Source organism: Podarcis muralis, chromosome 9 (genome assembly GCF_964188315.1).
Source record: "Podarcis muralis chromosome 9, rPodMur119.hap1.1, whole genome shotgun sequence".
NCBI lineage: Eukaryota > Metazoa > Chordata > Lepidosauria > Squamata > Lacertidae > Podarcis > Podarcis muralis.
In genome coordinates this window covers 56,793,096-56,914,991 of record NC_135663.1, presented here as the reverse complement: position 1 = coordinate 56,914,991, position 121,896 = coordinate 56,793,096, and the positions used below count along the sequence as shown (strand labels likewise).

At 42.7% G+C, this 121,896-nt stretch overlaps 2 protein-coding genes across 2 annotated transcripts; one reads left to right on the top strand and one right to left on the bottom strand.

Moving 5' to 3' along the window:
* Positions 1-1,157: 1,157 nt before the first annotated feature.
* On the bottom strand, positions 1,158-41,367 carry MICU3 (mitochondrial calcium uptake 3). The gene is made up of 14 exons (XM_077934298.1): positions 40,959-41,367; positions 29,591-29,744; positions 27,450-27,481; positions 26,521-26,599; positions 24,681-24,728; positions 23,510-23,592; positions 20,940-21,011; positions 18,192-18,230; positions 12,382-12,477; positions 9,723-9,823; positions 8,045-8,216; positions 3,992-4,100; positions 3,151-3,308; positions 1,158-1,232 (listed from the first exon to the last, which is right to left on the bottom strand). Exons 1-14 carry the CDS (start codon positions 41,265-41,267, stop codon positions 1,164-1,166), a joined length of 1,521 nt encoding a protein of 506 aa, XP_077790424.1. The 5' UTR covers positions 41,268-41,367; the 3' UTR covers positions 1,158-1,163.
* A 12,383-nt stretch (positions 41,368-53,750) lies between these two features.
* Positions 53,751-60,680, top strand: FGF20 (fibroblast growth factor 20). The gene is made up of 3 exons (XM_028744148.2): positions 53,751-54,450; positions 57,845-57,948; positions 59,611-60,680. Exons 1-3 carry the CDS (start codon positions 54,156-54,158, stop codon positions 59,854-59,856), a joined length of 645 nt encoding a protein of 214 aa, XP_028599981.2. The 5' UTR covers positions 53,751-54,155; the 3' UTR covers positions 59,857-60,680.
* Positions 60,681-121,896: the final 61,216 nt, after the last annotated feature.

The following is a 121,896-nucleotide window of genomic DNA, read 5'->3' as shown; positions in this document are numbered from 1 at the left end:
TAACCTTTATCTATTCTAGCATTCCAGCCACACTGGACAACCAGAGGAAGTCCTCAGGAAGCTCATAAGCAAGACATGAGAACAAAAGCACTCTCCTTTGTGCTCCTCAGCAACTGGTATTTAGAGGCATACTGCCACTAGAATATATAGTGTGAAGCCACTGGCAGCCTTATTCTCCATGAATGAGTTGATCACCTTTTAAAGCTGTCCAATTTGGTGGCAGTGAATGGCATACGTTAACTATGTAGTATGTGCAGAAGTACTTCTTTTTGGTCTGCCTGATATCTCAAACCATTCAGCATAATTGGATGAGCCAGTGTTCTTGTATTATGGGAGGAGAAAAAATTCTATTGATTTTCTCCATACCATACATTTTACCTACCTCAATAATGTCCCTGGTTCTGCACAGGGCAGATGCTCTAGGCCCCTAATCATTTTAGTTGCTCTTTCCTGGAAAATGATCAATCAAGGAGCTGGAGCAACTCCCTTTATAGAAAAATGTTTTCTAAATGGGGGAACGGGGCAGAATGATCCTGAAATATCTAATGGTTGCTTATACATTTTTTACTATCAAATGTGTTTATATGAAGTATAGGTCTCACTGTGCTGTTGTGGGAAACACTGTCTTGGAGCTTAACATGGCTCCATATATGCCAGAGGTCACCAATGTGGTGCCCGTGGGCACACGTACTCCCATAGAGGCCTTCCCTGGTACCTCCCCCCCTCTGCATGCTGAAAATTGTGCTGAAATAAGGAGTTTGTGGTAGCCAACAGCATAGGTTGCAGTGCCTGTTTGGTATGGTGCCCACAACAATTTCTCCAATTTTCAAAGGTGCCCATGGACCCAGAAAGGTTGGCAACTCCTGATATATGCTAACAAAAATAGGTAATACAGGAGTCCTGTGTCATGAGCCTCCAAATTCAAGCCAAAAGACTTGGACATAGATTTTCCTAGAACAAATAAGTTTATACACAAGTTCCCCGAGGAAAATGGAGAAGAAATTGAAATTTTGATTCTGAATGAACTGAACAAAATTATACAGAGTTCACTTTCTGATCAGTTATTTTGATTCTCAGTTGTCAAATGAAAGGTCAGCTAAGTACAGTGATAAAACTTTAACTAACAGATTTAGAAACACAGTGCATCATAGACATACCATAGTTTATCTGCTATTGAGTTCCTTCTTCACACAGGATTTGAAAGTGGTGTATTTTTGCAGGGTTTTGTAGCCCTGAGAAGAAGACAAAGAAGTGTGCATGTGCAAGCATCATGTGAAGGCAGCCAAAGGTGAGCGTTAGGAGAAGATGGCATGAAAACAATAAAAGAATTGTACTTGTTAGTCATAGTGTAGAAAACTCTGCAAAAATAATTTTAGGCTAAAATATTCATGCACCTGTGATACAATTATGTATCATAGCACAATATAGGAATAACTGTTAATTTCAAAGATGCTAGAATAGAGAGTGTTGTTGCTTAAAGTTCTTGGTAAAGAAGAGAAAAAAATGCATGTTTTAAGCAAAGATCTTGTATCTACATCTTAAATAAGGTATTATGGAAACAACCCCCATACTCTACTTTCATACAGCTTGTGTGAAATTACTGTACAAACATCACTACAAATTTTGGCAATACAGTCACTGTCCACAGGGTGGCAGTTAAACATACCAGATCTCAGAGCAGAAATTTGTAAAGTTCAGGTTAGAAAACAATTATAAAATCCCTTAATACATTTGCAAAGGAGACATAATATTCAGAATTATGAACAGTGTATATAGGGAATGCTAAAAGAAGATTGGCTAACAACACATTTTAACCCAACACTAATAACAAGGACAATCAGCAACTCCACACTACCGTGGTACTTTTAAAAAACAACATTCAGAGCACAAGCAATGAAATAAATTTTGTCACCACATTTTGAAGGCAAGGTATTACATAGTTGGCTTGCCAATTCAAATGACTAGAAAAGGTGTATAGATTCATTCTTCCTTCTTTAAAGGCCTCATAGATCAGATATGATGTAAGAAATCAAAACTGGGGTTGTATGAGTATTTCAGCCCACTTGCTTTAATCCTGATTTTGAGTCGCCCTTTGAGCTTGGCAGAGCACAAAATAGCTAGCACCCCACCTCATATGTTCCTCATGCTTCCCTGGCAGTTCCCATGTCCTAATGGGGAAAACACACACCCATCCATTGGAGAAGGGCATTCCAGTTGGCTGAGGATCATGATATTTGCCACTGAGGCGAAGCGCTGCTGTGTTCCATGCCCTCCGCCACCTGGTATTCCCTCTTCAAGACATTTTTTCATTAGAGAAGAGAGTTTTTTCAACTGTTTGAATAGTCCAGCCCAATCGTTTATGGGCTGAGCAAGTCGGTAGCGGCTCATTCCTACTTATAATCATTAACCTAAAATATTTATATTGTATGCGTATTTCAGGCTTATAAATAAATGCAATCTGATTACTGTATTTTTGGTAGAAGACTAAGCCTAATTTAAAATGTGAAATTAAATGCATAATTACACAACAGTATTTACAGAATTACTTAAAAATACTTTGTGACAAAATTCATTTCTGCTGACTACTATTTAGTTAATTTATTGTCTCTAGGGGGCAGTCAGGAGTACAGATTAAACTTCTAAAACTTCTAAAACTACAGGCTATCAAAAGCTTTTAGACATTAATTTCCCAGTCTATAAATTGCAATGATGAGACTGAACCTTCTAGATGATTAACTGGGGACCTACTTGATCAACATCAAGCTGGATCAGAATGTGTCTGTAGACTTGGCTATAGAAAAAACAAACAAATCCCAGTTCTGTAAATTAAGGGTTAGTAAACTAAACATATATGGAGGTAGTTTTAACTTTAATAATAACCATAGATTAATCATGAGTTTCATTTCAAAGTCAGACTGTTACTGTTTATTGCTACACTATGAATTCTGGCACATCCTTAAATAATAATAAAATACACATCTATGTGATGAAGTTCTTGAAACCCTTTCAAGTTGAAGAGTAGAACAGATATCTATGAAAAAAATGGCTATATTTCAAATAGTTTTGGAAACAGCAAAAATTTAATAATTTATGGACTGCTTATATCTCATTCATAAGTTTTCGTGATTAAGAGATAATCCATGTTCTTACCTTGAACCCTCGTTGCAATCGGTCTTTCATAATACCAATAAATTCTTTGTAGCTCAGCTGATCATCTTTGTCTACATCAAAGATCTTGAAGACAGTGCTCACTAAATGCATTGAAAGCTTCAAACCTGTAGCTACATATACTGCACGCTTGAATTCATCTACGGAAACAAGGAAATTTAGCAGCTAACCAAAATCATCATGCCACACAGTGATTACCATTACTTATTACTGAAAAAAACTCATTCTCCATTAAATATATATATTTGTCAAGAGCACTGTGTTCTAAGTGGCCCCTTATTATAGCTTAGTTGCACAGCTGATCTCTTGAAAAAAAGCAACTGCTAATGCAAATGATAACTGTGGAGTACAGAATACATCTAATATACATGTATATTTTCATTCGTGTGGTTTGAGGTGGTTTGCTGGAGGCTTATAGTGTCTTGTATTATTTGAATTTATTCACAAATATACAGTTTGACCATAGGTGGAAGCATGCAGCTTAACTCCTGGGGAGCTGCTGCTTTACTGCTACTATGGCTTTACAAGCATATACCTACTAAAAAAAAGTATATAAATGGTTCATAGATGAGTCTTCCCTACCACACTTGCATATATTTATTAAATGGCAAGAAAACTCTTAGATACACAAGAGGCATTTTATGTCTCATAAGATTCAAACATGGATAACTGCCATGCAGTACATACATATTTAAAGAATTTTGGAGAGGTTGAACAGGCAGAAAAAGCACAATACTTGATGTTCACACAAATATTAAACAAAACGGATTTCTTTTCTTTTAATATTAAAAAAGTATTAACTATTGACATTAAATATTTTTACCTTTTCCTATGGAACGGTTTGCAAAATTATACATCTGCATTGCAATTGCGAAGTCTTCTAGATTATTCAAAAACTGGAAAAATGATCTGAATTCATCAAATGTAATGCCCTATGAATAAAAGAATATTGACATTAGTACTACAGAATCAGAATCAGCAGCAGTAGCAGCATTCTTTAATTGTTTGGCAGCAGTTTTGCAGCTGATAATGGAGTCAGCATACAATGGAGATAGTTCTATACCTCTCATAGCTCCTTTCCCTAACAAAGTTGCAATCCTGCTGCCACAAGCCAAATTGTACTAGTAGAGAAATAATGCCTCTCTCAGGAGGAGTCAGGCCTCTCCCATGTGGCCAAACGGACAGAAGCTTTATTGGTAATACCTGTTCCCCACTTACTGGGAAACACCATTTGTGGCATGGTGTGGTGATGGGAGGAGGGAACAATTGGCTGTGGGAGCTTCCTGCACGGCTGGGAAGTGCTTTGTGTGCTTTCTAGTCAAGTGGGAAGTTGGGAGTTGAGTGTTGTTTTACTGTCAACAAGCCATGATCTGAAGCCATCTCTTATTGTTGGCTTACTCACTCTGGTTTATTTTGCCTATGGCTTGGCATTAATGTATGAACCTAGTATCCCTCCTTAACCAAACTACTTAGACGTTTTGTTACTATCATGTGGTATACACAATTCGTTTGTATAGAAATAAATAAAATAAAAACCATGGTTTGTTTGCCCCCTCCATCCCGGACACTCACTAAGCTACAAAGGGACATGGTAAGAGCAGCTGGAAACTAAACCAAATTTTGGAGAAACAAGTCATAGTTTGTTTGATCTGTGCACAACTGATGGTTAAATTTTAGTTTTATAAGCAATCCATGACTTTGATTTATGTGCATATGATACAGATATGTCCAGAATTCAAATAATAATAATAATAATAATAATAATAATAATAATAATAATAATAATAATAATTTATTATTTGTACCCCGCCCATCTGGCTGGGTTTCCCCAGCCACTCTGGGCGGCTTCCATAGAAACCAAAAACCCCACTAAAATATCATACATTAAAAACTTCCCTGAACAGGGCTGCCTTAAGATGTCTTCTGAATGTTAGGTGCAGTTAGGTTTCTTTGCTCTCTAATTCTTTCTCCCATTTCCCTAACTCTGAATATTTGGTCTTTTTTTTAGGTGGGGGTGGGGGTACATGACCCATTTTATTCTTTAACAAGTATTTATATTTTTAATGCTTGTTTATACCACTATTATTGTAGCACATTCATTGTTTCTTTTTAGTACTGTGCTTTAAGTATATTTGTTGAGTGCCTTATCTGTGTCACGATACCGAAGCACTTTGGGTGTTTCCCCCCTCCTTTTAACTACCACTAACTGCTAAATGATGCTTACTTGCTCTTTTTTAAGCCCCTCAAACTAAAATGTCAAGAGTTGAAAAGTGTGATCATTTGAAAATAAGCTGAACTGTTTACAAGTAGATCTAAAACAGTTAAACCTGATCTTTCTGTAAACAAATAAAAGCGAATTATATCCAAAGCACTCCATGCTTGAAAGAGTCCCTGCAACATCAACCCTATTGGTTTGCACTGATGCATTTAGCTGCCACTATGTCTCTTTGTTGTTTAAATTTACTCCAGACAACACCTTTGTTTCCTAACAAACAGTTTAGCTAGCAAGGTTATTTGCTTTTGCAACTGCCCAAGTTCTTTGAAATCCTCTGTTTAGTCACTTCTAAGAACCACTCACTCCACACTGGCCTTCTACAAATGACCCTGTGTTAAGGAGACTGAAGAACTAGATTAAACATGTTAAAAGAGCATATACCCTAAAGATGGCAAAACTGCACATGGGACTTTGTGGCATTCTATCACAACTAAATAATATGTCATTTAGGATAGATTATGTTGAACATCATCTTTTGCAAATTAAAAAACCCAACAACCTAAACACGCTCATTCAATAATATTTACGACAAATTCTACCCATCCCACTAAAAGGTGAGCACTACAAACACCAAAGCCCCAACTCGTGACCTTTCCAAGTAACAGTCAAAGTCCTGGTTAAACAGAAATGTTTTAGCTTTTTGCCTAAAAGCAAACAATGATGTCCCCAGGTGTATATCCTAGGGAAAGCATTCCAGAAATGGGGAGTCACTACTGAGAAGCCCCATGCTAAAACTGTTTTACCAAAGACAGCTATCTGGCTACTGAATTTTGCACTAGCAAAGGCAACTCAATGCATAACGCACTGCCGCATTCTAACCTAGTACATCTGTAACCTGCTTCAAGCACCCCTTTGTACTTTGTAGATGGGGCTGTTCTGGCTACATAACTCACACTCAATAGTTTACTTTTGGTAGAAACGAGTGGGGCACTTCAAAAAATGTTGTTTTTCTTTTCATGGTTCAGCCACTCCGTCCCATTCCCCCTGGTTTTCTGTCCTAGTCCAGTCAGCATTCTGTGCCTATTACCATGATCAGTTCTCATTGTGTGTGTGTGCTTTTTTCTCATATTGGGACACAGTGGTCTACAGTCCCAACTACATTAAAATCTTTGATTTCTCCACTAAATTCTATCAGAAGCTGTAACTTTCATCATTTGGGGACTTATCTACATACCCTCAAACATTAGTCCAATGAAAATAGAGATGTTGACCCAGTCATTTTGGATGGCTTCCAACATTTTATATATAATAATAAATAATAAAACATTAAAGATTAAAAACTTCCCTATACAGGGCTGCCTTCAGAAGTCTTCTCAAGGTTGTATAGTTTCTTATCTCATTGACTTGGGGGTTGCATAACTGCATACTCTCCAACATTTCTCCAATGAAAATAGGGATGTACCAAGGAAAAATAGGACATTCTGGGATCAAATCAGAAACCAGGATAGCTTCTGTAAATCTGGGACTGTCCCTGGGAAATAGGGAGAGTTGGAGGATCTGTATCTATATGAACCAGGAAATGACCTGTCCAGACAAGGAAATTAGTCTTCCTACCATTTTTATATCTCTGTGCATCTTGCTTTGTATTTATCTTTCAGTTACTCATTTCATTTCTCCTTTCCATCTGGTTTTCAGTTTCTTTCCCTCTCAGTCAGTCAGCATTCCCTGGGCACTGTGCATGCTTAATCCTCATTGGGCTTCTTTTAAGGGTTTACTCCTTAGGGTTCACCTGAGACTGCCGATACCTCCCTCTTGTGTGTAGCTGTTGATGTATGGTTTACATGAGCAATGGCACTCAAAGAACTGGACTACAAATAGAATATAGAAGAATTCTGTTATAATTAGCCATTCTGTAAAAGTAAAGGTACCCCTGCCCGTACGGGCCAGTCTTGACAGACTCTGGGGTTGTGCGCCCATCTCACTCAAGAGGCCGGGGGCCAGCGCTGTCCGGAGACACTTCCGGGTCACGTGGCCAGCGTGACATCTCTGCTCTGGCGAGCCAGCACAGCACACGGAAACGCCGTTTACCTTCCCGCTGGTAAGCGGTCCCTATTTATCTACTTGCACCCGGGGGTGCTTTCGAACTGCTAGGTTGGCAGGCGCTGGAACCGAGCAGTGGGAGCGCACCCCGCCGCGGGGATTCGAACCACCGACCTTTCGATCAGCAAGCCCTAGGCGCTGAGGCTTTTACCCACAGCGCCACCCGCACCCCCCTATACAGCCATTCTGAGATAATATCAAAAGCCAGTGAAAGGTGTTGTGTAAAGTATTACTCATTCCTGCCTATGTGCCCAGGCACCATTCAGATGCAAAATGAACCCAGAATGTCCATGTCTAAAAACTCACTGAAAATGAATGAAACCTAAGTGGTTGACAGGACCTGCCCATTTTTCGTTCTCCAAAACTATTTGGCCTATTCCAACCCACCCTTCCTTCCCACAAATCCCACCTGCTCAATAGCAGGTATCACATTTCAGCACATGTAACTGGAAGTGATTGACATTTTCAGGTAACTGTGTTTTCAATCAGGCTATGATTTTGTGTGTGTGTGTGTGCGCGCACACACACACGCAGATGTTTGGGTCTTTGCTGAAAGCTTACTTGCTCTTCTGGCATGCTGCAGCGTACATTTTCCAGATAGCTTGATGTATTTTCCACATTTGTATATCTTAAAAGTATATGAGCAAAGTCTTCCTCACTGATGGTAGTCATTCCATTAGAGTATGAAAGAAATTCTATTTCAAGAACTTCAGTTTGGAGATTATCCATAAACCTGAATTATAAGAGGTATTGATTTAATAAATCTTATAACTCCATATGTAGAATCCCGCCCCCTAATATTTCAAACATTCCAACTGATGCAAAATTAATAAAATTGCAATTTCATTAACAGCTGATGGACTTCTTGGTTTGACCTAGTAAAGGAAATTTATCATTGGCAGATCATTTCTGCCCGCACAAAAATATTGTGAAATATATAGAGGTGAAATTTGTGGGGCTAAAATGTGATGCAATGACACTAGAAAGATATTTTTATGCCAAGGGCTGCAAGCTTCCAAAGTTACACGGTTTAGTATTGCACTCTATACATGTCTATTTAAAATGCAGTCCCATTATTTTAAAAAGGTCTTACTATTAGGTAAGTATATAGGATTGCAGCTTAACTCACACTGGTTTCAGTGTGTTTTAAGCTACCTAAATGTGCAAAGAGTTTAAGCCAAGGAAAATAAACATGATGCAACACTCATCAGAGCCAATCCACAGCTCTGCAAGAGCACATGGAGCTGCTATGTGAACAGGCAGGACAGCTTCACATGGAGGACAGCAAAGCAGCATTTACAGAGCTGTCCCTGTTACTAAAGCCAATAGTGAAGTCCTTTTACAAGAATAATTTTCCCTATCAGACCTTATAGCACATTGGCCTTATGGGGAAAGTAGAAGAAACACATTTCTCTACAATTGAGGTGGGGCACCTATGGCCGTCTAGACTACAACTCATGTAATTCCTGACTAATGGTCTTACTGGCTGGGGCTGATGGGAGTCGGAGCTGAACAACACCTGTGGGTGGGTGTGGGACAGGTTCTCACTACTGTACCACAGATTTCAATGTCAGAGAGGCAAAGAGGTGCTGTTCCTTTTAAGTTCAGAAAGTTACACTATTTCTAAAAGGCACAGAAGTACAGGTGGAGACTGATTATCTGTAAAGGTGGCTTCTCACCTGTCATCTATGTATAAAATTTGTGACCAATTGCAAAACTCTATAGAGATCCAGTAAAGATAATTCTCAACATGGAATTCAGTGCACAAACAAAGGCTCTAATGCAATGGAACTACTGGATCATTCAGACCAAAAAATACAAAATAAACCAAAAAATCAGGATTTACCAGTGGCTGCAGAACTGATTCATATTCACTACAGAAAATAAGATACATCATATTTTCATATTTTGATCTTCTAAATGGGGTACTAATGTATTTCTAAGTACTACAGAATGCTATGCAGAAAACTATAAAGGTAACAAAAAGTTGTTTTTAGTTGCTCTATAGGCATCTGGTTAGTCACTTTGAAAATACGATGCTGGATAAGATAGGCCTTTGGGGGCTCTTCTCAGGTTCTAGGCTATGGAAGCCATAGACTCCAAAGTTTTTTTAAAAAAACCAGAAAGTACCTTCTAAAAATATTTAAGGCTACAGACAATATTATTGGCATGTATGATTTCTAATATGACATATAAAACAGGATTTGTACATATGAAAAGTATTAAAAGTAAGGCTCACCTATAAAAATCTTCAAAGTTAAGCTCAGCCTTTCCTTTCTTACCAAAAAAGTGTATCAGCAGTGTAGTATCGGATAGTAAACCAGTGATGTCATCTGCACGCTTAAAAACATATTAAGTATATTAATTGCTTAGTGTTGCAATAGCTTTGGTAACAAAAATAAAATCCACAGAATTTTATCAGTGCACTTTGTTTTAAAAGGATTGCTTCAAGATTAAATGCATCCATGCATCAAATACATATTAAAACTATTTGCAAGATCAGTTAGTAACATTAGTCAGGTCATACTTCCCCACACAATATTTTACATTACATTTTAGCCTACCAAACTTAAAAAGTGATATGGTATGATCAAATGTGTTAAATAAAACCAGGGACCTGGGTGAAATTAATCAGAATAGTGAAATAATATAGTGAAAATAAGTTGGCACATTTTAAAAATGATTATGATGATGGAAAGGCAACCATCATTGCAAACGTATTTCTCATCCATAGCTTTGTTAATGTCAAAAAAGTGAAGGGAATATTTTGTTGGAGAAAATAATAAGGCAGGCCTACCTCAGGAGCCTGTGTTTTTTTGTTTGTTTTGATTTTTTGACAGTGATGTCATTTCTATGCAAAAATCTGTTCATGCAAAAAATGTCAAAGATTCTACTTCCTATGAGGAAAAACCTCAAGTGTGAACAGAGGAAGAGTGGAATTATAAGAAACAGTTCTATAGTTAAGAATACATATTCACACATTGAGATATTTTTAACCTACAGCTTCTGAAATTGTAATCTAATAGGAGTAGCAGGTCCTCAATATGAGACCTGACTAGCTGACTTTCAGATTCATCTAGTACACAAACCAGATATATTTAAGCAGTATGAAGGATTGTGTATTTTCTTTTCTATTTCTGGACAGCATTATTAACCGTTGCATCTATTTTTTATTGTTTATTTATCAAAATACTGCCCTTCTGAAAATGCAAGCTTGACCTACAGTACCAGCTCAAATAATCAGCTCCCAAAGACCTTGCAGCAAGGCTACACTTGATTTATACAAATGACACTGACAGGTGACCATTATATCAATCGCTTCCAAAACCTCTGAGTACAGTTGGTGCTGAAATGGTGCAAATTCAATTTACAAGCACATGACAGATGCACCCCAGGACTTGTATTCTCTAGGTCATCCCAGTTCACCAAGGCAATTGCTTACATGGTCAAACAATTACGTAACCTCTTTTCTATGAATTTTATATATTCATCATTATACTCAATACTCCACAAGTAAGCCACCTATATCTACATGAAAATAATCATATGAATCAGTGGATGAGAAAGAAAAAATGGTTATAAAAGGGCTTAACATGGAGGATAATTTGTTGTGTATGAACTATATCCTAGGGTGGATATACAAAGACCAGAAAATTCTTTATTCTAGGCAGCAGTACTCTGTCAGGGTCTATGCACATACTGTATGAAACCCTTTAATTCTGACTTCCCAAATAAAATGCTTTCCCTCTTCAATTCCCATAGCCTCAAGTCAGTGTTTATTAATGCATTCATTCCTTTCATTGAAAGAAGTCTAAATGTCTCCTCTTCCTCAAATGTCTTCCTTGTCAGTCTCACATAAATATGAAAATTGCCTTTCGTCTAGCTGGGAGGTCTGTAGATGCACCAAACGGGGCTTAACCCCATCAGCAAGTAAGACACAGAGGTAATGTCAGATGAATTTTCAACTTGCAGTGGGGATTCTGTGCCTTCAATAGTTACATTGAAAAGGGAATCTTGGCAGGCACAACCCCTCATGCAACAGTACAAACAATTGCCCATGCCTATTCCCAACTTCATATCTACTAAAATTAGCTGTGCCCAAATAATCCTAAATGGAAGCTATTCCAATGTACAATGGTTATTAGCAGGCAGAGCTGTTCCTTTAATCCACAGGTAGCCAACAAGCAGCTCCCAGTTGCATTTTATGTTGTCCCTCAATTTTTTATGATGCTGTCCCATTCCCTCCTTACAGTGTTTTCTGCTTCCAGTTGGTTTCCTCTGTATTTTTCCTGGGTTTTTATAATTTCATCCCACTTTTGCTATGTAAGGAGCAGCATTCTAAGTTAGCTAATTTATAACACTTTTGTTTCTGGCTCCATATACAACCAGCATGTGTCTATGACAGATTTATTCCAAGGGAATGTACCCTTCAATAGAGAAAGGTTGCCTACTTATGCGTTTATGAAACATAAATGTTTACCATCAGATGGTTCATTAAATGGAAAGCACTGAACCTATCTATAACTTTCAAATGTAAAAGACTAGTTCTTAAGATAGGCATACTTATAACTGTGAAGTATCTTTTCAAAATACAATATAATACAATAAAATAAAAAGATATCCAATATTCCAAGAATGAAATAAAACCAATTATTTCACTGTTAGTAAACAAGAAATATGGCAGTTTAAAGTATGTGTCAAATGCATGTTTTTCTTATGCAACAAATATAACAAATGTAAATACCAAACAAAAACCATGGGGAAAAATAAAAACAACGCAAGGAGGAGGGGTAATTAAAAAGTTTAAAATATTTACAATATACACAATAAAATGGAATATGAAAAAGAAAAAGAAAACTGAAGAACAGTTCATGGACCATACAGAGGTTTTGTTATACCTCTGCAAGGTCCGAAAAGAGTGCCTGGCTTGTGCTACGTCTCAGAGTATCCCAATAGCTTCTTGGAACCAGGTCCTCTCCTTCTGTTTTTAGCACCTGCAAAATTTTCAAGATGCATAGGTTTGGTGGGAAGGGGTAATAAAGTAATAAAAACCAAGAGCAGCTTATACACTTTTACATCTTTGCTAACTAATCTTCAAAAAGAGAAAGCTCTATGTGATCACCTTCTCCATTTTTCCTACACAAAGAAAAATACTGTATAACACATAATACATTGCCCTTTTCAAAGCAGCAGAGTCCCTGATAATCACTTTCTTATTCATGATGATGTAATCTTATTAGGTTGATATTGCCATCTTTAAAAAATATGACGATATAGCTTTGCACATGGGATCAAAACATAGTTTTGTACACATTTTAAAAAAGAATGATTCTCATGTGATAAGTTTTCTTCTTCTTCATGTGCCAATAGAAACTTAGACTTTTTTCATTCTATTTTAGGGGGGAAATGTGGGTCCATTCCAGAAAAAGTTAGTCATGGTTCTCCATTGAAGTAAATGGGATTTCAGTCATGACTAATTTGTCTCACTGAACTTTCTCCTGATTGGAGCCTATGAACTCTCTCTTAATTGGAGCAAGTTTGTGAAGTATTACTCTTACTAGATTAAAAAGAAGTATGGGGAAGATCCCACCCAATTAAGAATTTTAAGTTCTATTTATTTCAATGGGAAATACTTAAGCACACGCTTAACTATCTCCTACTGAAATCAGAAGAATTTAGTGACATTTAATTTGGCTGGATTATGCTCGGAGTTTTGATCAGTAGCCAACATATATGAAAAGATAAAAAGAACACCCTCTCTATATATCATATAAATATTCCTAGCTACTTTAGATATTTTTCTTCAGGCAAGAAAGCTATCTTTAATTATATGTGAAGAAATAATGTTCTCATGTTGGGTTTTCTGTAGTGACATGTCAGATGACACAGAGTGAAGCTTACAACGTGCACGTTTGTATACTATGTCATCCTTCTGAAAAGTACCAAAATTATTCAGCTGACATTCTGACCCATAAGTACAGTCAGAAATAAGTACCATCAATTTGAACTAAAATTCCAAACACGTGTGCTTTAGAAAAGTAGTGCTGGGACTCCAAACTTGCCAGCAATATTGCATGAAGATTTGTGCTGAAATCCTGGACACAGTTATGTTTTGAGAGGCTGAAGAGGATGGAGTGTGGTAGACAGAGAACTGAAACAAAAAACCAGGTATTTCCAAGACAAGTCCAGTACTCAGCTCATAGATCCTTCATGAGATAACAACAAGAGGTGTGTGGGGTGGGTGGGTGGGAGTCCATGTTTGCTGCTATCACAGCTGCCAGTCCTGATCATCTTTAAGTAGTTAATGAAGGGGTCTTTATACAAAACGATTATGTGCTTGTGGTTTGGTTGGTTTCTAAAAAATGTTTCTCGTTATATTCAGGTGAGGGTATTGGCCATGGTGCTGTACTACAGCTTCTCTTTCTTCCTCCTTTACTATGGTTCAAAATGCAGAGGACATGCAGTAGGAAACCACGCCATTAAAGATTTGGTATCTTTTTTCTTTTTTTTCAAGAGCCATCGTAGTTGTCATTTGAAAGCACTATAAATCGCATCTCAGTCTTCCCCTGATGTGAATGGATGTGGCTTATACCTATTAATGCAGCATCCTTAAATGTTATAGTGACAAGGTGGGGTAGCGTATCTAGAAAGGTGAGAAACACATACTATAAACAAGGAAGTGAAATAATTCACAGTAGGCAGAAGGATCAGGGCAGAAGGAAAGATTTTCCATCCTACACTTTGCCTGTACTCACATTCCTTGCATGTCTCTGTGTTTGCTGTTGGGTCCCTTTGAGAGCTGTCTCCATGGAGATAGTTCTCAGCAGCTGCTGCAATACGAATATTTCAAGGTGGGAAATCCCTCACTTTAGCTGGGTTACTTCAACAGCAGGTGTGTATCACCTCCATGGAGACAGCTGTCAGTGGGAGATACTGATGGATGACATTACTGTAAAATCCACCTTTTTCTGGGATTTCCTGTCTTGAGTAGGATTGCTCAGGTGACGGTGAAGATAGGTCTCACTGGAGACTGTCCTGCGAGTCCGTGGAGGCAGCTCTTAGAAGCACACAGCACCAGGTGTTGACATCTACTTAAGCCTGATTTCCTGGTGCCTATGGTTGCTCGATGGGCAACAGGTTCCTGTGACATCAGCGAGACTGATGGAATGGAACTACAGGACACATTACAGTGGTGCAATCTGAACTTGCCAGTAAAAGCTATCCTCTCTTGGGAAGTAGGGGCTCACCAGAACCCAAGAGCTGCTTGGTCATACAATCTATTTAGCGTAATATTCTGTTTTCTTGTAGTGGTTCTGTCAGATTCCATAGCAAAATTCAGAAGTAGAAACAGTGAAACAGTTCAAGGTGACTTGTGATTATGCTGCTGATGTTTGTACCTAAGACCATTTACATTAAATATACAGGGTGATTCATAATGAAGTATAGAGTTTCTAGATGCTGTAAGACAGTAACAGGTGACAACACGGACCACAACTGTGAACCGTGAGGTAGATGTACTCATAAAGTTTGTGTTCTGCTACTGAGGGAAGTGACATAGGCGATAACGCACGTGTCATGTGACTAGTCAGGGAAAATGGCTGTGTGTACAGTGGAGAAGGCCTTTTTGTGTTCTTGATTTGAGCAAAACAGAATCTGTAACTGTTGTGCGATGGCATTTTCTGAGATTCAGAAAAAAACCTCCAAGCAGAAAATGTATCTATGATTGCATTATTTTTTTTTGAAACTATGGTCTGTTTGTGCAAACTTAGAAGTCCTGGATGACTGTGTATATCGGAAGAAGTCGTTGATAGTGTTTGCACCGCCATTCAACGAAGCCTGGGAAAATCAAAATGTAGGGTGAGTCGTGTTTGGGCAGCAATGGATTACCAGTTCGATGTGTGTCATGTGACAAAGGGTGCACACATAGAACATCTGTGACAGTTTATAAAACAAACAAACTTGAAACATTCCCCTACAATTCTGTTACAGGTAACATAAGATATATTACATTTTTTTTTTATAGTGCATTGAAACTGTATACTTTATTATGAATCACCCTGTAGCGTAGTATATATGTAAGCAGCAGAATGCAAAAATGGTTGGGAAGCCACGTCCAAATTGTTGCGTCCATCCCACACCTAATAATGAACGTCCTTGGCAGATAGTAGCAGTTGTGCTATTCCTGACGGAGGGTGTCCTGAGGAAGAGTTATGTTGACTACAGAGGAAGGGGGTTATGTGTCCCTCAACTACAAAAGGATGATGAGCAGTTCCCTGATGGCCTTTGGTTCAAGGGATAAGCAGATGCATGTAGCAGGCTGTCAATGCATTTAATATGTGGGGGCGACTATCAGATCCTCTAAAGTCTCATTCCTTCCACGTTGACTGATATCATAGAGTTGGGTACAAGGGGAAGTGCTCTTAATGCTGACTCAATCCTCAGATGCATCATTGATATACTGAGACAGGAAAAACCATTTGTCACTGCACTCATACAACTTTTGGGTAATGCCAAAGTGGCAAATGAAGGTGTAAGCATTTTCCACAAAAATATCTTGAGCTCTCTTCTTCTTTTCCAAATCTTTCAGGTGCTGCAGCAGAGGTGGCGGAACCAAGATTCTTCTTTTAAGGGGTGAGGAGAAGATATTGAATGAATCTCAAAAGTGGAGAATCTTGTGAACCCAGGAGTGGCAGAACCCTGGACATACATCTATGCAGCCATGTGCTGGCAGCTAAACCTAGATATTAATCATTTTTAAACTTAGATTTCAGGAAATAAACAAGTGTGAAGAAAGACTAGGGGGGGAAAGGTTTCTAGAGGAGCAGCTATGTTAGTCTATTGCAGCAAAAACAACCAAGATTGTTGTGGCACTTTAGAGAGTAACAAATTTATTATGGTTAAAAACTTTGTGAACTTTTGTGAATAAATCTGTTAGCCTTTAAAGTGTCACAAGAATTTTTGTTTTTGTTTTTTAAAATAGTATTCTTTAGCTTTAGCTTTACCAAGTTACACTGCATTTAACTTCATGGCTAATTCCAGCAGTAGAGAAAAGAGTTTTGAAGTCTGCATCAATACATTAGAAACAAAATTAATATATATTTTCATGTAGCTGTGATTGCCAATCTTAATTTATATAGTACATGCAAATACCTTTCTCATTAGCTTCAATGGTATGTGGATTGCTTCATAAGCATGCACATATTTAATTTTGCATCATTTACATGTTAAATCTAAAATTCTACAGATGAGAACCTTCACAATAAGTATTATCCATGACATAAATAGTTCTATAGTTGTGACCTATAATTGTGATCAATGCACTTTTTTCAAATAAAATCTGTTTAGAAGAGTCAAGGAAGGATTCACAACAAAATGGTAGGACAGTATCTTTCCATTTCAACTTGGGGCTGAGTAAGTGACTGGACAAAAGAAAAACTTCTCAGGCCTGTGCCTAGAAGTTATGGACCAATGGAGGAAATTGTGAGACAAATACTCATTGCCATAATCCTCATCATGGGTTTCTCAGGCAAATATATTGTGTGAACAGTGAAACAAGGATAACAGTATCCAATTCTGGGGTACCATTCCTAAAATGTATTTGCTTGAAAAGCCCAATCCAGGAATAATTCTGTGAGAGGAAATGTATGTGTGTGCATGTGTGCATATACTGTAAAAATACTAGCTAACTAGCTTGATACTTGATGTTAACTCCTGTATTCAATACCAAGGATGTTAGTATTTTTACATTATACATGCTTCATCTGCATAAAAGATTATACTAAAGTCATTAGCTGTGACATTTTCAGTTCAGTCAGTCATGAGGCACATGCAGTGCATGTGAAATACATACACCAGGCCATGCACCAGAGAAGTAACTCACAATATGAAAGAAAAAAACAAAAAAAAGGGGGGGGGGGAGGACAGAAGCAAGTTCCTGTATTTTTTTCTTGTAACTTAATCAAACTTGTCAGGCAGAACGGTTCCTCCTTCTTCCCTGCATGCTGTTGCTAAAGGGCTCCCAACCCCTTCAGAACCAATTTCAGGGAATGCACAAGGGAGGAAAGGGGAAATCCCTGTTGCAGAAGCACTTGCACAGGGCTTCCATTAGTTGAATCCTGCCCCTAGTACTAAAATCCTATCAAAATAACCCCATCTACCCTAAATGGTATGGTGAGCTCAACAAAAACAGGAAAATCTATTATCTAGTGTGAGGATTAAAGCTTGCATTTGGGGAACAGTCAGAGAGTCTGATCTACCAGGGTTTTGAAAAATGAAGAACCTATTGAGGCAGTGATCCCTCGTGCTTCTACTTTGCCTATATGCTATATAAAAAAATGGCCAAGTATTTCTTCAGTATAAAACTGACTCAGCTTACAAATGAAAGATCCTGCCCACCCCTCTAAAAGTTCTGCAGCAGTGAAATAACAAATAACTGTTACACCTTCTACCAGCTTCCTCCACCAACCCCTTCATTGATCCTCCTTCCAGATCAGCTATAGAGTAAAACTGGAGTCCTCTTGGTGAGGGTGCCAGTAAAAAGTCACAGCTGCATCCTCTCCTGTTACCTAAGGTTACCCAGGCAACCTTAAAACAGTTTCTTATCAACACTGAACATTTTGGTTTTAACACTGTGCAGCATTTCTTGTAGTGAATGGTGATTTCACATAGATTTAATACTTCAGAAGTATAATACATTTGGAGTACATACAGCATTAGTAGAACTGTGGTATCCATAAAGCTGGAGATGCTGATATAGTAAAGAAGAGTGAAATGAAGAGTTGCATTTCAAAATGAAGACAGGATAAAAAGAAAAGATAACAGTAGGTTAGGGCATAACAACTTCCATTGTACTTGTTATGAAATACAGTTTTACTTAAAGATAAGTCTTTGTTTAAAATTAAACAAGTTCAACAATATTTTTAAAATTAAAATGTTCTTAAGATTTTAAAAAAGCAGATCATCAAAACAAACTATTGTCACCACTATTGTTCATCAACAATGAACGACTGAACAGAGTTCCACCCACAACAGAATTCCAACAGAAACCCGGATTTCAACAGGGTAAAAGCATTGCTGTAGTAACCCCAGTTTTCTGAAGGAACCACTTTCTGGCTGGTTCTGCAGCTGCTCTAGAAATAACAAACCAGAACAAGGGAAGACATCATTTTTGCCTCCTCTTCAAGCACATTATTCCCCACCCCCACACACACTTATGAATTGCTGCCTATGAAGTATCTTGAAGCAATTTCACAATAAAATGAAAACCATATACGAAACAATTACATATATAATAACAATTTCAAATAAATTCACAGACTGATGGGGATTTAAAAAAACTCTACTTGTTAAAAGTCTTCAACAGGTGCCGAAAAGAAAATAACAGTGGCACTTGTCTGAAATGTAATGGAACGGAGTTCCAAAGATAGGTACCGCTACACTAAAGGCCTGCTTCTGACATGATGTGGAATGGACCTCCTGATAAGATGGTATCTGCAGGTTGTCCTTTTCTGCAGGGTACAGTGATCAGTTGGGTGTGTAAGGGATGAGATGATAAGTATCCTGGTCACAAGCTGTATAGAGCTTTTCAGGGTACCAGCACCTTGAAAACAGCTCCGTAGCCAATTGCCAATCTGTACAATTCTTTCAGCAGCAGGTGATAGCCTACCCTGAGAGCAGCCACATTTTGCACCTCAAGGGCAGGCCACATAAAGTGCATTGTAGAGATCCAATCTACAGGTTACCAGCATACCTTTGTACAGCTTTCCGGGTCATGTGGCCAGCATGACTAAACCGCTATTGGTGCACAGAGGACCGTGATAAGTGCCAGAGCACACAGAAACGCTATTTACCTTCCTGCTGCAGAGGTACCTATTTATTTATTTGCACTGGCATGCTGTCGAACTGCTGGATTGGCAGAAGCTGGGACAGAGCAACAGGAGCTCACCCCGTCACATGGATTCGAACCACTGACCTTCCAATCGGCAAGCCCAAGAGGCTCAGTGGTTTAGACCACAGCACCACCCACATCCCTATAGCATATAAACAACAGCTGTGAGGCTATCCTGGTCCAGAAAGAGCTGCAGCTGTCTTAGCAGCTGAAGCTGGAAAAAGGCACTCCTAGTACTGGGGTCTCCTGGGCCTCTAGTGACAAAGATGGATCCAGGAGCACCCCCAGACTATGAACCTGCTCCTTCAGGGAAAGTTTCAAAGAAGGAAACTGACCAATTACCCAGACTCAAGAGCTGCTTGCCACAGCACCTACACTTTGCCAGGATTCAGGGTCGGTTGGTCCATCCCCAGGCCCAGGGCTTGAACAGCCTCTCCTGATACAGATGTTACAGAGAAATACAGCTGGGTATCATCAGTGTACTGTTGAAACCTTGCCCCCAATCTCCTAATGGCTCCATATAGATGTTGAATATCATTGTGGACAAGCACAACTGACAGGTGTCTAAAATATATTCTCAATGCTATTCTCTGAAACTGACCTTGGAGATTGGCCCAGAACCACTGTAAAACAGTGTTCACAATGCCCATCTCACAAAGTCAGTTCACGAGGATACTATGGTTAAATGTATCAAATCTCCTGAGATATCAAGTAATGATTACAGGGTTGCATTCCTCTTTTCCTTGTGTCAATAAAAGTCATCCATCAGGGCAATCAAGGTTGATTCATTCCCACAACTGGCTCTGCAAATGGATTGGAATGGGTTAAGGCAATCTGTCTCATTCAAAGGGTACTTGTAATTGTTGTACTACAACCTCCTCAATCGCCATCTCCAAACAGGGCAGTAGTAATCACAATCCGGTCTAGGCCTTTTCAGGGGTGGGCTTATGAGATAAGAAGGTCTACCACAGCCCCTGGGCTCTGCAAGATCCCTCCCCTCCCATGTGAATGACTCTGACCCAGTGATGTGGTGTGTGTTTTTACCTTTCCCTCACTAATCTGAAGGTTTTGGTCAAGGGATGCAGAGTGCCACCCACATCCTAGGAGATGTGTCCTCAGATGCAGAGAAAGTAGGAACAGTAAGACTTGCTAGATCAGAATCCTCTGCACTCAGCAGTCTCTGATCCAAAGACTGGTGTTTTTTCTCTCTTTCCCTTGCTGGATCTGAGTGTAGCAAGCCTGAACGATTTTCATTAAACATTCAAAAGTTGGAGTGGAATGGAATTAAAATAATTCTGATCACTGCCACAGCTAGCAGAGTGGAACCCAGTGGTTCTGCCCATTCTTATGAATGACTTTACATTTCTTTGATTGGGATACCAGTACTCCTGCCTCTCTCTAAATGTCTCACTTTTAGAATGAAGCTAAATTTTCATCATAATAGAAAATATGTACTTGTGATTATTACTGTAAACTTAACATTCTCTGTGCAGTATTTGAGATAATAAAGCTCCAATAATCATGCGAAGAAAACCAGAAAGTCCACAGGTTTCTTTCATCAATACTTACCAGCATAGCACGTTTCTCTTCATCTCCTCTTCTTTCTTTCTTTTCATTTTTCTTTCTGAATATGTCTTGCAGCTGCAAAAAAAGCCAATTGTATTCCCTATAGTCATTCCTCTGTCTTAGGATATTTACATACATAAAGCCATCACACACTAATGCCTCAAGGCACTATCTAACAAAAGTTATATGCAGTGAGGCTTATCTGCAACTAACTTTTGTTGGATTGTACCCTTAATAAACTTATTTATAACAAACACAATGGAGTTTTTAATACACATTTTCTCCTCCTGAGTCCCACCTTCATCTCTAGGTAGAAGCAAGTGCAATGCTGTGACATATGTGCCAATTGACACAAACTTATCCCACTCTCGCTGTGTGCTATCTGTGCAATTGTAAATGTAGGAAAGACACCATAAAAACCAAACCAGAAAGTTCTGTTATCAGCAGGCAACTAGACTTACATGATCTATAGCTCCTTACATACTTGGACTGATAGGCACCTATCTCCAATAATAAAGCTACTTGAATGTGCCCACCACAGGACGATTCACCAGTCCAATCCAATCGAATCCAATCCAATCCAATCCAAGCCTCCATTGCAAATTGTGACTCCATGAAGAGATAATGAGCCACAGAGCCAATTCAAATGCTCAGAAAATGAATATTGCTCCCCCTGGAATTTTACAACTTTAGAATGGAGGATGAAGTTTAATGTTTGACTGTTCCCTTCATCAAAAATTTCCCACATATAGAAAGCTATTACCTTAGCGAGAAGGATTCTAGCCTAGACTTCTTCCTGGCATATTAGTTTTCCAACACAGAGAATGTGGGAAGCCTTCAAACATGCAAAACCCCACCTGCATTCTGAAGTAGCACAGTCCCAGGAGACTATACAATATATTCTTTTTGAACATTTGAAATACCTCAGATTGGCGTAAACTAAAAAGTAAGGTCAATCCATCATGAAATGGTAAGGAGAGTGTTGGTAATTGAAAAAGCAGAAAGATCTTTTTTAAAACCTCCAATTCATGCTTTGATTTCCTCTACACCAGATACTGGGAGGAAGATCTTGTTGCACTCATCAATAAGGCTCATTTGATCTTCTGGAAATGAACCTTTTGTGAAGAAGAAGTGCTACAGGATACCAAAGAGTACGACAGTGAACATGAATTAATCTGAGAGCACTTTTCATAGGTACATTGTCTGAAACAAAATAATGGGATTGACTGTTGAAAGCAGAAAGGACAAAACAACATCTCTTGTATCAAGGGAACAAAATCTCTCTGTTCTCTGACCTCAAACCTATGACATAAGCAAACAGGATTTTTTAAATAAAAAAAAGTCTGTAAAGCGTTTGATGACTTAGTTTGGATAAATTTTGGTGTGTTGTATACAGGAAAAACTGGGTGTTATAAGCTCTTCCTTGTCACGTTTCATGTTCTTTATGCAATAGGACCTAATAAAGGGCAGCACCATTGCCTTAATTAGACTGGTTTTATTTACATGAGAACTCACTTAAGAGTCTGCTTGGCCTTTCAGTAACTCTTAGTATTACAGATGAATGTTAAAATAGCAGCTTGAGGGCATATTAAACATTCAGCTTTTCTTTAGAATAGATGTTAAGGATTTTTGCGCATTCATACTTTAATAATTTTTTTTTAAGTAAAGTCTTTTCTAACACAGATGGTAGCGTGGTTCTTGCTCTGAAAGGTTGGTCACAATTCACAAGGCTAATACCATAGAACAGGTGTAGGGAATCTGTAGTCCACCATATGTTGCTGAACTACAACCTCCCACCAGCCTCAGCAAGCATGGCCAATGGACAGGATGAGAGTTCTAACAACATCTGGAGGGTCAAAGATTACCCAAACCTGCCATGGAGATTTTTTAAAAAGTTTTCATTTGTTGTCATCATATTGCTACTGCATAACCAACTCATGAAACAACAGCACAATGTCATTTCTCCCTTACTGACTGATATTAAAATACCCATGCATGTAATGATCTACAACCCCTTCTTTCCATCTCCAAACTGCCACATCTCCAAACTGTTACCATGGATTGTAGCTAAACTAGGTGGTACCCACCATGTAGTTATCCAATCAGCGAAAAACAGGAGAAATTTCTCGTTTTCATTTCTCTCAGCCTTCTTGCTTGTTTTTCAGTCTCAAATGTTTCTCTTTTCACCCACATTTCCCAACTCTCTCCCCACTCCACCACACACTTCACCTCCTCTGCGAAGCATGTGCTGTTTGCTTTATCACCACAATCACAAGAGTGTACCATGCACATGGTTGCTAGGCAACCACCCACATGGTTCCTTTGTGCCACCTTTTCATAGTGGGGCCACATACTGTAGCTGGAGTATCCAACTGGGAAAAGTCACAGTGAGTAACTGGGAAATAAGTTGTTGTAGAGCGTACATGCTTAGAGGTTAGGATACAAAGGCCTCTTCAGACAATCTAGTTGCTGACTCTTGAATCAGAGGGATTTCCCCCCGATTTACAATTTCAGAACTTTTACTTAACACACACTTAAGAAGCTGGTAAAAGGGCAATGTATAATATACGTACCACCAAAAACTCTTTTTTGTCCACCATCTCATTTCCATCTGTATCAAACATGTTGAAAGCTATTCTAAAACCAGCATGTGGCTCTGCCAAAGGAAAAAAAGAGGGGAAAGGTGTAACAGAGTACAGCAATTTAAAAGGATACACCTGGGGTGATGGGCTGCAGAGAGGGTTCAGTTCATCTCACTTCTGCTGTTAAAATCAGACTGCCTAAAATCAGACATATACCCTACACAACTGTGACAATTTTGTGTTTAAACATACATAATGTTTGGTCTCTACTTTGACCCATAGCTGTGGGCCAGTTCCAGTCAGCATGGCAACAAGGTCATGTACAGTAATATGAAACCAACACCCCATCCCAACCACTTGGAAAGTATTGAGAGTCTTCACACACATGTAAGTTATGTCACTTTGTAGATTTGCCACTGCAGATCACCTAAATGAAGTTCATGGACTACTTGTGGTCTGTGGGTCACTTTCTGGAAACCCTTGCTCAAATCATAAAGACCACGTACCAACTTGGTGTTTTTTATCAGTTCTTGCAGCACTATTTCATGACAGGACCCTGGGCTGTTGTGCAGAGGAGGTCGAATCTTAGGTCTTCACATAATTCCTAGGAACCTCCATGGTAACAGGCAATTTTGGAAAGCAGTTCACTAATGAGTTTTTGACAGCAGCACCCCATTCATTTAGATAGGGGTGTATTGCATCAGTCTGAGGAGTGAGAATCTTTCAAACAAAAAATCCCACACATGTATTCTAGGGTGAAATGGGATAATCACATGGAAGATTGCATCACGTATGTACTGGAACCAGCCCTTCAGCTGGGATTGAAAGGAAGACGTTGAAACTTATTTTGGTATTGCCTCCTGCCAATAGAAGATCCTGTTTCACTTCCACTGTGGTAACCAATTGAAATAGTAACAGACTTATTTATCAGAAGAATGAATATGGAAAAGAACATGTTTAGTACTGCTTCCAGGACAGTGATTTAAGTTGTCTTTTCTACTTTTGTATTGAATTATTCCAGTAATGTTTCATCATGGGCAGATAAGAACAAATTGCAAATTATGAGTTTTTCCCTTCCACAAAAATATTGACTTATTTTAATGAGCATCAAATGGCATGAAATGTACAAATATAGGATATAAATTTTACTTTGAACACTTACTTGTTAAGATACATAATAGAAACAGATATTCTGTGTAAGAAATCACACCTGAAAAGAGCAAGGCAACAAATCACTTAAATTATTTCTCCAGTCATAGATTAATAGCCACAGAGTAAATAATGGGGGTTTGCCCATATCATAGTCCCTTTCTATGGCAACTCTACAAACACACAGGAACTCCTTCATCTGCAAGAAGCCTCTCTTGGCTAATGAGTTATTCTAGATATATAACCATTTATTTAAGAACATAAGAAGAGCTCTAAACCTTCCCCCTCTGATGTACCTCTCCCGCCACAGAATGTTGCTTCTTTAGAAAAACATACAAATCAAATTTTAAAGTACGCTATTCTGGCAAATAAGTACTCAAAATGGGTTACATTGATTTGACTTCTGCCCAATCACATTTTTCTTCTTTATTAATGCCTCTGTTATAACTAATTTCAACACCTTATTACAAATACCTTTTATATAAATTACTTGGAAAGAAAGCAACATGCTTGCCCAGATTCAAGTGTATTGAAACTTAACATACATTTCAGCTTAAAAGAGCATGAAACACATGAACTTATTGCTTAACACTCCAAACCCTCAAATGTGGATTGCAAAATCTAACAACTGTTAGAAAGTCTTTTTCTTTTACCTCCCATATGGCTCACTGCCACGAAAATAAAAAAGTCAAAGTTGCACAACTAATCTAGCCTGCTCATTTAAGCCATCACACTTCTGGCATTTAATTTTTTTCACTGAAAGTCTCAGTCACCTAACGATTAATGATCTTTCCACATCATGCTTATTCATCCTATTTATTCATTGCACCACAAACAATGTTGTTCACTCTCCTTCAGACCATTTGCCTCCAAAGGGCAGGGCTTACCCTGGCTAGAGAGGCCTGCCAAAGTACCCAGAGTGCATGCACACACAAAGGCCCCCTGACTTTAAAATGTTCTATTTAAGTCACTTTAATGGAGACCAATGAATGAAAAGCGGCTCTTGTGAAGTAGGTCAGGCAGACAAGAACACAGCTATCTAGGAAATCTTGAACACATTTCTGCTTTTTGTCAGTACTAGTATATTGCATCCTATAGACAGATAGTTCTGGATGACTGCTCTTGCTGTTCTGGGAGAGAGATTCTGGAAAGGCTGCAGGCAACAGAGAAAAATCCTGTGGGCAAATTACAGCTCAGTCTGCTGAAGGCAGTACTATTCATTTAGGTACAAAATTATTGCAGTGGCAATAGAATCAGCACAAAACAGTAATAGCTAGTGTGAGGGAAGATCCTAAAAAGGTAAAGGGCAATCTAAGGCTTAAGGTAAATACTGTTGTGAGTTTCTGGGTGCCAGACACGGAATTCAGCCCATGGTAAAATATAAGGCAGGCCAGTTTCCTGATGAGGAAATCACCTGGAGTGATGGGCCATTAGGAAAACAAAAAGAAGGTGATGAGCCATTAGGGAAGTGAAAGAGAAGGGGCTCTGTGTCAGACAGCAAATGAGAGGGGCCCCTCTCTCAATTCAATAATCAGTTGTAGCACAAAGTGGGAATTTGAGCGCAGAGTTTGCTATGATGTGACCTAGAGGCTGTAAAACAACAGAAAAAGCCATGCCTGATTTCTGCTTGAATCAAAGGCTTCAGCTATGGGAGAAACAAGACCCATTTTGGGGTGTTGATGCTGTGACCCCCTCCATCGTAGGCTCAGGTTGCATATATGTGTAAATAAGCCACATATCCTAAAGACTCTGCAGATTCCGCTGTGCCTCATTTTCAAAGGAAACACAAAGCCTGGATAAGCACCTGGAACTCCTGGAATCTCACATTCTAGAAAACATATATTCCTCTGTACCTTTCTCTTGGAGGTTACGAAATAGTTTTGAGGACCCTTTCCAAACTGGTGGAGTTTCTACAAGTATTTGATTCAATTCCTGTAAAACAGTAATTAAAAGAAAGTCGACTATCTATGTGATAAAAAGGCTCAATAAGGCTGCAATCCTCTACAAACCTACCTGAAAGCAAGTACCCTTGAATTCAATGGAACTTACTTCTTAGTAGATATATACCATATTACACTGCAGAGAGGAAAGGTTGTGGCAAGAACTGGATTAAATCCCATGGTACAAGATATTGGAAAGTCTAGGTTATAACAGCATGAAAATGTTTAATAAAGTAGAATGATGGAATGCAGATTACATATACAGTTGTGCCTTGGTTCTCGAACGCCCCAAAACTCGTACGTTTTGGCTTCCGAACGATCAAAAACCAGAAGTGAGTGTTCCGGTTTTGAAACATTCTTTTGGAAGCCGAATGTCCGATGGGGCTTCTGCGGCTTCTGACTGGCTGCAGGAGCAGAAGTTGAACGTTTTGGAAGTCAAACGGACTTCCGGAATGGATTCTGTTCAACTTCCGAGGTACGACTGTAATAAAAATATGCATTCACATCATCAATATGAATTGGCTAGCATTATCATCTCCATAAAATGAAAATGAGGGAGCAGCTTGCCTAAAGTCACCAATCTGAGTTACAGCTGAGCTGGGAATTGAAAGAAGGGCCCTCAGCTTTTGACTCTTCATCACTACACCACACCAGTTCACCCAATACTGAATACTTTAATGTCAATCTCTTCACACCTATGAGCTATTTATACAATTCAAGCAAAGCGAAGTGCTTCAGACATTCCTCTCAATATATAAAGTAACTGTAGATAGTAAACACAAACAACAATTACACACATTGAGGCAAATCCTAATTCTTTGTTGTGCAGAATTGAAGCTCACCTGTTTTGAAAGAGACTTCCATTTTCTTGTCCCTAAAATGAATACAGAAATAATTACTCACACAAAATATTCAATAGCACAAGAACACAGAAGCTGTCCTATCGATAGAGCAGATGGCTGTTCCATCTAGTTCTGCACTGTCTACACTGACTGGCGTTGGCTCTCCAAGGTTTCAGGCAAGAGTTTTCCTCAGTCCTACCTGAAGACATCAGGGATAGAATCCGGGACTGCATTGGCTGCACAGATTATTACTGCAAAGCAAAATAGTGGTCATTTTTTTTAAGCTGGTGCTAGGTCAGGGGTTGCTAGCTTGTGACACTCCTGATGTTGCTGAACTACAACTCCAATCATATCTGATCACTGGTCATGCTGAGTGGGGCAGATGGCAGTTAAAGTCCAACAGCAACATGGAGGCTCACAAGTTCCCCATCTCTACTAGAGAAGGTTTCAAAATCGCAGGAGATTTTATACCACCCAGTACTCATCCAGTTGCTATTATTTTTGTTTATATAAGCCATGTTTAGTTGTTTCAGCAACTCAAAACAACTAACAATTTAGAAACACCAGTTAGTTCAAAGCAACAATCAAGCAAACGAAACCAGGTTATTCAATAAGCACAAAAACATTAACTCATCCAGGCGACCTTAAGAACTGCCTTCTCCAATATGACCATCCCAAGACCTGAAAACCTATTTGGAAGCCCATGTTTGCGTCCTCATGCCTTCAATGGTGAGGTGGCAGGTGACATAATCACCCTTGCTGTTGTGATGCCTGACTGCATGACCCCAGACTGAGACCCCAAAGTCTGGCAGCAACTGCACCATTGGTAGCACTCCACTTTGAAATGCCTTGACCAGGAAAGTTAGCCTGGAACTCTTTCTTGTCTTTTATTGCACTGTGCTGCTTTTATTATGCTTACTTTATTATTATTATTATTATTATTAGTAGTAGTAGTAGTAGTAATTCATAAGTTGGAGTTTCAACAGGCTGAACAGCAGAACAGAAATCAACCAAATGTACAAAACAAAAAGCAACAAAATTCAAACCCCAGTTGCTGAAGAGACATTTTACTTCCTATCCAGAATGCAAAAAAGAAAAAGTGGGTTTCCAAATATTCAAAAGCAAATGGTTTTAGGCTTCCAGATCTTAGGAATTATAACTACAAAGGCCCATACTGCCACTTTTCTCTTTCACTATGATGGAACATCAAGCAATGCTTGCTGACCTACGCTCAATTGGAGCATGAGCTAATATAGGGAAAAGCAGCCTTTCAGGTTTGTGGATCCCAGGCCATGTAAAGGCTTTAAAGGATTAAAATCAGCACTTTAAATTGAGCCCAGAAGCAGATAAGTTACCAGTCAATTCTTTAGTGTTAATAGTTTTTCTATACAAAAACGTAAAAAAGAGTTATTACTGTTTAAATGACTTTTGCGACCTTACCCTTCCTTCAAATTGCTTCTCAAAGTCCACCTTTTCCACACAGCCTTTGACTTATCCCTTTAATCCTCATTCCCTTCTTTAATCATATTCCTCCCTCCCTACTCTTGTCTCTTCTCTCCTACTTTTGGCTGCTTTCCCTATTGCTTATTTTAGATTTCAAGAACCCTAGGGAGAGGGTTCTGACTAGTTTTTCCCATGCAAAATGCATCATAAACAATAACATCAGCTTTAAAGTATTTTGCATAGTAAATTTTAGTGTGCCTTAAAGGGACCATGAAACCAATATTATTTCTATTTTTAATTTTGACCCTTGATTTCACAAAGCTTAATGGTTTAAAGTTTGAAAATATCAGTACCAATATACAATTGTAAATACTTGGGATACCTAAAGTGAGCCCACACAAAAGGGAAGCTATACTTTAATCAAAAAACTGGAAGACTGCATATGAACATTCAGTGTAGCAAACACATTGGTGGTGGATGCAGAGGAAATTGATCAAAACATCAAACAAAGGCAGTTATAGAAGCAGCACACACAGAGAAATTTATTTATTTATTCACACATACCTAGATTGAGTGCCGAGGTGGTGAGGGTTGGCTTCTTACTAAAATGCTAGTCTAGCTCAATAAAGTTCTGGAGATTGCTCTGCAGAACACATATTTGTAATGACTCAGAAACCACAGCAACAAACTATACTTACTCTTTGGTTCGTCATTTGAAACAGACTGAATGAAGTCATATGGTGTCATAAAGAGCTGCCCTTCAAATTCTAAACTGGCAAACATGCGAAATCGCTGCTCCCGGGAAGTTGCATAAAGATCCAACTCTTGAAGATCTGGTCTGCTTTCTGTGCCCTTTTAAAAAGACAAAAGAAACCAAGAGAGTGTTAGCTGTTTTGTTGACAGAGATCCTAATGCTCTCCCCCACAGTTTAAACTGGCTGACCTCCCTCTCACCTTCAATCCCACAACACAGGTTTTCTTTTTAAATCATAGACTATATATTTCCTTTTCTTAACTCCCACTTATAGTTTAAACCTACAGCTGAAAGAAATGTGAGTCATATGCATGTATTACTTTACTATAAAAGCAGCATCTATTACAGAGGACATATCAACAACAGAGAACGAGATGGTTGGATAGTGTTCTCGAAGCTACCAGGATGAGTTTGACTAAACTGCGGGAGGCAGTGGAAGACAGGAGTGCCTGGCGTGCTCTGGTCCATGGGGTCACAAAGAGTCAGACACGACTAAACAACAACAACAAATAAACTATTATGCCCTATCATAATGGGTTTGTGGTTTGGTTTGGTTTAGTACTGAGCTAAAAATGCCTCCTTCCTTTTCAAGGTGCAATTTATCTCCAGCAAAAGTGGGGAAATTATTACTTTTTGGTCTTTCTTTTTTTTGGTGAGTAGGTGTGTGCGGGGGGTGGGAAGAGAAATTTATCCTACTTTTAGTGGGGCTTATATATGATATAGGTATGAGTAGGCAGTAGGGTTGCAGCCTTTCTTTTCATAATAAAATTGTTTTGTTAGTTCAAGTGGTGGCAGAGTTAAATAACCAGCATCAGCTGGTGGGATCCCTCATTGAGTATAGTCCGGGAACCATGCCATGCCATACCATTCTTTCCAGAAGGATTGTCAGCAATAAATATGTATGTATTTTAAAGGCTGTTTCCACTTCCCTGTTGCTTATTGCAGCTCCACCACTGCTTGAAGCAGTGTCAAGACTGCAACCCGCTGACATCTAGCATGGTCAGCCATTCCATCCCTGGAAAATTATTGAGAACTTTCTCCCAACTCGCATAAGTAAGAAAAATAATTTCAGTGCTGTTTTCACCCTCCCTGTGCCTTAAAAGGTCTGTACCGTGTTATATTTTAAGGGGTAGTCAGGAAACTTGCAAACAAATCATGTTGCCTTGTTTTGGCCAGGCTTAATAGTTTAAATGGAACTAATCTCTTTCCCTCCATAAAGCAACTTGTAAAGCAGGGCAGAGAAAGAACTTGCCTCCCACCATGTATAAGTATTAGGGCTGCTATGAATGTGTGGTGTTCTGGAACAAAGATGGCAGAAGTGTGCCCAAGTCATGCAGATTCAAACGTTTTCACAAAACATAATGGAAATCACACCTGACACACCATGCAATGAGATCCAGGAAAGGACAAAAGCACTGGTGAGGTAATGGGTAAGAGTCAATAAGGGTCCAGTTTCTATTCTTACTTTTGGAGATTATCTGATCCAAATCTCCTAGTAATTAGCGGCAAACCTCAAAAACTTTCATGAAAGCATATCCCTATCAAAAGATGTTAAGACTTTTGTTTACTAATCTTCTTGGCAATCTTACAGTGATGTTGTATCATGTTATAGCTCAGCACCTTTACAAAACTGGACACAGCCATTTCTTTCAAGCAAACCATCACAAATCTCTAATTAAAGCCATTTTCTTACCATTAAGAAAAGTGGGTTTTAGAGAGAATGTGTATTTCTATGTGAAATCTGGAAGCTAACTACCGTGAATTATTTTGAAATTTACATCTCAAAACATAAACACTCAGAATAGGAAACACTTATGTAACCTGCCTTCCAGAAGAATTACCCTATGTATTCAGCATTGTAGCAATTGACAGAAAACAGCTAACATCTTCAGACACCAAATCAAGTCACTTTTCCCAGAACAAAGCAATTCAATGCTTTCTTAGAAGCAAGTCCTGCTGAATTTTATCCTGCTTTCTTCCAGGACAACAGCCCAAGCATATCAATATCATTAACTTTTTCAATGTATATAAATGAAGCTCAAAAACCATTTTGTCAACTCATATATTTCATCAACCCAGCTGTAGCTTTCTTTTAATGTCCTTTTAATTGTGCATTTATGATTATTTGTGTTCATACTGCCATCAGGGCAATCATCCATGATCCCACTTTCAACACTATTTGCATTTGCAGAAGTTATGAGGCAGGAATACTGCTCTATTTACATACCCTGCAAAAGTTGGAATCCCATAACTTTTTAAACCCCAGGTGTTCTGGGGTGGTTTTTGTCCAACATAGTGGCACATTGGAGAAGCATTGCAGAGCAAGTAATAAAGAGGAAGTCCAAAACAGATCCATCAACAATGCACAATTATTGTGTGAAGAACACATTGCAAAACACCCGCTGTAGAAACCACCAGGCTGGAAGAGCCTGTGTGATTTACAGTAATTTGTTGGAACTCCAAAAAAATATGTTTTCAAAAAATATAAATATTCAAATACACTTGTTCTGCATTCTGCTGCATCCTAATCTTGCCTCAGACAGGGCAATCCAATGGGCCTACCATGTCGACGGCTGCCTAGAGAAGTTAGGCTCCTATGGACACCTAAGAGAAAAACTGTGAATGAAATGACAGCACCTCACCAGACAATGTAGCAGCTCCTCCTCCAGTGTTCAATGTCCCACCAGTGACAGAGCCCACCCCTGTATTAGGCACTGAAGATGCAAATTGATGCATAGCAATAGGCAGTCCTTTTTTCTAAAAAAATGTTTAGGGGTACTCTCATTTTCCTACTCATATTGAAATACTGCCCCTCAATGAGGCCAAACTTAGATTCACAAATTGTTTAGGGGTATGTCTCCCCCTGCGTCCCCCCAGAAAAAAGCACTGGCAATAGGCATCATTTGCCAGGGAGGCTCTATGACAAGCAATGAGAGAAGCTATAACTGCATTCTTTCTGACATGAGCACATGCTATCAGCTCACTGGATAGAGCAATGGGATGGGATATAGACAATCAGGAGGAGTAACAGAACCTAGACCCAGCATAGCTTTTGCATGTCCCGCCAGCAATATCCATGTTAGATAGAGGTAAAAGAAATTAAGCAAGCAGAAGTGCAACCCATAGAGGATACACCGTAAACCAGCTCTTGAGCTACATAGCCACAGCAACAGATAGGAAATGTCCAATTATGTGTCCTTCCCCTATCTTCTGACTCACTTATAGAGGAGGAACCCTAGTTCCATGAAACAGCCTGGGTTTCACACACACAAAGTCCCAGGTTCAGAGCCTCGAGTAGAACACTTCTTATCCAGTGCTGACCATTATTAGCCCCAAACTCTGTCATTTTCCAAATGAGAAAAGGCTGCACACAAGATAAAAAGATCTGCTGCATGGAAACCAATGCCAACAATGGCTAAGTAACTCAACAAATACAGTGGTACCTCGGGTTAAGAACTTAATTCGTTCTGGAGGTCCATTCTTAACCTGAAACTGTTCTTAACCTGAAGCACCACTTTAGCTAATGGGGCCTCCTGCAGCTGCCGTGCCGCTGGAGCACGATTTCTGTTCTCATCCTGAAGCAAAGTTCTTAACCCGAGGTAATATTTCTGGGTTAGTGGAGTCTGTAACCTGAAGCATATGTAACCTGAAGCGTATGTAACCCGAGGTACCACTGTATATCCATTATCAATAAACCATGCATTTTATTTATCATTAAAACATGCAGTTTATTTATTCCACAATGGATCATGTCAAAACATTTACAAGTCAGAGAGAACAATCTTATACCAAGTATATAGTACCGTATTTTTTTCGTCTATTAGATGGCCCCAATTTTGGGGGACTCAGATTTAAGAAAATGGGGGAGATGTATCTGTGTATAAGACACCCCCTAATTGTTGACATTTTTTAGGGAAAAAATCTAGTCTTATACACGGGAAAATACAGTATTTCCAGAAGATTGGAGCTCTTTCACTGCTATGGAACAATTATTGTGTTCCATGCTTAAATGTGTGGGGTGTCTATCTGGACACCTCAGTTGTTGGAGCAGGGCAGGATGCTGAAGATCCAGTTCATTTTTTTTATTCTCTCACTCAGTTTTTTTTTATTCACAATATTTATATTTACTTGTTACATATATAGTTCAGACAAGGCACCGTGTTTACATATGGCAAATGGAAGGCAGAGGCAAAAAGACAAGTCACACAAGTTCTGCTTTGTAGCATGCGTTTTCACCTTTCCTTGTGTACCTGTGTGGGGCGCTCTGTTCTGGTAGCCCCAGTTACTGGAGGTGGAATTTGAGTTGTTGAGCGCCTGCAGTCCTAGGGCAGGGTTACTTGTGAGAGTTTGATGAAGAGAAGAGTTAGCAATGTGCTCAAGTTTCTATCTGTGTTGTGAGGCCAAGCTGTTTGTGTGCAAAGTGCCCTTTCTCCTTTGTTTCTCATCACGAGTTACCCTTGTGTACAGTGGTACCTCGGGTTACAGACGCTTCAGGTTACATATGCTTCAGGTTACAGACTCTTCTAACCCAGAAATAGTACCTCGGGTTAAGAACTTTGCTTCAGGATGAGAACAGAAATCGTGCTTTGGCGGCATGGTGGCAGTGGGAGGCCCCATTAGCTAAAGTGGTTCCTCAGGTTAAGAACAGTTTCAGGCTAAGAATGGACCTCCAGAACGAATTAAGTTCTTAACCCAAGGTACCACTGTATATCACATGGAATCAGAGAGGTATAGCCAGATGTCCTACTGTCTGAGTTGTGGTGTCCCCTGTGGGGCTTACATACTGGCATCTGTGTGCTGAGTTACAACATATCCTAGGCCAGGGGGCAGCAAGCTTTTTCAGCCGTGGGCCAGTCCACTGTCCCTCAGACCATGTGGTGGGCCGGACTATATTTTGAAAAAAAAAAAATGAACGAATTCCTATGCCCCACAAATAACTCAGATATGAATTTGAAATAAAAGCACACATTCTACTCATGTAAAAACACCAGGCAGGCCCCACAAATAACCCAGAGATGCATTTTAAATAAAAGGACACATTCTACTCATGTAAAAACACGCTAATTCCCAGACTGCCCGCGGGCCAGATTGAGAAGGCGATTGGGCTGCATCCGGCCCACGGGCCTTAGGTTGTCTACCTCTGTCCTAGGCTCTGTTGTGGTAACAGCTCCCACTGAGCTCCCAAAATCAGCTCCCACTGAAGTCAATCAGAGGGAAATCAAAATCCTTTCTGCTCTGCCCAGTGTTGATGTACAGTTGTGCCATTGATAGGGTGTGGCTTTGTATTGATGGCAGAGCATCGGACATGGCATACAGATGTTCTGCTGGCATATATTTGCTGATGGAATGACTATACCAGTGCATAAAGGGAATTACACTGGTTTATCTGTCATGACTGTGGTGTATCTGGTGCTGCACAGGCTAAGTGGGAATTCTACAAAATTCTAAAGACTCACAGCCTGCACAACACAAGTATAGGATTGTGCCATGAATTAGTATCTGATACAGTACTTTATTTCCACAGTGGGACAGATAATTCATTTGAGATTCTGACTGAAATCACTGTACTATGAAACAAACACATTCTGACCAAAAAGGTAGTAGCTGTATTTTTGCACTCAGCCTTTAGAAAGAAAAGTTGCTGCACAAATACAAAGTGCAGGGGACACAAAATTACAGTGCAACGATGATTGTTCTGCTGAATTTTACACTTAATATGAAAAATGTAAACACTTTGTGACTATAAAACAAAAATCTTTATGAAATTATCACTTCCAATTTTCAAGCCAAGTTCTTACAACTTTTATTAAAGTTTACTATAAAGGGTTTCTTTTTATTTTAAATGAGCAATTTTCACATTCCTTGATGCAAAGTCAGTTTGTTTGAAATTAGTGTGATTCTGTACAAATGAAGGAAATGAAGGAAAAGAAAACAGTTTTTAAAAAGCTGTGCTTTACTTGGCCTCAGGCTAACATACTATGCTCCCAAGTAGATAAAAGTGGTATAATTTTGTTTGCATGCTGGGTGGCCAAAAGGTTAAACATCAAATTCTTAGTGTGGGAAAATCCCAAAGCAGACCAAACTGTTTTGGTGCTTAGCAAACTCTGGAGCAGAATGTACTAGTTGTCCAGCTATGTGATTTTCTAACTGAAGGATTTTATATAAATATTCTAAAAACACAAAAGTATAAGTATATATAATATTTCATTTTCTGTCATAATTTAAAAGGGGGAAGGGGGGGGTTGGGTCAAATACGTCATAGTTCTGGTAGTTCAGAATCCTTTCCCAAAAACATTTGACCATACAAAGTTGCCAAACTTTCAATGACTTTATTGGAAAACACATCCTGCACCCAAAATTCTTATTGCTGTCACACTTCTACCAATCAGTATTATGTGGTATTGCAATATATTCACTTTCATGTAAAAAAAAGGTAAAGGACCCCTGGATGGTTAAGTCCAGTCAAAGGCGACTATGGGGTTGCGGCGCTCATCTTACTTTTAGGCTGAGGGAGCTGGCGTTTGTTCACAGACAGCTTTCTACAGTATGGCTAAAGGTAAAGGGACCCCTGACCATTAGGTCCAGTCGTGACCGACTCTGGGGTTGCGGCGCTCATCTTGCTTTACTGGCCGACGGAGCGGGCATACAACTTCCAGGTCATGTGGCCAACATGACTAAGCCGCTTCTGGCGAACCAGAGCGCACAGAAACAGCGTTTACCTTCCCGCTGGAGCGGTACCTATTTATCTACTTGCACTTTGATGTGCTTTCAAACTGCTAGGTTGGCAGGAGCAAGGACCGAGCAACGGGAGCTCACCCCGTCTCAGGGATTCGAACCGCCAACCTTCTGATCGGCAAGTCCTAGGCTCTGTGGTTTAACCCACAGCGCCACCCGCGTCCCTTGTATGGCTACTGTACTACAAATCTTATAATGCAGTACTTCTTGCCTACATATTCACACGTGAATGTGAAAAATCCAAGGAAAAAAGCTGACCTTAATTTTCAGATCAGCAGATCAGGAATTCACCAGAGTACTTATATATTATGATCAAATCTTGTATGTACATAAAAAGACAAGGGGTTGATTTGGACATAATGCTAACCATCACTTCCCTTTCTCCTCTCCGGCATGGCTGCGAGGAAGAGACAAGCCAGGGCCAGACAAGCTATGGTTAATCTTATGCCTAGTGAAAACAAGCCAACTTTATAGTTTATGAAGCGGGATTGTTTGCACTAACTATTGCTTATTTAGGTCTGAATGGCATGGTAGGCTGTGGTTAATCAAAATGGAAGTGAAAGATTCCAATCTCTTCCATGGGGCTGTGCTGGAGAAGTAGAGGGGAACATGTAAACCCAAACGGAAGGAAAACTTATTATCATAATGCTAAACCATGGTTTACTGCAGTCTCCACCAACATGTCCGCCAGATGTTTTGGACTTCAACTCCCATTAGCCTCAGCCAGCACAGCTGAAAATTGCCACAATTACTACAAATCACAGAGAAATCATCCTAGCTCTGTTCTGTATCTTCACCAACATTTTATCAGGCTACCTCGCCCTCCCTCAGAACACCCTCTTAAACTTTTTTCTTTCATTATCTATATAGGTTATATAAAGTACCTGGTAAATGTTTTAGGATTTCTATAGAATGAATAAACATGGCAGAATATCAGATTAGGAGAAGAAGAGGTGCTTCATGCTTTCATCCCAGATTTTTCAATACCTTTGGGTGTATCAATGTGAAATCTAGAAGTGTTCTAACTATGCTACTTAAGTAGCATTCCTGAAACCCTTCATAGCCTTCCTGACATCACTGGTTGGGTACTCTTATTTTTCTGTTCCCAGAGTTTCATTGAATTTACCCTAAAGTGTACAAAGCAAAGAATCCAAGTATTGCTTCTAATGGCTGTACTTCCTGCATATTTATTATACTACTCCCTAGCTCCCATCTGAGACCACTTTGATTTTACTTATAAAAATGCTTGTCTCCCAGAACGTTGTTTTTTTTCTAAGCAGGGGTGTAATGTAACAAAGTAGACTGATGGATGCATCCCTGCTGTACTCTCCAACATGTAGACCCCATGAGAAACAGAAACATACCCATGTCAGTCTGTTGAAGTGACAAAACTGAGAAGTCTTTTGGCAAGTTATGTTTCAGAACTGTAAACATATAATAATAATAATAATAATAATAATAATAATAATAATAATAATTATTTATACCCCACCCATCTGGCTGGGTTTCCCCAGCCACTCTGGGCGGCTTCCAACTGAATATTAAAAACAATACAGCATTAGACATTAAAAACTTCCCTAAAGAGGGCTGCCTTCAGTTGTCTTTTAAAAGTAAAATAGTTGTTTATTGCCTTGACATCTGCTGGGAGGGCGTTCCACAGGGCAGGCGCCACTACCGAGAAGGCCCTCTGCCTGGTTCCCTGTAACCTCACTTCTCGCAATGAGAGAACCAGTGTGAACTTTCAGTTCAAAAAAATTCATCCTTAGAAAACCCATCTCTAGAAAAATGTACCCAACAATGACAGTTGATCAACACGGGAAACACCAGGGGTTGAACTGACTGATAAACTAAAATAACCTGCTTGTTTGACGTCACTCAGTATTGCTTCTCCAACTATATTAGCCATCAACTGGATAACCTCTTCACATATGGTTTTGAATAAGTATAATGGCTGACTAGAACCTTTATGTGAGCACATGGAAAATGACTGAATTTGACAATTAACTCAAGCAATCCAAGAAGTTACCATTTTTTGATGAATCAAATGTTTCATCATCTCCTCTAAGTGCCAAACCACATTCTTTCAAAAGAGAAGTCACTGGAATAACTCACTGAAGTACGTGCCTCCAGTAATCCTGCTCTGCTTTGATTTGATCTTTGAGTTTTGATGTGAGCATTTGACCATAATTTCTTGTTAAGTATGTTAGCATCATACAAGGACGCGGGTGGCGCTGTGGGTAAAACCTCAGTGCCTAGGACTTGCCGATCGCATGGTCAGCGGTTCGAATCCCCGCGGCGGGGTGCGCTCCCGTCGTTCGGTCCCAGCGCCTGCCAACCTAGCAGTTCGAAAGCACCCCCGGGTGCAAGTAGATAAATAGGGACCGCTTACCAGCGGGAAGGTAAACGGTGTTCCGCGTGCTGCGCTGGCTCGCCAGATGCAGCTTGTCACGCTGGCCACGTGACCCGGAAGTGTCTGCGGACAGCGCTGGCTCCCGGCCTATAGAGTGAGATGAGCGCACAACCCTAGAGTCTGGCAAGACTGGCCCGTACGGGCAGGGGTACCTTTACCTTTACCTATGTTAGCATCAAGTTCAAATGATTGTTTTCTGTCAGAATGGGATAGTAATGATTCAATGTAGATTTGTAGCTCTTTATAGTAGCATCAAGGGACACAGGTGGCGCTGTGGGTTAAACCACAGAGCCTAGGACTTGCCGGTCAGAAGGTCGGCGGTTCGAATCCCCGTGACAGGGTGAGCTCCCATTGTTTGGTCCCAGCTCCTGCCAACCTAGCAGTTCGAAAGCACAAAGTGCAAGTAGATAAATAGGTACCGCTCCAGCGGGAAGGTAAACGGCATTTCCGTGCGCTGCTCTGGTTCGCCAGAAGCGGCTTAGTCATGCTGGCCACTTGACCCGGAAGCTGTCTGCGGACAAACGCCGGCTCCCTCGGCCAATAAAGCGAGATGAGCGCCGCAACCCCAGAGTCGGTCATGACTGGACCTAATGGTCACGGGTCCCTTTACCTTTAACCTATAGTAGCATCACTTAGTAAAAGTTATACGTTGCTTTTTTTTTTTTTTTACTATATCTTAGTCTTAATGATCATTAATGATAATCTGTAAACCATTTTGAGGGTTTTCTTTTTAACAACCAAGCCATGTTTTAATTTTATGAAATAGATGAAGAAGAAATATGCCAATTGCAGAAAACTTAATATGTCAATTGCAGAATACAATCTCCTTCCTAGATTATCTATGTTGATACTCCACATACTTCTAGACAAGCCCACATAACAAATGCTAAGTCTGAACTGGCCAACTTGGGGTTTACAATTACATGGATTGCACCTTATTTAGCATGCACAAAATTGTGACTGCTTCGCTTGTAAAATCAATAAACATTTAAAAAACTGGCTTTTGACAAACATCATGTTAACACCTGTACAATAGCCACTGTTACACCTGTATTGAATTAAATATTAGTAGTTCCATTATTGTTGTAAGAATCACCAAGTACATTGTGATGTCAACAGGGCTACTCCTAAACTGCCCTGGGTACTCATATTCATATTTACTACATAGACAAGAATCTGGACATGCTGTCACGAGCTGCTAAGCTTTTAAAATGAGTAACACAGATCAGCTGGCAACTTGATAACCTTTCTTTACTTTCTAACAGTGGGGAAGAAGTGTAACAAAAATATTCTTCCAGGCAAACGTCTTTGCCGATTGTCAAATTCCTTCTTAAAGGAAAAAGTGTTGACTGTCAGAGTGTGGTGGAGAGTATGGAGGACCATTTCAAAACAGTTAACCTCCTATATAGACAACATTTCGCATAACAAGAAGCACACAAAAAAACCACTCATGGTGTCTATTTTCCTGTAGGTACAAATGCAGTAGGTCAATCAAAGCATCCCACCATGTGCAGGTGTAATGGAGCCAGCTGGTGGGAACATCAAAGAGATCATCCAAAGAGGCTGTCTTTTATATTTTCCTTTAAAATCAACGGAGCCACTCTGGGACCCTAAAGAGGTGGGATGAACAAAACAAACCACACACACAGGCTCCACTTTAGGGGGGTGGGGGAGGGAGGCGAAATACGTAGCAAACTGCACGACGAAGCAGCTCCGCTTGACAACCGATGACAAGGAAGGACGGCGCCAAGAACAGAAAGGGGAAGAAGAGCTCCCCGCCAAGGCCGCAGCATCCTTGGCAAGGCGGCTCCCATTTCCCCCGGAGCAGCTCGTCTCGCTTACCCTTTTGCAAAACAGCAGCTGCGCCAGGAGACGCTGACCCAAGCGAAGTCCCGGCTGCGGCGGCGGCGGCGGCGGCAGGTGGCGAAGGGCGCGCTGCCTGCAGAGCGAAGAAGGAGCCGCTTGCCGCACGAGAGCGGCGGCGCCTGCTGACGACGACGCTCCCGCCCTCTTGCAGGCCGGCGGCTGAGGCGCAGGCAGCCGTGCAACAGGTAAAGCGCCCGCCTCAGCCGCCGCCTGAGCCTGGGAAGCGGGAGCTGAGCTTGGGCACAGAGCATCCCCTGAGGGCAGCTGCTCTGCCGAGCCCCTCCTCCTGAGGAGACACCTACCGTCGTATCCCTGGCAGCGGCCGCGACAGGGATGGGCAGCAGCGCGCGGGCCTGGCCGGCCTCGCCGCTCCGTCCCTTCTGCTGAGGTGACGGCCGACGCTCGTAGAAGCGCTGGCAGACGAACCAGGCGAGCGCCCCGCCGGTAGCGCCCGCCGCCGCCGCGGCGCCCAAGCTGCTCAGCGGCAAGGCGCCGCTGCCCGGCGGCCGGGCCCTGACACCCCACAGCCGCCTTCGGTGAGGCAGCTCCGAGTCGTTGCCGTTGGGGAGGCGGCAGCGACGCCACCTCAGGAGACCCCGCAATGCTGCCATAACTGCCGGCCCGGCGGACTTGACAGAAGAGAGCGAAGCCGCCGCCGTCGTTGCTGCGGCGCCGCCGCCGCCGGGGAAGCCTCGCGAGAGGCTCTCGCGCCCGCGCGAGTGTTTTTCTCCCCGAATCCCCGTTATTGCTCCGCCCCTCTCGCTCCCCTCCCTCAGGTCTCACTGCCCTTCTTTCACACTACTGCAATTACTCGCCTCAGGCCACAATACGTACAGTGATCAGTCCCTTTTCCCTCCACAATTGCTGGTCTTGAAGGGACCGGCAGGTGCAGGCAGCCCTAGACTTGTCTACTCAGAAGTAACCCGCACTGACTTTGAATTAAAGGGACGGCTGTGGGATTTAGGGTGCAAACGGAGGAAGCGGGGCTTCTGCGCCTTTAATAGCTGGGCAGAAGAGGGAATGTCAGCAGGTGCAACGACACACCCGCTGAGATTTCTTATTCTGAACAATTGTTAAGGGCACAGGAGCCCTGTTCTCTTTTTCACTTGGTCACCCTAACAGGACTGTAGTGTGTTCCCAAACCTTGGTCTCCAGTGGTTTTTCCCCAGACTACAATTCCCATCATCTCTGACCAGCTAGCTAGGGATGATGGGAGTTGTAGTCCGAAAAACCGCCAGCTGGCAACCCAAGTTTAGGCAACATTGTTTTAGAAGAAGTAATATTGGAAACAATGCAGATTATAAATTCTTCAGGTCATGTTCAATCACCAGCCATATATGTCCTCCCTATTCTCTTTCTATAGAGTGTGTGTTAATTTTTCAGACCCAATTAAGAACTGCAGGGTTGGCTGATTTGTTCCAGCCAAGGTGATCCATTCAGTGCAGTGCTGCTGCCAGATGCCTCTGGAAAGATCATATAGGATTTAATGGTGATAGTCACCTTCTGCTGTTCACTCTATCATCTAGTAACCAGAAGTACATTCTCCCAAACATGGAGGCTCCATCTGCCTATGATAGCTAGGAGCTGTTAGGAAAAACTGCTCATAAATCCGTCACCTTGCAATATTGGGAAGGTTTCTTATTAGCAGTTTTCCCCTTCTTGCCTAATGTTAAAATTTTCAAACTGACTTGGAGTACGAGATTTACATTTATCACTTCCAAACATGTATGAATCAACAGATAGCTGTGCTGCTTCTGTTTCCTTGAAGTTTGAGTCTTCAGTCGAGAAGTTAATGAATTCAGTAGCACCTGCAGGCTAATCTTTTCAATTGGGGAAAAATGCACATCTGTATCTACTTATGTCTGAATATGCTCCTCAGACCCTCCCACTGAGATGTTTGTTTAAGAACATAAGTTCATTTTAATCACATAATATTTTCAATCAAGTTGGAATTTTATACTATTACGTGCCTAATGCACATCTCATAAATGAATAAAGCAAAGGTTCAAGTGCCATTGTTGGAAACTTCATTGGACAACTACTGAACAGGCTTTCTAATGCATCTTATATAAACAAAATTTTATTCAGACTAAGTAAACAATGAGATAAAAAAGCATATATAACAATAAATATATACCCACTGGGAATAGAAGTAGATGATAAAAGGGAAACTTGCGGGGTCGGACCCTAGAACTTAGCAAGGCTGAAAAAGGTTGTCTGTCTAGAAGGCTGTTTTTGGCTTGGTGCTGGTTTGCTTTATGTGCATATTGCAGTGTTTCACTGATGAATCTATGAGCTTTCAGTCAGGACCTCAAGTAAGTGTTGGATTTGTGTTTTCTTTAAATCTGAATTTTTATTGAAAGTTTTCAACATATAATACAATAAAAACCAAACTAATGCAAATAAAAATAGAGAAGAAATTATCACTTGATTTGCTTTGAACTTTCTCTCCATAAGCCACTGGGATGCTGGCATATCCTTGCTATAGCCAACATGGGTTGACTGAAGAAGTCAATGTAGCTTGATGAACGAACACATAGAGAGACAAACAGATCCACAACTGCCACTACTGGACACTGCATTTTCTTACTAAAAAATGGCTTAGCCTGGGTGTAGATGTGTATGATTTTAGTGGCGACACTGCTGTAGATACAGTGAGCTGCCTCCTGCTGGTATCTTCAGCCCACAGCACATGATGATCCTCTTATCCTTGGGTCCTGAAGCTGTTTGCCTACACACCCATACTCACTTGTCCTTCCTGGTAGTGCTGTGATCTCATGTGCTTTTCCATACAACATTTTACTGCACAGGCAGTAAAATTTAGTTTAGTTCCAAAGCAGTGAAAGTCCCTAAATTATTGCTATAGGAACTCAAGAGTGGCTTGTAAGAATCATGTGGTCTGAGCTGGAAGCAAAGGCTTGATTACCGAATCCCTCCCAAGGTGAGCTAAGCCTTTCAGGACAGCTTATTCTATGACAGTGTTTCTCAAACTTGGGTCCCTAACTGTTGTTGGACTACAACTCCCATCATCCCTGCTAGCTAGAGATGATGGGAGTTGAAGTTCAACAACGGCTGGGGACCCAAGTTTGAGAATCACTGCTCTATTGTATTAACCCCCGCATGATTAATTAGACTTAATCATGTTGGTTATATGAGGCTGGTTACCTCACAAGCAGAACAAGGAAATATCCCATGGGGGTAAAGTAGCACAAAGGGTTAAGGGGTTGGACTAAATGATCCTCAGGGTTCCTTCCAGCTCTACAATTCTATGATTCTTCTGTTGCCTTTCAGATGTCAGGTTTTGATCTTGGCATTGTTGTTGTTTAGTTGTTTAGTCGTGTCCGACTTTGTGACCCCATGGACCAGAGCACGCCAGGCACTCCTGTCTTCCACTGCCTCCCACAATTTGGTCAGACTCATGTTTGTAGCTTCGAGAACACTGTCCAACCATCTCGTCCTCTGTCGTCCCCTCTCTCCTTGTGCCCTCAATCTTTCCCAACATCAGAGTCTTTTCCAGGGAGTCTTCTCTTCTCATGAGTGGCCAAAGTATTGGAGCCTCAGCTTCGAGATCTGTCAGTGAGCACTCAGGGCTGATTTCCTTCAGAATGGATAGGTTTGATCTTCTTGCAGTCCATGGGACTCTCAAGAGTCTCCTCCAGCACCATACGTCAAAAGCATCAATTCTTCGGCGATCAGCCTTCATTATGGTCAGCTCTCACTTCCATGATCTTGGCATAGGTGCACCCATACACTCTAGTAACACCAAATTTACTACCTATTATCCTAAGAAACTGTCACCACTTTTTTATCCCATTGAGATCATGGACATAATTTTGATGGGGTGTGACACTGTCACAGCCCTAAGCATCTCAGCTATCACTCCATATTTAAGGAGCTTCTTTTCCAAGGAAGTCTATTAAAACGATTTTCTTTCTGCACTGAAAAAGGCAGCAAAAAGTCTTTGAAACAATATGCTGTTTTTAGCAAGTGTCCACGTACTACATTGTCTATTGCAAACCATAATACTTACTTGTTTTGGGAGTTTAAAAAACCAAACCTGGATCACCTATATATTTATTCAATAGCATTGAAAGTGCTGCTCTAGGAAGTAAAGGGGAAACGATTAGATTGTAGAGTATACTTAAAGTAGAGTAAGGAGTTCTTGCAAAAACACTCTTCAAATATATTTAACTTCCCAAGATAGCAAGACAGAATGAGCAAAAATATACATACATATTGGAGTTATCGCTTCCCGTCACATGACTAGTGCAAACGGCAAGGTGAAAATAAGGCCCTTATCGTGTTTTCCCCAGTACTTGATAAAATGGCATAACTGCTTCCAGACTCAAGACATGAAAGGCTACGCTTGAAAGAGGTCAGTTTGTTTAGTATTTCACTTTCACTGCTATTCTCACCCTCTTCATATTTATTTTAAGAGCATTATATTGTGCTTTCAATAAATCTGATACCTTTAGAAAAATTATTGGTGTGGGTTAATTGCCTCGCTGTGATATTCTATTGTTTGCTATCCAATGGGAAGGTTGGATTTCCTAATCCCTCTGCTTTTTCCAACCTTGTGATTCTGGCCAAATTTCTTACTAAGGCAGGAGAAGTATAGGCAAGGTTCAGATTAGCCCAGATTATACCCATGTCGGTCTTATTTTTAAAGACTATTGAGCTGGAGCAAATCAGGGGGCCTGTCTCCTGATGCTATATCATCTATTACACACATAATCCTGCAAACTGGCTGGTTTTCCATTCGTGTTCCAGGCTCAAATGACATTTCTAGTTTTGACTTAATGCTCTATTTGCCCCAGTGTCAGTAAAAGACTGCCTCCCTACATATATCCCATCATAATCTCTTATAAACTAGCAAAAATGTACTCTTCTGCATCTCACCAATTTGAGCATCAGAGGAATGGTTCCTTCTCACCACTATAGAATCACCATTCCTCAACTCTTATGAAGAACTCAGCCTGAGCTTCTCTTGGAAATTTTAAGATTATTCTTTTTGAAGTGGTGTGAAGCTCAAGGATATGTTTTATGGAATCTGTTTTCTAACTGGACAGTGTGTATGTTCTCTGTCTAGAAATGGGCTGGGCTAGAAGTATGAATGAAGAAATGAATAAATGAAATGATTAAACCAAATCTTAGATTAGGATGATCATCACCATCACAGTGCCATCCATGTACGTCTGTAGCAGACGAGGAAGACAGCCCCTGTGCCAGGAGGCTTCTGGTCTAAATATATGATCTTAAGGCACATATGACACCCAGGGGTGGCTGTGGGCAGGGTTCCTGCATTGCAGGGGTTGGACTAGATGACCCTTGAGGTCCTTTCCAACTATAACTGTATGGTATATGAGATGATAATGATTCTATGATACGTCACAGTTACCTTGCTAAAAGCTAAGCCAATGCATGTCTGGTCAGTGCATGGATAGAAGACTGCTTTGAAACTGAAATCATGTCTTCCATTAAGTTGTGAACTACCCTGAGATCTATGGAAATAGGGTGGTATAAAAATCTAGTAATAATAAAATTAATAAAGAAACAAAATAAATAAAAAACTTCTTTTGTTGTTGTTTAGTTGTTTAGTCATGTCCGACTCTTCATGACCCCATGGACCAGAGCACGCCAGGCACTCCTGTCTTCCACTGCCTCCCGCAGCTTAGTCAAACTCATGCTGGTAGCTTCAAGAACACTGTCCAACCATCTCGTCCTCTGTCGTCCCCTTCTCCTTGTGCCCTCCATCTTTCCCAACATCAGAGTCTTTTCCAGGGAGTCTTCTCTTCTCATGAGGTGGCCAAAGTATTGGAGCCTCAGCTTCAGGATCTGTCCTTCCAGTGAGCACACAGGGTTGATTTCCTTAACAAAGGATAGGTTTGATCTTCTCGCAGCCCATAGGACTCTCAAGAGTCTCCTCCAGCACCATAATTCAGCGATCAGCCTTCTTAGTTACAGGCTTTCCCCTGTACATCTGAGAACTAGCTGACTAAGCTCATCGACACAACACGATAACTGGATCACGTTGGCTGGGGAAACCCAGCCAGATGGGCGGGCTATAAATAATAAATTATTATTATTATTACTACTTGCTTTTCCTTGGAGATAAGGTGCAAAAGAGGGCAGGGCTCCTCCTGAACCTTTAATAGTTGTGTCAAAGGGGGAATTTCAGCAGATGCGCTCTGCATGACAAGCTGCACCTGCTGAGATTTTCCTCTCTACACCCTTTTCTAAGGATGGAGGAGCCCTCTTCCCTTTTGCATCTCGCTACTCTACTTGGGACCAATGCAGGAAGCATTTCTATGACTTGAAATAATATCTGTAGGCTCAAGGTCTGATAACCTGTTTCTTAATTATAACTATTTTGCTCGTTCTCATGTCCCCAATGTTTTGTACTGAGTTGCATTGATAGTTCAATTCTTCTGTCCATATGTACACATGTTTGAAGATACAGTATATATCTATATATCTGAATGACATGGTGTGTGCTTCAATTGTTGGGGTGGGGTTTTCTTGTTTGGGGGGTAATGCTATCTTTAAGACATAAGTGTACAGGCTCCCTGCACAATTGGTTTTCTTCAGATTCTGCAACTTTGATCTCGTTCTTTGATTTAGCCCTGCAATTAAGAAGATTTGGTTCAAAGCAAAAGCCCATTGGTTGATGTTTTACACTGATGTGATAATGTTTACACAGATGTGCTTTGAAAGCTCGATTATGAAGGATTTTTTGGGTCCAGCCACATGACAGGCTCCTGTTATTTGAAAGGTAAACTTATATAACATCTATCTGCAACAGCTTTCCCAACAAGTCTGCCAGCTCTCCCTCTCGCTCCCTCCTTTGGAAGTGATTTATCTGATCATTGTATTTAACATTATTTTCGTTTTGAGGTTTTAAATCCTTCCACAATAAATCACTTGCTTTCAACAATCTTCTCCTTTTTTTTTATCACTCAGGTGCACACAGGGCAGTACTTAGGACTACTGTGATGAAAAGGTGTTGCGTTACCTGCTTTAAGCCACCTGCCAATTAATTAGCCCCAAACCTCTCTCCAACAAATAAAGCAAAGCAGCCAAATCCATTTGATCTCCCAGATTTACATGGTTGGTGACTGAAAAGACACATGGAAAGAGACTTTGAAAAAAAGAACCACCTAAGAAAAACACCACCCTATTCTTTCCCATCGCTCTACTACTTTTGTTTTGTTTTGTTAGTTAAACAAAAGTGTAAACCCACTAAGCAATTTCCCGCCCCCACAGCCCTTTCAAGATTTGGTTCTGAAAGGTCCTCGATAGGGAAATAACATTTATCTAGATGAGAATATACAGTGTATTAAGGCGGGCAATAATACACTTTGCAATACTAGGGTTACATTAATGTTCCCAAAACACACGTGAACCAGTGTGTTTTGTACTGAGCCAGTCAGTGGAAGAGATTCAGATTTTATGGATCTGGGAAATAGACAAGTTACTTTCTCCAACTTTAATATGCAAGTAAATAAATAGGGACCGCTCTGGCGGGAAGGTAAACGGCGTTTCCGTGTGCTGCGCTGGCTCGCCAGAGCAGCGATGTCACGCTGGCCACGTGACCCGGAAGTGTCTCCGGACAGCGCTGCCCCCTGGCCTCTTGAGTGAGATGGGCGCACAACCCCAGAGTCTGGCAAGACTGGCCCATACGGGCAGGGGTACCTTTACCTTAATAAGCTCTTTCTCTCTTACAGGGTGGTAAGGAATTTTTATAAAAAAATATTGTAAACAATTTTGCACATGAAAGTGTGATTAACAACGATACACTTTTTATTTATATCCTACCGTTCCTCCTAAAATGTCATGGATGTATCCAGTTAAGTTCCAGTTGCAGTAAAGCCATTGGCATGAACGAACCGAAGTTAGTCATGTGCATTAATTGAAATGGGTCTACTCTGGAGTATAACTAACAATGGATACAACCCTCAGAGTGGACTCTATGGTCCCTGCTCTTTTATACTCACCAAAACACCTGTGAAGCAAATTAGGCTGAGAAATCAAACTGGACAAGGTCACCCAGAAAGCTTTGTGGCTCAGGGTTAGGATAGTCAGATGCAAAAGAAGACAGGGCTTCTTCAATGAATGTGTAGAGAAAGGAATTTAAACAGGCACAGATGACATTCCCTCTTCTACGGAAACTATTAAACGTGCTCCAGTCCGGTTCTCTTGCATCAAGACAACCTCAATGAGCAGAGATTTGATCCCGGGTTTACCCAGTCCCCAAATTCTAGCTATTACACCAGCTAGAGAAACAAATCTGTTCAATTCAACCAAGTCTTATGCGGGGCAGACCCACTGGAATTAATGCCCTTAAGTTAGCCATGCCTATTAATTTCAATGGGTCTACTCTGAATAGGACTTACACTGACTCCAACTCGTAATTTAAAATACTGACGTACTTAATTGCACCTGAAAGTATATTAAAAGAAGATGCCTCTGAAACAATCTGAAGTTGGTCCTGAGTGTCACCATTTGCATTGGGAATTGATCACTACTGGAAGAGTGATAGCTCTCGCTTGTGGTACAGTACATGTTCTTGAGACTCTGGAACTAGACAATCCTTTGCTGAACTCTTTCAAAAGTTAGTTCTTCATACAAGAGGATCCCTTTCCTCTTTTGCATCTGGTTACTCTACTCACTAATCCACTTGTGGTGGTATCAACATTATTAAAGCACCCCCACAACTGATGGACAATCAATATACAGGCACACACTCTGTTTGATAGAAATATCTGGAAATTGGGATAATTATTACCTCTCTCTTGAAATTTGGGACAATCTGCCTCTGACCCATAACATAAACTGCAGTCTTATGCACACTTACCTGGGAGTAAGCCCAATTGAACTTAATGGGGCTTACTTCTGAGTAAACATGCCTAGGCATGTGTAGTAACTCTCCTGCATAAAGATGAACCCAAGCAGATGAAACAGACGGTTAGGTTGTGTGAGGATTCCACTATCACACCTTTTATCTAACCTTATTAAGAAAAGGTGGGGTTTATTATAGTGGCAGTCAGGAATGCGAGTCTGAAAATTGAACAACAAGCCACACACAGATGGGACTTTCCCCTTCATAAGCTTGAGCAACCCTCTGGTAGGGAACTGTGAAGTTTCCCCTTGCCAGCCAGGAACACATCCATGCTTGCAGAAGCAGACTAGGAAGTTGCAAATGTATCTTTCCCCAGCTATCAAAGTTCTCCCATAAAACATTTTGATCGCTTTTGTCTCTTTAACAACCCAAATACAGAGAGGTCTTGAAAGATTAGCAGGAGGACCTCCTGGCAGTCATGCAGAAATAAAACCCACTGACTACTTCCCTAATGCTTTCATTACATACAAAACATGGACTTTTTGATAGCTTCTTTCACTTTAAATGAATCCAGGTGCATAACCAATATATTTCTCTGCCTCTGCATTTCCAACAGAAACACTATAGTTCCGACTGCCATGTGTCAGGAACCAGGTATGACCATCAGCATCTTGATACATTCCTAAACACCTGAAGGCAGGGACAGGGAACCGTTGGCTCTCTAGATCTTGTGGGACTACAACTCCCACAAGCCTTCATTGTAGGCCATGCTGCCGGGATTGATGGGAAATGTAGTTCAGCAACACCTGGAGGGCTAAAGGTTCCTCACACTTGTTCTAAAAGGGATTGCTGAGTCCATCAGAGAGAGGGAGGGAAGCAGCAGCACTTGACATCCTTCTATCATGTCTCAATACAGCTCTTGGGGATAGCCCCTGCCCTGAATGAGAAGCTAAACTGTTATGTATAATAATATCCATCTACCTATGAAATTAGACTCTTGAGAGTCCCATGGACTGCAAGAAGATCAAACGCATCCATTCTTAAGGAAATCAGCCCTGAGTGCTCACTGGAAGGACAGATCGTGAAGCTGAGGCTCCAGTACGTTGGCCACCTCATGAGAAGAGAAGACTCCCTGGAGAAGACACTGATGCTGGGAAAGATGGAGGGCACAAGGAGAAGGGGGCGGCAGAGGATGAGATGGTTGGATAGTGTTTTCGAGGTTACCAGCATGAATTTGACCAAACTGCGGGAGGTAGTGGAGGACAGAGGTGCCTGGCGTGCTCTGGTCCATGGGGTCACGAAGAGTCGGACATGACTAAACAACTAAACAACAACCCATGAAATTAGTTCTTTTGGGGGAGGGCTTTACCCTGAAAGCCAACATGTAAGTATTGAGAATAAAGACCTTTAATCTCATGGTTGTGGGTTTGAAGCCCACACTGGGCAAAGGATTCCTGCATTGCACTGCAGGGGGTTGGACTAGATGATCCTTGTGGTCCCTTCCAACTCTATAATTCTATGATTTTTGCACGGCAATTCTTATATAATGTATACTTGTGTCTGACTGCCATCTCTTCAAGGAAACAGAGGCATGCTTTCAATGTGACACCTACTCTTTCCATATCTACTTGACCAGAGCGTCTACCATGCACCAGGAACTACCGTATTTTTCACTCTATAAGACACACCAGACCATAAGACGCACCTAGTTTTTGGAGGAGGAAAACAAGAAAAAAAAATATTCTGAATCCCAGAAGCCAGAACAGCAAGAGGGATCGCTGTGCAGCGAAAGAAGTGATCCCTCTTGCTGTTCTGGCTTCTGGGATAGCTGCGCAGCCTGCATTCGCTCCATAAGATACACACACATTTCCCCTTACTTTTTAGGAGGGAAAAAGTGAGTCTTATAGAGTGAAAAATACGGTAGTTTCTCCATCCAGAGATGAAGACGCTTTGATCCTCCAGATGTTGTTCAACTATGCCTCTTATCATCCCTAACCATTGGCCATACTGGCTGAGGCTGATGGGAGCCGGAATCCAGCAATATCTAGATGGCCGTAGGTTAGTCACCTATTGAGAGCAGTGAGTGTGGTACTAAAAATATGTTTCAGATAGAACCCCTCTATTCATGGGTGATCAAAAAAAATTGCAGGAAGGTTAATATGAGATTACAAATCTGCCTTCCTGCATTACCATCAATCGCTTAAAAACACTACACAAGAAGACTGTGAACTCTCACATATGAACACCAAGGAGAGGGAGAAAGAGAGAAGGGAGAGGGGGAGAGAGGTTTAGGCTTCCTGAGAGTCAGGCCCATTGAACTCAGTGAGGCTTACTTTGGAGTAGACATGCTTGGCGTTGCACTCTCAGGCTGCAACAATTCTAAACTTACCTACTTGGAAGCAAGCCCTATCGAGCTCAACGAGGCTTTGAGTAAACATGTTTCAGATTGTGCTATCGAATCACTTTAAGTGGCATGTATGCAATCAGTTCTAGCCTCCTGAGACCTGATGGAAAAAGCAGAAAACATTGTTGGGTTCTGCCTTCCCCTTCCCTACAGGGTACGTGCAGTATGGGGAGATCTAGGAGCATGCCTAGGATTGGATTAGCTTTTCAGATCACAGCACAGCCAGGCACTGCAATTCTATGCACAGAGTTGCTGAACCTCATTCCCTCCCCAGTCTAAAAAAGCAGCCCTGCCAAGGATGGTTGGTGGCAATCTGGTTGGTGTATTATGGGTTCATAATGTGAGCTCTAACAATTTATCTAAGGCCCGCCAGATGTTGTTGGCCTCCAACTCCTCTCAGCCCTAGCCAGCAAAGGTAATGGACAGGAATGATGGGAGATGGAGCCCAAGAACACCTGCCGTAAGGCCACATGTGTACGTGTATTAAGGCAAATGTCAGAAACTTGACATTGCTGATGTTGATTGGTGAACTGTTGCAAGACCCAGCTGGAAAGGCGTTCACACTTGTGGCATCTCTTCTCCCTGTACACCAACCTTCTCCAATTTGGTACCCTCCAAATTGTTTGGACTACAGCTCTCCTGTATGCCCAATGGTCAGGGTTTATGGGCATTGTAGCCCAAACCACCTAGAGGGCACCAGGTTGAGGAAGGGCGCCACAAATTAGGCAAATGACATTTGGTTTTTTACAGAAGGTCATAGATGTAGCCAGGATTTTTGTTACGGGGGCAGGCCTTTTGTTGGGGGGGGGCAAAACTGATGTGATTGGTCAATTAAATATTTCTATTGTTCTACTTGATCGGGGGGGGGCAGTTGCCCCCTGCCCCCCCATCTATGCCCACAGAGAAAGCATTCACTTGGCTTCATCATTTACAGGTAAACATCTGATATTTCCCGCTGGGCCACTTCTAATATGGAGACTGACCAGTAAATGTCCATATTCACCAATAGCCTACCAGATCCCCAACACACATCTGTTCTGCTGTATTCTGATAGATTGTTAAGCACTATATTAAGACACACCAGAACAATAGTCCTGTGTCACATTGTCTGTGATAAATGAAGTATAGCAGCCTTCAAGGAAGGGGGAAACCCCAGTTGACGATGCCAATTCATTTGGAAACAAAATCCCCCCTCTTTTGGTGGGGGAAACCTAAGGTGATAAAAGGAAAGGGTAATAAACGCAACACTTTTATGAGTGCTCTGAAAAATCTCAGAGTGGAACTGTTAGATCTTTTGCTTTCTCTCCCCCGCCCGCTGCTCTTTCATGTGTGTCTGGGCAGGTCTAACCCTCAGGTAACGCCCTCTCTCTCCTGCTTCTCGCTTACCTTTCCTCGCACCTGTCCACGTAATGCACTGCAAGCTCCCCAAGTCCAACCCTGGTTTCTCCTGCGCCTTTTGGCAAACTGGGCTTTTGCGCCTTCTCGATTTAATTCTGTGTGAAGAAAAGCCTGAACATCAAAAGCAGGCAGGGAACCGACGGCATCCTTCGCCCCACCGACAACAACCTGGTCTCTCTCTCTCTCTCTCTCTCTCTCTCTCTCTCTCTCTCTCTCTCTCTCTCTCTCTCTGTGTGTGTGTGTGTGTGTATGTGTGTGGGGAGGGAGGGGCTGGTGCTGGTGGCGGCGGAGGGGAGGGGTGTTTCCTAGGCTGCTAACTTCGAAGGGGCGTGCGCCAAGGCGCGAGAGAATGGCTGGGGAACATTAGGAACTCCCCTCCGTCCCTGCAGAGCGAGGGTGGAGGCGGAGGGGAAGAAAGGTGTGAGAGGAGGGGCGGCAAGGAGAGAGAGAAAAAGCTCCGTCTAGGGTTTCAAACGCCGGGGCGCGCATCCGCATTAGCATATGTCAGGGGGGAAACCCGCCCGACGTGGCTATATATAGAGCGCGAGCTGGAGAGATTCCCCCACGCGCAATTTTGGAGAGACCTCACTTGCATCTAGCCAGAAGCAGCAGCAGCAGCAGCACCGGCTGTGGATGTTTATGCCAAGCTCAGCCCAGTCCCGCCAGCCCCATGCCTAGGGAGAGAGGAGAGCCTCCCCAGACAGGCAACTGCTATCTGGATGCGGAGTCCGGCCTCCGGGAGAAGCCCCAGCTGTGAGCCTTGAGACGTGACTCTCTGCATACATCTACCTGTCCATAATATATATATATATATCTCCCCGCCGTCCTTCTCCATCCCTTCCTCGCTGGGACTCCTCCATGGCTCCCTTAGCCGACGTCGGGGGCTTCCTAGGCGGCCTGGAAGGCTTTGGCCAGCAGGTGGGCTCCCACTTCCTCCTGCCTCCGTCTGGGGAGAGGCCGCCTCTGCTGGGCGACGGCCTGGCGCAGGTGGAGAGGGGCTCCCGAGGGGGCGCGGCGGCGTCGGGGGCCACCGAGCTGGCGCACTTGCAAGGCATCCTGCGCCGGAGGCAGCTCTACTGCAGGACGGGCTTCCACCTGCAGATCCTGCCCGACGGCAGCGTGCAAGGCACTCGGCAAGACCACAGCCTCTTCGGTAAGGCTCCTCACTCTTTCCTCTTCCTTCCTTCTTTTCTTCCCTCTCTTTCCAAGCAGGCTTCGCTCCCTTCCGCGGCTTCTTCCCCCACCTTCTCCCCTTGCGACGGAAGCATCCTATAGCAACAGATGGTATAGCAACGGACCTCTGGCTTAAAGGCATAAACCGCTTTAAATCCGGGCTAGGACCGCGGCAAAGGGAGCCAGCCTAGCTCCAGATGATGCTGGAGACAAGAGCTTGAGGGAATTGGGGGGGAGGGGAGGGCATCATTAGAATCGTAGTTGGAAGGGATCCCGAGGATCATCTAGTCCAACCCCCTGCGATGCAGGAATCTTTTGCCCCAACCATGGCTCTGAGATTAAGATCAAGCTCCAGCATCTGTTTGCAAGGCTTTGTTTGGAGCAAAAACCTTTTTTTGGGGGGAAAAGTAGGGCCTTGTAGGCATGAAGTACCAAAAGAAGATTTCCTTGAGCATGTGCAGAGTGCCTTTCCGTCACCACCTACAGCTGCATCCCATACTGTGCAGCAGATGAACGTTGTGGGTGGAATCCTTGCAGGAAATAGCGCTGCACCTGAAAACTGCAATGGGCCACAGTTTCCATGTCAATAAGTTATTCTCATGGTGGTTGCATGCTATTTTGGACACAGGTGTGCTTTCCTGCAGGAAGTAGGTAATTAGTTGGTGCGGATGAGAAGAGAGGGCTTCCAGGTCAGAGCGTGTTGCCCTAGAGAGCCTCAGGACCTCTCTTTTTAGAAAGGAAACGCCATATGAATTTGCTCAGTCATCTGCACCGCTTGTATGTAGGCAGCATGTGTGTGTGCATATGCGGAAATACAGAGACATATCACAGCGGCATACCTGGACACACTGCTCTGGCTAAGGGGAGGAAGAGGGCGTGTCAATTCCAGCCTTTCACTCTGATCTTTGCCAGTGCTTTGATTTTTCTTCTAACAAATGAATGCAGGTCTTGCCTTCCTTAATTGTTTGCAATGCAGCCCTGCCCTTTGCTACCTATGTATTAAGCCCCATGCGTTCCAGTGGGAGTTAGGCATACGCAAATGTGTGCAAGACTGCACTTTAACAAGACGCTGCTGTGCAAAGTGGAACTGAACTGTGCTGGTCCTGCATAAACAACAGCAGCTACTGCTGTTGCTGTGCCAGGCACTGTATGCAACAGAACAGGCCGCCTGCCTGCCTTAAGAGCAGTGAGGAGACTGTGAGTCTAGGGCTGTATTCCTGTGAAGATAGTTTGATTCTCTTCCCAACAGCCCTATAGATTTCTTACTATGCCCATTTCGCAGATTGGAAAAAGAAGGCAGGGTGACTTGAGGAAGGCCAACCATTGAGTTTATGGCACAGCAGGTGTCTCCCAGGTCCACACGTGACCTGACACACTAGCCAGTAGTCTGATAACTTGCAACATCTCTGACCTGCATTAGTAGTAGTAGTAGTAATAATAATAATTTATTATTTATACCCCGCCCATCTGGTTGGGTTTCCCCAGCCATTCTGGGCGGCTTCCAACAAAAGATTAAAAACACATTAAAACATCAGTCATTAAAAACTTCCCTAGTTTGAAGGGCTGCCTTCAGATGTCTTCTAAATGTGAGGTAGTTGTTTATTTCTTTGACATCTGATGGGAGGACGTTCCATAGGGCGGGCGCGACTACCGAGAAGGCCCTTGCTCTGTTTAGGATTCAAGTTTCCTTCTTCTTCTTCTCTGGCGATCACTCGGAGCCGAGTAAGATTGTCTTCTGTGAACACGGTCTTAGCAGTGTGTCCATAGGTATCTGTGGAGGCCAGTTCTGGATCTGCACATCCTTCCACATGGTGAGGGTTTGCCAAATGTGCCTTCCTCTTAGCTCGTTTCTCCCTTTTGCCCTGAGTTCGAGTGTCTTCAAAGTCCATGACACCTTTGGTAAAGGCTGTTCTCCAATTGGAGCGCTCGCAGGCCAGTGTTTCCCAATTATCAGTGTTTATACTACTTTTAAAAAAAAGATTTGCCTTGGGAGAGTCTTTAAACCTCCTTTGTTGACCGCCAGCATTATGCTTTCCATTTTTAAGTTGGGAATAGGGTAGCTGCTTTGGAAGCCGATAATTAGCAATCCAAACAACATGACCAGCCCAACGAAGTAGATGTTGAAGAATCATTGCTTCGACACTGTGCCTTAATGACAATAGGAGACTTAATGCAAGATTGGGAAAGGTTGCTTAATTTGGAAGAGCAAACAAAAACTGGCAGATTGTAGGAAGCACAGCCTTATCTGAAGAAACCTGCTACTGTTGACAACCATGGAGGGGTTTGAACAGACACAAAAGGCCAATGGAGAGGTTTTCTATCAGGTCAAAACAACCCACTGCAAAAGGTTCTTAACTAATTTTGCAACACACACTGGAAACATCAAGGTTTCCAGACTGAACAGAACGTCAGTTCAGCAGAGTTCTGCACAGAAGGGAAATTTCTTACAGCATGTAAACACAGAATAATTACCTCCAAAGAGAGAGAGAGAGAGAGAGAGAGTTTGAGATCGAGATCAAACATTCTTGGTGCTGCTTTATTCTATCGCCATTCTCAATAGGTTTGTCTGATGTGGTGTCTTTGTGGATTGAATCACCTGCTTATTATGAATTGGAGCGGGGGAGGGGAGGGGAGTTTTTCTTTGAAAATGATATCAGAAAGGCAGAATACCTCCCATGTCTTTCAATGGAACTTTGAATATTGGGAACTCCGAAATCTCTGATGATTTATTTGCAGTCGGAAGATTTAATATCTGATCTTTGTAGAAGATTTGGCTGGGCTGCCACTCAGCGTTGCACAAACCAAGACCCTGGCAACTTTCAATTAAAACTCCCAAGGCTGCAAATGATAGAACATTCATTATCTTGCTTTGGGAGCTCGGAAAATAAAACAGCATTGATAAATACAGAAGAAAGATTCAAAGCTATGCCTAAAATCAGATGGCAATATTTCAAAAGGGGGGGGGGGGGAGGGAGCCATGGTTTTTAAAAGCATTTATCAAAAACTTCCTTTCCAACAATCCAAATATTTGATTACTGTTATTGTTTAACAGAGAATGGGATAGCCTAGCCAAAGTTGCACTTATAAGTTCCACTGATTTCAGCTGGAGAGACTTGGGCACATGCTTAACACTCTTGTTGAAATCAATGAAGTGTCAAAGGGCTTAGTTTAGGCTGGATCGTGCCCAGTCTTTGAACCATTGTAACTCAGGGCTACACCTTTTGAGGGTGATCTGTGCTATAACAAAATATAACAGTTAGATTTTGCATAGCTAAGACTCTGTCTGCCTTTGGCAATATGTTATAAATATGTCTTCACTGCAACGTGCAAGGAAGTTGAAAACAAATGTTTGTTTTTCTCCCTCCTCAATGCAGGTATCCTTGAATTCATCAGTGTGGCCGTGGGATTAGTCAGTATTCGAGGGGTGGACAGCGGCCTTTACCTTGGAATGAATGAAAAAGGAGAACTTTATGGCTCTGTAAGTATTACCATTGTATCACTCAGCTTGTGCTATAAGCTCAGATTTCCTGTCGACTTGATCTGTTATAGCCGCTGGGAATTTTGCTGCTGGTGTCAGAGAAAGTTGGATCATACCCATTTATTATTATCCTTTCCTATCACCTAGTGCCGGACCATTCTGCATGCAAAGATATGACCTGTCTCTGAGCTATGCCCCTTCCCCAGATGTCAGGCCAACTTTCCTGGCTGCTACAGGAGTCATTGGGTGCACTTTTCATTCATATGCAATGGCAATCTGGTTCCAGCCAGCCTGGCCCAGGTGCTCATGTGAATGACATTTAGTTCTGAGGGAAGAAAGAAGTCCAATTTGCAAGGAGTGAGGGGACAAGGGAGTCTTAGTATTGTTAATCTACAACAGCCTTAGCCAACTCAGGTGCCTTCCAAAGGTTTTGGACTTACAACACCTACTAGCTGCAGCCAGGGCTGATGGGAGTTGTAGTCCGAAAGGGCAACCAGCTTGGCAAAACTGGTCTAGGAGTCCAGACAGTTTTGTAAAGGGGTTCAGTAGCTAATATTTTCCTTCCAATATCAATCTTGCAAAGCAAGTCATGCTCTGAGTTCACTCTCTGTTCACCAAAATAAAGAGAGAGAGAGAATGAAGGAGTTGTACACGTAAATACCAGAGCATAGATGGACGGAAGTGAAATTTGCTGCTCCATTGTGATTCAGCTGGTGGAGCTCTGGGGTGTACTTTCTTTCTTTCCTTGTTAATAAAATAATCATCTTATATTCAGGCCAATACAGTACAGTGGTACCTTGGGTTACAGACACCTCGGGTTACAAACACTTCGGGTTACAAACTCTGCTAACCCAGAAGTAGTACCTCGGGTTAAGAACTTTACCTCAGGATGAGAACAGAAATCACGTGGCGGCAACGGGAGACCCCATTAGCTAAAGTGGTACCTCAGGTTAAGAACGGTTTCAGGTTAAGAATGGACCTCTGAACGAATTAAGTTCATAACCAGAGGTATCACTGTATTCCCCAATGCTTCCCTTTGACTCTTTTATTAAAGCAATGGATCTATCGCTTCTCTTCTGGAAGCATAGGGGATATACTGTATTTGCCCAAATATAAGCCTCACCCGCAAATAAGCCGCACCTTTAAAATTCAAGGGAAAAAAAGAAAACAAGACAATACCCTAATATTAGTAGCTCCCTTAAAATTCCACAGGCACTCACGCCCGTTCCGTTTTACCGTATGTCTGTTTCAGCGGCGATATTGTAAAAGCCCATTTTTGTAATGTCGCAAATTTAAGCCATCCTTTAACTTTTCACGTTCGGAATTTGGAAAAAAAGTGCGGCTTATATTCTGGCCAATATGGTAATCTGAGGTGGGGAGGGTTAGGGGTATTGTTAGATCCTTAAAATGATTTATATGTATCGATGCACATTTAGACTGACTTTTAGAGGGAAAGCTGCCTTGTAAGCAAAATTCATTTTTAAAAGATTTTATTCCAAAAACAAATTTTTGGGGGGTGGCCTAAGAACACTCGTTGCCTAAAGGATTGGTTAGCTCTTATCTGAGCAAGTGAAAGGAAAGCTGCTTTTGAGAGATGCCACCTTTGAGGCATTTACTTAATCAGATTTCTCACCTCTGTGTTTATTCCTAAAATTTCCACAGGAGAAGCTGACTCCTGAATGTGTCTTCAGAGAACAGTTTGAAGAGAACTGGTACAACACATACTCCTCCAATGTGTACAAGCATGGGGACTCTGGCCGGCGGTACTTTGTGGCGCTAAACAAAGACGGCAGTCCCCGAGACGGGGCGAGGTCCAAAAGACACCAGAAATTCACCCATTTCTTGCCCAGGCCAGTGGATCCAGAACGAGTACCAGAGCTCTACAAGGATGTGTTAGTATTCAGCTGAAGTCAGAACACTGGAGGAGAATGGAGTCTCTTAGCCTCAATGGTAACAAAAGCACGAAGAACTTCCGAATGCTGTGGAGTTCTGAGATATCTAGGGTGCCGGTTGTCAGAGAAGCTGTTAGTGGTAGACAAGCCCTTCATTGCCCAACGTCTGGATTTAGGAGAGTGGGCCTTGAGGTCAAGTGGGTCAACCTCTTTTTGGTTTGCTCACTCGTGCGCCGGTCAAGTAGACAAGGAGAAGTTGGAACTGGACTTCAAACCAGACTGTTCTGGATTGCTTTCTCCCTTCACCTAGAACACAAATAGCTACCTAAAGCATGTGGAGGCAGATTGTAGGAAAATGGAAGAAATGGCAGGAAAAGAATGAATGGCAAGCTGTGTGGATTGGGAGTCTCAATCTATGGGGACAGCGCTAACTCGGGAAGTGAAATCTGGATTTGTTTTTCCCTTCAAGATGGACCTAATTTATATACTTTCAGAGTGCATATATTTATTTTAAATATTTATTTATTACAGAGTTTATTTTTTACTGGGCTATGAAGAGAGTACAACCCTTTACCCCAATGAAAAATCAATTATGGTGCCAATATTTACTCCAAGGTAGTGTCAAGAAAAGGGGTGTTGTATCCCCCAAAGAGTTCAAATGGAGCAACATCTCTGGAAATATCATTGTTGGGAAATAATAAACTGGGGTTATATTTCTATGCACGCTCCGTTGCCTTACATAGGAAAAGCTGTTGGCTGCCTTGTGACTGCCCCCTATATTTGTACTGGATTTTTAAAAAATGCACATTTAAAAGGGAATTAAAGATAAACTTCCATCTGTTTGTTTCACTGTTGTTACTTAATGGAATTGTTAATCAGTGGTAGCAGAGGCAAGGGTAGTCCTCACCCACTCCTATGTCTCAGATTGCACATGGTTATTATACAGAGGCATCTATGTTTTCAACTCTCTGGTTCTTCATGATGACTCTGGTCCTTGATAGTAACTGTTATGTCATGAGATGGGGAGTCTGGTGTCCTCCAGAAGTTGTTGGACTCCAACTCCCACCAGCCCCACCAGCATTGTCTACACCCTCCACTGTGGTTAGGATGGCTTTGAAAGCTCTTGTCTTGGAGGGTTCTGAGACAGGAAACAGATAAAACATGAGTTACTTGCACTTCCTGTTTCCTCCTGGTCCACTTCAATGCCTGAAGTTGCTCGAAGGCTCACAGATAACAAAATACCATTATACATGCTTAAAGAATGGCTATAGATTTGGAACCGAGAGCCTGAAAATGCCACACTTTTCAGGATCCCAAATAAGTCTCATGCTGGAATTTAGTGGCATTGTCAATAATACTTGGATTCTGGAAGGCATAATGCGCCCTTCCCTCACTTTAGGCACAACCCATGAAAGGAACCATGGAAGTAATACTAGAGAATTACAGCTGCTCAGTTGCTTCCATTCAAAGGTTTTGCATGGCAGAATTGGTACACTCCATGCTATTCCCAGTTGCTTTGACATCAGAGGCTTCAGAGACTTCAGCCTGGAAGGGTTTCTGACATACGGTTTGCAACTGAAGTTCAGAAAACGCAGTAGATGGCATTTCACTGTTCACCAAAGACATACATTCCATCTAGACGTACTCTTTAATTTCATGTGAACAAGTGAATTTATTCCTTCTGCACTCCAGTTTTCCCATGTACAAATGCTCCCATGGATGGCTTGAATTACAGGAGCACCATGCTGGAGTTTCTGGAAAGAAGCATGAATAGGCCATTGCATGCTTGCAGTGCACGTACAAATTACACATACAAAGCGGAAATGGTGGATAATATTACACTGAAGCTAGACACCAAAAGGCTCCACGACTTCTGAAAAAAATATGTACCAAAGTAGAGACATCTTATCCAAAGCAGTTTGGTGCCTGGTAAAGACTTGGGAGTCTTCAGGCTACTATGGTTGATACATTAGCTATATGAATAAATCGAATGCAACACTATTTCCAGTATTACTACACTGTAAAACTTCAGTAGATGGATCGAGGACAAAGATTTTTAAGAGACAATTGCAATCATCACATAAAATCCTGGTTGGCTGAAGCCATATGGTGGTTCTTTGGCTTTTAAGGACATGAACGATTCTTGACCTGTGCTTTTGGGGTAAACTTTAGATAAATTGTAAAATTGGCAGGGTCCTGCACAAAGATAAAAATCCCCCCCAAATGGCTGTGTGCCTATCATATATTACTTGTGTGAGGTCCTCTTGAAATTACTTTGGGTATAAACTAGTGATATGCAACTTTCTACCTAAATTCTATTGAAATCAGTGAGATGAAGCACACAGGGAAAAACTTCAGTCTCCTGTATATCAATAATAGAAGAAGTAGAAGAAGAAGAAGAAGAAGAAGAAGAAGAAGAAGAAGAGGAGGAGGAGGAGGAGTTTGGATTTGATATCCTGCTTTATCACTACCCGAAGGAGTCTCAAAGTGGCTAACGTTCTCCTTTCCCTTCCTCCCCGACAACAACCACACTGTGAGGTGAGTGAGGCTGAGAGACTTCAGAGAAGTGTGACTAACCCAAGGTCACCCAGCAGCTGCATGTGGAGGAGCGGAGACATGAACCCAGTTCACCAGATTACGAGTCTACCGCTCTTAACCACGCTGGCTCTCTCAATAGGATTTAGGTCCACATTCACACAAGGCCCTTTTCTATTTTTGCAAGCACTCCAACGTCCTCCTGCATTGTGCTCATGGGGAAAAATGTAACCTGCGAACTGGTGGATAACAGCTATAGCCAGCAGCATTTCCCATGATGGAAGTAGTCTCCCCCCCCTAGAAATCATGTTCATAGCAATTCCTGATGTCTGTCATCTGCAATCCACAGTTGACTCATTGCATAGCTCCCCTGTAGAGGCATATACCTTGGGAAGGTTGAAACAGTTAAAAAAAAAAGTATTGTGTGAATGGACTGCGCTTTTCTCCAAGTTATGCACAGTCATAGAATTGTAGACTTGGAAGCAACCCTGGGGTCATCTGCTCCAACCCCCTGCAATGCAGGAATCTCAACTAAAAGCTCTATGACAGATGGCCATCCAACCTCTGCTTAAAGGTTAAGGTAAAGGGACCCCTGACCGTTAGGTCCAGTCGCGGACGACTCTGGGGTTGCGGCACTCATCTCGCTTTATTGGCCGAGGGAGCCGGCATACAGCTTCCGGGTCATGTGGCCAGCATGACTAATCCGCTTCTGGCAAACCAGAGCAGCACACGGAAACATCGTTGACCTTCCTACTGGAGCGGTACCTATTTATCTACTTGCACTTTCACATGCTTTCGAACTGCTAGGTAGGCAGGAACAGGGACCAAGCAATGGGAGCTCACCCCGTCATGGGGATTTGAACCACCGACCTTCCGACCCGCAAGTCCTAGGCCCTATTGCATTTGGCCTCTCTTCTGCTCCAAAGTCCTGTGCTGATGGTGCCCCTGGCTGCACTAACATCTGTGAATGATGGTCTTCTAAGGAGCTCAGCCATGTTTTCACATAGGCCCCGCACTTTCGAGAGAAATCAGGATGTCATGTGTGGCATACAGTGTCATCGATAACGTGAGCATGCTCAACACTGGCCTTCTTTATACTGGAGCCAGACAGTGTCATTTGCTTGTCTGACAAAGATTGGGTGCTGGAGGCAGGCCAGTTGGCTTCATCTCAGCACAGATGAGTTAGAGGTGATGCTTAATGGGCAGCAGGGAAGCAGTCAGGAGAGCCTGCCAAGCCTCAGACGGCATGCTAAGTTGGCAACAACATGTCCGTAAGTCAGCACTATCGGAGATAGGAACATCAGCCAAAGTCTCTTTTCTTCATTTAGCCAGAAGTTGTTAGATGTGCAGCCTGCTCCCACTCATGCTTATGTAAAGCTAAGAGCTGTTCTACACATTATGCCAAATGAGGACGGGAGCTAGACTGTGATGATACAACTCTGAATTTTGTGCCACTTCAGGAGTACACACCGTACCTTAAAAGCACATTTGAAACATGTGCTTTCCCTCAAACAATTATGGGCCCTGCAATCTACCCCTCAGAGTTACAATTCCCAGAAACCCTTAACAAACTACAGGACCCACAAATCAAATGTGCTTTAAATTTAGAGTGCCTACACAGACTGAAGGTGGGGTGTGTGCATTTTCTTTTCATTAATACTCTCCCATGTAATATACCAGCAAACAGTGGCCAGGGAGACATTGCAGGTGGGGCTCTGTTGCTTCCCCAGCTTTCCATTGTTGCTGCTGCTGACAGTGAAGGAGGAATGGAGGTTGAGGTTTGGGAAATGTGGGGTGGCAGGAGGATTGGACTGGGTCTTATGAGACCCACCCGCTGCCCCTCATGCTCTTGGTAAGAGACACAATGTATATGAACCCACTTTATATTGAGACTTTTCCATCTAGACCACTGCTCTCTCTCCCTACTGGTGAAATCTTTCCCACCTCTGCTGTCTGAGGTTCGTAGGGCTGGAGGTGTCATGGATTGCAACAGGAGCCTCGGCATACAAGATGTGTGTTTATCCCACCGAGCCAGGTGTGTGTCCCAAGTAGCATAGTTTGGACATCCAGAACTTCTAGAATCCTGAACTGCAAGTGAATTGGTTGTTATTCCATAGCAAGAGCGTGGAACTCAAAAAGAACCACATGCAAATGAGCCATTTGGAATCCACTCATGGATAAACTGATGTCCCCCCCAAACTTTGCAGGGATATTAATTTACTTTTGGATTTGACAGCAAGTGATAAAATATACTATAAAGGCTTTATATTGCCGTTTTATAAATGTAAAAAAATAAAAAATAAAGTCTGAATATGGTATGGTTTGTCATGTTAACCTCAACAAGATGCAATGGTATATATTTCTGGTCAAGCACAGAATAATACTTAAGATAAAATACTTCATACAGTCAAGTATGACTCTGGTAGTGCTGGGCGATATATCAACACATCACCCAAAACTGGTTTGAAGTCCATATCGTGATATCAGTTTTGTAATTTTTGACCTGGCAATATATCACAAATCATGGTGTGTGTGTGTGTGTGTACATGCTATGCAAAAATCATGATGTAGGAAAAGCCATGAAGCCAGCCAATGCCTCTACATAGCTCCATCCTTATTTCAGACATCATGGTATATCAGTATATCACGATGATTAACTGGTAATATATATCACAACGTTGATATTGTCCAGCCCTAGACTCTCGCATCCATTTGGAGTCTGCACCCTCGAGTTAGAAAGAACAGATTTCTAACCCTCTTGATTGCAGTGAAATTCTGACTTACATTAGTACTTTCCACTACAAACGCTGGAGCTTTCATTAGGGGGACCCCCCCTTTCTCTCATCCCAGCTGTTTTTCAGGGGCAGCTGTGGGAACACCTGGAAGCTGCTCACATGATGCCCCATGGAGCTCAGGTGCCCTGGGCAAATGTCCCCCTTTCTGCTAGCTATGAAGTCAACATAGCAGCAAACGTGAATCCATGTGAAAAGGACACTATTGTTTCAAGCAGCAAATCCCTTTTATCTCGTGGAACTGCCTCAACACTTCTCTGAAAGATTTGGTTGCTCAAACATTACCGAGGGTACGCAGATGCTTAAACAGGATTCTTTTATGATGTTGGCCAGCAGTGATGAAATTAGCATGTTTTGATCCATACACAAGTTGTTCATAAAGAACTTGAAAGGAGCCATCAGGAAAATCCAAGCGCTGAAACGTTTTAAGATACGCTTTCTGCTCTGAGTTTTGTGTGATTGTCAGCCAGGGACTATCATGATCAAGGTAGCTTGCCAATTCCCTGCCACAGACACAATATTTATGAGTGCAATGGGGATTTCCTATCAGAGATCTGAAGATATGTGGGCTTAAACATTATTTTATCCTAGGTAACCTATAAAAATCAGAAGAAAAGATCTGCTGGTAAAGAAAGCAAAGGGAAATGTACAAGGAAGATATTGATTTAATTCAGTTCACTGATTTACATTTATTTAGATTGTCACATTTTATATTTTTTAAGAAATCAGGACATATAAATGAAGGTAAGGTAAAGGTAAAGGTACCCCTGACCATTAGGACGACTCTGGGGTTGTGGCACTCATCTCACTCTATAGGCTGAGGGAGCCGGTGTTTGTCCGCAGACAGCTTCCGGGTCATGTGGCCAGCATGACTAAGCCGCTTCTGGTGAACCAGAGCAGCACATGGAAATGCAGTTTACCTTCCCGCCAGAGCGGTACCTATTTATCTACTTGCACTTGATGTGCTTTCGAACTTCTAGGTGGGCAGGAGCAGGGACCGAGCAACAGGAGCTCACCCTGTTGCGGGGATTCAAACTGCCAACCTTCTGATCGGCAAGCCCTAGGCTCTGTGGTTTAGACCACAGCGCCACCCGCGTCCCTTATAAATGAAGGTACCATTATTTTAAAATTATTAACATATTTATATAGCACTTTAGAAGCTTTGAATGTTATCCTGTTGTAAATCTTACAACAACTTTGGAAGGTAGGGAAATTGCAGCTCAGGACTGCAATATTTCAAGGACCGCCTCTCTCCATATGAACCTACCCGGACCATGCAATCCTAATATGAGGCCCTTCTTTGTGTGACTCCTCCAGCAATGACACCAATAAAATGTGTTTTATTGCAGTTATCAACAAATCAAATTGATAAATACACTGAGGTTTGAAAAGCCAGTAAAATCTCCAAAGCTCTACCTACCTACCACCAATTCATGCCCAATTGCCACTTTGGCCCTATCTTACAAGCCTGGCTGTGGAAGCCATTTAGATTGAAATCATATTTTAACAACTCGAACAGTTTCCAAGGCTCTTCACAGAGAAGGGTGGTTTGGCATCTGCCTTTCCCGGACTGGCAAGAGGAATTGAGGTGGGAAGAAACCCCCGACACTTGCTTTGAATTTTCTGCCCATAATTTCAGGTGTCCAAACCGAAACTATTGGAAATGCAGTTGCTGTTGTTGAGGATGACAACTGATTGTCGTCGTTTGCACCCATTTGGCTTGAAAGACAATGGATTGTGCCTCTGGGGTGAAGTCAAACCACTACATTAGCAGCGCCAAAGTGCAGGAGAGAAGCCTGGTCAGTGTGCATGGAGGTCCCTGGGCTTGCCCAAATGACAGGACACCCCTCTTGGCCTTGCTGATGTGGTCCAAAGGAAAGCAGAACAAGACGTCTGGCACCAGCTTGGCTGCAGAAGTCCAACCATCTTAGGGACTCCACTCTGGATTTGTGTAGGCCAGAGCTTTCCAAACTGTGTGTCATGACATGGTCAGTGTGCTGGCTGCAGTGTGTAAGTGTGTTGTGTGAATGCTCTCCGTGCTCTTCCTGAGGCTGGAAAGGGGTTTGTTTAACCTCTGGTTTGCTAGTAAAACTACTGTACTTTTCCATGTATAAGACTATGTTTTTTTACTCTAAAATAATGTTCAAAATCTGGGCTCGTCTTATACACGGATGGTATCTCCCTCCCATTTTGTTAAATCGGAGTCCCCGAAAATAGGGGGTGTCTTATACATGGGGGTGTCTTTCAGACGAAAAAGTACGGCAAATTACTATGTCGCGGAATGACACTTGTCTAAAAAGTGTGTCACCTACATGAAAAGTTTGGCAACCTCTGGTGTGGGGTTTACTCTTTAACCTTTTCTTTTCCTGAAGATATCCCGCAAAGGAGTGAAGGTTTAGGGTCAGTTTTTCCCCTACAAGTTGTTCAATGGTGAATTTTAGATAGAATGGAGATGTAAAAGGTTTGGATGATTATAAAAGATGCAGGAGGAAATGACTGACAATAGGAACCATAAAGGGGAAGTCTAGGAGATTGTTTGGAATCTTTATGTTGTGTGTTGGATATATGATTGAAAAACTTTAATTTGAAAAACCAAATATATATATTTTTTAAAAGGATCAGAGTTTTCCTACATTTCCAAGTTGATGAGCCCCACCTGCCCTGCCCTTCCCTCTACAGCAGCGGTTCTCAACCTGTGGGTCCCCAGATATTGTTAGACTACAACTCCCATCATCCCTGACTACTGGTCATGCTGGCTAGGAATGATGGGAGTTGTAGTCCAACAACATCTGGGGACCCACAGGTTGAGAAACACTGCTCTACAGCATGCGCAGAAACTGCCTTCTTGATTGTTGGACCCACTATTGGTTTCGTGCACTCAGTCCACCAGAGACTGTCTTCACGTGCAGGAGAAGTCCTTAAGTCACTGACTCAATGGCTACTCACACTTGGCTTAGCTGGCCACTCAAAGCCGTTTCCCGAGGTGTGGCTCCTGTTGTATGTTGACAGCTTGTGAGAGGCCCAGATGAGAGCTGAGTGTGGGGACCAAAGGTGGACAAACTACCTCAGAAGGAGCACGACATGTTCCCCACCAGAGTTACTACCCCTCCCCTAACACCCCACACACCCCATAATAATTTATAGGTTTTCAAAATTAGGAAATTCTTAACATCTGTATGGTTAGCTCATGCTGCACCTTGTCTTTATGTTGATACCAGTGGGTTGCTAAATCTGTACAGGTGATGTTTCAGCGCAACGGCATGCGCCGGCATGTTGCAGAAGGCCATTTGCTGGTGCTCCAGGCACTTTGGGGATGCGAGCAATTGAAGACATATATTAATGGCCTCATAAAACGCTGCATCAAGCCTCTCGCTGCAATTACACCATTGTCTATTACCGGTTTGCAACTTTGTATGGGAGGAGGACAATAAATAGAGTAATATAAACAATGGTTTTAGACGGAAAGCTCTTTGAGTGAAGGAGCCCTGTCTATTTATTTTATTTTATTTATTTTATTTTTTGCTTATGAAATTCTGTCAAGTGTCACGAACTAGGGACAGGGGAAGAAAAACTTGCTTTATTTGTTGGTTCAGGACACATATACAAATTGGAACACAGTTAAGAAATGAATTGTGAAGTTCATTTTTTCAGTGCAACCCCCCCCCCCCGCTACCACCAGCATTGCAGGCCAGTGGCTTCTTCTTCCTCAGGTGGCAAAGATGGATGGGCTGCCCCTGCAGTTCAGGTTCAAAAATGTGCATATTTTAGGGGAAGAATGCATACAATGGAGCAGGCCTATAGAATCATAGAATTATAGAGGTGGAAGGAACCCCAAGGGTCATCTAGTCCAACCCCCTGCAATGCAGGAATCTCAGGTAAAGCGTTCATGGCAGATGGCCATCCAACATCTGCTTCAAAATATCCAAGGAAGGAGAGCCCACCACCTCTCGTGGGAGTCTGCTCCACTGCCGAACAGCTCTCACTGTCAGAAAGCCCCACCCCCCGAATGTTTAGTTGGAATCTCTTTTCTTGTAACTTAAAGCCACTGGTTCGAGTCCTACCCCACAGATCAGGAGAAAACAGGCATGCTCCCTCTTTCACGTAACAGCTATGATTGGGTGCATGTGAAACTGATACGGAATCGGCATATGGCGATCTCTTTTTCCATGTCATGATCCCCAACAGCACTGTGCAAATTAAAACGAGCAGCTATAACTGTATTAGGGACACGGGTGGTGCTGTGGGTAAAACCTCAGTGCCTAGGACTTGCCGACCGCATGGTCGGCGGTTCGAATCCCCACGGCGGGGTGAGCTCCCCTCGTTCGGTCCCAGCTCCTGCCCACCTAGCAGTTCGAAAGCACCCTTAAGTGCAAGTAGATAAATAGGTACCACTTTCTAGCGGGAAAGTAAACGGCGTTTCCGTGTGCTGCGCTGGTGCCGGCTCACCGGAGCAGCTTCGTCACGCTGGCCACGTGACCTGGAAGTGTCTCCGGACAGCGCTGGCCCCCAGCCTCTTAAGTGAGATGGGCGCCTAGAGTCGGACACGACTGGCCCGTACGGGGAGGGGTACCTTTACCTTTATAACTGTATTATCTGTATTATTCATTATCTGTGATGGAATGAATATGAAAACACGAAAAGAAGTGAGAAAGGGAAAAGAATGCTCAGAACTCAAGGGGCAGGCCCAATTCGTTTCTTGCTGTTTGCTCTGGACTAAACAGGGCTCTATTTCCCACTTTCGCAACATAAAGAACAATGTTTTGGATCTTCAGCAGGAAAGGAAGATGATGGTGATGATGATGATGGTGGTGGTGGTGGTGATGATGATGATGATTTATACCCCACCCATCTGGGTGATCTGCCTGGGTTGCCCCAGCCACTCTGGGAGGCTTCTAACATATGCAAAAACATAATAAAACATTAAACATTAAAAAAAACTTCCCTATACAGGGCTGCCTTCAGATGTCTTCTCAAGGTCATATAGTTCCTTACCTCCTCGGCTTGGGGGTTGCATAACTGCATGCCTTCCAACATTTTTCCAATGAAAATAGGGACATCCTAAGGAAAAGTGGGACATTCTGGGATCAAATCAGAAACCGGGACGGCTTCTGTAAATATGGAATTGTCCCTGGAAAATAGAGACACTAAGAGGGTCCAAGTGCAGACGCACATGTGTGTACTTCCAGAGGTTTCCTTGGGAAAGGTATTCCTTCAGAGGAAATGATCCTCTCCAACTGAGATGAGGAGTCGCTAGAAAACTGAGGCACCAAAACAAGCAGCAGCTGGAGCAAGTTGTGTGACAACCTCTCAGGCTCATGCATTTGGCAAAAAAGCCACGATTTGCACACCCAGCTGTTTTGGTGGCAGTTAAGAGGGAGAAATCCAGCCACATGAGATGGAGAGCACTGTTCTATTCCTAAAAGGGTGGTTTCTAGTGTACAGCCGTTGCTTTCTGTGACCCTAATAGGTGAGCTCATAATATCCATCTGTGAAACCTTTGCCGCCAAATTTGTCATTGGCAGAGGCTAGTCAATGAAGCTTGCAATCCTATAGCTTCTTACCTGGGAGTAAGCACCATTGAACTCAGTGGGACTCTTGTTCTGAGTAGACAAGTATACGATTGCGCTGTAAGGCTCCAAGCCTATATCTACTTAAAGGTAAAGGTAAAGGGACCCCTGACCATTAGGTCCAGTCGTGGCCGACTCTGGGGTTGCGGCACTCATCTCACTTTATTGGCCAAGGGGGACGGCGTACAGCTTCCGGGTCATGTGGCCAGCATGACTAAGCCGCTTCTGGCGAACCAGAGCAGCACACGGAAACGCCGTTTACCTTCCCGCTGGAGCGGTACCTATTTATCTACTTGCACTTTGACATGCTTTCGAACTGCTAGGTTGGCAGGAGCAGGGACCGAGCAACGGGAGCTCACCCCGTTATGGGGATTTAAACCGCCGACCTTCTGATCGGCAAAGTTCTAGGCTCTGTGGTTTAACCCACAGCGCCACCCGCGTCCCTTATCTGGGAGCAAATCCTATGACATTAGCGGGGCTTAACTTCTCACACACATAGGATTGTGCTGTTGCAGTTACTGCCTACATCAGGGGTGCAGAAACTCACCCCTCCAGGCTTCTCTATCTGACCCCAGGCCATGTTGAGAGGAAAGAGAATTTAACCCTTTCCCCTCATGCCCTGATCCTGACAAAACATACTCTTTTTCTTTGGATTAAAGGACCCATTCAGATTTTTGTCCATTTGTTGCAATTCTGATACTTGTCAGAACCTCAAGCAGCTGCTACCTGTAATTTTTTAAAAAACAACAACTCCAAAACTTGCACCCTAAATGCAAAGGCACATTAAACATTTGGTCCTAAGAAAGAAATTAAAGTGGGATCTTTGCTGAGGGTGCATGTCTTCTTCTGTAATAACGGACACTTAATATAGCTGGCCCAAAGCAGATACATAATTTACAATAATACTAATTCAGCAGACTTAACAAATTTGACTTAAGATTTGATTGTTAGAGCCAACATGTCAGCAATGTGTTCAGTTTGTGTGACGTAATATGCCTGCAGGTGCATTTGTTGGATAGGACACAGTGGTGGCAATATTGTTTACAGTAGGAAACTTGTATTGAGTGTGTTTTCCTAGACCCACAGATACGCTAACAGGGTACAGGGCTGCCACCAAGGAATCTACTATGCCAGTGACACACCAGACTTGTGGCATTGAGCCAGCAGTGTCTTCTCTTCTAGGACTGGTTATGCTGGTTCAGCTGCAGGTGGCATCAGTCCTGTGCCAGATTAAACATCTGCCAGGGCCAGCAATGACATTCTTACTTTCTTTTGTGCAGCTCAAGAATCTAGGTTTGAGTTTTATCCTCAGTTTCATTTGGATTTAGTCTTCCCAGATGTGACCTGCTTTGCCCCAGACCTGTTATTGGCTAAGTCCACAGCCCGGCCCTGGATTAATCTCTGCATTGCTTCTTGGCTGTTGCTTGAAAACCTGACAGCAGCACTTGACCTTGGTTTCATCTTGTGATCTTGTCCACATTCCCTATTGCTGACAAGCATTTTTTAAAAAAAGCAATTCACAAAATGGGGTAGAAGTACTTTTTTTTAAAAAAACCCCAGTTGTTCAAAGTAAAAGTTAATTTTCCATACCTCTTTTTTAAAACATAGTGCGCATTGACTGCAAGAGAGCTTTAAGTTGTTGATTGACAGGTTCCAGCCAATCAGTGACATGGTAGTCATCATAAAGATTTGGCTATGGATTGATCAGTGGCGTAGCGTGAGTTGCCAGTGCCCCGGGGCCAGCAGAGGTGGGGAGGATGGGAGGGACGTGCACATTCACCTGCCTAATAGCATCTGCGTCACCAAGGAGACTGCAGAGATAAGGAAAGAAGAGTTGTTGTATTGTTACTTCCTGGTTCGGATGGAGAAGCCATTTTCAATGGAGCCCAGCAACGGAAGTGCTCAGCTGTATTGAGGCAGCACCAGGTGATGAAATTTTGCACCCCTAACAATTTTGCTCCCGGGGCAACTGTCCCTGTGTTCTCCCACATTATGCCACTGGTATTGATGTCCCTCAAGGCAACCCAAGTGTACTTGAAGTAAGGGCCATTCTTTCTGTCATTGTAGGATGATGATCCTAGCCAATCAGGGATCACTTTAAGTATTGAATATGTTAGCAGCTACCTCACAATCACCCTGTTTGATGTCGACAAAGATTTCGATCAAACGTTCACATTTCAGTTCAGTCCTAACTCTGCCATATGAACTGAAAGCAAAATGGCTTTTCCCAAAGGCTCTAGTATATATAAGATATGGGACATAAAGGGAGAAGCGCACCAGCTGACATAAATCTTTTCAAAAATTACACACAGTCCCCATTCATGTACTTTTGCTTTGAAGGTTACACTGCCATCTAATGATGTAACAATAAATTACATGAATTTCATGAAAACATTTCCCTTCTTACTTTTGTTCTGCTGCTCTTGGAGCACAGCCCAGAAACGTAAGCAAAAATAAAGCGGCAGTGCTGTGCAGTGGCTAGAGTACTGGGGTTGGATGGGGAAATTCACATTTTAATTTCCCGGTCAGCCTTGAAACTCGCTGAGTGGGCAAGTTGTTACCCCTCAGTGCTAATCCATCTCACAAGGTTGCTTTGAGGATGAAATGGACCCCGGTATGTTACTCTGAGCTTGCTCAAGGAAAATTAAGATGTGTATGTGTTTGTGTGAAATGCTCCTGAGGGCAGACCTTAGTATCCAGTTTCAAAGTAGGGGACAAAGGGATGGGCGGGCGCTTAACCTTTACCCCGCCCTCCACATTTCCTCTACAGCTGCTTCCCCAAAACTGCTTCCTCCCATTCTGGCGCCTAGACAAGGTTTACCAATCAAGTGGGGCAAAAGTCTCTTTGGAAGGGTTCGGTAAGAAGATGCTCAGCGGATTGTCTCTGGCATCACAGAACTTGAAAGTCAGACTTTATTCCTATTCACTTATTTCTAACATTTAATTTAGTGACTGCTTTGGGTGGCACTGTGGGTTAAACCACAGAGCCTAGGACTTGCCGATCAGAAGGTCGGCAGTTCAAATCCCCACGACGGGGTGAGCTCCTGTTGCTCGGTCCCTACTCCTGCCAACCTAACAGTTCGAAAGCATGTCAAAGTGCAAGTAGATAAACAGGTACCGCTCCGGTGGGAAGGTAAACGGCGTTTCCGTGCGCTGCTCTGGTTCGCCAGAAGCTGCTTAGTCATGCTGGCCACATGACCCAGAAGCTGTATGCCGGCTCCCTTGGCCAATAAAACAAGATGAGCGCCGCAACCCCAGAGTCGTCCGCGACTGGACTTAATGGTCAGGGGTCCCGTTAGCCTTACCTTTTTCACCATAAGCAGTCACAAAGCAGTTTACAGAACTATCAGTGAAGCAATCTAGCAATCAAAATAACATGGTGTTTAAAAGTGTTATGCACACTTCCCCTTAATATTCACATTTCTTCACTCATTTTATTTTGCATTGCAAAATTCAGATGTGTAGATTTGAAAGTGTAACCCTATTTCAGCTCACATATGGCTCCAGGAAGTGTGAACTTGGTTCGGCCATGAACTGAACCAAATTTCTACCCAATCTCCATCTCAGCAGGTGAGACCAAGAGCATGTGAGATCTCATTTTCAGGAATGCGGAGTAGAGGTGCAATTTTATCCACATGAAACTGAGAGGTGGGTTTCACTGAACTCAATAGGACTTGCTTCTGCGTAGATTGCACTGTGAAGAAGAAGAATAAAAGGATAGCTTCCCCTTGCCCCTCTTCTCCTATTTCTGTGATTTGGGGGGGGGGGCACACTTAGGAAACGAATATTTTAAACCAAAACAATGTTAAATTGAATATTCTTTGCATTGTAGATAGCACTTTTGAATTTTCAAGAGTGGCTGTTTTATAGATAAAAAAAGAATAAGTTGGGGTGTAGCTGTATTTTTATTTATTTAGTTTATTTTCTGTTTTTAAACCCTTACAATATAATGCCCTGGACAATTTCCATATACGATAAAAAAAAAAGGAAACAAAGAAGAGACACCAAATATACAAGGCTTGTGCCATCATTTGGACGTACTCTAGGCTGATTTAAAGAAAAACCTAGCACCTCTTATTAAGCAGTCCTAAGAAAAAGTCATCTTAGCACAACACCTTACAATTATGGTTTCTTCCCAATAATACAGAGTATAGTTGCACAGCACACCATATTGATGGTAGCACGAACTCTTGACATAAGGCATTTTCTGTGTGTGTATCTTGCAAGCGTCTTGCCAATGAAGACAATCATCTAGATGGTTGTTTCCCCCTCAACAGATGAGAACATGCTGTTGAGTTTTGGGCGCATCAGTATCTTCACAGGCGAAGGGGATCAAAGGGATGCATTATGTCGCTGTACATAACTTTATGGGACAGATGGAATCTACCCTGGAAGACCCATGACACTTAGGGCCAGATTAATGAAAGTATCAGACACTAAAACCTATTAACATGTTCAAGCCTTTATCCTCGCACTTGTCAGCACTTTTTAGTTCTGTTTATAGGGGCCAATGGGAATTTTAACGGCTGCAAAAGTTCAAGTCGAGGTTAGGTAAGTGGCGAAGGGAGTTCAAAAATTCGAACCAACTTTGCAGGCCATGCACTCCCACAACCACTGCCAGCCAGTGCAGATAAATATTCAACTAGTTTTGTTTCTCTTGGTTTGCCATTTTTCCAGTCTTAAGTTCAGTTCTCCACATTTCTGCACACTTTGCATTTTTTTAAATTTAAAAAACCCTCATGAATTTTTCATCCTTCCTCAGCATTTTAGTACAAATTTCTCAAATGTAGTAAAAAACTATACATCTTTTGCCCTCAATATGCACCTTTTTTGAGCAATTTCACTTAATATGCATTTTATGTGTTATTTCCCCAGGTTTATATGCAATTTTTTCCACACTTTACCCTAATGTACACATTATTTGGTTGGAGAACTGCATGACAAACTTCAAGGAAGTGTAGCTATTTTCAGAGAATAGCTGTGTCTCAGTTTGTCTACTGTTTCAGAAAGTTTGAATTGGGTAGGTTCGCATTGAAATCCTCACCGAATCAGCTTCCTCGCCCACTCCTAGCAGTCTGAGAAACGATAGTACAATAGAGTTGCAGTGTATGAGGATTAAAAAAAAAAATCTAGTCAGACAGGAAAAGACCTCCCATATCAACCTGCTCTCCCACCCTGAGTAGAATACAGTACAGTGGTACCTCGGGTTACATACGCTTCAGGTTACATACGCTTCAGGTTACAGACTCTGCTAACCCAGGAATATTACCTCAGGTTAAGAACTTTGCTTCAGGATGAGAACAGAAATCGTGCAGCGGCGGCGCGGCGGCAGCAGGAGGCCCCATTAGCTAAAGTGGTGCTTCAGGTTAAGAACAGTTTCAGGTTAAGAACAGACCTCCAGAACAAATTAAGTTCTTAACCCGAGGTACCATTGTATTTTCTTTTTGGTGCCCTTTAATTTCGTCATTTGGTTCCCCCCATTGAGAAGAGGAGCAACCAAGAGCGGAAGAGAATGGGTTAAAGCGTACACTCTCTCTCAGGCAGGTGTGTTGGTTAGCAAACTATCGGGCTTCCTTTTTGGCCACTTGTTCACTGCAGGTGTTCCTCACCAGCATTTCCATCCTGTTTGATATCTGGGCTCTTGTGTCTGTCAGCTGGGGAACTTTCTCCCCCTTCCCACTCAGTGTGTGTAGCAACACTCCCCCCCCTCCACTCTTGGCTTTGTTGTTCAGGTTGAGCAGGATAAAACAGAGCCGATTCCTGATCAGCTGGAAAGTTGAAAAGGCTCAGGGAGCCTGAGCTCAGCGAATCTGAGTCTTGTTTTAACTTGGCCTTATGTACAATTCCTTCCTCATTAAGGGATGCAGAAAACAAAACAAAGGAACAAAGGCAGCAGGCCAGAACACACTCACGAGGGAATAAACCCTGTCAAACACAACGGGACTTTAAGAGTACTCTGGTGACCAGGGGCAATGCACATCCAATTTTGCCGCCTGAGGCAAAACAGGAAGGGGACTCCTGTTTTGAGGCTCCTTGCAGCACAGCCGCCATGCAAGGAAGTGAAGTTTCTGGGTAAAAGAAAGTTCCTGGGTAAGCATCATCACCTATTCAAGGCAATGGTTTGTAATCTTTTGTAGCAAAGCAGAACATAAGCCTGATGCACATCAATGCCTTTAAATAGAGCTATAGCAATGATTGCCGTATAGATGTGCCCAAGGGGCTAAAAAGGGGCTGCATGAGTTCCATAGAACTTATCATTACTCCAATAGTCTGATCCTATTCATCTTTGTGCAGAAATAGCCTATTGGTTTCAGCCGAATGTATTCTCTGAACAAAAGTTGGTAGGATTGCAGCCCTGCGGCACAGCCTGATATATGTATACTCCAGAGCAGGGGCCAGCAAACTTTTTCAGCAGGGGGCCGGTCCGCTGTCCCTCAGACCTTGTGGGGGGCCGGACTATATTTTGAAAAATAATAATAATGAATGAATTCCTATGCCCCACAAATAACCCAGAGATGCATTTTAAATAAAAGGGCGCATTCTACTCATGTAAAAACACACTGATTCCCGGACCATCCGCAGGCCGGATTTAAAAGGCGACTGGGCCGGATCCAGCCCCTGGGCCTTAGTTTGTTTACCCATGCTCCAGAATAAGTCTCATTGAAATTGAGGGTAGGATGGTACTCTCAGGTAAGGACTTCAGCCTTAGTGCAGCTTTTTCAACGGAATGGAAGAGCAAACAAAGAATCAAATCAAATCAAATCAAATTAAATCTCATTAGCTGGATCCAGCTGTTCATAGAGAAGCTCTATGAATGACTGAAACTAGTAGACAGCAAGTCAGGGCATTCTGAGAAGGAATAACCAATGAAATTGGCTTGTGTCAAATAATTTTGTGCGAGACTGAAAAATTGATTCATTGCTCCTTTTGAACACCAAGACCGCAAATGCATCCATCATTCTAATTTTGCATCTCAAACACTTTCACCTAAGGACATAAAACATCTGCTCCTGTTGGATCAGCTATTGCTGCTGGTTAAATGCACCACTGCAAGTGGGGAACTCGAGATCAAGGACAAGCTCATCTCTGAAGCCATTCACATTCAGGGTTACACAATTATCAGGACTGCACGTATTGAATAAGGAAGTATTCTGTACAAGGGTGAGTTCTGTACACTTGTGAGTTCATCATCCCATTCCTTTACCCTGAAGTCTGCACAGTTCCAACACACTAGCAGGATATGGAGAAGACCAGGGCAGAATGGATTTCAAGGCACATCTTTCAGCACTACTGGGTGAGATCTGCCTTTAATTAATAAGGGATTGCTTTATTTATTTCTTTAGAGCATTTGTACCCTGGTCTTCAACCCAAAAGGCTCCCAGAGTGGCTTACATACAATCAAGACAGTCCCTGCCTACAGGCTTACAACCTAAAAGACACAGCATGCAAGGAAAAAGGGACAGGGAAAGATGAGGGGGAAAACCTCACAAGCCGATTCTTAAATAATAGTTCTTATAATGACCAGCTGGAATGGAAACAGTCTGGAGCAGGAGACATCCGATGGAGCTGATCTTTCAGCAGATGGAATGAGCCCTGCTTCTCATCTCTCCTACTGAAGCATCACTGCTGGAATGGTTGCTACCCAGTGATGCTTGAGGAACAGGAGGCCCAATGGAGCTGGCCTTGCACTGGAGCTATAGAACGAGTCCTGCTTCTCATCTCCCTCACTGAGGCAGAAGCTTTAGGCCTGCTTCTGATGTTTGCCTTAGGGGATAGATGCAGAAGCTGTGGATCTCACCGTCGGCCATTGTCAATGCCAACTGCAGCCTAACAACATTTCAGGGGGTAGGAAGTGCATTTCTTTATGTTACTGAAGTGGCGGGGAAGATCTGAGGCGGGTGGGAAGGAACTCACGGTCCAGGTTGTCCCCACACTGGCACTGCTGTTGTTTTTGAGAGAGGTGATGCTGCTGAGCCGAGAAGTCAAAATACAACCGATTTCCACAGAGAATGGATTTTCTGGTGCATGGCACAGGAGATTTCCAGGCTGTAGCAGCTGCAACACCCTAAACACAATGTCTAAATGAACCTTCAGAAGCACACTCTGCCTGTATGCTTGCTGCCACTTTGTTTGAGAGAAGGAGGCTTATATACCGAGGAGCAAATAACAAAATATGTACCTTCATTCCTTGGTGTTAAGCGAGTGTATTAACTGGTGAGTCTGATCTGGCCTTTACCCACCATCTTGCTTCCAGAAGATGAGTCGAGTGAGAAGCATTATTTAAAGTCCTTAACCTTTTAATGGCCCTAAAAGCATCTTACATTCCCTCCACACCTAAGAGTGCTGTGGGGTTGTGCGTTGGCCCGGACAGTTCCATCTGAGCTCCAGGATGAATTCCTTTTACGTGTAAGCTTTATTGGATTTCTAGAAATGACAAAGAAAACCACATAAATGCTCCACGTAGATTAGCAGGTCATCCTTTGGCCTCTTTGCTCTCAAAAAATGAAACCTCCTTGATCCTAGACCATAAAAGGACTTCTGAATTCCATTGAGCTTCTCTTTGATTTCTGCCCCCAAACGTTGCATTTTCCCACAGTGCCGAAGTTCTGTGTTTCGTTAAGGATCTATTATCTCCCTCCCTCCCCACTCCCTCTTTAGCACCCCTGCTTGTTTTGAAGATTCCCTGTGAATTTTTGGTGATGCCTAAAAGACAATAAATCATAACGATGAACGTTTGTTTTGCAAATACTACATCTGTAATATTTTTTCTCCTTTCAAGGTAATGTAATTTCTACCTTTCATAATACACACTTTTAGTTTAATATTGACCTATGTAGCAGCCAGCATCTGTCACAACCTGTCATCACATCCTAGCACACTGTCAGCCAACATAGTGTCATCCAGAGGTTGTTGGACTCAAACTCCCATCAGCCCCAGCGAGCATGACCAGTGGTGATGGAAGTTGTGGTTCAAGAAGAGCTGGAGGGCACCATGTTGGCTATTCCTATTTTAGCATCACTAAGAAACTGAATCCAAGATGGTGCTCTGCACATAGGGGCTAGCCCAATTTTCAGGTGTGTTTGCTGAGTTCCAAAAGAAAATGGATTGCAGCTGAAGTCGCAATGGAGAAAACCTACCCCTCATGTTGATATACCCACTAGGCACAAGAGCAGGTTTAATCTCCCAATCTAATGGTGTTTCTGAATACACTGCTGTTCAGATGCTGCACTTCTGGATAACATTGTGATTGAAGTGGGGGCTTAAGGTGCAGGGCCTTCTGGCGGTTCCCTCACTGCGAGAAGCTAAGCTACAGGGAACCAGGAAGAGGGCCTTCTTGGTAGTGGCGCCCGCCCTGTGGAACGCCCTCCCACCAGATGTCAAAGAGATAAAGAACTACCTGACATTTAGAAAACATCTGAAGGCAGCCCTGTTTAGGGAAGTTTTTAATGTGTGACATTTTAATGTATTTTTAATATTTGTTGGAAGCTGCCCACTGTGGTTATTAAACTTAGATCTTGTACTGCCCAAATATTCTGACTACTGTATTTTTCTGTGTATAACACCCCCCCGTGTATAAGATGCCCCCTTATTTTTGGGGACTCTAAATTAGGAAAATTAGGAAAATGGGGGGAAATTGCACAGAATTGTTTAAGCTTTTTTGGGGGAGGATTGCCCATAGTTGTTCAGCATTTTTTTTTTTTGGGGGGGTGCCCAGAGTCGTTGAGATTTTTTTTTAGGGGGAGCTGCAGAAAATTGCTCACCTGTCTGACCTATGCTGCCACTACCATGCGTAGTCTAACCCCACGCTTGCAGAAGAAGCAAATCGCCCGCCCCACAGCAATAGCCAATCAACACCAGCCCTTGTCGCAGCCACCAATAACACGCCTAATAGCCACTGACAATCTCCGGCTCGCGGCAGCAACCAATCCCATGCACTATCCATGTGTAAGACGACCCCCTATTTTTAGCATAATTTTTTAATAAAGAAACCTCTTCTTAATCAAGGAAAAGTACGGTAAGATCATGGCTTTAAAAAGTAAGGTAAAGGTAAAGGTACCCCTGCCCGTACGGGCCAGTCTTGACAGACTCTAGGGTTGTGCGCCCATCTCACTCAAGAGGCCGGGGGCCAGCGCTGTCCGGAGACACTTCCGGGTCATGTGGCCAGCGTGACATCGCTGCTCTGGCAAGCCAGAGCCGCACACGGAAACGCCGTTTACCTTCCCACTAGTAAGCGGTCCCTATTTATCTACTTGCACCCGGGGGTGCTTTCGAACTGCTAGGTTGGCAGGCACTGGGACCGAACGACGGGAGCGCACCCCGCCGCGGGGATTAGAACCGCCGACCTTTCGATTGGCAAGCCCTAGGCGCTGAGGCTTTAACCCACAGCGCCACCCGCGTCCCTTAAAAAGTATCAAGACACAATTTTACAATTGTCTGTTTTGAGATGATATGTTTTTGGAAATGTGCATTGAAATGCAAATTAAATAAAGAAATGGGACAAAGGCAACTTATGGGTTCAAATATGCTGAAGGGATGCAGACCAAAACAGATTGATTTCCCCTATCCCTCCATTCTCTATTCTCAACAGGGTCTTCACAATCTTGCTGTGAAGCGTGCAGATTAAAAATTAAGTCCTACAGTTCCTCTGGGAGAAGGTGGATCATTATGTGGGCACCAGTAATGCAAACATTAAATTGACACCTGGTTAACATTACCACAGTGAATAATAGAGTACCAATGACAACTGGGTGGCAGCCAGCGAGGGCTTATAGTAATGAAGATCATTTCCCTCCTTTCAATGTCTCTGGCTGGGTAGTAAAATATGTCTTAATTTAACTTGTCAGGTAGCGTTAGTAGAACAGAAACGCAATTACGGTATGCACCAATGGGATTTAAGCCGACAACCGTCTCATGTAACAGTGACAAGTCTTTACAAGTAGCTGAGTCATCCATATGGCTTTGTTTTCCTTATGGGGCTTCTTTTTCTTTCCCAGTTTTAATAATTTCCCAGAGTTTGGCTGAAATTTTTGCTGTGCTTCCAAAGTGGGTGTTCTGTCTCCCTGCCTCTCTCCTTTGGCACCCTTTGCTTGTGGCAATGCAAGAGAGTCTTGAGATTGTCTGGTATATATCACCTTATGTTGTGAACCTCCTCTCAGCACCATGAATAGAATAGAATTTTATTATTACGGTCACAGACCAGTTCCGGCTCACTTACAATATCAGGAAAATCATAAAACGCAACAGGAATGCATTGAATTGCAATTGGGTATAACAGAGACGTAGGGACGCGGGTGGCGCTGTGGGTTAAAGCCTCAGCGCCTAGGGCTTGCCGATCGAAAGGTCGGCGGTTCGAATCCCCGCGGCGGGGTGCGCTCCCGTTGCTTGGTCCCAGCACCTGCCAACCTAGCAGTTCGAAAGCACCCCCGGGTGCAAGTAGATAAATAGGGACCGCTTACTGGTGGGAAGGTAAACGGCGTTTCCGTGTGCTGCGCTGGCTCGCCAGATGCAGCTTTGTCACGCTGGCCACGTGACCCGGAAGTGTCTGCGGACAGCGCTGGCCCCCGGCCTCTTGAGTGAGATGGGCGCACAACCCTAGAGTCTGTCAAGACTGGCCCATACGGGCAGGGGTACCTTTACCTTTACCTTTTATAACAGAGACAATTCAGATATAGCGGCAGTTAAAAATATATATTAAATCTTGATCACTAAAATATAACCTAAAATTGTCATTTAAAACCTTAATAATTTTGATAGTACAGCTTGTTCCCTAAGTTTTATGGCAGTCGCACAGAATCTGGCCACCCTTAGCGTGATCTCTAGATCCTTGTCCTCTACCAGGAGTTTTAGACATTGAAGTTCGTTTCCACTTGGAGATTTTTGTATAACAGGAGTGATAAATACCGAGCTTATATCCCCGTAGAAATGGCAGCGTAACAAGACATGAGAGACAGTTTCTACCTCCATCAAGCCGCAGGGACAGACTCATTCCACGTATGCTTTACCCTCGAATGTGCCCTGCAATAAGGCAGATGGTAGCACGTTGAATCTAGCGAGGGTAAATGACCGTCTGTATTTGGGTATTTGTAATTTTGACAAACAATTTGCTGGGGTAAATCCTCTCCCATTATCATGGGATACCATGAATTCACAGCAAAGTTGACACTGTGCAATTCAATTCAGTGGGTTGTACCCGGTGGTGGCTTTGCCTTGGAAGAAAGCACTTCCTATTGCGCAGATCAAAGCTCCTGGTTTTCACTTCCCACTCCTCCCTCCACAACCCTAAAAAGCTGCTTTTTATGGCTGGGGGTCTCTCTGGTACAAGGGGCTGCAGTAGGGTGACAGGTAGGACAGATGAAAATATGATATGCTGACTTTCAGGAACAGAAGTGCTTTGCCTTACAACAGGAGTGGGTAACCTTTGGTCCTTCAGATGTTTCTGAACTAAAATTCTCAGCAGCCCCAGAAAGCATGGCCAGTGGATTAGCAATATCTTTAGGGTTGGATGGCAGGTTGAGAGGAGTTCCCTACCAGGACCGACTTTGCTCCTGTACCCAAGACATCAATTCTATAAAACATATTTTGCTGCACTGTGCGAAATACGAGCAAGCCAGGGCTGAACTGATATTACCCTTGCTGGTACCTTTCCTGGGAAAATCAGAGGCCCACTATGTCAGGTTCCTATTGGAAGACAGGACAAACACTAGAACATTAGCAGTGGTGAAGTTTTTATCAGTGGTTGCAAGAACCAATGATCACTATCTTTAAGTCTAAACAAAATGCTTGTTTAACCTGGAGGTAGGCTGTCTGTGCATTGCTTTGTAACGATTTGTTGGGACTCTGGACTGTAATAAAGATTGATGATGATATCTTTAGGTTAGGTATCATCTTCCCACCTCAGAATCTTTGTAGTCTTGGCCACCCACTTTGTAATCCTCCTGGGGCAGGGGTGGCTCATATGGTTTTGCCGCCTGAGGCAACATGGAAAGGTAAATGGTAAAGGTAAAGGACCCCTGGATGGTTAAGTCCAGTCAAAGGCTCATCTCGCTTTCAGGCCAAGGAAGCCTGCATTTGTCCACAGACAGCTTTTCGGGTCATATGGCCAGCATGAGTAAACCGCTTCTGGCACAACGGAACACCGTGATGGAAACCAGAGCGCACAGAAACACCGCTTACCGTCCCATCATAGCAGTACCTATTTATCTACTTGCACTGGTATGCTTTTAAACTGCTAAGTTGGCAGGAGCTGGGACAGAGCAACGGGCGCTCACACCATCGCAGGGATTCGAACCATCAATCTTCTGATCGGCAAGTCCAAGAGGCTCAGTGGTTTAGACCATAGTCCCACCTGCATCCCATATGAAAAGGTACTCCCTGCTCCCACCACAGCCTCACTTGCTGGGGTTACATGGCTTCTGGGTTCCGGGTGAGATCTTGTGAGAGATTCATGAGATCTTGCTAGAAGCTGCAGCTGCTTGTGTGTCAAGACTCCACGACCCCACAGTCCCCTAGGGAGTGAATAACCAGACAAAACAACAGCATACAGGGTTATGGGTTCAAAAAGGCCACAACTTTTATTGGTTACAGATGTGGACAGTTTGGCATAGGCATTGGGTGAAGCCAAATTATTTCACTCCAGCCCATCTGCTGGGAATGCATCTAAGGGTAAACCACCACTTGGGAGGGGGGCTATGACCTATGCTAGGGCAGGCTGCAATTTATCCCCCTGGGATCGGGCCCAGGCCAGCTCATTGGCTGGCTGGGCCCACCCCCAGGGAACACCTGCTCAAACCGGCTGGCAGCCATCCAACCAGCCATTCACCAGGTGATCATTGTCGTTGGCCTGTGGTCCATTTGCAACACTGCTCACCATTGAAGGTAAGCAGACTCCTCCCTGCTTCTCTGGTAGAAGCAGTGGCAGCAGGGGACAGGTGGGTAGGGTACCCCTGCAATGGGAGAAGTGAGAAGCAGTGGCAGTGGCAAGCTCTCGCAGAAGCTCCACGAGAACTTTCTGGAAGCCACCACTTCTCACATCTCCAGTGGCAGTAGGGGGAGGGTAGTGGTGCCCTGGGTGTGCCGCCCCTTGGGATTCTGCCGCCCGAGGCGGCTGCCTCAGTCTGCCTCATAGGTGGGCTGGGGCTGTCATGGGTCCTGCTTCCCCAGCAGTTTAAGTTCAGGAAAGGGCAAAAGGAGCAACTTACGGCAAGAAGTACAGGTTCAGGAACAAACTGAGTGACGACTTGTGCCTTCAACAGCTCTTTGGCTGGCACAACAGGGCAAGCCTTTTCCAGGACGGAAATACAATTATGGGGAAAAGCTTTTCGTGTGGATATTTTGTCCGCCAGAGATCTTATTACTTTATTTCGAAACTGTCCTTCAGCACCACAGCTTTTAACATTCTGAATGCTGAATCCCAACCGCCCCCATCCTGCAAAGATGACCTTTTAATGAAATAATAATAATAATAATAAAATCATTTATATGAACTTGAACCGGACTAGCTCATTTTGGGAAAAAGGGCAAGCTTCAACTATAATTAGTTACTTTTTGGACGAGACGAACTTAAATTAGAACTAGTTCCTTTTTAAAACGAACTTTCCAAGCACTGGAATTAATCATGGCATCATGTCACTTTTTGCTTTCAGTTACAGAAAACAGGTGGCTAAAAGGCTATGATAAAATATCATTTGTTCACTGAATTAATGGAAGAATGTCGTAGGAAGAATAAAGCAGGAAACCTGCGGTTTTAAGAACTATTCTCATTTCCTTCAGTGAAAGGACCTTTGTTGGGAATTTCTACTGTCTAATAAAATAAGGACTTTGATTCAGGACTTGTGCTGAATCGGTGTGTAAACATCAGCAGGTACAGAATAATGAGAATTCATGTGGGTCAACGATCTCGAGAGCCATTACTTTATTTATTGTGCGATTTACTAGTTCTCTGCTTCAGTTCTTCTACATTTTTTATTGCCAATTCCTTAATAAGTATGAGAAGATAGCCGTCTTCCCGCTTTTTCTTCTGAAATTAAAGGTCATATTCTGACTAAGAATTCATTCATATGTAAAGGGCATATCTTTGCAGAAATATGCTGCAAAATTACTATTCCAACCTGAGAGCTGCTCATGTGAGAATAAAATGTGGGTCTTTGCCACCCCAAATATTTAAAAAGCATGATCTGGCCCTTCACATCGTAAGATAAGGGGTGGGTGAACCTGCCCATTTTGTTTTTTTCTCAGTTTCTCATTTTTCCAATTAAATTTATTTCACTGGCATTTTAATGTGAATTTCCTTTAATAGACAAGTTTATGTGCAATGTTGTCTAATATACACATTTCTGCAAAGCAATTTCCTCTAATATAATTCATTTTTGCATGTTTGTTTTCACTAATATATGCACTTTTATGCACGCTTCATCCCAGTATGTGCACTTTTGCATACCTTTATTGGTCTGCAAAGTGCACTGCGTGATTTGGATAACTGCAGATTTCGAAGGATGGCTGTATTTCTGAAATCAGATTGTCTTGGAAAGTGCAAATTCCATAGGTTCACCTATAAAATGTGAATTGAATAAAAAATTCTCCCCTATTGCTGCTTCAGAGCACATTGTTTAACTTTGAAGTACAGGTAATGCTGCTCACATGTTACTTTGCATGACACAAATTTTAATGGAAGCCCATCACATATCGTTTAAATGGTTTCCTTTTCCTCGAGTTCACATTCAGCAGGGATTAGAGAAAATGTCGGCGTTAATTAAAAGTAGATGTCCTGCATCCGTACCAACATAGCTCAGGCTGTGTTCTGTATCTTTGAACCAGATCTCTCACAAGCATAATCATCTAGGATTTCCATTAAACTTGTGCATGTTTTCAGAGGAGGTTAATCTTACCTCAGTTTGAATTAGATAATTAGATATTAACTTCAGCCTGAATAGTCCATTTCCTACTAGGTCTCCAGCAAGCCACTTTTCCACATAGATTCTGACTTTGCAGCTGTCATTTATCCCAGCCTTTGGCCAATGAAGGCACCTTTTGTTCTACTGATAAGCAGCACATTGTTCACTACTCAGGTGCCCAGAACGAAATGTATAAGAGGCATACAATGAGCGTCTCTCCGGTCTTTCTTTCTTTCTTATTTATTTATTTTTTAAAAAGAAATTCTTGCTTAGCTTGAGATATTTTGTTCTAGCCTATTTTGTTCTCTTTACCTCTTTCCATCTAAAAAAAAGAAAAGAAAAAAGAAAAGAAAAAGAAGAAGTGGATGGAGGGTCTCTCAGTTTGGAAGTGAAATGGGGCCACCCAAATGTGATGGTTTCCACATACTCCTTGGTTGTGTAGAAGTATAGTTGTAGGTCTGTGGTGTCCAAACTTTTTTCAAAGAGAGCCAGATTTGATGAAGTGAAGGGCTGTGAGGGCCGACCAAAGGGCTGACCAAAGTTGTTGACCTTTTTTCAGGATTGAAGTTGTTGAACTTTTTAAAGGATTTTACCCCAGGAAATAAACTGCCACAGGGGCCAGAATAGGCCCCTGGAACGGATTTTGCACATGTCTGTTGTAGGTAAACTAAAAGAGAATTTAAAACAAAACTGCCCAACAAGAACCTACGAGTTTGCAGATTAATAATAATAATAATAATAATAATAATAATAATAATAATAATTTATTTATACCCCGCCCATCTGGCTGGGCTTCCCCAGCCACTCTGGGCATCTTCCAAAAAAATCTTAAAATACTGCAATACATCAAACATTAAAAGCTTCTCTAAACAGGGCTGCCTTCAGATGTCTTCTAAAAGTCTGGTAGTTGTTGTTCTTTTTGACATCTGGTGGGAGGGCGTTCCACCGGGCGGGTGCCACTACCGAGAAGGCCCTCTGCCTGGTTCCCTGTAACTTAGCTTTTTGCAGTGAGGGAACCGCCAGAAGGCCCTTGGTGCTGAACCTCAGTGTCCGGGTAGAACGATGGGGGTGGAGACGCTCTTTCAGATATACTGGACCGAGGCCGTTTAGATTGTTGATGACAGTCGAGCTTAAGTGAGACAGAGGAGAAAAAAGGGGTCTAAAGCATTTTATCATAGGAAGTCAATCCCTGGAGCCAGGAAGAGAAAAATGTGTCTGTTATCCCATCTTCACTCTTGAAGCTCCCCTATCCTGAAAGGACTAAATCAGCACAAGGCTGGTGTTCCAGTCTGGCTTGATCCCTGAGCAGAAGCATAACTCTTAAGGGATTTAAAAATAAATAAATAATATTTTGTATTAGTTTTCAATTATAGTCCAATAATGGCCTCATTATAACACTGCCAAATTATAATACGATTACTAATACCAATCATTTAGATAACAAATTGTATAATTTAGGTGGCTCCCCTTCATGCTAGAATTGATGGCTTGATGATTTTCTTTATTTCTGTGTTCCAAAATCTTATTAATTTCAATTACACTCCAGTCAAGATAACAATCCCTTGTACACCAACTACAGTATTAGCAACTTCCATTCGTATTGATACATTAAATGATTTATGAAACTACAGGCGAGGCACTCCATCTATATCCTTGTTCTTCCTGTGTGTGGCAGTTATACAGTCCGTGATGTTTCTTCCCGTCCTTGTAAAATGTTTTGTCTCTCTTTTCCTGGTTGTTGCTGTTCTCTATTATGCTTAGGGTGGAGTTAATATCCCACAGCTGTTCCAGAAATTCTTCACTGCTCCGATTGTTTTGCAACTTTAACAGCAGCTGCAAAAATCACACTGTCCCAATAAATAACCTGTTTTTGCCATTTTCCTTCTCAGCCTAGGAAGGAGAGTGATCTGTCGAACTGAAATTTCCTGAGCAGAAGCATTACTCTTAAGGGATGTTGATGTGTTGCGCAATTGTGTTACAGGCAGTGGCATAGTATGGGGAGGCAGGGGGATATGGCCCCAGACAAAAAATTCTGAGGGGACATTCCACAAGGCATAGATAAGCCGGAATCCAGGGTACTGTAGGTAAGGGTGCTGAGAGTTGTTTGGAGACCTCTATGCCCCTCACAGAGCGACATTTCCCAGAGTTCCCTGGGAAAAGGAATTAGTGACTAAACCACTTTGAAAATTGTAGTTCTGTCAGGAGACTAGGAATCTCCTAACACCTTTCAGCACCCCGAACAACCTACAACTCCCAGGATTCTTTGGCAGAAGCCATGACTGTATAAAGTTGTATGATATGTCATTAAATATATAGTTCCTATAGGGCTACACTTGCTGTAATCAGAGGTATTATTTATTATTCTTGATTTAATAAATTTATATACCATCCTTCAACTGAGGATCACAGTATAAAAACACAAAAAATACGTAACATAATAAATGAAACAATAACACCCACAACCAGTATTGTTATTTATTAATATTTGTTTTCAGAGCAGAAAGTATATGTCAAAGCCACTTCAACCACATGTAGAATGTCTGCCTGTCTTCACCCTTAGACTGACTGAAATAATGCAGAACATTCTGGAAGTGAGGCCCAAAACATGGGTGTTCTTGGGTAGACCATTTAATGTGGAAACGGTTCCCAAAGGCAAGGAAGTTTAACAGCCATTGATGTGGACTTTCAGTGTTTCTTCTGTTAACAACAAATGTCCTTTTCTGAGTACAAAGGAAATTCCCCAAAGAGTAAGCTGCAGAATTACTTTTCACTTTTGGACCACCTTGTAAGCTGGCTTGATCTGTGCAAAGTAATAGATACGGATTTGCAGAAGACTTACAACTGTCAATAGAGATTTTCACAGGTAATGACTTTGTAATTTCATCAGTTTGGTAATTTGCTTCCACTAACAGGTGAATTTTCTGCATCTAAAACAGCTGCCAGCCGAGCTTAAACATAATCTCCCAAGGTTTCCGAAGGGCTAAACAGAGCCTTCATCTTTGAGGATTCAGTGAATCCGTCAGTAAAAAGTAATGGCAAAGTCCTTCATTTCTCTAATGTCAGTTTATTTTCTGAATAAACCACACACTGAACTGCCCACCCCATCTCCTATTTTAAATGTTTTCAGAAAGAAAGTCAACAACACACCTGGAGTCAAAGGTCAGTGGTGGGTTTGGAGGCTGTTCTGCCGTTGGTGTAACTGAACACTTGAATGAAAGGAAGCAGAATTTATTGTAGCAAAGCTTAAGAGCACACATGAACATACAGCCTTGTGTGACCAAAGCCCTGGACAATATATTGTGTTGCACACAGATTCCTTGTCAGGAGGGGGTTATTAGAGGCTAATGGTACAATCCTATTCTTGAGTTATGCTAGCTGGGTGAGTTTGGGAGTGCAAGTGAATTTCCCACACAGCATATTGAAGTCACAATGGTGTAGTGATGATATTCAGCCACCATAAGCAAAAGACAATGGCAGTGCTGTCTCGGTTTATCAATGGTGGCCTAAGGTTGCTTAGTTATCATTCTGTTTACTGTTTTTGTGTGTGTATAAGTTCATGTTTTTTGCTAAAAAAATTCTAGGTGAAAATTTGGGTTGTCGGCTCAACAACTTTGGCTAACTTCTCCTCTAAAAAGCTCAGCAACTCAAGAAAGATTGATTTCTTAATTTTGGGTTCAAATTTTGGGTTATACATGGTAAAATATGGTAATTTTCCTTGTGGACTTTACAATCTGGAATGTAAGGGCTGCACAACTGTAAATTGTACTACATTCCTAGATACAGTAAACTATACAACATAATGCAGGGATGAGGATTTCAGTAAAAATCTACCTTTGACACAGAAATCTGTGATCAGATTTTCCAATATCCTAATTGTTATCCTAGAGCAGACATAAAATAAATAGGTTGGGTGAATTTGCCATCTGTGTCATCATTTTCTGTTTAAATTCAGCTCAGTTCCTCTATCATTGAAATGGCTTGATAAGGAATTCCTTGTATCATTGGATGCATTTATAAAAATCACATGGCAGGACAGAGTCTCAAAACAAGCCCAAATTCCCAGCATGTTTGCACTCCTGTCTCAGTGATGTCTACACTGGCTTTGTCATGTCCACAGAATGGAAGATGGCAGGATCTCCAAGGATGTGCTCTATGGGGAGCTGGCTTCAGGCACCAGGTCCATTGGCAGACCAACTCTGCCTTACAAAGATGTATGCAAGCATGACATGAAGACTGGCAACATTAACCCTGCCATATGGAAATCCCTTGCAGATGATCATAGTGCCTAGAGACAGAAAGTCAACTCATGTATTCACAGCAGTGACCAGAAGAGGAATGACTGCTGGGAGGAGAAGAAATGCCATGGTGCCTTTATCTGCCCCACCTACAATATCGGTCTCTACAGCTACAGCAGCACTGTAACCTTCCAACACTATGACTTTATCCCTGAAGATGCACTTTTCCATTTTCTCTTGAGACAAATGACAAAAACAACAACAGCTTACAAACACCCATAATAATTATTATTGAATGTTTGAGACCAAAGCACATTACTAATTATGGGAAGATCTGTTTTATTTAAAGTCGGCGAAAGAACAGATGAATGCAAGGAACAATGTCCAGCAAATCGGGGGCTGCAGCGCTGTTGTCATAGTTCACAAATAAGAGTTATTAAGAAATAGGAACCACAGAGATTCATTCATCCACTGAATTGTCTCATACCTTCTCTTTCCTTGGAGCAGAATTAATAAATTGACAGATTAAAGGAGGAGATGTTTCTTTCGATCAGGAATTACGGGAAAGTACCTCAGGGGAGGAAAAGACAGACAAATCCTTTCTGTGGCAGCAGAAACTTACTTTTGGGATGGATAGAGAGCCACATGGGTGGAATCCAGGCTTTCATTTCTCTAAAATGCATGAGCATGTTAATGTTGCAATGTTAGTTTTAAGAGCGAAATACCTACATTAAGTGCAAGACAGTTAAGGGTTAACAGCATGGTGTAGTTGTTAGGAACATGGGAAGTGGATAGATACCATTGGGCCATTTGTTGTTGTTTAGTTGTTTAGTCGTGTCCGACTCTTCGTGACCCCATGGACCAGAGCACGCCAGGCACTCCTGTCTTCCACTGCCTCCCGCAGTTTGGTCAGACTCATGTTTGTAGCTTTGAGAACACTGTCCAACCATCTCGTCCTCTGTCGTCCCCTTCTCCTTGTCGTCCCCTTCTCTGTTGTCCCCTTCTCTCTTTCCCAACATCAGGGTCTTTTCCAGGGAGTCTTCTCTTCTCATGAGGTGGCCAAAGTATTGGAGCCTCAGCTTCAGGATCTGTCCTTCCAGTGAGCACTCAGGGCTGATTTCCTTAAGAATGGATATGTTTGATCTTCTTGCAGCCCATGGGACTCTCAAGAGTCTCCTCCAGCACCATAATTGAAAAGCATCAATTCTTCAGCGATCCACCTTCTTTATGGTCCAGCTCTCACTTCCATACATCACTACTGGGAAAACCATGGCTTTAACTATACGGACCTTTGTTGGCAAGGTGATGTCTCTGCTTTTTAAGATGCTGTCTAGGTTTGCCATCGCCTTTCTCCCAAGGAGCAGGCGTCTTTTAATTTCGTGGCTGCTGTCACCATCTGCAGTGATCATGGAGCCCAAGAAAGTAATATCTCTCACTGCCTCCATTTCTTCCCCTATTGGGCCATTTAGCTCAATCAATACTGATTGGCAGCAGTTTTCCAGGATTTCAAGCAGGATTCTGCTAGTGTCCTTTTGCTCCTTTTTGCATTGTCTGATTTTTCTGGTGTCCCTTTCCCTTTTCCCAACTCCAGGAGAAGCAGGGTGAAGAGGCTGACATCATCCCCATTCAAGATGCGCTCCCTGACTCTCTTACTCAGATGAATGCCAAGGGGTCCTCGGAGTCTGTGTAGTTGGACCCCCTGAATTTCCTTGGAAAATTATAAACATTATGGGCATTATCTAACAGTATGGGGACTGCCATCATGAAGAACACGTGTTCTTCATGAACATAACCAAGCATAGCCAAGGTATTACATATACAATCTAAAGATACTTGTGATGTAACATTGTGGACTTCCAAGAATGCAGTAACAGAATTTCTTTCCCTTAACAAGTGAAACTGTGGGTAATCCTTCATTTCTCCCCATCCTTGATTAAAATTTCATCTGGTCATTTAAACTGGCTTGAGGGGCAGAATATGGTCTTCAGTCAGCAAGTTGACCAGCCTCAGACCTAGAGGTCTGACTTAATCGTTGCCTTTTAATTTCAGATCCTTTGCTACTTTATAGACAAGGCTGCTGATAGCAACTTTGGACCTTAGCATTTAGTCAGGCGATTCAAATACAAATAAAATCCCATCAGTCATCTTGGATACTTATATTGTGGCATATTAATTGCAAAGTTTCAAGAGGATTCCTGTTAAGCAAACCAACCAGCATGAGATGCTTGTGTTCAAATGTTTTCTATACACTCCATTGGAACATGGTTAATGCTGTGCCGGGAAGATCCATGTGTCCCATGGGGTATTCTTTTAGATAGATCACTTATTGAAAGCAAATCTATCTTGCTGTGGTCATCTTTCAAGTAACTGCAAAAAAAGATGCCAGGCAGTGATCAAACTTTAATTCTCCACCAGCTCCAGCATTTGGGGGTTTAATGGGCTTCCTGACTGATGGGAAAAGGACTGCTCTGTGGCGTGGCTGGAAAGTAGAGAGACACTTAACAGAAAAACAAACTGTGCTCCCTCGGGATCTACTTGGCTGCTGGATGTGTGTGTGTGTGTGTGTGTGTGTGTGTGTGCAGCTTCTTTCTGTTGTCAAGCAGCAATTAGTCAATCTGCTTTAATTCCTGTCTGCATGGACTTCCCCATGCCCTTTGTCAAGATAACTCCATATAAGGAGCTATGCTAGTAAGCAGCCCAAATAGCATGTTTTTGCCAAGAAAAGTAAACAAATAGAAGGACTGATGCAGTTGGCTCTATTTATGGCATTTGAAAGGTGGGACAAGTTATGGATTTGATCATCTGGTCCACGTGGGTGATGGCACCAAGGCAACACATGCTATTTGTTAAGTTGTGGGTGAACATATCAGACGACACGGCGATTCTTCAAACAGCTCTTGTTTATTCACAGGCCAGAACAGAACTGAACTGAAGGCTTCAGCCAGCCTGCTTATATAGAGCTCCACTAGAACGCAACAGTAACCATTTTCTGTAACTATCCAATCACTGAACATCACTTTCAATCCCTTATTTGCATATGTGGACCTGAGTGAAAACTATCTACAGTATCCCCCTGCTCGCCCAGGGTGAGAACTTCAGTACATAACATTATTCAAACAGTGTATTAGAGTCCATCCTTGAATGAATGAACTCTCCCATTGTATTAAATATTGTACAGGCAACCCCCACTTTGCGTGGGGGGTTGTGTACTGGGCCACACGATAGTGGAGCACACATAAGTCCACTCCACCCCATTCCGCCGCCTTTTCAAGCCACTTCAGTGTTGCTATGATGCTTGTGTGTGCAGTTGTGTGTCAATTGGATGCTCATAAATTGGTTGGTGCCTGTACACAGGAGCTGGATCAGGACCATGGCATTGCAAGAGATGGTATAGCTTTCTATCCAGTGCTATCCCACAGGGCGAAACATGTAGTTTACAGTTTGCACCCAGGAAAAATAGTGGCTTTGGTCCAGGGTTGGATTTTAATCATGATGGTAGCACTGCCTCTCAAGTTCTACTTATTCTTCACTTCTGTGCACAAGGAGCAGTGTGCACATGAACTGTAGAAACAAAGGGTCTGCCTGCACAGTCTGTACACTGCTGTGCTGTGCAATGCAATGCAAAGCTTAGATTGCTTGCAGAGAGCCAAAACACAAACACTTTGGGCACATTCAAATTGGGTTTACACTGATCAATCAGTGTATAAAGGGCCAGGGACAAAATCAATAGGGGCCATTCCACTTATCCCACCATATTGATTGCACTGGATTTGAGAACATATATATACAGGGTTATGGTCTTGTTTAGGGCTGTGTACACAACAGAGGGCATACTCCGTGTGTATTATATTTGGTTAAATATAGGATTTTGGTGCTGGAGGAGCCTCTTGAGAGTCCCATGGACTGCAAGAAGATCAAATCTATCTATTCTTAAGGAAATCAGCCATGAGTGCTCACTGGAAGGACAGATCCTGAAGCTGAGGCTCCAATACTTTGGCCACCTCATGAGAAGAGAAGACTCCCTGGAAAAGACCCTGATGTTGGGAAAGACTGAAGGCACAAGGAGAAGGGGATGACAGAGGACGAGATGGTTGGGCAGTGTTCTCGAAGCTACCAGCATGAGTTTGACCAAACTGCGGGAGGCAGTGAAAGACAGGAGTGCCTGGCGTGCTCTGGTCCATAGGGTCACGAAGAGTCGGACACGACCAAATGACTAAACAACAATTTTGTGTGTTCGGATGTTCTAACTTCTAGTAAGTTCATCATGTAAATTAGCATGGCAAATAACTTTCCTGAATTGAAAGGAAACCACTTCATTTTTTTCTTGCAGGATCCTTTTCATTTATTTTCTCTATCCTCCCCCCGCCTAGCAGATATATAAAGGAAGCCCATATTGAAGGGCGGTGTCTGTAAAATTCTCCTGCAGTCCCCTGGAGCCCTGCTGAAGCCCAGTTGCAAATGGGTTTGAAATTTCACCCATTCCTTTGAGCCTATTGCTCAACAGTAGGAGCCTATGAAAAGAATGGAGGTGACACTGTATCCTCCTTGATCCTCCTCTGCTTTCTTCCTCCAGCAAGAAAGCAGTTAAAGGTATTCTTCAAACAGGCTGTGTGGGGCTCCGAAAAGGAGGCAAGTGGCATGAAGCTTCTGTCTACATCTTCCACAAGGAAGCTCAGGCCAGCTGTCCAATCTTCCTTCATCACTTTTGTCACTCGTGTACTTGAGATGAAACAAAGCCCGAGCACCGAAAAGGGGTAAAAAGAAACCTCCGCCTCGAGATGTCAAAAATGTTTCAGTCTTCACGTAATTTGCTTAGGTCTGGCTCCCTTCGTATTTACTTCAAAGCTTCAGTGAAAATGAAAGGGAAGGGGGGAAAAATGGCATTTTAAAAAAAGGATTGTAGATAGATCTATCTGTATTGTTGTTGTTATTTTTATGTGGCCACCACAGCAAGCCTTGTTGATAGGCATGTTCCACTTCAAAACCAGGAACTTCTTCACAACCTCCAGGATACCTGGCCAAAAAGTTAGCATTAAAACTCTACTTCATATACACTCTAGTATTGGTATTTGCTTGTGTTAGCTCACACAGAAAACCCATCTAAAAAAACTGGTCACATGTAAAAACCTTTGGCTGGCATCCAGCTTTCCTCTTCCATGAACCGAAGGGCTCCTTCCCTTTGCAGAAATGACTTGAATCCACTAGAGGCTCCTCTTAGAAGTTCTGCTGCCATGGGAGGTTTCGGGGATGGAGATGGACCCAGAAGAAGGTGTTCTCTGTGGCAGCCCCTATGCTGGGGAATCGCTTCCCCACAGACACCGGAGCCAACTCCAGGGGGCGGTGGGTGCTTTGACACCCACAATCATATATTTGTGGGGCTGGGCCCCTACAAGGTCAACAGACAAAATTGAAACCCTTTGTTGCAGGCACCCACAATCTTTGGCCTGAGAAGGCACCTATGCCCACAGAGGTCCATCATTATATAGCTTTCATCATATGCTGAAAGACACATCTCTCTACCCAGTTTTCTTAACACCCGTGAGAGATATTTCAGGACCCACCCTATTCTTCTGATTGCAAATTGTTGGTTTTTTAAAAATTTTTTTTTATACTTTTCAGATTTATACATTTCACTGATTTTAGAATCATTTCGACATTTCAAAACTTGACTCCCTTCCCCCTCTTTCTGTGGTTCCTTAAATTTATTTTTACTATCTTCTGCATATCCAAATTAACTTAATTTGCTTATTTATTCATCTTCTTTAAATATATACTCTTATGAAAGTGCATGTTTTTACAATAATCCTGTCAATGTTTTTATCTGTTTACTATTTATCTGTAAATATTCAATAAACCATTTCCATTCTTTTATAAAAAGTTTGTTATCTTGATTTCTTATTCTTCCGGTAAGTTTTGCCATTTCTGCATATTCCACAAGTTTTTGGATCCATTCTTTCTTTGCTGGGACTTCTTCTTGTGGGAATATTCAAGGTGGCAGGAGAGGATATATTGTTTATTAATATCCTTCCTTGTGATAGCAAGTTCCTTTACTTTGCAGAGTGCATTCCCCTTTACACAGCAGAAAACTAGTTGCAAACTCGTGTGAGTTTCTTAAGACAATACACAATTCAATCTGGCTTGTCCAGATTGAAATGTGTTCTAATATTTTCCTGGTAAGACCCCTTGAATCCCTCCTAAAAGAATAAAGACACCGCAGTAACAAAATTCATAAGTAAGAAAAAGAAAGTTTACTCACGATCAGGCAGAGCACAGTGTGATCCCTGAAGGCAGGCTTAAGGCTTAAAATTACAAGCATATACAAACAGGTTTACCCCATATGTGGGTTGACCTAATGACTGCAGTTAGCAGTCCGGGAATTTCGCAGGACGAAAGGGAGATTGGAAAAGAGAGGAGAGTGGCAGCATGCCTTGTCCTTTTACCAGGTCTGGAAAGGTCACGCCCACCCACTAGTCACATGCAAGGAAGGATGCTCCAGGCCAGGAGGAACAGGAAGTTTTGACTGGCTGGACCAAGCATTCCCCTGCATGTCCACTCTAGCAAAACAAGGAATGTTGTACTTGACTGCTCTCAGTGGATTACATCCCACACTTCTTTTTTCCATTTTGGGGCAAGTAACATTCTTGCCGCTGTAGTCACGTACATGAATAAGTTTCTATACAGTTTAGGTACCTCTGTCCCTATAATTCCCAAAAGCTGATTGCAAATTGTTTAAAACTATTTTATTATTGTGTTATTGCATTGTTGTAAACTGCCCTGGAACCTTATGGAGAAAGGTAGGTAAGTAAGCTTAATCATTATAGTCATTATTAACACCATACTGGTGGAATGGGGGAGAGTTGGTAGAAACTATTCCTCCTGCTCCACCCTGCTGCCATGTTGTTCTAGCAGGTGCCCTCAATGCTGGGAGTCATAAAAGGCTGCAGAGAGAAGAGGGGAAAGTTTAAGACCACCTTCCACCCCTTCTGCTATGGCAGCATCCCATGACCAGAGTTCCACGTATGGTATCTCTGGATCCAAGCCAATAGCTTTTAAAAACGAGACTTGATAGACGAAAGGTGAAGTTTACTTTTAAGAAATAGATCTGTTACGTTCATACTTGGAAACACCAGCAGATGCACATCTAACAAGTGCAGTACCCACAGAAAGCGACTACAGTATTTATTACATTCTCTACAGAGGAACATGTTCACATCAGCCAGCACCCTAAGAGCTGAATAAGCAGAATCAGACGGAGGCAGAATCGTTTCCTGAGTTATAGGGTCTTTTTTATGGCTTTTGGAAATGTGTCGTAAGGCACCTTCGTAAGGAATTTTAAAGAAACAAACAAATAATGCAGCAAAGCTGTTGCTAGACTGTAGGGATAGGATTGCAGATTTAAACGCTCCTTTCTCATATATATATATATATATGAAGGCTGATCGCCGAAGAATTGATTCTTTTGAATTATAGTGCTGGAGGAGACTCTTGAGAGTCCCATGGCCTGCAAGAAGATCAAACCTATCCATTCTTAAGGAAATCAGCCCTGAGTGCTCACTGGAAGGACAGATCCTGAAGCTGAGGCTCCAATACTTTGGCCACCTCATGAGAAGAGAAGACTCCCTGGAAAAGACCCTGATGTTGGGAAAGATCAGGGAGAAGGGGACAAGGAGAAGGGGACGACAGAGGACGAGATGGTTGGACAGTGTTCTCGAAGCTACCAGCATGAGTTTGACCAAACTGCGGGAGGCAGTGGAAGACAGGAGTGCCTGGCATGCTCTGGTCCATGGGGTCACGAAGAGTCGGACACTACTAAACAACAGATATATAAAACTTCCCATGGATAGTTTTTTTTAACATTCTGATGAAAAAAAATCTAACTTAGCTTTCTCTGTGATGAGCCAGTTCTCTATGGGTAGACAGATTTTAAACACAAAGAGCATTTCAGTCCAACATTTATAGGATTATTGCAAGCTGCCTTATATACCGTACTGAGTCAGACCATTGGCCCATCAAGCTCAGTATTGTCTACACTGATTGGCAACAGGTCTCCAGGGATTCAGACAGGGGTCTCTGCTAACCCTACCTGGAGGTGCTGAGAACTGGGAGAATCTGCGACCAGAAAGAAGAGGAATATCAAGAAGATTGAAAGAAATTTAAAGATTATTTGAATACAGTGGTGCCTCGCAAGACGAAATTAATTTGTTCTGCGAGTTTTTTCATCTTGCGAATTTTTCATCTTGCGAAGCACCACTGTATTAAGTCTGCAGTAATTTTAAGAAGTGGCCCCAACATTCTCCAGCAGGCTACCACACCGCGTGCTATGAGTTGCTCCTCGAAGTCAAGTCGCAACTGCACCTCTAATGCACCCTGGGTATTAACGGTTTTAAGAAAAAGGAAACAAACTTGCAAGACGTTTTCGTCTTGTGAAGCAAGCCCATAGGGAAATTTGTCTTGCGAAGCAACTCAAAAAACCAAAAACCCTTTCGTCTTGCGAGTTTTTCGCCTTGCGAGGTATTCGTCTTGCGAGGTACCACTGTAAATATTGTAATATTAAAGATTAGTAATTACTTGAAAGTACCAAATAGGCCTAGGAATAAATTAGGATTAAATAAATAAATGAGAAATAGAATGTTAAGAAAAGTTAAGAAATTTGAATATAATCGTAATATTGTTTTTTGAATAATGATATTGGAAAACTGCTACATTCAGTTAAAAGGAAATTCAGATCGAGGGGAACCTTGCTACTTGTCTTTCTGAGTATATAAATTGGGCCCAAGTGCTTCAGAGTGTTTAACATCTGCTGTAATGTGTCGCACACATTGGCAATGTAACACAATAATGAGAACCGCCACACACGTTCCACCAACAGTGATATAATATTTTTACTTGGGGACTCCGTCCTAGGACTCCACTCAACTACCTGTCCAAACTGAGGGGTTGATTCTGGTATTAACATTACAGTGTGGGACTATTGTATTCATTATAGCCGATGGCACACTGTACCCAGGAGTTGTGCAGGATTCAGAAACATACTTCTCACACCACATGCAAACGTAAGAGTGAGTCCAATTTATTAATTGAAGAATGATACTGTCTTATTCAGATCCACTGCAGGAGATTATTGATAATGAAGAAAATAATAACTGTATGTATCATTACCCAGTATATCAGTACTTTATAACGATCATCTATTATATTCCTACAAGAGAAGTGCAGCATGACTTTTTTGTAGAGCAGAGTGATGGAGTGCATCTTCGCACCAAAAGATTTTAGTTACTCAAAGAAGCCATCCCTCCTTGCAGCTGTTCTTCACTTCTATCACACCCAATAAATTTCTGAGTGTCTTTAAATCACCCTTTCCATCCTCTGGAAAGAATCACTCACTTGGTAGAGTAGTAAATTGTTCAGATGGATCTCTCCGCGTAAGGTAATTTCTTCGCTCCATAGTTCACAGGCCAAAACCACCACCAATCCGTTACTGAAAGCACTGTCAGTCAATCAGAATGACACCCTCAGTGCCAATATTCTTGCTAGTATGATCCCCAAGGGGATTTTGAGTTTGAAGAATGCTTCCAAACACGCACTGGGCATCTCATTGGCCTTGTACCACAGAACAAAGACCAGGGTGGAATCTATATACATATAAAAAAAGGCTGTGAAAATGTTTTGTTTTTTTTTAAAAAAGTTTTGAAAAATACATTGAATTTGACATAGCTCACTGTTGCCATCTAGTGTTGCATTTGTACAACACATTTAAAACATTTTATTTGCAGCTACATAGCTGAGTCCCAGGTTTCTCCAAGAATTCAGTACATAGTTTCTCCAGTTAACAAGCATCTTTTAAGGAAGGACATGATTACTGTATGAATTCTGAATTGATTAAGGTGCGTTTTGGGGCTCTGTGATCTCGCACAATGGCACAACCTTGCAAGTTTTTGGGCACCATGCTTAAGAGCACAGCACCCACAAATGGGATGTACCGATTTAATCATGGCAGTTGAGGGCTATGAGGTCATTTGATGTTCATGGAAGAATAAACTACTACCTTGAATCTTTTACAGGGATATGAGTGATACGATGGATGTATACACCTCCCTCTCTCTCTCTCTCTCTCTCTCTCTCTCTCTCTCTCTCTCTCACACACACACACACACACACACACACACACACAAATGTGTTGTGAAGTCACCAGATGGAAATAATGTGCGGTTGCCAGAGTAACTTCTTAGGGACACATACTAAAGGTACCACATTATCATCATTATCAGCAAAGGGAAGAAAGTTTTGGAGGCTACTTTCTGCCCAGGTAGCCTTTGTCTGTCAGGGTGCGCCTCCTTGTTCTTTTGAACTGGCTCCAGCAGATTTTCCTTTTCTTGTCTGTTTTTTTTCCTCCTGTCCCTGAGACAAATTAGGAATGTAGGGAAGGCTTCACTCACAACAAAACAATGATTATAGCAGGTAATAGGACCTCGCATTTATCAGGGCTTTGAAAGAAAAGGCTTCAACTGATGCTTTTGTTTTGCCTTCTGGTAGGTCAAGGTATTTCTGTCCCCTCCCACCGCAGACCTTTTCAGTGTCAAGCCATTTCTTCTGTCTGTAGTACAGACAAACTATCAATGTTTCTTTTCCCACAGGGCCCTTATGCGACAATAATATATATATATATATATATATATATATATATATATATATATATATATATTAAACCTAGCAAAAGGCACTGTAGAAATTCGAACTTATAATGACATTCTTTTATATTTCTTTACAATGAACAATAGCTCCCTCAAGACCTGCAGTGGCGATCCACAGACATACGCAACAATGCAAGCATAGGGATGAAGAAGGCGGAATAGTCTATTATTGCAAGACAGGCCATTTAATGTCCTGTGCTGGGGGGTTGGCGGCAGAAAGAATCCTGTTTTCTTCAGCCAAATCTTTTTCTCCCTCTTGTTGAAAACGTTCAAAAGCTTTTGCGAACCAATGTGGAGATGGGGGAAAGATAAGGGGAGAGGATTAACATTTTTCTTCTCCCTGGGACAAAACATTCACTCTTCGGTGACAAGGGAATTTTGAGATCCTGCGAGCGAGAGAACATTTCTCCTGATATCTCCTCGGCCTTGACCTTTGAGCCGAGTCACAGCAGAAGTCAAACACCAAAATTTAAGCTAAATAAAGTGGGAAGTGAAAGGTTTTCACAATGAGCAGGCGGTTCCACCTACTGACTAAAATATGGACTGGCACATTAAATAAAATTCTACACAAGGTATCAAAAAGACCTAGAAATGTGTGCTTAACATAAGTGAGTATCTTTCCCATAATGGGCAGGAAGTTTTTATTTTATTTTCCATTTACAATATTTTCAGAACATGAGGTTGTCCAGGGACAGAGATAAGGACTAACATATATTACTCTGGCTTGCTTTCCTAACAAATGTTCTGCACCCATTAGATTACATATAACAATTCATTGGGTAAGTGAAAACGTTCTTCATACTGAATCATCTACACAATATTCTCAAAGACAATTCTGTAACTGGTAACTAGCCAGCGATCCAGTCTTGGCTCATAATATTGCCTTATCATGTTGAATTGCTATTTGTTGGTTTGCCCCATTATGTTTTGAAATGATTTGATTGTTACTGTTATACTGCATGGATTTACATTTGTTGTTGTTGTGTTGCGAGCTGCTTTGAGCAAATTTACATGAAGACACGGCATACAAACAATAAAAGAAATAATAAATGATAATGAATTGGCAGTTGATGCCAAATGTACACGCGTGATGTTCTCATGTTGCAATGAAGCACGACTGGTGATTGAGCTGGCATGGGTTTTCCATAAGGTTGGAAAGATGGTTTGTGGCATTTATAGCCTTTGGTTCGCTGATAAGGAAGAGGTTTAACCTTATGATAATCCTATGAATTTGGGTAACGTGGAAATGAAGCTGCTTCTCAAAATTTGTCTTCAGGAATTCTTCCTTTTTTTGTTGGTCAATGTCTGTGAACATCTGGTAAATATTTGATATTTGAGATCTAACAATACCTGACACATATAGAACATGCTTCCTCCGTCAATCCATTTCTGTAAGTGGGTATGGAAAAGGTGAGCTATAGGACTTGAATTCATATAGATTACAGTGATACCTCGGATTACAGACGCTTCAGGTTACAGACGCTGCTAACCCAGAAATAGTACCTCGGGTTAAGAACTTTGCTTCAGGATGAGAACAGAAATCGTGCGGCGGTGGCGCGGCAGCAGCAGGAGGCCCCAATAGCTAAAGTGGTACATCAGGTTAAGAACAGTTTCAGGTTAAGAATGGACCTCCAGAACGAATTAAGTTCTTAACCCGAGGTACCACTGTACTATAGTATATGTGGGGCTGCCTTTGAAGATCATAAACTTCTAGAATGCTTTCTCATGTTCACTGTTCAGAGCATTTAACTCTGATACTGTATCATCTGCAGTGGCTTCAGATACATTTCTGGGTTCAAGTAAAGCACTATTTTTAGTCTTTAAAACCCTAACTGTCCTGAGGGAATATTTAGAATACAGTAACTTCCATACTCATGACTCTGCTTGGCCTTTAGATCTTCCATTGAGACCCTAAGATGGCAGATCGCCAAAGAATTGATGCTTTTGAATTCTGGTGCTGGAGGAGACTATTGAGAGTCCCATGGACTGCAAGAAGATCAAACGTATCCATTCTTAAGGAAATCAGCCCTGAGTGCTCACTGGAAGGACAGATCCTGAAGCTGAGGCTCCAATACTTTAGCCACCTCATGAGAAGAGAAGACTCCCTGGAAAAGACCCTGATGTTGGGAAAGATTGAGGGCACAGGGAGAAGGGGACGACAGAAGACGAGATGGTTGGACAGTGTTCTTGAAGCTACCAGCATGAGTTTGACCAAACTGCAGGAGGCAGTGAAAGACAGGAGTGCCTGGTGTGCTCTGGTCCATGGGGTCACGAAGAGTCGGACACGACTAAACAACAACAACAACTGTGTGCCCCTGCCCTCTGAGTACAGAAAGTGTTCATGAAGGGCAGGGCCTTTTCAGAGGTGGCACCACTTGATCACCCTGCCTAAAGAAGATTGTTTGGTCCCATTACTAATCACATTTTTTATTTTATTTTAAGCAGGCTATTTAAAGATACTGCTTCATGACTTTGATTTTCCTGAATGCTGTAGGTTCTGCACTAATCTCAACTACAATTTAAATATTTTGTTTGTTTTGCTTAAGTCCATCTCATTGAACTTAATGGGGCTTACTGCTGAGTAGACATACAAAGGATTTTACTAAAAGCTGTGGAGATTCCTTGTTCTATAAATAGCTAGACAGCTAAAGTCTATACTGTATCTATATATCTTGGCTATGTTATCAGCATAAACCAGTCAATTCAACTCTTTCTCTTGCTGAGTCCTGGAAATGGGTTTTCTGCCCAGCTAGAGTCCTTACAGATCTCAGTTAACAGCAGTTATGACATAATGATGCTTACCTACCTCACTGCATTGTTGTTACAAACCTTATGTTGATGACATCATCAAGGGTTTTTAACCAATCAGGAGAGCCTGCTTCGCCAGAGTTCACTAGCTGACTGGTCAGTTGACAGCTATCTAGAACTGGTTGTTGATCTACAGTAAGATTAAGGATTGTTTTTTATTATGAATGCCTCATGATCATTTATTGAAATCATGTTATATAGGTAAGTTTTAATTTATTTATTTAAGATTATTTTATTTCTTACACACTTTGGCTGAGATATTGAGATCAGTGAGTGGTAGAGCTATACTGAGGATCAGGGGAAAACTTAACTTGTGTGGTCTGTCTTTCCTGCATTGTCGAACAAGTATAACTATACAAGGTCTGGTTTGGCTTGCTTATGAAAGGGTGCCATTTCTTCTCTCTTTTGACTGACTGATTTAATCCATTAGTGTTTGGAATAAAAAGCCTTATTCTACTCATTCTTCTTTATGTCCAAAAAGTTAAGGAATACAATAGTTAATATCTGTTTGGGGAATTCCGTTGCTCATGAAGGAGGGATTTTAGTCAGTGATTTCTTCATTTCTTGTGTGTCCTTAACCATTTTAACTGACCATTTTACTCAGTCTCCTTTAATAGAGCTTACAGTTTAACAGGAACTCTTCGCCTGTATTTTATCTTCTTTTAATTTAGCTGTGAAGAACTTGAACTTATTTCTTCTGGATTATGAGTCTGGTTGTAAATGTATCGCCAGGAAGGGAATTTCAAATTACGATCTACTCTCCATTTCAATATCATTTTAAAACAGCATTTTTAACCGGTATGCTGATCAATTTCAGTAATATATAATCATCTGTTGAGTTTATTCTCTGTGGTGTCACAACCTCCACAGTGCATTATCTAAGTGTATGTAAGACACAAATTATCTTCCAAAATATCAATAAGTTGCCCTTTTCAATTGCTTTCTGGGATTCTGGTTTATTTTATTTTATTCAAAGCAGGAGGAAGCTAAGAACAACATCAATGCAATGATTTATAGACAAATAGTTACAAGAACAAATCTGTATCACATTCTATGATTCATTATAAAAATCTTAAAATAAGCAGTTTAAATTAAGGGTGCCTAGGAATCACATATATTTATACAAACACATACCAAAACTGCAACATACGCAAAGCTTATAATTAAGATCTTCTCTTTAAATTTCTCTTTATTGATCCAAAAGTATAGTGCTTGGCAGTGATAAATTACGTCTACAGAATCCAGTAATGATATTGAATATCAATAAATAGTACCATTTTCGACAATTCTCTCTAGATCTTTTATAACTTGGAACAGTTGAGGGTCCCATGCCTCATCAAACCCAGATGCTGCTATCAGCATGCAAAGTGCAAAAGTGAAGCTGAGCTGAGGTGCTGCGTCTGCTCGACTGCCCATGTTGAGGGATTTTGACTTTTACATCTGGAGCTCTACAGACTGTGCTTTGGATTTGACTCTGGACTGTATCCTGACTGTTGGACTTCAGACTTGACTACTTGGATTGACCCTGGACTGCATTTCCTGACCTTTGGACTTGACATGTTGACTTGCTGCCAGGTAGGCCAGGGGATCAGGACACTAATGTTTTTTTTAAAAAAAATAAAAAAGTGGGGATTGTGGTGAGAGAGTTCAGAGCAGCAACTTGGCTCCCTCAGCTGCCACTACCCATGAGAAAGCACTGGTGGGAAGAGACAAAGGCAGAAGGGAGCAGGACCGATTTAAGGCGTTGATGTTATCGGGGAGCCAGCGTGGTGTAGTGGTTAAGAGCGGTGGACTCGTAATCTGGTGAACCGGGTTCGCTTCCCCGCTCCTCCACATGCAGCTGCTGGGTGCCCTTGGGTTAGTCACACTTCTCTGAAGTCTCTCAGCCTCACTCCACAGAGTGTTTGTTGTGGGGGAGGAAGGGAAAGGAGATTGTTAGCCGCTTTGAGACTCCTTAAGCGGAGTGAAAAGCGGGATATCTAGTCCAAACTACTCCTCCTCCTCCTCCTCCTCCTCCTGCTCCTCCTCCTCCTCCTCCTCCTCCTCCTCCTCCTCTTCTTCTTCTTCTTCTTCTTCTTCTTCTTCTTCTTCTTCTTCCGCCCCATAAAGCCATAAATTACACAGCACCCCAATCCTTGAAGGAACACCTCACCCTATCCCAACCTGCCTAAGCCCTAACACCTTCTTGGGATGTCCTTGTTGAAGGGGGATGTTGTTTGATGAAAGCACATGAAATTGTAATGCTCTCTGTGCTACAGAAGTTATAGTTGTTGTAGTTGATGTTTTACCTATTTGCTTGTAGCAACTGACTTTACTTTATTGTTGTTTATATGGCTGTTTTAATGCGAATGCACACAGGTCCTGCTATCTACTTGCTTGCTATGCAAAAATTCACTTATCTGAACACAAATAATTATACCAAAATCTTGCTACACACATGGCTGATTCAGATATCCAAATAGCGGGCGTTTCACCACTTCCTTACTTGTTTGTGCTTTATTGGTCTACGGCAGCCATTTTTGAGGAGAAACCATGGAGTGAGGGAGCGGGAAGAGAGACTGGACAAACCAGTTTTTCTTTTGTCTTTCTTTCTCTGGTTGGCTGCAGCCATTTTAGCATCTGGGTTTGAGCAGCATCTGGGTTTGATGAGGCATGGGACCCTCAACAGTTCCAAGTTATAAAAGATCTAGAGAGAATTGTCAAAAATTGTACTATTTATTGGCACCATGGTGGGAGGAGGGAGAGAGATTACAGATTAGAAATGTTCCCAAAGGACATAATGGAAACCATCTGATCATTGTGCAAATGCTTGTCTAATGAGAGATATCCTGTGAACACACTGCGTTAGGAAAGTATGTGTGTTGTAAGTATGTGTGTATTGTAAACTGCTTTGTGATCCAAATTGAGGAATGGAAAGCTGGACATATAGCAACTAACTAAATAGTCATCCCCCCATTAATATAATATAGAGGTGAGCTTCTATACTGGCAAGCAGGTCTGTTAGATAGTTTTTTTTTAATTAAATCAAGTTGCAGTGTGTCAGTTTAGTTCATGGTTAGGTTCTATTTTAGTAATCAAAAGAAACTTCCTTAGCTAAGTCAACAAATGGCTCAACCAGCTACAGAATAAATGATTCCAAAAGGAAGTAACTCACAATTCCAATAAGTCATGCCTTAGAAAGTGGTACCTTTTGTCATCTAGGAACAAAGAAAACATCCACTGCTGCATTAGTCAGTTAATGAGGTGGATCCAAGCAATCCTTTCCCCCAGAGATGGTTGTTATAAAATCGGGTTACATATAATATCCAGTCCTGGCCCTGCTCTTGCTGAAAACGACTTGCTGAAGGAAAGGCTGTTGGTACCCTACTGGTGACATCCTGCTCCTGGTAATTGCTTATTGATCTTGAAGTGGGTTACCTAGGGCCTCAACAGAGGGAAGATCCCTCTTTAGAAACGGCCCCAGTAAAAACAGCAACAGTGTCCCTTCTCTCCAGAGCACCAAGAGATGCTGTTGTGGTGGATGAAGATGGAATTAGAGGGAAATCGGGATCAAGGGCTCTTCAGACAATCCCTGCTAGACTCTTTTGCGATCAGAAGTTATTTTTGAAGATTCCTCATCACCAACAACATGCAGGGATACTTCAACATTCCTGCAAAACAACAACAACAACAACAACAACAACAACAACAACAACAACAACAACAACAACAAATTTTTCAGCCTGAGGACCACATGCCCTCATGGGGAATTAAAAAAAAATATGTATGAATCTCCAAGAAGAAACATCCCCCTTCCCAGCATTCTCCTTTCTTGACAGAAGGAAAGTAGATTGGAACCCAAAGCAAAACAGAATCAAGGAATACTAATGGAAACAATAATATTGTAATTACAGAAACAATGAAACAATAGCTTCAACCCTTTTAACGGTGGGGGGAACTGTTATGTACTGAAGTTCTCACCCTGGGCCAGCAGGGGGATACTGTAGATAGTTATGCAAATGAAGGATCGAAAGTGACATTCAGTGATTGGATAGTTTGTATGCAAATGAAGGATCGAAAGTGACGTTCAGTGATTGGCTAGTTACAGAGAATAGTTACTGTTGCATTCTACTGGACCTCTATATAAGCAGGCTGACTGAGCTCCTCAGTTCAGTTCTGTTCCAGCTTACAAATAAAGAGCTGCTTTGGAAGAATCGCTGTGTCGTCTGATATGTTCGCCCACAACTTAACAGGAACTGTTTTAAGCATTGCTTCCCCCTCTTCTAGCAGCAGCACAGCAAAAAACAAGAAGCAAATAACAAAGGAAGGTGGTCCCTGACTCACGTCTCTCTCACATGGAATGGCTGTCAGGTTTGGATGAAGGTGGTAGTGGGGCTCATACAGAATAGATGTGATTTATGAGCCCCCAAATTCTTCTCTGGCTTTGATAAAACTATGAGATAGAGAAGAACCCATTGATTTTCTCGCTCTCTCCCTGCCAGCCTACGCCATTTCCTCCTTCTAGCTCCTCAGAAAGTAAGCTTGGGAAAATAACCACAGTAACTTTTGATTTAACGTTTTCTATAAAAATTGCGCAATATAAATTGTATCTGCCTCTCTGTTTCACACATCATTTGCTATGCTAAGGGTGCAGTTCTATGGGATTATATGATGGATTGGATATACTCCACTGACATCAGAGGCAGAGCTCTGATGTCAGAGAAGGAGATCCAATGTCAGCCTCTCTCTGATGTCAGTGCCTCCTAGGAAGCGAAGCCCTGACTCAAACAAAACCCCAATAATAATAGTCTCTTCCAATCTCTTGCACATTACAGATGACCACACCAGAAACGCTTCCTCTTTATCAAAATCTGATATAACCATCAAATATTTAATGACAAGATCTCAACTTTTCAAAATCTGGTTATACTTTTACTGGTTTTTATAAAAAATGCTGTCACCTTAACCATTTCTGCTTATACCAAGTGTCTTCAGCTGCTAAGTCTTGCTTGGTTTTCAGTTGCTTTTATAGGTTTCTGGGTAGTCAATTCTAGAGAGCGCGTGAATGTATAAAACGAGTACCTGTCACTCTACAGGTTTGATATTTTTTTTAAAAAATAGAAACCCTCCTGCTTTTATTTGTGGTTTGTTTTTTTTTTTTTAGTGTAAATGGTAAATTTGCCTGCATGGAAACAATACCCATCAAAAACAAAAAGTAAAAATAAACCGCACAGATATGCCGTGGTTACAAAATACAAATTTGACATCCTCCCACCTTCCTACCCAGATCACACAGAGAATTAAAAACAGATCAATGATTATAGATCTACACAAAACAATGAGCATTGCAGGTACTGAAATTTTGATAATTCTTTTTAATAAAACAATTTGGATCCATTGCAAAATCAAAATGTCTCTAATGATCTGCGCTATCATTTTCCAGTTCTTTACCACCTTCCCAAACTCTTGCTGCATATGGAATATAACTCCTTCAGCTGTATCCAGTGCTCTGTGCATGCAGTTCCACTGGTGCAGCGGGACTTCCTTTTCCTGTCCTCCCCCCTGTGTGCCCCCTAAATCTGCTCCAGGGGTTCCCCCAGCTTTTTGGAGCTGATTTTGAGGATACAGGGGGGGGGGCGCTGAAGGGGACACGACAGGAAGAGAAAGCTCTGTTGCGTGCACATAAATCTCTCATGCCAGTGGAGCATTACATATGGTTCCCTGGGTTTGCATGTCTAGAACTTTCCATCTCCTTCCCCATAAACCTTTAACTTTTCCCAACCAGTTAATTGCCAATGAGTGACCATCTTAAAACAATTCCCCTTAAAGTTCATTGCTACTGAAAACCAGAAAGTTCCATAGCTCTGATTTGTTCCATTTTTAAAAAATGTACACCATTTCTTCATGCCTTTGAGCATTCTGGAATTTCATGTATAATTTTGAGTAATAATTTCATTCCGCCAGATAACACCAACTTTCCAAAGTCCGTTCTCCTGTGTCTCAAAACCCACTTCTGCATTTGATTTTATCTGGCTCCACTGAAAATAAGGTTGGCTCACTTACATTTTTTCACACACTTGTTAGAGAACTGTTCCTGAGCTGATATTGGTATTTATCTATTTCCCTTCTGTTGCCACACTTTAACATTACATAAATGCCCATCTAATTTTGGGCTCCCCTACATGATCCATTTATTGAGGATTCATCCTGATTTGCTTGCACAAAGCTTAATGGAGGTTAGATTATATCAGTTCATTATTGAGCATTCATTCTGATGGATTGTATGACAATGAGTTTATACGTTTATATGTCTTCCCTTTAATAACCATCCCATACTTTTCCATGCATTTCTTTGTCGTTTTCCTATCTGTAGACAGCCAATGTTTCCTTTCAAAAATTGATTTGTTGCATTAGGGCAACAAAGCATTCTTAATCCACTCTAACTGCACAAACCTAAATCTCCCAGCATGCCTATGAATCCCTTCAACAAAACTCTGACAACACAGAGACCCCTAGATTTTATATGTTTATATCTAACAGATGCTATCCAACCTCAGCAGATTTGTGCAAGATCTACTTTCTCCATTAGGGGGAAGCCTTGCTCTGCATTTGGTGAGCGGTTTTCATTTTTCCCCAAAGCACTTTCAAGTCGTATTTTTTTCCTCATGAAACTCTGCACTCCTATAAATCCTGCTCCTAAAACCCCTGTTTCAAAGGGGGCTAGATCATGCCTGCTTTTGACTTGAATGTGAGCTGTTGACAGAAAGAAGACAGGCATCTGTTGATCAACGAGAACTGCTTAGTCCCTATTCTTCTGGCTCGTTCGAGTACTTACGTGTGCATTAATAATCATAATAATAATAAAAAGCGCGGAACGCTGCACTCTCCCCACAAAAATGTCAGCCTGTTCCAGAGGCTTAACCAGCTGTCTCCTTTCAGCTCCGCTCACTTTGTGACACAGTTAATTCAGTGAAGTGCTCTGTGTCAAGTCTCCCCTCCCTTCACAGGTCCCCTCTTTATACTAGTTGTCTTGAAAAGGAATACGGAAGGAAGCAACAATTTGGGGTTAGATACTTACAGTCAGGGCTGGATTCATCTGCCTCTTGTTCCACCTATAGTACCGACAGCATCGGTTGATTTTGAATAGTGCCAGTTCAAACAGTAAAATAACCCTCATGCGATACCTTATTCAGTTCCAAGCATAGGGACCCAAGGGGGCAGTGCATTGTTTATGTCACTGATCAGTGCCGTGACTCTACCCTTCCTCTCTTTTTAGAGCTGTTAGGCTCATGAAAATTGCAGCAGGAATGTCTCCATGGAGAGCTGATTCGCACAACACACAAACACTATACTCGGGGACATTGGAAGCGGTTTTTAATCACAGAATCATAGAACTGCAAAGTTGGAAGGGACCACGAGGGTCATCTAATGCAACAATCTTTTGCCCAACATGGGGCAAAGAAAGTGAAGTACCTGGGGGTAAATCTAACATCTAAGAACGTGAACTTATTTAAAGACAATTATGATAAATGCTGGACAGAAGTAAAGAAAGATTTAGAAATATGGTCAAGGTTGAGACTTTCCTTGTTAGGCCGAATTGCTGTCATTAAGATGAATGTACTGCCTAGAATGCTGTTTTTGTTTCAGACACTGCAGATTGTGGACAAGGTGGACTGTTTCAAGAAGTGGCAGAAAGACATATCTAAATTTGTCTGGCAGGGCAAAAAGCCCAGAATAAAATTTAAGATACTAACTGATGCAAAAGACAGAGGGGGGTTTGCCCTGCCGGACTTAAGACTGTACTATGAATCGGCAGCTTTCTGCTGGTTGAAAGACTGGCTACTTCTTGAGAACACGGACATTTTGGATTTGGAAGGGTTTGACAATAGATTTGGTTGGCATGCATATATATGGTATGACAAGTTAAAAATTCATAAAGGTTTTAAAAACCATATTGTTAGGAAAGCATTATACAACGTTTGGATGCGGTACAAAGACTTATTGGAAAGTAAAACTCCCAGGTGGTTATCACCAATGGAAGCCAAAGAAGTGAAAAAACTCAACATGGAGTTTAAATGGCCAAAATATTGGGAAATTTTAGAGCAAGGTGAGGGAAAAATCAAACTACAGAGCTATGAAAAATTGAAGTTTAAGGTACGAAATTGGCTTCATTATCATCAAATAATGGAGGTGTTTAAACAGGACAGGAAAATTGGCTTCCAGACGGAGAGGTCAAAACTAGAAACAGAACTGTTAGAACCCAATACTAAGAATTTGTCAAGAATGTATAATTTGCTGTTGAAATGGAATACACAGGATGAAACGGTGAAATCAGCCATGATTAAATGGGCACAAGACATCGGTCATGACATTATGTTTGCTGACTGGGAACAGTTATGGACCACCGGTGTTAAGTTCACGGCATGTAATGCCTTAAGAGAAAATATTATGAAAATGATCTACAGGTGGCACATGACCCCAGTCAAGCTTGCAAAAATTTATCATTTGCCCAATAATAAATGTTGGAAATGTAATGAGGCTGAAGGTACCTTTTACCATCTTTGGTGGACCTGCCCGAAGATTAAAGCCTTTTGGGAAATGATCTATAATGAAATTAAGAAAGTCCTTAAAAGGACCTTTCCTAAGAAACCTGAGGCTTTTCTCTTGGGCATGGTAGGCCAACTGGTGTTAAGTAAGGATAGGACGTTTTTTATGTATGCTACCACAGCAGCAAGGATTCTTTTAGCAAAGTATTGGAAGACACAAGAACTACCCACGCTGGAAGAATGGCAGATGAAGGTGATTGACTATATGGGACTGGCGGAGATGACTGGCAGAATCCGTGACCAGGGGAAGGAGACAGTGGAAGAAGATTGGAAGAAATTTAAAATATACCTTAAAAATTGTTGTAAAATTGAGGAGTGTTAAGATGTCAAGGAATTGGGAAATAGAGAATTGCAGCTGTAATCAACAAGTTAGAGAAGAACTTAAAAGAGATTGAATTGAATAATTAGTTAATTGGAGGAGTTGCTGAAGAAATGTAAAATAAGGATGCAGAAAAGGGGAGGTATGGGGAAGTCCGGGAAGTAAGGTGTATGAAAATAAGATTATGAAATTATACATGTTTATATGTTTATATGTCTGTGTATTGTGTATTGTTTGTTTTTATTTTGTGTTTGGAAAACTAATAAAAATTTATTTAAAAAAAAAAGAAAATTGCAGCAGGAATGTCTCCATGGAGAGCTGATTCGCACAACACACAAACACTATACTCGGGGACATTGGAAGCGGTTTTTAATCACAGAATCATAGAACTGCAAAGTTGGAAGGGGCCACGAGGGTCATCTAATGCAACAATCTTTTGCCCAACATGGGGCTTGAACCCACAACCCTGTGCTGGGCCCAGGGGTAACCCAAATAGCACAGTCCAGGTCCGGTCCTGAATCCAGGGATTCCATGAGGAGTCAGTCTGGCAGGGCCAAGGCAGGACACGAGGTGGAAAAACAGGCAAGGTCAGGCACAGGATCACAGGCAGGCTCTGGCAAACAGCAATGTTGCTCCCGCAACCTGGGGCAGGGTCCGACAGCCTTTTATCTTTGTTGGGGTAACAGCCAGTCCTGATCCCCCGATGACTCACCTCCCTGTCTCGCCCGAAGGTGAGCACTCCTCCTGCAAGTACTCAGGTCTCTCCTCCTCTCAGACCTGAGTCTCTGCAACTCGGGAGATGTCAGTGGGTTACTAGACCCAGAGGCCGCCTCAGCCTCCCCTGACCCAGTGGAGCAGCTGTAAGTGATGGCCCAGCTGAAGGCAACGAGGTAATCCCCGCATCTGGAGCCAGGGCAGGCTCAGGCCCCTGACTCGGCCCAGCTGGTGTTTGTTGCAGGGGAACCTGTACAGACTGGGGCTCTTCAGAATCAGGCCCCAGACTTCGTTCAGATGCCACCTGAGGCAAAGGATCCGGTGCAGACTGAGACTCCTTTGGTTCTGAGTCCGATCCGAGCCCGAGTCCCAGGCCATCTCAGACCCTGAGATTCAGTGTCTCATGCTCTACCGACTGAGCTATCTTGATTTATATTGAGTCAGATCGTTAGTTCATGTGGCTTAGTGGCCCTCCAGAGTTTCAGGCAAGGGACATTTCCAGATGTCAGGGATCATTATTATTATTATTAATTTATGTTTATTATTGAACCTCAGACCTTATGCATGCAAGGCAGGTGTCCCACATTGAGCTGTAGTTTTCCTCCAGAGCTGATTGGCCCAGACATTACTGAGGCCGAGTAAAAATGTCAGTACCTGAATCAACGTCTCTATCCAGACATAGACCATTTGGAAAGTATATTTATTATGGGAAATAGGCAAAATTCTGTTGTTATAGCTGTGGGGAATGGGGATATGGCCGAGAACAACCACTGGGGGTAAGTTTGAAGCAGGAAGTCAAGGACGCCTCCAGAACTAATCGCTGAACAATGGTTTCCATGGCAGTCACACAATGACCTCATAGAAGGAGAAGGTGTTCAAGTAACTCAGGCTGGGATGCTGATAGCAGCTGGCAGGTGCTATCGTGCCTTACAACTTTTTTAAAAAAAACAACAGCCAAGAACTCATGGATAATTTGTGGGACCAGTAAATAATTTAAGGGACATTGCAGAACAGGTTGGATCTGGTTTTGTTCCAGCCAGAAGATGATGGTCAACCTCAAGCAGATCAGCAAAATAAGATTAGAAGAGTTGAAGTAAACAATCTCATTGCCCCTGGCTGAAGACCATACTTGAATGGGGTCATTTCACTTTGTGGCTCAAGTGAGACTATACATAGCATGTGTGCATACAACTATGGGCATGACTCAGCCATGTCAATTTTTTTTTTTTAAGTCCCATTGATTTCCATTGCAGAGTTAAGGATGTGCTTAAATTCTACTAAGGGATGTGGGTGGCGCTGTGGCCTAAACCACCAAGCCTCTTGGGCTTGCCAATCAAAAGGTCAGCGGTTCGTATTCACAATGAGGTGAGCTCCTGTTGCTCTGTCTCAGCTTCTGCCAACTTAGCAGTTCGAAAGCATACCAGTGCAAGTAGATAAATAGGTACCGCTGTGACGGGAAGGTAAACGGCGTTTCCGTGTGCTCTGGCACTTGTCATGGTGTTCTGTTGCGCCAGAAGCGGTTTAGTCATGCTGGCCACATCACCCAGAAAGCTGTGGACAAACACGGGCTCCCTCGGTCTGAAAAGCGAGATGAGCGCCGCAACCCCATAGTCACCTTTGACTGGACTTAAGCGTCCAGGGGTCCTTTACCTTTTACTTTTAAATTCTGCTTTAAATCAGTGGCACGTAAAATGATTAGTAAGGGCCAATTTACTACTGAGTAACAGTGTGATGAGAGCATGGGTTCAGGCACTCCTGTGGAATCTGTCACACAGTGAAAACTCTACACTGAAATTGCAATTCAATTCAGAATTTGTCACAGTGGTGTGCAACCAGCTCTGGGAGGTTGGGAGAAGGGATGCAGAAATCTGTTCTTTTTGGTTTCTCTCGATTTTTCATTCCCTCTATCTTCAATTAGCTACATTTCTACATTTCTAAGTTTGCAATAATAAAAATTAAAAAGTCATTGGGGAAAATTGCCAGGATTTTAGTGAGCATTTATCCTAATGTACACATAATGCGATTTTGCCAATATACATATTTTTGAAGCAATTTTCCTTAATGTAATGCACCTTTGTATGTTATTTTCATTAAAATGTGAATTCATATATGCAATATATGTTGGCAGTCATATGTTGTTGGACATTCTTCCAGTAGAGACTCAGCAGGAACCATTACTTGTGATTTCTCTTGAAGAGCTTTTCTTATGCTAAGAGGCCTATGCAGTTACATACAATCTTCTTGAATAGCTAATGATTGATCTGTACTGCTTTGAATGGTTTTAAATTCTTTTTATTGCTGTATACTGCCCTGATATTTTAAGAGAGGATGGTATGTAAATACTTTATTTACCTATTAAATGCATGCTTCCCCCTAATATACACAATTTTGTACACATTATTTCTTGGGAGAAATGCATAGGGAAATTTGGAGAAGTCCAGATTTTGAAGGATAGCTGCCTTTTGATTTCATGTATTGTCTGGGATTAGTTAGGTTCACACTGAAATGCCTACTTCACCTAATTCTCTCCCTCCCCTCCCTGTTAAAGGTAAAGGGACCCCTGACCATTAGGTCCAGTCGTGAACGACTCTGGGGTTGCGGCTCTCATCTCGCTTTATTGGCCGAGGGAGCCGGCGTACAGCTTCCATGTCATGTGGCCAGCATGACTAAGCCGCTTCTGGCGAACCAGAGCAGCTCACAGAAACGCCGTTTACCTTCCCGCCGGAGTGGTACCTATTTATCTACTTGCAATTTGACATGCTTTCGAACCACTAGGTTGGCAGGAGCAGGGACCGAGCAATGGGAGTTCACCCCGTCGCCCCTCCCTGTTAGGGAGTGGTAAATGTTAAGTCGTGGGTTGACATAGCAGCCGGCACAGCGATCTCTTCAAGTAGCTCTTTATTATGGTAAGCTGGAATAGAACTGACTGTGAACAGCTCAGCCGGCCTGTATTTATAGGCAGCCGGCTGTCACATTGTAACCACAACAGCCCAGAGTTCCCGCCTAAAATAACTGCCGCGGACCTGAGTGAAAACTATCTACAGACCTGAGTGAAAACTATATACAGTATCCCCCTGTTGGCCCAGGGTGAAACTACACTACATAACACCCCTCCCCACCGAGATAAGGCGTTAGTTACAATCGTAATGGTTTCCTTATATACAGCACTACGCGTAATGGTTCAATTAGGCACAAAAGCATATCGGTTACATTTCCCATACTTAGACCAACAGTGATACCTGTCCAACAACATAGTCCTTTAAATGAGTTGGGCGCTTGGAAACTCTGCCAGACCGCCGGGGACTGGTAGCCAAGTCCGGAGGGCCACACAGTTCTCGCTGAGGCTGTGGTGCGACCCTAGGTGGCGTTGGAACCAACTCCCCTGGATCCGCTGCTGTGAGTGGAGCCTCCGCAAGTGGAGTGGTCTGAGTCTGTTCTGAGACGGCTTGGTTCGGCTCCACGCTGGCAGTTTGCGAGGGAGGTGTAGGTGGAGCCTCGCCATCTGTACGTGTCTCTTCTGGAGCCGCAAGCGCAGTTGGGGGCACCTCGGTAGTGTCCAAGTCCCCAACCCTGCGCCTAAGTTGGTCTATGTGCCGTCGCCACAAGCGCCCGTCTTCGAGTGCCACCTGGTACGAGCGAGGTCCAGTGACTCCCACTACTGTGGCTGGCACCCAAGGGATGTCCCCCACATAGTTCCGGGCAAAGACCTGGTTTCCTGGGACAAATGACCGTGGTGCGTTGGCACAGCCTGGGGGTTCAGCCACGGCAAAGTCTGGGTGTAGCCGGTCGAGCGGTGACCTGAGGCGGCGGCCCATAAGCAGTTCCGCAGGACTCCTCCCTGTGGCCGCATGAGGGGTGATGTGTTGCGCGAACAAGTATTCGGCGACCCGCTCATGCCAGACTCCCCGGTCCAGGCGCGCCAGTGCCTCTTTTGTCGAGCGCACCATTCTTTCCGCTTGCCCGTTGCTGGATGGATGAAAGGGTGCCGTTAGGGCATGGCGGATGCCCAGTCCCAAAAGATACCGCTCAAACGTGCCTGACGTGAACTGCGGTCCGTTGTCAGAGACAAGGACATCAGGACACCCATGCGTTGCAAACAGGCCTCGCAGCACCCGGATGACAGCTTCGGTAGTGGTGGAGGGCATCAGGGCGACCTCCAGCCATTTGGAATAGGCGTCCACCACTACCATAAAGGTCCGGCCGTGAAAGGGGCCAGCCAGATCGATGTGCACCCTCGACCAGGGTGTCTTTGGCGTCTCCCAGGTGTATCCCTTAGCTGCCGGTGGTGCAGGCCTCGACTCCTGGCACGCTTGACAGGCGGACACCCAGGCAGTGATGGCATCGTCCATATTAGGCCACCAGACATAACACCGAGCCAACGCCTTCATTTTGACAATTCCCGGGTGGCCAACGTGCAGAGCCTCCAGGACGCGCTGACGGAGTCCCTGGGGAATCACGACGCGGTCTCCCCACAGCAGACAGCCGCGATGAGCTGAGAGTTCATGTTGTCTGGTTGCGAAGGGCTGGAACTCCGATGCAAAGGGCCCTTGTGGCCACCCCCTCCACACCCAGTTGAGCACCCGGCTGATGGTGCGATCCTGGGCAGATGCGGAGGCCACAGTGGCAGCCGACACAGGCGCTGCCGGAAGATCCTCAATCAGAAGGAGCGATGAAGCTGGAGCCGGGTCTTCCACAAATGCTGGAAGAGGGCAACGGCTGAGGGCGTCGGCATGGCCCATCGATTTCCCCGGGCGGTGGATGAGCCGGTAGTGGTAGGCAGCCAGGAAAACAGTCCATCGCAGCATGCGTGGTGAGAGGACCGGTGGAGTTGGACGATCACCGGCGAGGAGGCCCAGGAGTGGCTTGTGGTCAGTGATGAGGTCAAAAGTCCTGCCATAGAGGTATTCATGGAACCTCTTCACTCCAGCCACAAGTGCCAATGCCTCCTTGTCGAGCTGGCTGTAATTCCGTTCCGTCGGAGATAGTGTCCTGGAAAAGTAGGCGAGCGGTGCTTCTCTTCCATCTGGAAAATGGTGACTAAGGACAGCCCCGATGCCAAAAGGTGAGGCGTCGCAGGCAAGGACCAGCAGCCTGGATTCACTGTACTGTACCAGCACACTGTCCGAAGAAAGGAGAGCCTTGACCGCGTTGAAGGCCGCCGTCTCCCGATGACCCCAGGCCCAAGGCGTCTTAGTGCTAAGGAGTCGGTGAAGAGGCTCAGCCACTGTGGCTTTGTGGGGCAGGAACATGTTATAAAAGTTCAGCAGCCCCAGGAACGCCTGCAACTCCGTTTTGTTCTTTGGAGTGGGAGCCTGCTGGATAGCGCGGATCTTGGATGTGGTTGGATGAAGACCGGAGGCATCGATAAGATAGCCCAGGAACTCTACCTGTGGAACGGCGATCTGGCACTTCTCCCTTTTTACCTTGAGCCCGGCCTCCTGGAACCTGGTCAGCACGGCACGGAGGCGCTTGAACAGCTGCTGGTGTGAGTCTGCAGACACCAAGACGTCATCAAAATATGGTACCACGCCCGGAAGCCCTTGCAGGAGACGCTCCATAAGGCCTTGGAATATGCCAGGAGCCACACTCACCCCGAACTGCAACCGGCGGCAACGGAATGCCCCCCGGTGGGTGACGATCGTCTGGGCTTCAGCAGTGGCATCATCGACTGGCAGTTGTTGATAGGCTTGGGCAAGGTCCAGCTTAGCGAAGACCTTACCCTCACCCAGGGAATGCAGCAGGTGTTGGACAACAGGAACCGGATAAGCGTGCTGCTGAAGTGCCTTGTTGATCGTGCACTTGTAGTCAGCGCAGATTCTCACCGACCCATCTGGCTTGACAGGCGTGACGATGGGGGTTTCCCACTTTGCGTGGTCAACCGGCTCCAAAACTCCTTGGGCGATCAGTTTGTCCAGTTGTTCGTCCACCTTAGCCTTGAGAGCAAAGGGAACCCGGCGTGGCTTTAGCTTGATGGGGGCGACTTGTGGATCCAGGCTAAAGGAGATGGGCGTACCTGTATATTGGCCCAAGGTGCCGTCAAAAACCTCGGCAAAGTCTTTGACCAGACCCTCAGTCTCTGCGTTAGAGATGCAGTTGATGCCGGTGACTTCCAGGCCGAGGGCATCAAACCAGTCTAGCCCTAGGAGGCTTGGCCGCTGACCTTCGACCACCACCAACCGGAGCAGGCCCGAAAAATCCTTGAAGGCGATCCGGAACCGGCCAACGCCTACCACGGGAACGTCGTTTCCCTGGTAGTCTCTCAGGTGTACGCGGTGAGAGTCGAGTTGCCTTTTGGACACTCTGGGTACCAGTCTTTTGATGGTGCTCCATGACACGATGGACAGGGCAGACCCGGTGTCGATCTCCATGTCACATGGAGCTCCTTCAATGAGCACCGTGACGTTCAGCTTGCGTCTCGTAGGCGAGTCGGTTTGGCCAATCGTGGTTCCAGACGGGCAGCGGCAGTTGGTGAGAGCGAAACAACTTTCCTTGGCAGACTGGAGTGAAGACTTGGACTTGCGAGTCGATGAAGGGGGGGTGTCAGACGGAGCCGACATCCTCGTCGCCAGTGTTAAGTCGTGGGTTGACATAGCAGCCGGCACAGCGATCTCTTCAAGTAGCTCTTTATTATGGTAAGCTGGAATAGAACTGACTGTGAACAGCTCAGCCGGCCTGTATTTATAGGCAGCCGGCTGTCACATTGTAACCACAACAGCCCAGAGTTCCCGCCTAAAATAACTGCCGCGGACCTGAGTGAAAACTATCTACAGACCTGAGTGAAAACTATATACAGTATCCCCCTGTTGGCCCAGGGTGAAACTACACTACATAACAGTAAATATCAGCTAAGTTTTGCACTGGGTTCTAATGGAAGAAATCGCTCCACGTCTTGCTATGATCTCCTAAAATTTATACTCTTTATATATGTGTGTGAGGAGGGAAACCCTACATGATCATTATTAATTTCTTGTAATGGTAAATTGCATTCCCTTTCCATTTGATTAGTTGCTTTCCCCCCAACCGTTCTGTTAAGTAGGTTAGGCTGAGAGAGATTGAGTTGCCCAGGGCTGCTTGTTGGGCTTCAAAGATCCCAGAGGAATCAAAACAGGATTTCCCCAAACCTAAGCACAATATTTGAGCCACCATACCACACCCAGAGTTAAGTTCTCAGTCTTTCCTTGAAATTATTGGCATTTGAATCCCAAATTTCCTTTGGATCATGGCCTCAGCCTAGTAGGGCTGGATCTGACATTTCTATAAAAATTAGGATAAAAAGTAGCTACTACTTTACAGCATCCCCTTGGAGTTTAACCTGATCTGTGCAATTTTCACGTCGGGAGTATCTGCATGTGATAAGCAGTATTCATCACAAACTCATTCAAGGGCAAAATGTTGTCATTTATAGCAATTCACTTTAGCTGAAGCTCAGAGAGCTGCAGGGAATTGCAGAAGAATTCTGTTCCAGGAATTTGACAGAGTACCATGGGATAACCACAGAGATCAACAGTGATTTGAGGATGAGTCAGACGAGAGTGCCGAAAGGCTTCACAAATGTTTATTATTATTGTTGTTGTTGTAAAATAATCTCTTAGGTCAGCTCAAATTCTAAGCCAGAAATAATTCCAACTTTGCAAGAGAGTTCATGGCAGATGGAAGCAGGTCGGGAGGAGGATGTAGAATGTGCCGGCTGCTTCCTCTAATTTAAATGTCATAAAATAGGATATTTAGACTATCCGGGACGCGGGTGGCGCCTAGGGCTTGCCGATCGAAAGGTCGGCGGTTCGAATCCCCGCGGCGGGGTGCGCTCCCGTTGTTCGGTCCCAGCGCCTGCCAACCTAGCAGTTCGAAAGCACTTTCGGGTGCAAGTAGATAAATAGGGACCGCTTACTAGCGGGAAGGTAAACGGCGTTTCCGTGTGCG

Coding starts and splice junctions, on each gene's coding strand:
- FGF20 (XM_028744148.2), top strand. CDS start 54,156: ATGGCTCCCTTAGCCGACGTCGGGGGCTTCCTAGGCGGCCTGGAAGGC. Junction 54,451..57,844: donor GCAAGACCACAGCCTCTTCG/GTAAGGCTCCTC, acceptor TCCTCAATGCAG/GTATCCTTGAATTCATCAGT. Junction 57,949..59,610: donor AAGGAGAACTTTATGGCTCT/GTAAGTATTACC, acceptor AAATTTCCACAG/GAGAAGCTGACTCCTGAATG.
- MICU3 (XM_077934298.1), bottom strand. CDS start 41,267: ATGGCAGCATTGCGGGGTCTCCTGAGGTGGCGTCGCTGCCGCCTCCCC. Junction 27,482..29,590: donor TTCAAATGACGAACCAAAGA/GTAAGTATAGTT, acceptor TATTCATTTTAG/GGACAAGAAAATGGAAGTCT. Junction 26,600..27,449: donor GGAAGTCTCTTTCAAAACAG/GTGAGCTTCAAT, acceptor ACTGTTTTACAG/GAATTGAATCAAATACTTGT.